This window comes from Annulohypoxylon truncatum (genome assembly GCF_022578515.1).
Source record: "Annulohypoxylon truncatum strain CBS 140777 unplaced genomic scaffold F4807scaffold_1, whole genome shotgun sequence".
NCBI classification, from domain to species: Eukaryota; Fungi; Ascomycota; class Sordariomycetes; order Xylariales; family Hypoxylaceae; genus Annulohypoxylon; species Annulohypoxylon truncatum.
The window spans coordinates 1,802,979-1,933,939 of NW_025953787.1; the positions used below are offsets into that span (position 1 = coordinate 1,802,979).

The 130,961-nt window shown below is 49.3% G+C and overlaps 34 protein-coding genes across 34 annotated transcripts in view; 18 read left to right on the forward strand and 16 right to left on the reverse strand.

Annotated features, from left to right (window-relative positions):
- F4807DRAFT_466389 (ATP-dependent metallopeptidase Hfl) overlaps positions 1 to 3,191 on the forward strand; it is a gene marked incomplete at its 5' end in the record, with an annotated part of 3,537 nt that extends 346 nt beyond the window's left edge. Inside the window, 2 exons of the mRNA XM_048002379.1 lie at positions 1 to 1,626; positions 1,683 to 3,191. The exon at positions 1 to 1,626 is cut by the window's left edge and continues 346 nt beyond it. Coding sequence (XP_047859593.1) covers positions 1 to 1,626; positions 1,683 to 2,500 — 2,444 coding nt within the window. The 3' untranslated portion in view covers positions 2,501 to 3,191. The remainder of the gene's footprint in view (positions 1,627 to 1,682) is intronic.
- F4807DRAFT_19827 (HCO3 transporter family-domain-containing protein) lies at positions 2,914 to 5,823 on the forward strand. Its single transcript, XM_047993780.1, has 4 exons — positions 2,914 to 3,694; positions 3,841 to 4,011; positions 4,077 to 4,630; positions 4,707 to 5,823. Exons 1-4 carry the CDS (start codon positions 3,327 to 3,329, stop codon positions 5,663 to 5,665), a joined length of 2,052 nt encoding a protein of 683 aa, XP_047859594.1. The 5' UTR covers positions 2,914 to 3,326; the 3' UTR covers positions 5,666 to 5,823.
- Positions 5,824 to 13,667: 7,844 nt separating this feature from the next.
- Positions 13,668 to 15,946, reverse strand: F4807DRAFT_455525 (uncharacterized protein; the record flags this gene model as incomplete). The annotated part of the gene is made up of 4 exons (XM_048000741.1): positions 13,668 to 14,281; positions 14,333 to 15,030; positions 15,084 to 15,221; positions 15,270 to 15,946. The coding sequence occupies 4 exons, from the start codon at positions 15,944 to 15,946 to the stop codon at positions 13,668 to 13,670; spliced, it is 2,127 nt and encodes a 708-aa protein (XP_047859595.1).
- Positions 15,947 to 18,467: 2,521 nt separating this feature from the next.
- Positions 18,468 to 19,642, reverse strand: F4807DRAFT_20038 (uncharacterized protein). The gene has a single exon (XM_047993803.1). It carries the CDS (start codon positions 19,408 to 19,410, stop codon positions 18,550 to 18,552), a length of 861 nt encoding a protein of 286 aa, XP_047859596.1. The 5' UTR covers positions 19,411 to 19,642; the 3' UTR covers positions 18,468 to 18,549.
- An 8,478-nt stretch (positions 19,643 to 28,120) lies between these two features.
- On the reverse strand, positions 28,121 to 30,238 carry F4807DRAFT_20197 (general substrate transporter). Its single transcript, XM_047993814.1, has 3 exons — positions 29,730 to 30,238; positions 28,717 to 29,668; positions 28,121 to 28,654 (listed from the first exon to the last, which is right to left on the reverse strand). The coding sequence occupies exons 1-3, from the start codon at positions 29,980 to 29,982 to the stop codon at positions 28,273 to 28,275; spliced, it is 1,587 nt and encodes a 528-aa protein (XP_047859597.1). The 5' UTR covers positions 29,983 to 30,238; the 3' UTR covers positions 28,121 to 28,272.
- Positions 30,239 to 32,704: 2,466 nt separating this feature from the next.
- F4807DRAFT_405822 (uncharacterized protein) lies at positions 32,705 to 37,873 on the reverse strand. The gene is made up of 2 exons (XM_047996243.1): positions 37,061 to 37,873; positions 32,705 to 36,982 (listed from the first exon to the last, which is right to left on the reverse strand). Exons 1-2 carry the CDS (start codon positions 37,130 to 37,132, stop codon positions 33,365 to 33,367), a joined length of 3,690 nt encoding a protein of 1,229 aa, XP_047859598.1. The 5' UTR covers positions 37,133 to 37,873; the 3' UTR covers positions 32,705 to 33,364.
- A 775-nt stretch (positions 37,874 to 38,648) lies between these two features.
- On the forward strand, positions 38,649 to 41,024 carry F4807DRAFT_20230 (Pkinase-domain-containing protein). Its single transcript, XM_047993820.1, has 4 exons — positions 38,649 to 38,941; positions 39,010 to 39,077; positions 39,139 to 39,306; positions 39,364 to 41,024. Exons 1-4 carry the CDS (start codon positions 38,890 to 38,892, stop codon positions 40,996 to 40,998), a joined length of 1,923 nt encoding a protein of 640 aa, XP_047859599.1. The 5' UTR covers positions 38,649 to 38,889; the 3' UTR covers positions 40,999 to 41,024.
- Positions 41,025 to 41,740: 716 nt separating this feature from the next.
- On the reverse strand, positions 41,741 to 42,653 carry F4807DRAFT_20242 (uncharacterized protein). Its single transcript, XM_047993823.1, has one exon. The coding sequence runs from the start codon at positions 42,514 to 42,516 to the stop codon at positions 41,830 to 41,832; it is 687 nt and encodes a 228-aa protein (XP_047859600.1). The 5' UTR covers positions 42,517 to 42,653; the 3' UTR covers positions 41,741 to 41,829.
- Positions 42,654 to 44,655: 2,002 nt separating this feature from the next.
- On the forward strand, positions 44,656 to 45,670 carry F4807DRAFT_455531 (uncharacterized protein; the record flags this gene model as incomplete). Its single annotated transcript, XM_048000742.1, has 3 exons — positions 44,656 to 44,948; positions 45,015 to 45,196; positions 45,279 to 45,670. 3 exons carry the CDS (start codon positions 44,656 to 44,658, stop codon positions 45,668 to 45,670), a joined length of 867 nt encoding a protein of 288 aa, XP_047859601.1.
- A 426-nt stretch (positions 45,671 to 46,096) lies between these two features.
- F4807DRAFT_455532 (uncharacterized protein) lies at positions 46,097 to 47,275 on the reverse strand (the record flags this gene model as incomplete). Its single annotated transcript, XM_048000743.1, has 2 exons — positions 46,097 to 46,496; positions 46,692 to 47,275. 2 exons carry the CDS (start codon positions 47,273 to 47,275, stop codon positions 46,097 to 46,099), a joined length of 984 nt encoding a protein of 327 aa, XP_047859602.1.
- A 654-nt stretch (positions 47,276 to 47,929) lies between these two features.
- F4807DRAFT_466395 (uncharacterized protein) lies at positions 47,930 to 49,217 on the forward strand (the record flags this gene model as incomplete). Its single annotated transcript, XM_048002380.1, has 4 exons — positions 47,930 to 48,137; positions 48,207 to 48,305; positions 48,371 to 48,812; positions 48,892 to 49,217. Exons 1-4 carry the CDS (start codon positions 47,937 to 47,939, stop codon positions 49,215 to 49,217), a joined length of 1,068 nt encoding a protein of 355 aa, XP_047859603.1. The 5' UTR covers positions 47,930 to 47,936.
- Positions 49,218 to 50,670: 1,453 nt separating this feature from the next.
- On the reverse strand, positions 50,671 to 52,098 carry F4807DRAFT_405836 (carbohydrate esterase family 3 protein). Its single transcript, XM_047996244.1, has 2 exons — positions 51,730 to 52,098; positions 50,671 to 51,665 (listed from the first exon to the last, which is right to left on the reverse strand). The coding sequence occupies exons 1-2, from the start codon at positions 51,782 to 51,784 to the stop codon at positions 50,830 to 50,832; spliced, it is 891 nt and encodes a 296-aa protein (XP_047859604.1). The 5' UTR covers positions 51,785 to 52,098; the 3' UTR covers positions 50,671 to 50,829.
- A 100-nt stretch (positions 52,099 to 52,198) lies between these two features.
- Positions 52,199 to 54,671, reverse strand: F4807DRAFT_405838 (putative amidoligase enzyme-domain-containing protein). The gene has a single exon (XM_047996245.1). It carries the CDS (start codon positions 54,037 to 54,039, stop codon positions 52,507 to 52,509), a length of 1,533 nt encoding a protein of 510 aa, XP_047859605.1. The 5' UTR covers positions 54,040 to 54,671; the 3' UTR covers positions 52,199 to 52,506.
- Positions 54,672 to 55,500: 829 nt separating this feature from the next.
- F4807DRAFT_455536 (TPR-like protein) lies at positions 55,501 to 57,221 on the forward strand (the record flags this gene model as incomplete). The annotated part of the gene is made up of 2 exons (XM_048000744.1): positions 55,501 to 55,597; positions 55,651 to 57,221. 2 exons carry the CDS (start codon positions 55,501 to 55,503, stop codon positions 57,219 to 57,221), a joined length of 1,668 nt encoding a protein of 555 aa, XP_047859606.1.
- Positions 57,222 to 62,741: 5,520 nt separating this feature from the next.
- On the forward strand, positions 62,742 to 65,691 carry F4807DRAFT_405848 (uncharacterized protein). Its single transcript, XM_047996246.1, has 3 exons — positions 62,742 to 63,354; positions 63,427 to 63,591; positions 63,653 to 65,691. Exons 1-3 carry the CDS (start codon positions 63,292 to 63,294, stop codon positions 65,246 to 65,248), a joined length of 1,824 nt encoding a protein of 607 aa, XP_047859607.1. The 5' UTR covers positions 62,742 to 63,291; the 3' UTR covers positions 65,249 to 65,691.
- Positions 65,692 to 67,986: 2,295 nt separating this feature from the next.
- F4807DRAFT_455538 (TPT-domain-containing protein) lies at positions 67,987 to 69,087 on the forward strand (the record flags this gene model as incomplete). Its single annotated transcript, XM_048000745.1, has 4 exons — positions 67,987 to 68,106; positions 68,184 to 68,591; positions 68,656 to 68,833; positions 68,918 to 69,087. The coding sequence occupies 4 exons, from the start codon at positions 67,987 to 67,989 to the stop codon at positions 69,085 to 69,087; spliced, it is 876 nt and encodes a 291-aa protein (XP_047859608.1).
- A 176-nt stretch (positions 69,088 to 69,263) lies between these two features.
- F4807DRAFT_455539 (FAD/NAD(P)-binding domain-containing protein) lies at positions 69,264 to 70,861 on the reverse strand (the record flags this gene model as incomplete). Its single annotated transcript, XM_048000746.1, has 3 exons — positions 69,264 to 69,629; positions 69,696 to 70,070; positions 70,136 to 70,861. 3 exons carry the CDS (start codon positions 70,859 to 70,861, stop codon positions 69,264 to 69,266), a joined length of 1,467 nt encoding a protein of 488 aa, XP_047859609.1.
- A 650-nt stretch (positions 70,862 to 71,511) lies between these two features.
- On the forward strand, positions 71,512 to 73,031 carry F4807DRAFT_20447 (Extradiol ring-cleavage dioxygenase, class III enzyme, subunit B). The gene is made up of 4 exons (XM_047993844.1): positions 71,512 to 71,914; positions 72,009 to 72,037; positions 72,127 to 72,413; positions 72,517 to 73,031. Exons 1-4 carry the CDS (start codon positions 71,692 to 71,694, stop codon positions 72,875 to 72,877), a joined length of 900 nt encoding a protein of 299 aa, XP_047859610.1. The 5' UTR covers positions 71,512 to 71,691; the 3' UTR covers positions 72,878 to 73,031.
- F4807DRAFT_20417 (phosphatidylethanolamine-binding protein) lies at positions 72,802 to 73,949 on the reverse strand. Its single transcript, XM_047993840.1, has one exon. The coding sequence runs from the start codon at positions 73,839 to 73,841 to the stop codon at positions 73,185 to 73,187; it is 657 nt and encodes a 218-aa protein (XP_047859611.1). The 5' UTR covers positions 73,842 to 73,949; the 3' UTR covers positions 72,802 to 73,184.
- A 1,233-nt stretch (positions 73,950 to 75,182) lies between these two features.
- Positions 75,183 to 76,524, forward strand: F4807DRAFT_405866 (ribosomal protein L4). Its single transcript, XM_047996247.1, has 2 exons — positions 75,183 to 75,343; positions 75,394 to 76,524. The coding sequence occupies exons 1-2, from the start codon at positions 75,260 to 75,262 to the stop codon at positions 76,273 to 76,275; spliced, it is 966 nt and encodes a 321-aa protein (XP_047859612.1). The 5' UTR covers positions 75,183 to 75,259; the 3' UTR covers positions 76,276 to 76,524.
- Positions 76,525 to 76,749: 225 nt separating this feature from the next.
- Positions 76,750 to 78,819, reverse strand: F4807DRAFT_405869 (uncharacterized protein). The gene has a single exon (XM_047996248.1). The coding sequence runs from the start codon at positions 78,490 to 78,492 to the stop codon at positions 77,416 to 77,418; it is 1,077 nt and encodes a 358-aa protein (XP_047859613.1). The 5' UTR covers positions 78,493 to 78,819; the 3' UTR covers positions 76,750 to 77,415.
- A 1,912-nt stretch (positions 78,820 to 80,731) lies between these two features.
- On the forward strand, positions 80,732 to 81,796 carry F4807DRAFT_405874 (replication factor A protein 3). Its single transcript, XM_047996249.1, has 3 exons — positions 80,732 to 81,220; positions 81,319 to 81,421; positions 81,555 to 81,796. Exons 1-3 carry the CDS (start codon positions 81,071 to 81,073, stop codon positions 81,638 to 81,640), a joined length of 339 nt encoding a protein of 112 aa, XP_047859614.1. The 5' UTR covers positions 80,732 to 81,070; the 3' UTR covers positions 81,641 to 81,796.
- A 1,468-nt stretch (positions 81,797 to 83,264) lies between these two features.
- Positions 83,265 to 87,545, reverse strand: F4807DRAFT_20574 (uncharacterized protein). Its single transcript, XM_047993856.1, has 3 exons — positions 87,044 to 87,545; positions 84,581 to 86,989; positions 83,265 to 84,527 (listed from the first exon to the last, which is right to left on the reverse strand). Exons 1-3 carry the CDS (start codon positions 87,141 to 87,143, stop codon positions 83,398 to 83,400), a joined length of 3,639 nt encoding a protein of 1,212 aa, XP_047859615.1. The 5' UTR covers positions 87,144 to 87,545; the 3' UTR covers positions 83,265 to 83,397.
- Positions 87,546 to 88,236: 691 nt separating this feature from the next.
- F4807DRAFT_20572 (ClpP/crotonase) lies at positions 88,237 to 90,011 on the reverse strand. Its single transcript, XM_047993855.1, has 2 exons — positions 89,765 to 90,011; positions 88,237 to 89,709 (listed from the first exon to the last, which is right to left on the reverse strand). Exons 1-2 carry the CDS (start codon positions 89,882 to 89,884, stop codon positions 88,324 to 88,326), a joined length of 1,506 nt encoding a protein of 501 aa, XP_047859616.1. The 5' UTR covers positions 89,885 to 90,011; the 3' UTR covers positions 88,237 to 88,323.
- Positions 90,012 to 90,132: 121 nt separating this feature from the next.
- F4807DRAFT_405880 (small nuclear ribonucleoprotein Sm D2) lies at positions 90,133 to 91,049 on the forward strand. The gene is made up of 4 exons (XM_047996250.1): positions 90,133 to 90,313; positions 90,374 to 90,406; positions 90,481 to 90,738; positions 90,801 to 91,049. The coding sequence occupies exons 1-4, from the start codon at positions 90,294 to 90,296 to the stop codon at positions 90,841 to 90,843; spliced, it is 354 nt and encodes a 117-aa protein (XP_047859617.1). The 5' UTR covers positions 90,133 to 90,293; the 3' UTR covers positions 90,844 to 91,049.
- F4807DRAFT_405882 (dihydroxyacetone kinase) lies at positions 91,050 to 93,577 on the reverse strand. Its single transcript, XM_047996251.1, has 3 exons — positions 92,127 to 93,577; positions 91,711 to 92,061; positions 91,050 to 91,659 (listed from the first exon to the last, which is right to left on the reverse strand). Exons 1-3 carry the CDS (start codon positions 93,166 to 93,168, stop codon positions 91,160 to 91,162), a joined length of 1,893 nt encoding a protein of 630 aa, XP_047859618.1. The 5' UTR covers positions 93,169 to 93,577; the 3' UTR covers positions 91,050 to 91,159.
- Positions 93,578 to 93,608: 31 nt separating this feature from the next.
- On the forward strand, positions 93,609 to 95,609 carry F4807DRAFT_405884 (uncharacterized protein). Its single transcript, XM_047996252.1, has 2 exons — positions 93,609 to 95,243; positions 95,293 to 95,609. Exons 1-2 carry the CDS (start codon positions 94,079 to 94,081, stop codon positions 95,355 to 95,357), a joined length of 1,230 nt encoding a protein of 409 aa, XP_047859619.1. The 5' UTR covers positions 93,609 to 94,078; the 3' UTR covers positions 95,358 to 95,609.
- Positions 95,610 to 96,001: 392 nt separating this feature from the next.
- On the forward strand, positions 96,002 to 97,464 carry F4807DRAFT_455550 (nagb/rpia/CoA transferase-like protein; the record flags this gene model as incomplete). Its single annotated transcript, XM_048000747.1, has 2 exons — positions 96,002 to 96,580; positions 96,643 to 97,464. 2 exons carry the CDS (start codon positions 96,002 to 96,004, stop codon positions 97,462 to 97,464), a joined length of 1,401 nt encoding a protein of 466 aa, XP_047859620.1.
- A 279-nt stretch (positions 97,465 to 97,743) lies between these two features.
- Positions 97,744 to 98,070, reverse strand: F4807DRAFT_455551 (uncharacterized protein; the record flags this gene model as incomplete). The annotated part of the gene is made up of 2 exons (XM_048000748.1): positions 97,744 to 97,973; positions 98,037 to 98,070. The coding sequence occupies 2 exons, from the start codon at positions 98,068 to 98,070 to the stop codon at positions 97,744 to 97,746; spliced, it is 264 nt and encodes an 87-aa protein (XP_047859621.1).
- Positions 98,071 to 98,554: 484 nt separating this feature from the next.
- On the forward strand, positions 98,555 to 101,459 carry F4807DRAFT_20633 (complex proteins associated with Set1p component shg1-domain-containing protein). The gene is made up of 2 exons (XM_047993866.1): positions 98,555 to 98,825; positions 98,917 to 101,459. The coding sequence occupies exons 1-2, from the start codon at positions 98,634 to 98,636 to the stop codon at positions 101,335 to 101,337; spliced, it is 2,613 nt and encodes an 870-aa protein (XP_047859622.1). The 5' UTR covers positions 98,555 to 98,633; the 3' UTR covers positions 101,338 to 101,459.
- A 1,801-nt stretch (positions 101,460 to 103,260) lies between these two features.
- On the forward strand, positions 103,261 to 105,061 carry F4807DRAFT_20648 (SPRY-domain-containing protein). Its single transcript, XM_047993867.1, has 3 exons — positions 103,261 to 103,618; positions 103,672 to 103,977; positions 104,039 to 105,061. The coding sequence occupies exons 1-3, from the start codon at positions 103,381 to 103,383 to the stop codon at positions 104,944 to 104,946; spliced, it is 1,452 nt and encodes a 483-aa protein (XP_047859623.1). The 5' UTR covers positions 103,261 to 103,380; the 3' UTR covers positions 104,947 to 105,061.
- A 15,179-nt stretch (positions 105,062 to 120,240) lies between these two features.
- On the forward strand, positions 120,241 to 122,266 carry F4807DRAFT_455555 (uncharacterized protein; the record flags this gene model as incomplete). The annotated part of the gene is made up of 7 exons (XM_048000749.1): positions 120,241 to 120,275; positions 120,336 to 120,368; positions 120,422 to 120,463; positions 120,520 to 120,819; positions 120,877 to 121,104; positions 121,160 to 121,196; positions 121,253 to 122,266. The coding sequence occupies 7 exons, from the start codon at positions 120,241 to 120,243 to the stop codon at positions 122,264 to 122,266; spliced, it is 1,689 nt and encodes a 562-aa protein (XP_047859624.1).
- A 1,435-nt stretch (positions 122,267 to 123,701) lies between these two features.
- On the forward strand, positions 123,702 to 124,222 carry F4807DRAFT_20931 (uncharacterized protein). The gene is made up of 2 exons (XM_047993910.1): positions 123,702 to 123,721; positions 123,771 to 124,222. The coding sequence occupies exon 2, from the start codon at positions 123,853 to 123,855 to the stop codon at positions 124,090 to 124,092; it is 240 nt and encodes a 79-aa protein (XP_047859625.1). The 5' UTR covers positions 123,702 to 123,721; positions 123,771 to 123,852; the 3' UTR covers positions 124,093 to 124,222.
- A 4,398-nt stretch (positions 124,223 to 128,620) lies between these two features.
- Positions 128,621 to 130,225, reverse strand: F4807DRAFT_455556 (cytochrome P450; the record flags this gene model as incomplete). The annotated part of the gene is made up of 1 exon (XM_048000750.1): positions 128,621 to 130,225. One exon carries the CDS (start codon positions 130,223 to 130,225, stop codon positions 128,621 to 128,623), a length of 1,605 nt encoding a protein of 534 aa, XP_047859626.1.
- Positions 130,226 to 130,961: the final 736 nt, after the last annotated feature.

Consider the following 130,961-nt stretch of genomic DNA (forward strand, 5'->3'; position numbering starts at 1 on the left):
AGGAGCTGAAAATGCTCGAATGGAACATTCCGGGTCTCAAGACTATTGATAAAAAAATACTCAAGAGTATGAAAAGAACGGGGGTGCCAGCGCAGATACAGGAAATGATCAAGAAAGCAAGAGACGGAACAGTCACACTTTCAGATGTTGGTAGGGCAATGAAGGTTATCAACACCTGGGCTATTCAACTTAAGGAACGCATGGACAGCATGGAAGAGATGGACGACATGGACAACCAAAAGCCTCAGGATACTGCGTCCAAGCGCACTAACTCGAACAGGTCTCGGGAGGACGAGAAAACATCGCGACGGTCGAAACAGGAACAACACGAAAACCAGGAGGGCTCCAAACAGGGCGAAAGGGACTTTAATGGATTTAAGTCGAACAACCCGAATAGACCGCGTCCCCCTCCACCCGACCAAAATAATCCTCTGAAGGGAAACGACTGGATAACAACAATCTTGGCTTCGGCTGTTTGCTTTTGGCTTTATAACGCCTTATTCGAGAGTAATGGCCGGGAGATCACATGGCAAGAGATGAGGAAGAACTTTTTGGAGAAGGGCCTCGTCGAAAAAATGACCATTCAAGGTCACGTAGTCCGCGTCGACCTAAATCGGGATGCGACGCAATCGATATATCCAGATTCGGTCGCGGCTCGCCCTGGTTTTCATTACTACTTCACTATTGCCTCTGCCGACGCCTTCGAAAAGCGTCTAGAAGACGTTCAGAACGAGCTCGGAATCCCTACAAGCGAGAGAATACCCGTGAGCTATGCTGCCGAGAACCCGCTCTTTAACATCGTACTGGCGTTCGGGCCCACGCTAGCGCTTGTCGGCCTGCTCATCTGGGCTTCCCGGCGTGGTCCTGGTGCTGGTGGCGGGTCGAGCGGCATTTTTGGGTTTGGCAAGAGCAAGGCAAAGCGTTTTAGCCACGAGACGGCGATTAAGGTCAAATTCGCAGATGTCGCTGGTATGGACGAAGCTAAGCAAGAGATTATGGAGTTTGTCAGCTTCCTCAAGAAGCCAGAAAAGTTCCAGAAACTTGGCGCAAAGATTCCGCGCGGCGCAATTCTTGCTGGCCCCCCCGGAACAGGTAAGACGTTGCTTGCAAAAGCCACCGCCGGTGAATCAGGTGTACCGTTCTTTTCCGTAAGCGGCTCAGAGTTCGTCGAGATGTTTGTGGGTGTCGGTGCGTCTAGGGTCAGAGATCTTTTCGCCACGGCACGCAAGAATACCCCATGCATCGTCTTCATCGACGAGATTGACGCTATTGGTAGATCTCGTGCAGATGGTCAACGGTTCGGAGGTAACGACGAACGAGAAGCCACACTTAACCAAATCCTCACAGAGATGGATGGCTTCAACACTACCGACCAAGTTGTCGTTCTCGCTGGTACCAACCGAGTCGATATCCTAGACAAAGCCTTGATGCGACCTGGACGTTTTGATCGGCACATTAACATTGATGCCCCGACAATGAAAGGACGGCAAGACATCTTCAAAGTTTATCTTAAGAAGATTGTAACTACGGAGGAAATTGAATATCTAAGTGGCCGACTCGCATCTCTGACCCCAGGCTTCGCCGGTGCGGATATTGCAAATTGTGTAAATGAAGCCGCCCTCATTGGTATGTTTATCCAGCTATGTCTTTGATTCAATGCTGTAAGCTCACGTGTCAAATAGCCGCAAGAAGTAGTGCTTCGTCAGTCACACTGGCGCACTTTGAGCATGCCATTGAGCGTGTCATTGGCGGCCTGGAGCGCAAGTCGCTTGTTTTAGATCCGAAAGAGAAGAGGACCGTAGCCTATCACGAGGCAGGGCACGCTATCTGCGGTTGGTTTTTCAGATATGCCGATCCCTTATTGAAAGTTTCGATCATACCTCGAGCTAGGGCTCTAGGATATGCGCAGTACTTGCCAGGAGACGCGTATCTAATGAGTCAAGAGCAACTTATGGATCGAATGGCCATGACATTAGGAGGTAGAATCTCGGAAGAAATCCACTTCACTACGGTGACTACGGGGGCTAGTGACGATTTTGACAAGGTAACCCGAATGGCTACTTCCATGGTAACGAAATGGGGTATGTCAGACAAGGTCGGCCCGCTACATTTCCGGAACGATGAGAGTAGGGTGTATAAGCCTTTCTCGGAACAGACGGGTCAAACGATCGACGCAGAAGTGAGACGGATTGTTGAGCAGGCGTACAAGAAGTGCAAAGATCTCCTGTTAGAAAAGAAAACGGAAGTGGGAATCATCGCGGAAGAGCTGTTGAAAAAGGAGGTATTGGTTCGAGACGACATGGTTCGATTATTAGGACCTCGACCTTTCGATGATAGAGAGGACTTTGCCAAGTATTTCGGTGGCGAAGCCAGTAAGGCGCCACCGGGGCCGCCCCCACCACCATCATCACCGGAGCTCCCTGATGCTCCGGAACCTCCTTCTAGTCCTGCATTATTTAAGGAAGATAACGGCAACGGCAACGGCGAGATTGGGAGGTAACGGGTCCCTTTTGTATATACGACCTCATATCACGGACGGGAGTTGTCGAGGGCTATTGTCATGATTTATGACGACTCGAAGCTCTCAACTCATTCAATGTATGTTCTATAACTAACGAGAAAGGGGAAAAGCATACAATGATGCCGAGACCTGCACATACTGTACAATACCAGATAAGAGTCTCATAATCGCAAGGCACTGGCGTTTGGACGTTAAAAGAAAAGAAACAAAACCAGAGTTCAGAGTTCAGAGCTCCAACGAACGTGCCGATGACGCACTCCCGTTCCCTCATTTGCCCCCCCGGTTGCGGTTCTCTTGGTTGCTGTGGGGAAACGACCCGGCAAGGGTCGAGGTAGAACTAAACCAAGTAGAGAATAACCGCGGAACCATGGAAAGGTTATCTACATCCTCGATTAGCTAATTGTGCACCTGTAGACTTTTAAGCGGTAGATACACCGCCGGTTTAGGATAAACTATTGGTAGGTATTTTCACAGCAACTCGCGGCGATTCGACACTTCGCGAATGAGCATTGATTTACTCGTTGAGGTTGTTGGTAGTTGGGTATCACCCGACGTGTCTCTTAGATATGGACATTGCCTGAGACTGGACTTGCTTTTCATTTTGGCTAATACTTTATTGGAAATCTTTCTCTTTCCGTAGCTGAGACCCTTGGGCCGGGTAATTCTTTGTTTGGTTCCTAAATAACCTAGCTGAGTCCACATCAGTCAATATTTACAAATAGGTTTCGCTTTTATAGATACGGATGGCAACTTGGCTGTAATAGGATTGTCCCACCCAATTGGAAATCCAGTTATCCCGCGAGCCATGTCTCAGACGGCCGACTCGCTGACCTTCCCGACGGCGATGCACTCCTCCGGGGGCAGTCGCGGCGGCACAGCCGAACCCGGAGGGGCTGGGGCTGGGGCCGGGGCCGGATCGTCGCCGAGCGGGCACATCCGGCGTTGGGTCAACTCCCTGCTGACGTCGCGTAATACTTCTGCTACCCTCGGTCACGGCGGCACGGAACAGCGACGACGTGGCGCTAGCCAGGAGCCCGACGGCTGGTGGAAGATACGCCTCTTCCGCGGCATGGTCAACGACCTGCGACGCCGCGCGCCGTACTACTGGAGCGACTGGCGCGACGCCTGGGATTACCGCGTCGTGCCGTCGACGGTTTATATGTATTTTGCGAAGTACGGGACCCCGTTCACTATTCCTATTCTCCCTTCTCGGCTTACAATTCTTGGGGTTTTACTGTCAAGTTTCCGTCGACGGATTCTTGAGAATTCGTAGACCTTCGTTACACCGGAATAGGAGATGAACTGACTAAACCTTCTAGTATCCTTCCCGCACTCGCCTTTTCGCTCGACATGTTCACCAAGACAAATATGCAGTATGGTGTGAACGAAGTGCTTTTGGCGTCGGTTCTAGGTGCGGTGGTGTTTGCGATACTTGCTTGTCAACCGTTGGTTATTGTGGGAGTTACCGGTCCTATCACGGTGTTCAATTAGTACGTCTTTTTCGTCCTATTATTTATATCAGCATTAAGTATCACATCTAATTGGAAGTATCTAGCACGGTCTACGATATAATGACGCCCACTGGGACGAACTACTTGGCTTTCATGACCTGGATCGGCCTTTGGTCCCTGGTGTTCCATTGGATTCTTGCCGTCACTAATGCCTGCAACTGGCTACGTTACGTGACCCGGTTTCCGTGCGATATTTTCGGCTTCTACGTCGCATTCATCTACTTACAGAAGGGCGTCCAGGTGCTCGAGCGCTTCGGCGACGATTCGCCATTCTACCTATCCGTCATGGTGGCTCTACTCGTTTTCATGATCGCGTATGCTTGCGGCGAGCTGGGAGAGAGTCCGCTCTTCCGACACCCTGTCCGAGTATTTCTTAAAGACTACGGTACACCACTTACAGTCATCTTTTTCACCGGGTTCGTGCACCTTGGCCGTATGAAGACGGTTGAGCTTGAGAGGTTGCCTACGAGTGCGGCTTTCTTCCCTACTGCTGATAGGGGCTGGCTTGTTCATTTTTGGGAAATTGACGTTGGGGATGTATTTATTGCGATACCTTTCGCGGTCTTGCTTACCATTTTATTTTATTTTGATCATAACGGTAAGCTTGGCCGGATTTCCTCCCACTCGGGGTAAATCAACACAGGTCTTAGTTAGGAAGCTCACGAAGTAAATAGTATCATCCCTCATCGCACAAGGAACCGAGTTCCCCCTACGCAAACCCGCAGGCTTCCACTGGGACCTGTTCCTCCTGGGCCTGACAACCGGCGTCGCAGGTCTCCTCGGGCTCCCCTTCCCCAACGGGCTCATCCCGCAAGCGCCCTTCCACACCGAATCGCTCTGCGTCACCAAGGTCGTCGCCGACACCGAGGAGACCAACGGCGAGGCAAAGGGCCACTACGCGCTCAAGCGCACGCACGTCGTCGAGCAGCGCGTCTCGAACCTGGCCCAGGGCCTGCTGACCCTCGGCACCATGACGGGGCCCCTGCTCGTCGTCCTGCACCTCATCCCGCAGGCCGTGCTCGCCGGCCTCTTCTTCATCATGGGATACCAGGCCCTCGAGGGCAACGGCATCACGGCCAAGCTCCTGTTCCTGCTCAGGGACCGCGCGCTCACGCCCGGCGGGCACCCGCTCGCGGCGATCCGCCGCAGAGCAGCCGTCTGGGCGTTTGTGGGAATCGAGATCGCGGCTTTCGGCGCTACGTTCGCTATCACGCAGACCGTGGCCGCCGTCGGGTTCCCCGTCGTCATCCTCGCGCTCATACCCGTGCGCGCGCTGCTGCTGCCGAGGGTGTTTACTCCCCAGGAGCTGGGTATCTTGGACGCGCCGACTGCGAGCCCGTTTACGATGGAGAGCGTGGGTGGCTCGTATGCGGCGGAGGGCGTCCACGGGCACGGACACGGTGCTGGGGAGGGGACGGGGACGGTGACCGAATTCACGGAGAGTGGGAGCGAGGGCGTTGTGGTGGGTCCTACGGGTGCGGGCGCGGAGGCGGTCGGGAGAAGGAAGAGCGAGGAGGTGTTGGCTGAGGAAGGCCGCGGCCGGGTGGTTGAGGACGTCGGGATCGAGATGAGTCGCTTGGGCGTTAGTAGGAGGGGGCAGGCGAGCCGGAGTGTGGCGAGGGATGTGGGTTAGTTGAGTAGGCGAATTGTAGACGTGACGTTACGTGACCTGGGTTGGTATAGAAGGGGTCTTGTTGGTTGGGGTTTGGGATACATAAAAGTTGAGGGAGATTGTGAATACTGCGTTTGATGTGGTTGTACTGAGTCCTCCGCTTTGGGAGATAGGTAGATAACGCGTTTTGATAGACATTATGCCTCGTTTCTTGTACCCAGACAATATTCGCGACGATCGTCTAGGACTGGAAGGTCCTTAGTTCTCGTTCAGAGGTTTCTAGTCCTGCCCCTGATCTCGTTAGTGGGATCATTACGTAGGTAGGTACGTTAGAGGTCTAGTTGGGTTGGTGGTTGGCCCAATACAGGCTCGACCTGTTGGGAGACGTTTGGAGATCCTCGCGCAGTAACACCGTCGCTTTCACATCCACTACTTTCTGCATCGTGACAAGTTGGGTCGGCGGCGTAGTCTGACATAAATTGGAAAAGCGGTAGTCCAGATCCTTCGCAGGCACATGGATCAATACCGAAGATGTTAGGGCTCGCGAAGCGCGTTGGTGGCGTAACACGTTGGGGTTCTGTGAGAAGTCCTGGGAAGGGTTGGAGCGCGATTCGCATTGAAAATTTGAGATGAGGAACGTTGCATATGTGGTGAGAAAGAGTGTACTGATTAAATGGATAGGTATACGTATGGACGATTGTGCCATGTATTAGCTTCGAGGCTCTTGCTCGTTGTCCGTTGTTGAACGTATTGCCCTAACAACTACGTTCGAGGCAGACCTTCCTTTTTCATTATTGCTTATGACTTTGCCTGAGATTGTTATTCATTTGCTTTGTTTTGAATATATACCTAGGTAGATAAGCCATCGAGGCATCGTGAAGTCGTTGTGTAGCTAGATAGGTACCTAACTAGGTAGATTCGATTCGCCTTGATGACGCCTCCTTTTACTTATTGTATGATTCTTTTCGTTTATCGCGCCAAGATATCCTTTCGTCACAATTATTTAGGTATTTCCCGTATAATTTATAACATCGTTCGATAGGACTTTTGGATTATGCTCGGCACCGTGGATTCGTCACTCGCGATTAAGCAGGTAGGTACCTAGCTTTCCAGGGTGTAAGTAGAAGGAAATAGTTGGTCAAATTTCCGACACCTGAAAGATGGAAAACTCCCATAAAATATCCAATGATCTCTTGACTTTAAGTTAAAGAAGGTCACAACAGTAGAAATTTATATGGAGTATCAACCTTAGGCATTATTCTGAATTGCGCCCCTTGACAGCTAACGAGGCGAGAGAAGATTGGGATACGCAAAACAGATCAAAGAAAGGGGTAAGCACGCCACCATAGTGACGACGAATCCACGCAACATAGGAGCCGAATTATCCCTGATAACGTCAAATTAATCGATGTAGAGGTATGAAATTTACACACCGTAGTATTCGACTGTTGAATCTTTTCATAAGTCCGTGAGCCAGGGAAAACACCGTGACTACGATCCACAGGTTTCCATTTAGAATTGCTCTCTAATGAAGCTCGCTGAACTCTGCAACAGTCCTATATTCGAGGGATTCGAGTTTAATAAAGGCTTTCAATTACGAGGGAATGATATGAACACGCTTCCATGCACTCCTGCATCTTGTTTCAAACCTGTTCTACGAAGTGCTCACACTTAAACGATTCGATCGCATGCACCGGTTCGTTTATTCGTCTATCTGTTGGGATTTTCTACATGTGATAGGGCCGTATGCTGCTTTAACCGCGTAGTAAGGGCTGCGCCTTCTAGGGGGCGAGGCCCTCTATTCATATGAATTAGCAATTTGGCTTCATTAAGGGGGATACATGTCTATTCGAGCTAGCAGGTCTCTAATTACTATGAACCAAGATGCGAATTGGTGTTTCGTCTATCAAGGCGATACTTTAACTTCTATTTGATGTGATTATAACTAATGGGCATACAGGTGCTCGCGTCTATTGGGACCAACCCCTTTTGTTGTTGTAAGAGGGAAAGTTGCTGAAAGTAGCCTGAACTTCAACTACATACACTTCATTGTGCCCCCTCCCCTTAGACAACGGCGGCAGTAGGAATGATCGCTACGGCGGGTAAACGCCGCTCTTCTGTCAGGCTCTCATCATTTCCCCTTCTGTTTCCTGGACGGTGACTAGACTATCAAGACCCATTCTACCGTTTCAACTCCGTCGTCTTTCTCTGCGTCTAGGACTTAGCGCTACGTAAAACAAAAAAAAGAACACGACTGCCGTGCTGGCTTCCCCTCGATCTCGATATGAGCCGGTGCACTTAGGGCGGCTAGCGGAGGTAGTAGGGGATGGGTAAGAATTGGGAAGACGGGGCTTGCGAGTAGGAGCGCGGCAGCGGCCCAAGCGAAGCTAGAAAGGGGGCGTTAACGCTGGGTTTCCAGGCAGAGTTCAGTTCCTCTTCCCCTCCATCATTCACTCTCGTGTAGAAGCACCGAGTTTCTGGCCGCTTACCTGCCTGTGACTGGTAGCTCTTGGCCGACTGCCCCATTTCGTACGTACGGGGGTTACAAGCCACCGGGAAGAAAGTAGTAGTGCGTGCGGTAGTCTATTCCTGCGTCTTAACCCTCAACCTGCGTCCCCACGCTAGAAGGTTTCCTTTACACTATACTGGAATCCTGCAGAACACTCTAAACATCATGGCCACTTCCCAGGTCCTCGTGCTGCTGCTAGATAGATAGGTAGATAGATAGATAGATAGATGATGGATGTGCCAGCCCCCCGCGCTGCAGGTTCCCACCCGCCCCCGGATTCCAAGACACATGTCTGTAGCCCAAGTTCGTTTCCTGGACGAACGGAAATTCTAGGACCATCTCTCCGGGGACGACTTGGGGGTTCGATGTCTTGGATTATGAACTTAATTCCCTTGCAAGTAGTACACGGAAAATATGGCGTCCGAATACCAGATTCCCAGGACTTAGGCTCTGCGGCAAGGGTTCCTTCGCGGATGCCTACACTTAGCGGTATAAGGGGGGCATAATTATCAACCTACCATCTACTAGCATACGGTTAGGAGGAGGCTATTTCGTGAGGAAAAAAGCCTTCGCGTCGCTGTTACCCGTCGCCATCTCTCATGTGCTGGTAGGCAAGGGTTTGCTGTCGGCGAAATATAAATCGCATGGCATCATCGCGTGTTAAGAACGACCAAAGTCCACCATGCAAGATGCAAGGACAGGGCGCGGCTATACGACATATAGGCCAACCTACCTAGGTAAGTCGCAATACAGCCGAGTCGGGTACCCAGGAAAATACGTGAAAGAACCGGGCGCACAAAGCAAGCCCGCAGGCGCCAACAGCTGCACGGTTATCGTCATCTATCTGCAAGCAAATATTACGATGCCTATAGCCTCCGTAGCGGTGGCGTGATGGGGACGTATACGCAGAGACACGAAATCTTTCGACTTTCGCAAGGAGGCGCTGGATTTCGGGCCCGCGACCGGGCTCGTGGCCGAGGTGGCTTGCCCTTCGGCGCGGGACGCTGCGCGTGTGGTGGCCCCCATGGCGCCGCCACTCGTTTCAGCGATAGATTTTTTCGAATACCCAACTTACTGGTTGTCTAGCATACCTCGGTAGACGGCTATGGTAAGTCGCAGGAACCAAGCGTATGGGCATAATGGGGGCAAGTCGGGGGAGTAGAACTTCCGCCCGGCAAGCCACTCGCGCAACGTTGGATCACTTTTACTTTCACCTAGGCCTGCAGAGGAAGAGATAGGTAGAATAGGTAGAATATCCACTTCGAGGATTGCCCTCAGCTGCTAATGAAAAGTGCCGAACTGCAACTAGGCTCCAGGAACCGGTTTCTGGAGATCGTCCTTCCGGGGCCCCGACCTCTACTCTGTTCGACCCCCTTGGTCATTTCGGAATTTACCATCGTTCGACATCGTGGGATCTAAATTCCCCTTGCCCCTATGCGGCGTCCCTTGTTCCCCTTTCCCTAGACACGAGAACGATATACGTGCTTCTTCAGCAGAACACCCTCTCGCTCTTTTGCTTTCTACCCCCCACAGCCGGAAAATATCTGCCCGGTTAGGTAGACGTTTGGGAAATCCTGACAGGCTAGACCTAGCTATCGTCTCGGCTCTCAGGCTGACTGGCCCCTGGGGACCCCATATGCTGTCATTCCACACCTTTTGCCTAAATGGCGGGCGATCTCCCTCCTAGCGAATCTAGGCGGCCTCCTGAACGGTAGGCTAAGGCATTGGGGGCAGTAGGGCGAGGCTCCGTCGGTCATCAAGGCTGAAGTTCCCGTCATGTTCTTCATCGCTCTCGTCCTCCCTTGTTACCCCTTTTAGTCTATAGTCTACCGGGTTATAGGAGGGCATATCTAGCAGACGGAAGGCAAATCTAAGGCTTAGGGGTCCAGCCAGTCAGCGGTAGGTAAGGTAACATAGAGGATGGCTGAGTCATATCTGCGCCGCTAATAAATTATGATTCGCGGGTCGGAAGGTTGGAGCGAAGAGGGCCCAGCCTAGAACTTGATCGAGCGTGACTAAAATGATCGCCTTCCTGGATTTCCCTCTGCACGCCCGTCACCGTGCATTTCGTACCTACCTACCGAAGGAGCAGACGGTGAATGGGAAGATGTTACGATGTTACGATGTACAACCACGTAGGGTCTTCGTATCTTGTATCTACATTGGGGGTACATTGGTTGGCCTACCTTAGTAACCTACACGTACGGAAAAGGGCAAGACTAGGACGGGATGGGAAACACAACGTCTCAATAGGGGAAGTCAAGATTCAAGCAAGCCTCTGATGGGTTGGAACGGGTGGGGGGCTATAATGGCACATCTTATAGCCCTGGCTTCGGCTGCCACGGCCTGGTGCATAACACGAACCAAACTGTGGCTTCAGCCGGGTCCGCGAACTTGATTGACAGTAATCATCTAAATCTGTTTCGATCAAGATTCAAATCGTCCAGAACCGATCGACAGCTGCTGCGCGCTTGCGCCTGTGGCTTGAGAGGGAGGGGCGTGTAGAAAACACTAGGATAAGCTCGCCCGTTCTAGGTACGCGTGGGCGTAGCGGCGCGAACTGGAGAATAACAGAGGAACACGACAGAGCTAAGACGTTTAAAACAACGCAGAGACACGTTGACTAAATCTAACTGCAGTCAGATTCGGCCGTCGCTGATGTTGTAATGCAGTCTGCATAGATACGTAGGCATGGATGGATGGATGGAGGTTCTGTAAACCAACAGAGCAGAGAGAGCGTAGTAGCTGTGGTGCTGTGTCGAAACATCACAGCATAACAACATACGCAAGGCTAGACCGAGAGCTTCCGACAGGTGCCTCAAACCCGCTGAAGAAAAAAAAAAAAAAAAAGGGCGAAGAGAATAAAGGAGACCATAGAAAAGAGAAAGAATAAGAAAAAAAAAGATCATCATCTGCAACGCGATGTTGTCTTGCATGCGGAATGACGCAAAGTAAATCCTCCTTTTTTTTTTCTTCCCCCTTCGCTTTTTATAAACAACACTTGGGAACGTAACTCTCACTACCGATTGCTGCATTGCGCTGTCCGGCGCCTAGTCCCGAAGGAGCTGGGACCGTCTAGCCAAAAAATATATCGGAGCGATCTTAAGCGTCGTAGCGCAGCTGTCTGTCTTGGGCACGGTCGTTGTACCGGGAATCCTTGGCCGGAAATTCCTCTCTCTGCCCTAGGCTAAGCTTTGACATATTATAGCATATTCTTTGCCGGCGAGCGGCGGCGGCTGCTGCTGTGCGGCGTGACAGGTAGGAAATACGTCTTAACCTTTTTTTACACATCAATATTTGGTGTGGTGGCATGTACCTAGGGGGCTAGGTAGGTAGATACGTGTGGATGAATAGGTAGCATGTATGTATGTATGTAGGTAGGTTGGTCGTATAGGTGGATGCTTGCTTTGCTCGCTTGCTTGACGGGAATATCCCTCCTCCTTTCTCGAGGTTGGGGAAGAGTTAAGGGCCCGTCCACCTAAACTCCTTCCCGTGCCCGAGGATCTGAGCCAATCGTTATGTCGTGGTATCTGGCACAGCATCGTTTTTGGGGCCCCCCTTGTGCTGTCTTCCACAAGAACCTAAGATCCAGCTCCCGACAGCGTCTCACCGCGCCGTACGTACATCCACACGTCCAGACATCCACAGCTCATCCACACTTCTACAAATATATACCTACATGCCTAGCATAACCTAACATGCTTCGAGTTTTCCTCCTGCATAGCAGCCTACCTAGGTACCTAAACCTAGGTGGTGGAGGGTCGCACCAAACGCAGCAGCCGTCATAAATCCCATCCCTTTCGTATGCAGCAGGCTGCGTCTTGTGCAACCCATCCTGCAGTTGTCAGCTTTGGGGTCTCTCCTAACCTTTATTGGCTTTTTTGAAGTACCCCAGGTGCATCCCTGCAACCCAGTGGGAAGCTTTCCAAACTGTTACCGCGCGTTTCCTTATTGTGGCCTGCATTATCTGTGGGTGGAGGTCCCAGGAAATTGTTTTTGGTGCGTCTTCTAAGTGGTGAGGGATCGCGAGATGATGATGGATCGATATTTCCGACCTCACCAATTTTCTGAGCAGACCCCTGACGGTTTACTGTCGGCTTTGTGGTGGTTTTATGGGTTGTTACAAGTCCTTACTTTCCTATCTTTTTTTTCTTGCCTATTTGGTATAACGTTACCGTAACGAGAAGGCCTATAGCAAAGATTGCAGGGGTGTATTTTTTTTTCTCTTCTCCCTTTCGAAACCCCTCCCCTGACCGGGAACGATGCCGCGTTTTATACGCGCGCGACGATCACCCACCCGGAAATAGGACCAAGGAGATTTTCAAAAAGCAGAGGAAGAATATGGAAAGAAGCAGCTAGTCGTCCAGCGTCTGCAATGTCGCATCGAGACTTGCCTGGGTAGGCAGGGAGGGCCGTCTTCGTTAATTGCTAAAACGTGTTCGGGGAATTCTGAGTGGAACGAGATCTCTCCAAAACGAGATTTACCATCTATCGGCGTTACATTCCGATTTTAGGGGCAAAACCCTCTTTCTCCACGCTGCTACGACTTCGCTATGTATGCTATAAGGCGAGCAAGTCGGAGAACCTGGCGTACTATAGTAGTAGTAAGCTGGGGGCGCATAGCTTCGGTAAGTCACTTTCGCGTCGTTTGCGTTGAGAACGTCTAAGCCACGACTTATACCGGGAGGGCAGTTCGCGCCTTACTAGTCGTGAGCCTCAACAGAGGTCTATGGGGCTTGCGGAGAACGTCAGAATTTGGAATGCAGATCGGTACCAAGCTTCAAACAGGAGGTATGTAAGGTATGTAGTAATCCACATGAACGTATAATTCTTAGAAATCGTACTATCGTGTGGATCCCCGTTCGACAGAGCAAGCAGCAAGCGAAATAAGCCTCCATGAAAAAAATATCAGACTTGATGAGCTGGTTGTTCACGAGCCTGATTCGTCTTTGCGAACCAGCAGCTTACATTGACCTCGAGACCTTTTTTGGTCTCGATCGAGGAAGTGCCTATGTACAGCCCAAGTGCAAAGGGTATCCAGTTCGCGCGTCAAGCGGTGGAAATGCCGGTATATGCCTCGCTTGATTTCACCATCTTGATCACACGCCTTTTCCGTCCGTCTCATAGCCATGCCGGTTTCGTATCCTGCCTCCTCCAGTAGGTATGGTATGTATGTAGTATGTTTTGATATGTTCTTTTTTCTCGGATCATAAAACACAATCATTCTGATTCCGCCCCCTAACCAACCGATATACCAAAACGCTCAATACTCCCAAGAATTTGTCGTGGCACTGTGACACGCCCACACCGAGAAATGCAACTAAAATACCCCAAAAATCAAACACAAAAAGTATATAGTAACACATGGTAATCTAATAGGGTCCTTAAAAATTGGGTATTATTTTCGAATAGAATCAGAAGAGCGCCACATCGTTTTTTCGAGTTTCTGTGTCACCGTGCTTCACCCTCCCCCTTGTTGGTATCTCGGGACCGTTATTAAAATGACGTATCCTTTCAAGTAGTGTGTCCGTACGGTTGGGAAGTTTGAGCCGGTCCGGGCGTATGCCCTCCTTGCGAGAGGCTAAATGAACTCCGTTTTCGTTTCAACCCTGAACCAGATCCACCCATTCCCTCTTGTGAATAGTCCTCGCTCCTTTCACTAGACCCCTGTCCCTGGCCCACACTCAAAGGACCACCCCCGAACGTGTCTCTCATCGGGGTCCTGGTACTTGAGCTTCCCATACTACCGTGTAGTGCCTGATTAAAATCGTGCGGAGGCGCGATTGGCGCGCTCATCTGTGGCATCGAATACTCCTGAACCGAGCTCCTGCTGGGAATCCCTGGGGTCCTGGAAAGCGAAAAGTCGATAGGTGCTGTTAAAGGAGCGGACGGAAAACTTGTAGTGTATGCGGAAGATGAACCGTAAGGCGCAGTAGTTGCAACTCGGGGCGTTGAAGAATGGCTGGGGGATTGAAGGCCATGACTAGACGACATGGGTCGGTATTGGTGTCGTAAATCCAGGCCGAGTGGCAGAGTCGCAGAAGTTGCTCGAAGACGAGATCTGTTCTGCGAAGGTTGTTGTAGGCTTGAATAATTAATATTGGTCGGAGAGGTTTGGACGCCCGAAGCTGATAAAAATGTTAGCAGATTATCCCAGATAGTGAGAATATTCCACTTACTAGAATAAGAATTAGAATCATAGTTCAACGAGCTTCCCGGGTTGCTACCCATTTGGTCGGATTGGTAAATGGACTGGTGCCTCCCACCGATTCCAGGGCTCCCGCTGGTGCCCGAATACGTGCTGTAGTCGATTGAATCCCCTTTCCATGACATACTCGAGCGTAAGGGCGACTGTAGATTGTCTGGTCGTGACCTCGACATGGTTTCCCTAAGTTGAAGTGGCTGTAGAGGACGGATCTGCTGCCTGTTTTGCGAATGCATTTGCACACCAGAATCAAGGCTGTTTTGTCTGAAAGGGTTTGAACCTCTTTGAGCTCCCCCAAGAGGGCTTGTCATATGACTTGAATAATATCCTCGATCGTTCGAGGACGGCGACAGCGGAGAGAGTATGTCGCTATTCATAGTCCCTGGAGGGGTGAAGTTGATGCCTCCAAAAGCCGGAGTCAGTCCGCTAGGAGACATATGGTCGTCGTTTTCCCCTCTTCGCATCGTGTCCACCATCAGTGGCCGCATGATATGGTCCGTGTATGACGAAGTTCCAAAGTCGACAGGAGGCGTGATCGGGCCTCCCCCAAGTCCGTGGACGGCACCATAAGGAGAATGCAGCGCTTGAACATTGTCAAAGTCGTCCGGAACGGCACGCATTTTGATCATTCGATCTCGGTCATCGGCTGTAAGCCGCTTGATCTTCGCTCTCCTGCAATAGTTTAGATTTACTTCGTCAGAGAAAAAGGACAGCGAAGGTCTCACCTGTTTTGAAACCAGACCTGAACCTGCCTCGGACTTAGTCCTGGGATCTCCCTCGAAAGTCGTTCTCGGTGTGCGGCATCCGGATGCGGTTGTTTTGCAAACTCGCTCATTAGAAATCGGGTTTGTTGGTGCGTAAGCCTGCTTATGTTAACGACGTTTACTAGCAGCTGAATCATCGTCCCCTACCTAAAACGCTTCATCTTCCTTCGAGCCGCTGTGCGCTCAGCTGCAGTTTGCGGTTGCGTCGTGGCCTCTCCCTCCCCTTCTACCATTTCATCGTCATCCAACACCTCGTCGTCTTCATCTTTTCCTATGGCACTCTCTTCATTCCCGGTGGGACCAGATGTTGTTTCTTGCCCTTGCACTGAAGAAGCTGGTCCTAACCCGCTCGGTCCAAGTGGAAGTCCCTGAGGATCTGTAGAAGCTAAGGATTCCTCGTGGGCGGACTCTGCCTTGATAGCATAACTCGCTCCTTGAACATCAGAATGTTCTTGTACGGGAGATTCTGCCTTCGGTTGTCGTAGTCCAAGTGGATCTAATATGCGAGAGTGGCTCATTGGCGAATGAATACTGCTCTGGGCTGCCTGATTCGTGTTATCAAGCGTGCTGTTGTGTGCGCTCGCGGGGCGCTGTTGCGAAGAAATGTCATTGTTACTACTGGAGCCGGTCACTTGCTCGTAAGGTGGTGCGAAGATATTACTCTCCCCGGGAGGAAGAAAGGAGTATTGCCCCTGCCAATCAGGCTGTGTCGACAGATGGCCGTCGTAGCTCGACATGCGTGGGCTTGTGGACTTGTGGAAGGTGGTCTCAAATTTGCTAGACCAGTGGTTTTGCTCCGGTTCGAGATGCCTGGTAACGAGCATTGGAAATGTTGCAGGGGTTTGGGTATCGAAAGCGATATAAATTCCAAGAAGCTAGGGTAGCTGCTTGCCGAAGTAGGTCGTTCAGATCAGCCCCAAGGAAACCCAAGAAACCAAAGAAACCAACTCTTCACAGTCAATATTTTCAACAGGGTAACAGTAAGGCGAGAAATTTATTTCCCCGGCCTCGAGCTTGGAAAGTCAGCAGTAATCTCGGCTATCGATAGAGAACTGCAGAGAGCTGCAACAGGAGACTATCCAGGACCTTTTTAGAACCGGCTTAGGCTCGGGCGATCTGTAGCTTCTAGGTACTTTCTAATACCGCCGAAGACAATCGTACATGCATGCCATAGATTAGGTATATAGAACGGTCGATGAAAGGGCCTTTTCTCTCCTTGGATAGCGTTCCTCCTGTTGATATGTTTACTTCGAGAGTTGTCGCGGTGAAAGCTGGGTAGCTATCGAAGCTCGAAGTCTGTAGCTGTAGAGTAGGCACTCTTCCTCACCGACTAGGACCCGGTGGATAGGTATATATCGAATTGTTGAAACGAGAGTCAAAGCAACACAAGCTGCAATAGTACCAACCTATGATCAAGGCCTGTTTGTTACCGACTGGGTTGGAAGACGAGAAGGATGCGAGACATAGATATGAAGCCACCAGGTATATGTTGAAGATGCTGAGGATGTAGAGAAGTTGCTTAGGGGTCCGTCCTTCTTGATTTTCTATGACAAGTCGTATATAGATCGAGGATCCTCGAATGATGGTCTGGTGGGGTCGGTCGCCTCAAAGCGTCTAGACACCGGTAGGCCTTGCGTTATGTATGTATTTGGGCTTTGGAAGTAGTCCGTGGTCGCAACAAGGCGCCTTCGAGGTAACCCCTGCTCTTGAGGATGACAGAGGTGGAATTAATACCGAATGGTACCGCCCATCCTTACGGAGAAATGTCCAGGGAGGGTCCGAGGAAAGGGCAGGGCCTGCACGTCTGGAGAAGAGGGTGTTCGTGAGTGTTGGGTCAGCTTTGGGACGGTACCTGGCCAGATACGGTAGAGATATTGAAAAGGGACTGGATGCACGTTTTAAGGCTTCGTCTACCAAGACAGAAGCCGCACGCTTAATAGGCTAGGTGTGGTATTAAGAAAAAAATCCCCCAGCATGGTAACTGCTGAGCCACACACCTTTTTTTTCTTTCATGGATGATAGCAGAAGTAGCAACGTCTATATCGAGTGGGCCGTGACCATTGGGTTTCTCGGCTGAATGGCTAATGCCGTGTTATGGTGGCCTGCCAGAGAACCAACAGACAGACCCTTGCCGTCACAGGCCCCAACCGGAAACGTCAATAGAATAGCAGTAGTAACTACGGAAAGGCAGCCGCTAGACTGTTAGGCATAATTTGCGTTCGAGCGTGCAAAACCTCGGTATTTCTTGGTCGAATATCACCCAGCGAACTACTAGGTCAAGGACGAAACAGAGAAGGAATCTGACACGTTCCTAGGATAACGAGACTTCCTCATTAGAGCTGCTCGCACTGCTCGCACAGCCCAGTTCTCCCTCGGGTCGAGACTTACGGTATACGAATAGAAACTGAGGTACGGTACAGCGGTAAGCAGAGTCCTCGGAGAGAGGACAGGATAGGGAAAACATAACATCTCGGCTGGGACATCTGGGAGCTGGTAATTGGTCCTTCATTACATTAGCTCAGCGTAGACTTCGCGGATGAACGCATGACCGTTGATGAGACTAGTGGAGGTTCACGCCAATAGGAAGATCAACGCTTCTGGGTGGGTGTGGTCCTCCAGGCTATCCCCGCAGAACATCGAGGACTGGCCCAGGAGTCCAGGAGACGAGAGTGCCCGTAGATGTACAGATGTACAGATTGCTTTGGAGGATCGCATCCGAATCGGTAGGGAAGTAAGCCTGCGAATTATGTGGGCCAGGTAGCGAGCAAGGGGTATCGATTTGTGATGCTTGCCCAGGACCTGCCCTGGCGGTGGCGACAGGGGATCAAGGGAAGATCCCATAAGATCTTCCTTGCCGAAAACTAGTACAGCACATGTACCTTGCACAGACTGAGCGGGCATGCAGAGTACCTGTCATCGACCCGCGCTCTAATGCTTATTAAGGAATAAGAGTGGTGAGCCGATGTGGACAGATGAGGATTCTACTAGACATTCCTGTGGCCACCTATAGGCTGTAATATAGGTAGCTAGATGTCGACCTTCCCTTCACTGACGGGAGTGAGATCGGGTCGGCTCGCTAGTACGAGCTCTATCCTCCATGCTATGCGCTCGACAATTTGATAGAGAGGACGAGCATGGGTTGTTGGGGGAGGAACTACAGCATGTAAAGGACCCATAGGTACTAATAGCTTCAGATCTGGAGGGGGGGCCGCTACGAGAGGCAAACAAAGAAAGACGCGCTAGGTGGGTAAACCCCAAGAGCCATCCGAACAGTGATGGGGGTTTGTGGGAATCTGCGCCGAATGAGCCGTAGGCTGATAATGTGTTACCTACAAAAACCTGTGGGGCCTAGTGCAACAGTATGTGAAGTCAGGTACCTAGTATGTGAGGTAGCAATGCAGTCTGGATCTCTCGAGATTGCTAACCTTTAGAAGGAGCCGCAAATGAAAGAGGTATAGATTAAGATTGGAGTGGAGAGGCTCACGGACAAGAGATATTTCGATGTTGGAAACAAAGTCGACAAGGAATAGGGATGACGTGAAATGTGTGAAGGGTCTGGAGAGATCCCCGTTGAGCTTTTCTGACGTTGGACAACTCGAAATCTAGAATAGACCTCAAAAAGTTTGCTGGCCGATTTGGCTAGACTATTGTAGGGAGGTTCTGTGGGTACAAGAACGGAGCATGCCTTTAGCGTGGCTGCGTGGGAAGGCTCTGCGGCAAGGATAGCAGCCGTGGTTTCATCAGGGGAGGCTGGCTGGGCGACGACAAGGGTCCGTGCCAGGATGAGGACGAAGATGGCGCGATAAGATTGATTTCTCTCAGATGCTGTTCGAGACAGACGAACGAGATTCATAAAACAACGACCAACGCCAGCGCCAAGAAGGATTTCTAGCGAGGACCGTAATTTTAGAGGGATCGGAACGTGGATAGGTAGGCATACAGCAAAAGTGACGAGATCTTGAGAGAGTTGCCAACTCTCTGAGTTGTGGAGACACGCGAGAGCCCTTTCATTCCATGCGAGACCGTCCTCATGGAACAGATTTGTCTCAAGCCAGCGGGATACGAAAAGTTGGCAACGAGAAACATCCGGCATCATTGCGTAACTCGTTTCTGTAATTGTAACTGGGGATGGGCGCCAGAGAGCTGGAGTAAATTTAGGTCTCAACCTTACGCTGTGGGCTCTCTCTGCTCCATCGCCCACAGGCTTATACAGATAGATACATGGTAGACGGGTTAGAGACGGAAAACACAGGCATTGACACAGGAGGAGTTGAGGATCTGACGCCATACATCACTGGATGAGGCGGTGAAGACCACAGCAACCTCGAACACTTGTTTTCTGTTCCAAGGTTGAATCGACAGAAGCGCGTATACTTCGTACATAGCAGAAGCTAGAAGCATGGGATACAGTACATATGCGCGTATGTGTATGTGTGTTGTGTGTGTGTGTGATGGAGGGGTTAGCGGATTGGGCGTGGATCACTTCTGGTCATTTCAGATCACATTTGCAATTCCAGGATAGTCTCGCAGCTGGTAGATGTACCTGCATACCGGCGTGTCGGGTCGCCACTCCGGAAGTACAAAATACAATGTGCCCAGAACTGATCTGTGTCGATTGATTGGCATCAGCACCGTCCAGCACAGACCTATCGATGTCTTGCAGCACGGGGTGGCTGAACATGGGCCAGCATGGGCCAGCATGGGCAAGCGTGAGCATGGGACAACTCCATGGCCTTGCTTTAATGTTTGTAAATCTTTAGTATATGTTGACAGCCATACTATTAATACCTTATTTTTACTACATCCGGAAAACAATCGATACCCCTTTCTTACCCTTTCTATCGCAAGCCGCCAAGCATTCGATCGTGATGACGAGAGTAAGGCTCTTCCTGTGTACGTCCGGCATCTGCCTCAATAAACATCTATTTGCTATTATATTTCAGTTTCAAGAATATCACGGGTTCGCAGGTGGCGAATACAGCGCCAACGTGCTCAACTGGGAATACCTCATATGACGTTAAGGGGGGGAACGTGGCTGTGGCAGGGATGCGGGTTTTCGCGACTCCCTGGCTTACCTCTCTTACCTGCTTACATAGTACATGGAGAATGGAAACATTAATCTTCTAACATCTCATCTGGGTACACTACCTAAACCTGGCTTACCAACCCAAACCTCTGGTCACGCAGAATCGTACGAAAGAGGCTCTGAGACAGCTACTAAAGTAAATTAGTCGTTCCTGACTAGTAATTAAGGCCTGGCCTAGTCGAGTTCCGACGGTATGGTTACCGGCGATTGCGCAGCTTGCCCGGGCTTTGAAAACCGTTGCAACTATTTTCCAACGCGATATTTCGGTAAATCCCGGCCTCTGTTTTAGCCATTTTGGTGAAGTCTCGCTTAAGCACCGAGCATCTTCCTCTGTCATTCGCTGGCGTAGGTACGGGATAGGATATGGGTGACAAAGGCAGTCGTTGCAGACCCCTGGAGAGCGAACATGGAGGTAAGCGGTTGGTTAGCAGCTGTAGAACCACCGTCGAGAGCCGCAACCCGGCAATGCAAACGTCAATCTACATCTCGATATGGTACAAGGGACTTGGAAGAGGGTGATATGCGGTTCTGTGGCGTAGGATACCCAGATACAGGCACAGATACAGATACAGATACGGTCCGTCCTTGCACAACAGGGGCTGAAGTCCGCCGAAATGTTGAAAAGCTGCGAAACCGCCCCCACGAGGTGCCGTCGACGTAGGTAAGCAGGTAGCCGTAGGGATCGGGAATTGTTGACTCTCGGGTATCAATCTTCTGCATAAGGTTATGTTACAATGTTACCATCTGCCTACTTCCTATGTAGGTACATACCGACCTGGTGCCTTGGTAGCCACTGTAGCTCCTGTACCCAGTTCTACCCCATCCTCAGCCCATTTTGGAGTGGCTAAAATAGTCGACGATGTAAGCTTTGAGTAACCGTAAGCGCGCATCCGCCTGTTGAGTACCTAGAGACCCAGACGGTCACATGTGGTGTAGCTGTGACACATGTGCCGCTCATCGAGTCTTGCTTTCACTTAACCCCGTCATCCCTAATCGAAAAATCTAAGCCCGGAGAGAATCGACGATGCTTCAGATTTTCGCTTATAGAATCCTTAGCATAGGTTCGACCGGCGAGTCGGATGTTTCGTCGATTCATCTTCTATCAGGGTGGCATGGTGGCATGTTAAAAGCCACCTGCTAGCGCTCTTACAGATCTGTGCAAGAGCCGTAAGACCTTGACCCCATTGAGACCTTAAGACCTTTGAATATTATAAGCGGGTCCGATTATAAAAAACCACGAATCGTAGGAGAGAGAAAAAGGGGGACGCCCCTAATGTAACCCCTGTTAGCGGCACAGGCACATGAAGTCGTAGTATCAATTACAAAAAGCCGATTTTTAGTTTGCATATTATTCTTTATTTTCGGTCTGAGCTGTATTTAGCACTCGAACTGCGACGTAAATCTTGAAAAGGTTGAAAATTGAGAATCCTTAGAGGAGGACGCTTAAAGCTGCCGGTATTCCATCTACGCCACAAGCAACTAAGAGTTCCAAGATGTTACGATGTGCGCAGCTCGGGCCAGCTACCCAAAATAGTATGAGTGCAGATCCTTCCCAGAGCCTTTACCTACATAGGTAGGCAGCTAGGTGGGCAGCTAGGCATATTTTCGACGAGATATAAATAGGCAACTCTTACCAGTTATGCGCTGAGGCGCCATAAGTTTCAACGTCGGCTATGTGTTGTCGACCTGCCGTTCAAGTGTTGATTCCAAGGAGGTATACAACCTACCTAGGTAGTAAGGAAGATCTCTCTGCAGATGCAGTCACTGCCGGACCGCGCCAAGGTGAATTGACCTACCATCTCGAGAGATCTGACGCAAGGATTCTTGCGGCGGGCAAGCTGCCAACCCTAATAATCTCATGGATGATGCGGATGACGGCGGGTTGAAAGCCGCTAGCCCCCGGCGGGCCATGGGTCATGTCTTCAAAAAAGAAACTCGCGAGGCTCCCCGAGGGCCTCGACCACTACGTCAGACGATTCTGCCGCATTAGCAAGTTTTTACTGTCGTCAGACGTGCTTCCGTTCAACACGATGGATTTGTTGTGGATTAGGTATTCACATAACCCCGGCTATGAAAGGGTCTGGAACCAAGCGGACAGAAGGGGTTAGATCCAAGTAACAGTGAAATCTCCGCATGCCGGCATATTCTCGAGATTTCATCCGCCGAGGCTCAGTCAAGTTGACAGGCAACCAGTTCCGGCTGCACATATTCCATCATCTATGGGATTTGACGACAAAACAAGCGTGCAAAACACGGCGTATTTCGATAACTACGAAAACCGACGATCCGATTTGAGATGTTGTCTTAACTACCTATATAGGTAGGTAGCTAAAGTCTGGTAGCTTCCAAGTTTTGGCGCTGCGAGCTGATTGGTATTATGCAGGTGCGCACAAACGCACTCAACTACATACCTACCCGGTGAGACCTTGCATGTTTGTACACGTTACCTCCTGCTGTTGCGTCGTATAGATATAGTACTTCGCGAAACACGGTAGCTTGACGCCCTACCTGGAGTCTTCTCGAAGTGATACTGAAACGTATGTTAGGTATATATACTCGGCGATCATGAAGTCCTGGATTGACAGCCGCTAACTAGATCCCTCGTCAATCTTGATAATATATTTTGTAATTAATTCATAATTCTCAATACCACTATGCAAGGTATATGATAAACGGTCGTTATTCGTAGGGCTGAGCTGAAATGCGACAATAGACAATGCCGTACATCTTTTGTGAGGCGAGACAGTAAAGCAAAACGAAGACAGGAAGCTTTATAGAAGCTCTCATCTTACAATTGAGACGTTTCTTCGTGTTGTCTGTGCGTCTTCCTTGCTAATTATCCTTAGATCTTCGGTTTCTCCGTGTGTTCCCATCCCTCGCTGCTCTTGAGATGCAAGTTGTCCGCTGCAACAAGAGACAAGGAACCTTGGAGCCGGTGGATCTTGATCTACTATGTAGCAAGGGGCTTTGTATCGATAAGCTCATACACAGCAAAGCCCGCCAGGGGTAAAACTTCGCTCGCGAATACCAGGATTCCTCATCCTATACTGGGTATACTAGGCATGTATAATGCCTGTCCACGAGAATACTTGGTAATTAGCAGCGAAACGTTGCCCTTTCTATAATTTTTCGTACGTATCATTTTCCCTCCCTCACAACTTCACAACGCGCTAAACCGCCGTTTAGCTTCCTTTCGCCCTTCCTCCCTGCGGACCATTCCCCCGTAATTAGACGCGGTCGTCTCCTGTGACATATTGACGACATGTGCGAAATCGCTGCTTCGCCTCTTTTTCATGCCAAGAATACTCTCTGTCGCACGAAAACAGCCACTTCATTTTCACCCTAGCCTATACCTAGACCGTATCTACGCTTCTGAGACTGGAAATTCTAGGTCTCGAAAATTATGGATAGGGCCATGCAGGAAGCCGTCCCGGAGTTCTAGCTAGTGGTCGGGACCCCGAGCTCAGGGAACGAGGTGTGGAGGGCGGGAACCGACCTGACCTCACCTACCTACCTGGGCTACTGTGAACCCAGCGGCTTTCTCTGGCTTGGGAGGCGCGAATAAAACCAATATGACGGCTGTCCGAGACTTCAGCCGCGTACGCCAGCCCACTAAACAGGTGGTCCCGTATTCCATCTCGTCGTCTTTCCGACGCACATGTCAATACCCAAGAGGTGGACAATTTGATACTTTAATGTCCCGAGTCATTGCCTTGGCGATGTTGCGGACGATCGAGACCGATCATATCTTGAATTTCATTTCTTCTGTTGCAACAGTTTGGGCTAGGGGGAAATGCTCCTGGATTTGGCTTCCATTGCCGACGAAGCTCTAGTAGGCTCATCTCCGTGCTAGTGTACAAGGCGGACCCTTGGTCTACCTATTGGTCGTTGTCGTCAGGTCGAATCGTCATCTGTGCCTACACCATACAGAAACGCCTCATGGAACCTACCGATTGGGCGGACTTGGTACTAACCGTTTGCCGGTCATTGGCCGTTGCGCCATAGGTAATATGTAGATTGTGACTGCTCGACATCGTATCCCCCCTTGTCTTTCTACGGCACATGGATAACCCTCATAATAAAAACGTCTGCACCTTGGTCCAATTAACAGACTACATGAAAGCGTAACTAAGACTCTAACGGCCGAGCGGGAATAGCGCAAGCCACATTGCGACTAAACTTGCGCAATCATCACCTGATTATGAGAACTCCAGCCGTCTATGGACTACGATTTTCTCTCCCCCTAGATAGAATGAGACAGGCTGACGGCTTTTAGGTACGGTCCGTGTGTTCTCTTCTTCCAGGCCGCCTGGGTTGCCACGATATTCATCCTAGAGACTATTCGAACATGCCGCCGCGGCTAAACACTCCTGTCAGAATGTTTGGTAAACCAGCGGCTTCAATTTATCGGTGACGTACCGCTGGCGATGTTCTCTGCCTAGTGATGATCAAGCAAAAATTGGAATTTTGGGCACATCCCAGCTATACCAAGTCGTCTTCGTACAATCATGCACATCATAGTCGATCGAACTACTTGAAGGCATTGGATCTTTCATTAGCTGGCTAGCAGATACTTATGACAAAGACCGTACGTCTCATAAAGTTTGTTAGAGAAGCATACATACAGCCTGAGCCGTGATCATGCCAAGAGCACCATCTACGCTCAGCTGCGGCTACTTTTCCGGCAATAGCATTGATAGGGTTCTCGCAAATTCCTGCACCAATTCAACTGCTTCGAGCCCCGTCTTGAGACCAGAAATACCCACAACCCTATCTGCCGTGAACTCGATGGTCTATTAGAACGGCACGGCGATTCCATTTCCTTCTCAGCTGTAGAAAACTAGGCCAACATGCTGACCAGAATAAACATGTCAACCCGCATTTACATGGATCTCAAGTCTCCCCTCCTTTACTACCCTGGCCTGCATGCCTACTTCGTCGATTTATGCGGGAGCAGTCCATTACGTCCCAATATTTTCTCCCGCCTCATGCACAAACCGAAGATGCCTTGCTGCATGACTTTGCAGCACGTGGGCGACGAAGGCACTATCCGCCCCAAATCAAGGGCATATCACTCACGGCATGGCTTACCACCCCTTATACGACCCAACCTTGCCTTTTCTTTATCCCACAATAGGTCTAGAGCTTTTGTGAGTTATACCAAGCACCATACTCTATATTACCGATAGGGTGTGTTCGTTCTAGTATCCCAGTCTCGGAAGATAAGTGATGGTCCTCCGTAACCCTAGACGTTGACTGATTCCCGCCTCCGAAAAAACTGTACTCGCAAGATGCTATGTGAGCGTTCTTTGTACATGTACCAGCTGATTCAGCTCGCTATACTGTACAATATTGCTTCGACCGAATATCAGTCGGCGAAGCAACGCCGATGTGCTTCGAACAAGAGTTGGTTATCGTGTCGTACCGGTCTATCTCAATACCAGGGACCATGGGTGGAATTCTTGATAATGATTTCCGAGGTCCTAGGTTGTATGATATTCGGCTTATGACTCTAATACCTAGATGGGTAAATTCAAGCTGCTTCATTCGCTACCGACGGTAGCTGTCCCGTTAGCCCCAGCCGCTTGGGGAAATACCGGACAAGGTACGATTGAACGACTACCACCGGCTAATACGGGTTATTCCTCCAAGAGGAAAGGCGTTAGCCATTGGGGCGAGCCCTACGATATGTAACTTGCCATGAGATTCTGCGCGCTCCCTAATTCCTTTATACGGTCTTAAGATCCTCAAGCATCCCCGCGTTCCTATTGGCTCAGATCGCGCAACACTTATTCGTTTCGCGGAAGCAGTATTCACGACATCTCTCGCCCTTTGCGGGACTAGGTTGGCCGTTTTTTTTGACAGCCTGCGGACGTATGGATACGACTCATTACTTGCCGGAAATATAAGGGTGAGCTTATCCGAGCGCGCCTGTCGGTAACTGTCTTTCGCTAGGCGCGCGATGAGGCAATACATCGCGCGGAGAATACGGTCTCTGCAAAGGGACAGAATGGGAATACAGCTTGTTGATAGAAGGGCCGATACGTCTGGCAAGCGGCCCCCACGTTCTAGAAAACTTGTCCATAGCCAAGGTCACCTTGACCTCACTGCCAAGAGCTTCCCCAGACACTCTAATCTCATCTTTGTTATGCGCTGTTGCCAAAACGATCGTAGCATCGGATTATACTCAAATTACTCGATTCTTGGGTCCGACATGCGCTGACTTTCCCTTTACAGCGTTAGGTAGTATGATTGCTAATGCCAGAAAATAGATCATTCAGCTTTAAGCGCCAGCAACCACGACGAAGTCCTCGAGATCGCCTATTCTATATGGCTGGTCGCCGATGAAAACTCCTACTATAGGGCTAGATGTTCTTGGAGAGAGTGACACAGGGGCGTCTTTTTGCCGCATCTCGGGTGACGTGTCTCCGTCTAGACGCACTGAGCGTGTGGACATGCGTCACATTCTGATTTCAGGCGCCAACGTGCCTGGCATCGGGCTCTTGTTAACCCACGATACATTGTCTGGAGGTTGATATACTTGCCACGGCTTGCTCACGAAGCCGAATTGGATCCCGAGGCGCACTTCGGCAACTTGCTGCGGGACGATTCTTCGTATCGGTCTGCAAGAAACTCAAAATTACGATGTTGAATGTAATCAAGCATGTCATATCTAGCCTCGTACGTATGAATCCACCACTTGGTAGGCTGTCTCGCCGTAGTACCGTAGGCCTCCCGCCCATGAATATGGTAGCCTTGTGAAATGTTTAGTAACTCTGGCAATGCTCTTCATGACATAATCTTATAGGCGGAGATATGTGCGTAAGAGCTTTATCCCCTTAAAGCTAGATATCGAACTCATGAAAAACTATCTGTCCGAGTGGTTGGTTCTTTTGAGCATGATCGACCTACTCCCATGGGTGGCTTCATGGAGCCGCTGCGTTCCAAGTATATCCGATGCTCACATCGCTATGCTACAGGCCGATACACGTACTGAAGCATGGCGTGAAGCATGACATGAAGTATCACATGAAGTATCGCATGAAGATGATCATATACGATTGACTTGAACTCTTCTACTAGCTACTAGATAACTCATTGTATCCGCGAGACTTGAGAGTCTCGTCGGCCACCTCGCCGTCACCATGTTGTAGGGGACTATCTTATGAGCTTCAATCGTGGATAGAAAATAATAAATGGAGCCGTTCAAATTGGCGATCTAGTAGGCGATCTCTGCCACGTATCTAGTGACCGATAGGTTGCAGACAAGTCCTCACCTTCGACCTGTACGAGTTTCTCCCAGAAACGCTGACGCGGACATACGAGGGCCCTCAATCGCACTAGACTCTTCTCGTTGCTCTGCTTCCCCATATCTGTTGTCGTGCGGAGCACGGCTCGGGAATACTCTAACTTATGCGATTGAGTAGACCGAGAGCTCCGATATCGACGGTTACAAAGAACAATCGCTACTTCTATAGGTTAAAGCTTTCGGAAATAGTTAGGAGACAGTCAAGACCTACGTATGGAGATGACTTGGTGTTGCATAAGAAACGAGGATCGTGGTGATTGTGGAGTAGCACTCATGTGGGAATCACGGCAGGTTCGTTGAGATATGGAACTCGCAGAAGCGAAGGCGAAAGAGAGTATCGTCCCTTTAGGTGATCAAAAGGGGAGTGGCGGGACACGAAAAGATGTATACCAAATGAATTTCTAGATTGACGTCCAACCTTATATACAAACGCTGTTGTTAGTATACACATACCTACCTAGTCAGGACCTTATTATGTCTCCCAGCTGGCTCAATATTAACAATAATAGAGGCTAGACAAGAGTAGTAGAATCATCTCGCTTCACCAGAAGTACTCATTATCATACATAAAACCATATATGTCAACGGATTTTTGATTCATCTTAAACTGCATGCCCACGGTCTGTCTAGACCAACCCCAACGCCGAAATGATTAGGTATGTCTGATATCTTATATGTCTAGACCTCATACTGATACCCAGGGCCTCCTTATATCCTCTGGGTGAAACACCAATATATACAAATTACTTCCACGCTTAAACCTCTTCCTTCGTAACGTGCTCGTGATGGGTTCCGGCGTTCTTATCCGTGAAGCCCATCTCGGCAGCATACGTAGAGTGAGGCACCCACTTGGCCGAGGTCCTGGGGGTGGTCTCCTCCAACATGCGGTCGACCTGTTCTAGGGTCAATCCCTTGGTCTCGGGGATCAGGAGGTAGGCGTAGACGAAGCAGATCGCGCAGAGACTGCCCCAGATGTAGAAGACCTTGGCACCGAGGTTGCCTTTGTCCTCGTCAGTCATGTAAGGGGTGATGACGGCGATGATGCAGTTCCACAGCCAGTTGCTGGCGGTCGAGAGAGCGACACCACGAGCACGCATGGGCAGAGGGTAGATTTCTCCGATAACGACCCAAGCGCCACTATACAGGTATTAGTATATGATAAACAAGTTAATTTTATATAGGGAGGGGATAAAACTTACGGGCCCCAAGTGCTGGCAAAGAAGAAGATGTAGATGCAGATGAAGGCAATCATGGTCTTAACGGCAGCGTCGGCGCTGGTGATGGTGCCGATGATGGCAACGATGAACTGGCAGATAACCATGCCCAGGGCACCCCAGATGAGCAGAGGTCGTCGTCCGATCTTCTCCATAGACCAGAAGGAGATGGGAGTGGAGCAAACGTTGACGAGGGTGGTAATGAGGGAGATCAAGAACGGGTTTTCAATAGTGCCGAGCTGCTTGAAGAACGTGGTACCGAAGTAGAACACAAAGTTGACACCGGTCCATTGCTGCATCATCTGAAGAGATGTACCAAGAATGGTACGGCGGAGATTGCTGCTGCCCTTGAAGAGAGATCCGCTGAAGCAAGCCAACCAGGAGCTCCAGTATCCTTCCGAGGGGACGACGGACAGTTCATATTCGTGGTTGGCGATGATCTCAGCCAATTCATCTTGAATGTAATCAGATTCGATGGACTCGCCGCGCAGACGAGACAAGACATTGGCGGCGAGGTCGAGCTTGCCCTTCTTAACGTAGTATCGAGGGGATTCGGGAAGAAGGAAGAGACCGGTTCCGAGGATAATAGCCCAGAGCATCTGAATAGCGATAGGGATGCGGTAAGAACCGCTGTCATTTCGGTCCTGGGTGCCGTAGTCGATAGCTGACGCCAGCAGAAGACCAACGGTGACGCAGAACTGGTAGCCGGAGACGAGGGCACCACGAACTTTGCGAGGAGCAATTTCGGACATATACAGAATCAGAATGGCAGAGACGGCACCGACACCGAAACCGGCAACGAGACGACCGGCCACGATGAGACCCAAGCCAGCAGAGGCGGTTTGAAGAGCAGTACCGACGAGGAAGACAACGCAACCACCAATGATAGTAGTTCGTCGACCAGTCCAGTCAGCAATATCACCAGCCATAAGCGCGCCTAATTAGAGGTTAGTAAGATGAACACGAGAAAAGAGGAGTTTCATATTCTCTTTACTTACCAAAGAAAGTACCAGCAGAGAGGATAGAAGTGATCAGAGACTTGTGGGTGGAGGTGAGAACGGTGGCGTCGGGGCCTTCGATTTGGTGAATGAAGTAGTCCATTCCCATGACACCGCTGATATAACCACTGTCATATCCGAAGAAGATACCACCGAAGGCGGCAAAGGCACACATGAGATAGGCCTTGAGAGTAACGGGTGCCTCGACCCGGTTCACGTCCGAGGACCCTTGTGGAACGGCTCCGCCGGCCATTGCAAATGATTTTACGTCGACTATTCGGAGGTTTCGATGGTCGACGTGGGATTTCGGGTTCCGATTATGAGGAGGATTGGTGGGACGGTAAAAGATATATATACGGATTTGTTTACCTATATATACCCAATATTATGTCTATAAGCACTGTGGATTATTGGCCCGAGTGCCTGATGTAGCTCTTTATGGCTAGGGTAGTAGTGGGGAGGGTAGTAATGAAGATATTAGAAGATGTGATAGAGGAGTGAGGAACAAAGTATGTGTATGAAAAGGAGGGATCGTCTTTTAAATACCCAGGGTATACACATGCGAATGTAATTACCAACACCGCGGTTTTGTTAATTACCTCTAGATCTCTTCATCTAGTTCCTGACCCACCTCCACTCCCCGGACAATGCCCAGGATGCCATTTGATGCCCACAATCACTCCATAAAGTTTCCATGCACAGGCACGAGGTCAACCCGCAAATACGCCAGAGCACTCCAGAGCTCCATACTCCGTCCCCTCGGGGTCACCAACTGCAATTGGCCACCGCTAGCTCGCTTTTAGTCTAGTAACCTTACGTTTCTGGATCGCGTTGAGATTTTAGAGGATAGCAGGTTGCATTCGACCCGAGGTCGATACACGCGTCATGCAATCCTACTCCTCCCACGTAGGAAATCATGGCTACCCTTGACCCCCACAGTCCACCCACTCTACTCCCAGCTGCTCCAGAAAACAATGTTTGACATTGCTATATTCAGCCATTCCATGAAGCTATCGTGAGTTTTCCAAGATTATCCTTGTAAAAAGTCAATTGACCCTAAAAACCCATGGATTTTTGACTACTGCTGCTCCTGTGACGGCTTGCATTCCGTAGTCTTCATAGCTTTTGAGTCTTCGTCAGTCATTTGATGCATGATATTTTCGGCCCAATGATTTTATCACCCCATGCACATAGTCTATGTGAAAGCCTCGCTTCTCTAACAGCAAGCAAGAATTCGGCCTAATAGCTCAGCTCGTATTAGGTTGGCGGCTCGGAGAGCAAAGGCAAAACCCCATCTGCTTGGTTTCAGGGTCCTTGGGGAAGTAGTGTTCTTTTTTTCTTTGCCCCCTCCCCGTACTTTTCCCCGTCAACTCCAGAGAATTAGATGAAGAACTCCGCCTAATTGGGCCGACTGTAGCTTAGCTACCCACCACACTTCCCCCAACTTACCCCCAGCTTACCCCCAGAATGGAGTTTGTAGACCGGTCGGTCCGGTGTCAAGCTGGCGTGAGGAGAAATGGGAAAGACGCATTGGTAAAAAAGGGCCTTTAGAAGAACAAAGAACAAGGAGGGAAATCGGCCGAATGCAAGCTTCTCTCTACCAGAGGATTGGGAAAAAACTGAACGCAGAGATAATGCGTGGACCTGACTCGGTATACTCGGCCAGATTGTGGGGCCGCGGCGATAGCGTCGGCCGTTTTGTCGTTGGCTTCCAATCTTCCTTGGACTTTATGGGCCGTCCCCTGGCAAAAAAGAGATGCGGCTCCGCTGACACGTTTAGTTCTAACGTGGCAATTGGCCAGTCTTAGCTAGTAGGCGGATTATGTCATGAGGACATAATAATACCCTAGAATACCCTGGGGCAAATGAGAAGCTTAGAAGAAAAAAAAGAATTATTACGAAAAAGAGATCGTTGAAGATGGTCTGTTTCAATCGTCTGTAACGGTAACCGAGGCAGTGGAGAGAGCATGGTCCGATGCAACGACGCGACGACGGTTCATTGCGCTTCCAGCTCCTCGGTGTCAATCAATTGGAGACCTTCGACTTCCATCTCCAATCTCCAATCTCCAATATTTTAATTATCTTTCTTTTCTTCGTTCCTCATTCGCGTTTTGCGATCAACTGTAGCTTCTTGCCTATTTGGAGGAGCTCCCCCCGGAGGTCAAGCCGCTAAAAGTTACGTCTTTGTAGAGAAGACAGCGAAGACGGTCCGACTCGGGTCTATTTGCCCTTATAAATCTCTACAATGGTTGCAATACTTGTTGTGCTGATTGGCTTGCGCCATCTGCAAAGTAATCGATAACGTTGGAGAAGCGTTGACGAAGGTGTAAGAATGTTCGCCGAAACGTTTCTGTCTTGTCTAGCTTGTCTTAAAATTGTATTGTAAGGTTGTAAACCTCCCATACAACGTTCTGACTTAATAAAAATTGATGGATCCCTGCCACGTGTTGAAGAATTTAGATTTCTACAACCTTGGAAGCTAGAAGGAACGTACCTCGCTTAGGTAATTGAAGAAGCTTAACGTTCTGGACCTTCCGAACTCGGTCGCCCCGATCCTTAGTAACGGCGGGCGCCGCGAAAGACGATGCGCGCGTTGTCAGGTGGATCTTTAACTTTTCGCGCCCGAAACTAAAGCCCTCGCCTATTCTCAGCTGAAATTAGATTTTTCTGTAGACCTTACCAACCTGGTACTTCAAAAGCGAGAACTTTCGACATTGTGCTATTATTCTAGACTATCGTGCTCACGAGGCCTTCATATTACCAATTCGTTAAGCCGCTTCCAAATCCATTCCTACTAGAGTACGTTAGTTTAGAGTTGAGTCACCGTAGAACACAGTACAATCACATGAGCACAGACATGGGCACAGCAAACATCGGTTGCAAAATACCATCCCATTCAACGGAAATCGAGCGGGACGAGCGGGACGAGCAGTCCCTCAACACTAGCAACGGTCACAACAAACGGGCTCTCGGTGTCTTCATGTATAGTGCCATGCGTAAAGCATAGCTAGCATTTCAATTCCTCAATTCCTATTACACGTACATTTGAATCTGACAACATCAACATCGCACCAGTTGGTTGGTACTGATGATAGCATCCACGTCCTATCTCATTCCATGCCAAGCTCAAAACGCCTCTCGGTGCGAAACAAAGAACCAAGGTAATCGAACATCTTTCTCCTTTCCGGCCGTCAGAAATGAAAAAGTTATGAATCCAACGTTTCCTTTCCTGGAACGTTATCTCATCCATAAACGCCGAGTAGATGCAGAGAGACGAAAGAGCAAGAAAAAAAGAGTAATATACCACCATCATCCGGTTCGGCCGACTATTCCACCGGCGCGTCGGTATGCGCTGTGAGGTACTAGTAGGTTGTCCCCATAGTCTCCCCGAGTTCCAACGCCCGGGGTCTCCATCGAATATGTATCAACGTATGTAGAATCCTGGATCGTACATGTACCCTCGTACATAGCGCCGCGACGCACCCGCCGCCCACGTATGTGGAACCCTCCCCCTCTCACTAGTTTAGGGAGGCTTGGGGGATTGGGGATTGGAGCATGCTGTAGAAAAGTTGGGGGAACAGTCTTCGAGTCCAAAAGTTGGGGCGGAGTTTGGGGCGGAACCCGAAAAAGAGTTTCTAGATGCAAACCCACTCCGCAAAGACGCACCATCTAGCCGTGCGGTCCGCGAGCACCAGGCCGCGCCAGACCCCGCGCTCCGAACACTTGATGATGGTCTCCCACGTGCCGCCGTCGCTAGCCTCCTCCTCGGCCGGCGCGCGCCCGCCGACCCCGATGCCGCCTCGGCCGCTGCGGTCCTCCTTGCGCATGAGCCTGAGGATCTTGCCCCCGGGCGTCTGGATCGCCAGCTTGGCCGGCTTCTTGCCCGCGATGCTGCCCGTCGCCGAGCTCGGGTTCGACGACGCCGCCGCGCTGCTTGACATGCTCATAGCGCTGCCCGGCCGCGCGAACGGCGTCGGGCTCGCGCCTCCCGGGTTACTGCCCGGTCCACCGCCCGAGAGGCTGGATGGGTGCTGGCGGATGGCGAACACGAACGTGTTGTTCAGCGCGAGGCGTTGGCACTGGGGCTGCACGACGTATATGTCGTGGCGTTGCGCGTGCGGCGTCGGGTGACGGGTGACGAACTCGTAGGGCGGGTTTTCGCCTGTGTGCATAATCGGCAGCGCGAACGCGAGGGGGTGCGGGATATCCTTGATGCTATGCATAAGCCCCCGCTTGCCCGCGTAGACCTTCAGAACACCGCTGCCCTCATCTCCCGGGAGGAGCGCTTTCACCGTGTACCGCTTTCCGCCATTGTACCAGTCTGCTTGCGCGAGCGCGCGTTTCTTCACTACCTCTCCGCTTTCGAAGAGGTCGCCATCTGCATCGCGTGTGAACCCTCGCACTTCGACCTCGGCTGCTACCTCGATATCAGGGGGTACGTTGAACTTGATATGTACCATCTCGAGGTCTTCGATGCGAGTTAGGGAAGTATTGTAGTCGACCATGGCAATGGATTGCTTAAAGAACGGAGGACAAGCACCAGGTAAGTTGAGCAGCGTCTCATGAGCAACTGGCGGACAGATGTGTTGCTGGCTGTGATGCTCGGGGATATGTGTCCAGCAGAGCTCGGTAGGTCGAGTGAGGAAATACCAAAATTCCGCGGTAGCACTGCTGGCGCCTGAGTATAGTCCGCGGCGAGGATTTGACGGGCTTGCGAGACAGCAATCTATCATGCGCCACTCATTGTCGATTATGACGGCGTTCCACCAATGGTTCGATCGAGGCATCATGCCAGTTTCGGGAACCTCACCGGGAGTCTTGAGATAGCCGCGGACAACTTCGGAGGGTATACCGATCGCGGCGCACATCTCATGGACGAGAACGGCGTATTCTTCAGAGCAGGCTCGCTTAGTCGAGATCACCCGTCGCGTATCTATATCGCCATCGAAATCTTCCTCCCAATTAACCTTTTCCGCGACCCATGTGAATATTGCTCGAAGGCGCTGGACTTCGCTTTTATAAGGTCTGCAGACGTAAGTTGTTGCTAGAGTAACAGCAGTCGTCATTGGCGGTAGACTACTGATGAAGCGGGAGTTTTTGTCTACTTGGCTTAGGTTTATGACTTGGTAGTTGATCGGCTCGCGGACTGGCATGGAATCGGCACCCTCGTCACCCTCGACGCTTTCATAGAGCTCATCGACGGGATCTATTGCCGGATAATCCAGCATAAGACAGCGGTCACGTCGCTCGGATCGCTCATTCTTGCTCAATGTATTTGAACGGTTCACATCCCTTCGTACCTGCACCCAGTCCACCCCATTTGTAAGTCCCATATCGGTCGCCGCATCTCGTATCAGGTTCGTGCTGCTAATACCCCCTGTCAAGGACGTGATCCCGTTAGGTACTATGGACCGCCTAGTCGGCGAAGGCTGCGCAGACCCCGAACCGGTCGCAATACTACTGCGACCGCTAGCAACTCCGGTCTTCGTCGCCTCTAGAATCCTCTTAATGAAATTCTGCTTCTTAGGTTTCGTGGCTCCGGGTTGCACGAGACCTCCTACGGATGCGATTCCGTCATCATTAAAACCAGCCTGTGACTGGGGTCTCATCGCAGACGTGGAGTGACTCGGATGATAGGATACTCCTGTAAACGGCGTGGTCGGCCGATTCGGATCCCAACCCTCGTCGTCTTCGTCCCGGAATCCTAAAGCACTCCGCGCTCGCAGGTTCTTTCTCGCCAGGCTACCAGCGCTCGTAGCACTGATTCCGCCCGCCGAGACGCCACTCATCAGACTTCGCTGAGTGCTGTTCGTCGCGGTACTCCTATTACCGGACGAAGCATTCGTTGAATTCGTCTTGTTCGTACCTGTCCTATCCAGCAGACCGACTTCATAAGACGATTTCTGCTTTCTCAGGAATTTGCGTACTCCTCCCTCGTCGCGATCACCCATCGAGGACTTCGGCCGACTGTATATAGGATTTTTGGGTGGTGGCGGCGGCGGGGGGCCCATGTCATCATTGTCCATGCTCTTTGAGCCCTGATGTTGCATTTTTCGGAAGCGATTCTCCATTCTCTCCACGTAACTGTTCAGCTGCGGTAGCGGATGTTCTTGCGGGACGCTGCCATGAAACGTGCTCTCTTGCGACGAGCCACCGTTGAAGGAGCCGCCATACCCCGAATCTTCAAAAGGCATGCTTCTAGGGGCTAGAGGTCTAGTTTGCGCTCTTTTCTTCGATCGGTGGTGGACCATGTCGAAAGACTCCGGCGACCACGGATCCAAGGGCGGTTCTGGGGATTCGGTCGAGCGATCGCGCGACATGCCTAACGCGTCCAATTGTTCTATTACGCCGTCCATCGCCTCCCGCAGCGGCGAGGGGGTATATCCGTCGCCAGCTGGGGATTGGGGTAGTGGTGAAGGTACCCTCGGTGTATGATATCCTTCCTGCCGTCGCGTTTCAAAAGATGCATGGGACATGTGCGACGCGTTTGAGTTCCCTCGCGTAATAACGTGGCGATGAGGCGGCGGGGCCGGAGGTGGTGGTGAGTCGCGCTCTGCTCCGGGCCGATACGGCTTGAAAGAAAATGAAGGAGCCGGCGATGGAGCCCTTGAGCCGTAGTTTTGAACTGGAGGCGGGACTGGCGACGGGCCTCGGCTGTAGTCATAGGGTTGGGGAGGAACTGGCGAAGGGCCTCTGGAATGCGGGCGCGATTGTGATTGCGAATATGAGTGTGAATGCGAATATGAATGTGATTGCGAGTGCATTGGAGGTATAGGAGACGCGCCTCTAGGGGCATAAGTGTTCACCGGCGGAGGAGGCGCCGGCGACGGGGCTCTTGATCCGTGGCCCCGAGCCTCAGACGGCGATGGGCCGCGGTCAATACCGCGACGCGCATCGTTTCTGAACGAGCTAGCCGAATTCTTTCTCGGCGGTGTGTTGGATGTGTGTCTTATTATTTCGGGTTGTTTTGCTGTTGTGTAGTGAGGTGCCTTCGCGTAGGCCTCGAAAGGTTTGCGGAAGTTTCGCGACTTGGACTTGTGCGGCGTGTTTGTAGGACTCGGGGAATGACTCGAAGTCAACGGACTCGCTGACCGCGTAACCGGTCGAAAATCCTCGGGTAATACCTCGACGAAGTTGGACGGAAATACACCGACGGTCTTGTTTCGCCGTAATCTTCCCGTCCACCATGATCCGTCTCCTGCATTGAGACATTCTATTAAATCCCCCTCAATGAATCCGAGATCGTGTTGTGACTAACTCGGCGGTTAGCAAAAGTAAACAAAGTTGAGGCGAAGGCGCAAAAGTTCAACGTCAAAAATTCAATTACATACTTCTCCTCCCCAAGAATAAACGGCTCTGCACCAGCACGGAAACCGCGTGGGTAACGGTGGTGCTGACCCCATTGTGCCGATATTCGCAATGTAAGTAGTCGGCGATTCGCCAGTTTGGAATATGCGGCGATTGAGTTTGTGTAAGTCGGATCGGCTTAGGGGAATTCGATTCTTACTCTAAATCCCTTACAGCGCTTTCGGTGGTTGCTGCAAGGCGATGGAGTAAATACGCAGTTGAAGAAGACGATATCATCTGAGGCGGTGTGGTACGAATAGTATGTAGTGTACTCGTGGGTACGTCCCGACGGATGGATCAACAATGCCGTTCGATAATACGTTGAATTATTATGATTATTACGGCTGTTAAGCTGCTAAGCAAGCAAGAGGTCAGGGTCAGGAATTTGGGGACTTGCAGGTTGTAGGGGAAAGGCAGGCAAAGTATGGGGATTGCCAGCACATCAGGTCAGATCTGTCGATTATGATTGGGATATTGTGAGCGAAAGTGCGGTTCAGTAGAGGGAGCTCGGGGCAGTAATTGGAGCAGGTTGCAATCTATGGGGCTTGGCAAAACCATCGTAGGAAAACAGAGGGGTGTTTCTGGGTTGCCCGGTAACGAGCTCAGCTGGGACCCGCAAGTTTAAACGGAATAAGGTCTGCTGGTTCCCGCACTCGCATTGAGTTTGTAGGGGTTTCGGGTATTGTACCTGTCCAGGTACATAAAAATCTACACGGACACTGTACATTGCATCCGTGCTATCCCTCTCATAAATCTGAGATCATGAGATAAACATTGAATCTGTGCAATCCAGGAGGGTGTTAGAGATTAGATTTGAATGAATTGTCACTATTCTACACCATTCAATCCTTTCATGATTGGAACCATTCGCATGTAAATGTAGTCGCATAGCCACACAGTAAAAAGGTTCGAAATAATAGGTAGTGTATGTATGTATGAAGGTATCGATAGACAATAAATGCACGTCACTTTGTTTACCTGCCGGCCATTCACGAATCAAAATCCCGGATTCACCATGCATGTGTCGATGCCGCTAATGTAGCCACTGGTATGTAAAACACGCAGGAGATACATGCGTCTCTTGTGTGCTTTATCAACTGAGGCTAGTCCATCATATGCAGCTTTACGTATTTCCCTCCTTTAGTTACTCTTCGCGGCCTATCCACCATGAGAATCATCGCGACCTTTCAAAACCAACCATTCACCTCTTCTATGTTGACGAAGAAGAAAAGACTGGCCGACGAACCACCAATTGTATTATTCACCCAGGTACCTCACGTATAGGTAGATTAGGTATTAAGCTCCGAACCGTAATGCGAACCCGACGTTAATCCGTGTCATAAGTCACCCACTAGCCCCCATAACGGTAATCTGTTGATGGTCATAGCTCTTAGGAGCTTGCACCTAGACAACGGCCGCTCCATCGCAATAATCGCAGATTAAACATACAAACCTTCAACCTTCCCGGACACTTGCAAGTCGTCGCAATCCCTCTAATCCCTCAAACCTCGTTCTTCATCTTGCTTACATTGCTTCCTCTGCTCGCTTTACAATCGAAGACGACTTCAATCACCATTCAAATTAACATTTCCCCCACAATTGCCCCCTGTGCTCAAAAGCTCCCCCTACATTGATCGCATCGCTTGAGACCAGATACTGTGTTGCTTGTGTTGCTTGCGCAGCCCGCGGCTACTCGGCTGCCACTGCCTCCTGAATCTGAGCCAGGTCTATCGTCGTCGCCGCACTTCATATTTTATTGTTATTATACATTTCACAAAACTTGAAGTGCGAAGCGCATTAATCCGACGTCAACATGGGTTCTGAGGCGATCGCAAGCCACTACCAGGTCCTCGAGGAACTTGGCCGTACGTATTTCCAATTCTCTAACCGTACACTCACCAACCGAATACTTGCTAATATGCCATACATATAGGGGGTAGTTTTGGTGTAGTTTACAAAGGTATTGAAATTGCAACAGGTGAAGTCGTTGCTATCAAGCACGTAAGTCGCATTTCCATGTTCAGCAGTTACTATGATCGTCTACTTACATGTGCTTCAATAGATTGATCTTGAGTCTACCGAAGATGATATTCAAGACATTCAAGCGGAGATCTCAGTTCTCAGCACTTGCGCCAGTCCTTACGTCACCCAATACAAAGCTAGTTTCTTGAGAGGGAGTAAGTTATGGATTGTCATGGAATACCTCGGTGGTGGATCGTGTCTCGATCTGGTAAGATACCACAACCAAACGATAGAGTTTCTAAATCTGACATGTCACTTTTCACAGCTCAAACCCGAGCCGTCCTCTTTCAGCGAGACACACATCGCTATCGTATGTCGCGAGTTACTTCGTGGCCTCGAATACCTTCACGCAGAAGGCAAGATTCACCGAGACATCAAGGCTGCCAATATTCTTCTCTCGGATACGGGCAAGGTCAAGCTAGCCGACTTTGGAGTGGCTGCTCAACTCACGAATATGAAGTCACAGCGTAACACCTTCGTCGGTACGCCATTTTGGATGGCACCCGAAGTTATTCAGCAGGCCGGCTACGACTTCAAGGCCGATATCTGGTCTTTGGGAATTACAGCTATTGAGATGGCCTTCGGTGAACCCCCTCACTCTAATCTCCATCCTATGAAGGCCTTATTCCAGATTCCTAAGAGTGCCCCGCCCAAATTAGAGGGTAACTTCTCAAAGGACTTCAAGGACTTCGTGTCACAATGCCTTATGAAGGACCCGGACCGACGACCTTCGGCTAAGGAGATGCTTAAGCACCGTTTCATCAGGTCCTCGGGAAAGGTAGAGGCATTGCAGGAATTGATTGAGCGACGACGGAAGTACGACGCTACTAGAACAAAGAAGAAGAACCGGTCGTTTTATCAGGAGACCATGAGAGATCTCTCCCCTAAGGATGAAGCAGATGAGTGGGTCTTCGACACGGTCAGATCGGTTGCCCCTAGAAGGCCAACTGTTAAGTCCAGGAAGCCATCCTCCATCTTTTCTACTGAGGAAGCATTGCGCAGAATGGATATCAAGGACGCCCCGCTTCAGCCAACATCCCCAGTCGCTCCAGTTACTATGCGCAAAGCTACTATGCGAAGACAACAATCGTTGGCTCAGTTGTCAGGAAATGGTTCTGCACGTGCTCCGCCTGCTCCGGCGATGCGACGACCACTTCAACCAGACATGTCGTTCGGCAATTCAGGCTCATCCCAACGCCTCTTTAGAAGAGTGCCCTCTGACGGTTCTACCACTGGTCAAGTCTCATCTGTCAACTCAAATGATATACACACGGATGAGAATAAACATCCCAACTCGGTCGAAGCAACAAGCAAAGAAGCAATGCTCGGACGTCGTCTTTACTCGAAAGCTGTCGAGCCCACCCTCGCAGAACTACACGCCCAAACCTCGAGCATGGCGAAGCGCGACGCTCTCGGCAAGCTATCTGACGCACTCGCGCTGCTCGATTCCGTTGATCCCGAAGGCGCTTACCACCTCTTACGCAACCTGAACGCCAACATCCAGCACGACAGCAAGTTGTCGAACGCGTTCTTGAAGCACACCAGTAGTGATACCGTCAAGGAATACGATAACACCACGCCCCAAGGCACGGTGATCATCAAGAGCCAGACCCCGAGCCACCAGAACCAGAGTCCAGCGAAGCTCGTCCTAGCGTCTAACAACCCTCACTTGAAGAGCCACAAGCGGCGACAGTCGAGCATCACAGTCGCCGGTAACGGAAGTCCCGGAAAGTCTAGCCAGCGAGACCGAGACCGGGAGCGGGACCTCGAGAAGATTGCGCTGCAGGCTAAGTTCCCCGGCCAGCCGGCGCAGCCCGGCATGGAACACTGCAAACAACTCTCCGATGTTCTGTTCGGTCGGTGGGTAGACGGTCTGCGGCAGCGCTGGCCTAATGCTTAGTCCACGTATGTCCAGATGGGCTGAGAGCTGCGGGCCCAGTAATGCAACAAGTTAATGTGTAGGATAACGAGGGGGCTTCCCGGTAGTGGGATCGTAATTGGAAGTATTTCTGAACGAGGACCGGGTATTACGCTGCTCGAGTTGGGTGTGTACGATGAGAGAAAAAGCTACGTGGAGTCTCGCATAGTATTTGGGGGTTCTTGATTCATATTTTTTTCCAAACGCCCGGAGGATGAGGCGAGGATTGCAGATCTGACACACGAAGTCAAGGATCTTTTTCCGCATTTGGATCCTCTCTATTTTCCTTTTAAGGGGTGGATGAATAGTTGTTTGCATGGCATAGGTGTTTGTGTTCTTGTATGGATGGAGGATCAATTGTATGTCTGATTTTGTTAAGCACTTTCCTGGCTGGGCTGGAATGGTATGGTTGGGCGGTTGGGTCGGACACATAGGTACTATAGTCAGGTATTCGAAATACCAACATAATTCTTCATAAACTTGGGACTCTTGAAACTAGAATTGGACGAGCAATTATCACGATCATGATTTATTTCATAGCTCTTCATACATGGGCTAATTTTTAAAATTGGGTGTATGTATAATCGAGGCAAGTGCTTGGGTTTTAACTTATATACAGCGTACAGCAACTTCTAAATATTCACAGTGAACGATAGTGGGTAACTTTTTGAAGCGAAGAGATCCATGGGTCAGAAGTGAAGGTGCTTCAAGCACAATTGCCTCAAATAAAAACTCCTATTTTCTATAGGACTTTCCTAACCACGCCGAACCTTTTTTTTGGTTTTTTTTGGCGAATAATGATAGCGGTTGGTCTTACGACGCAACAGATGTCGTGCCGGTAGGATAATTGATGTTGATCACAGGGCAATCCGTCAGCGCCACGGTGAGGCCGAGCTGGTGGTCGCAGATGGGCTGGTTGCCCTGGCTGGGGTCGGGCAGGTGGCAGAGCTCGTCGATACCCCAGGTGCACTGGGTGTTGAGGATGTTGTACAGCGCGTAGTTCTGGCCGACCCAGGTGCTGGCCGAGCAGGAGCTGATGAAGTTCATGCTGTTGGCGGCGGCGAAGGACAGGTGCTGTTTGTCCTTGAGCAGGTCCGCGCACTCGGACATGGGCACGTCCTCGTAGGTGGCCGGGAGCCCGCCGCCGGCCGTCGGGTCCACCGTCGCGTTCTTGCCCGTCGACAGGTAGTTCCACGCGTCGTACGAGATGTCGTAGGCGCCGCCCGACTGGTCGACCTTGAGCAGGTTGACGGACCGCCCGTTCGCCGTCACCTTGACGCACAGCTTGTCGCAGTCCGGCGCCGACGGCCAGTACGCCACCCGGTTCGTGTTGATCTTGCAGCCGAGCACGCCGATCGAGGACGAGTAGCTGTCGTGCGGCGTCACGGAGACGGAGGTGCCGCGCTTCGAGTGGGCGGAGAAGGGGGAGGAGGAGGAGGGAATGACTGCGGCGGACACGGCCACCGCCGAGATAAGGAATGACAGGACGCCGGAGCGCATTTTGAAGGGAGGGGCAGGGGGTTTGGGGGTTTTATAACAAGGAGAGTGTGAGTATGAAAATAAAACAAATTTCTAATTTGTTTAGAAGGAATGACTGGCCAACAGGCTGTGAAGGGAGTGCAAAGATTGGGCAAAGAGAGAGAGAGAGAGAGAGAGACCTGTTGCTGGCTAACTTACACCGTAGGTTGAGGCCATTCAGCTCATATATATAGGTACTGGTCCGGGAGCCCGAGTAACCGGATCCACCTGAAAGGCTATTTCTGTCACATCGCTTCATGATAATCCGCCTCAAAGCGGCTTTGTTGGAGGCAGGACCCGCGGAACGTGGTGGCCTTCCCACCCAGAAGCTCTTTGGGCTTTTGTTGCGGACAAAGGAAGGTGGTAAATTGGAAGGATTCGCGGTTGAGTTTTTTCTCAAAATTGTTGCTTAGTCGACCCCTACCGGCGCAGGTTGGCTGAAACAGGATATGAATGGCGGTTTCTAATTAGCATCCCACCCTATTGCTCACATAGGGGTCTGCAATAGTAAAACCATGTAAGAGCGCCATCTAGATTTGTAGCTAGGATCAGCCTTGAACTACCGGTTTTCGTGGTAGTATATGTATGTGACTTGGCTCAATACCAGGGGTCGAATTCCGTGGCTGGAAGTTTAGTCTCTTTTTGTCGCGCTGTGGCGGCGCAGCGTCGTTGAAGCTCAGTTACCCCCTCTGCCCCTATGAATAGGTGGTTAAGTCGTTGGGGATTTTACGATCCTACGACCAGGGATGCATTTGGTAATATCTCCATGTGAAATCGTGCCGAATAGCAACCCATCCACGCGGCTTCTTTCAGCAGGTCTGCTACCAACATGTGGTTTAACTCCGACAACGGGGAAGGCCTAGCTGTGTCAATATGAGCCTCCTTTATTACCTACCTAGAGCGGGAATGTCTAATCCTATAAAAAAAAGTTCTAGGCGGCTTTATGAGGCGTCCGCTTCGTCAGCTACCTACCCCTGCAGCTCCCTGCAACTAAGAGTCCTTGTCTATGGCTCGTTACATTGTGCCTGGCAGATGATGTACAGAAACGTGCTTGTCATGTGGTTTGAGATCAAGATCGCTATAGATAACCTGTCTTGGCGGTCCCGAGAGCTGCAGGAACCAGCAGAAACAAAGCCCTTTTGATTGGTGGTCCTATTCGAATATCCGTATTCGTTATGCATGTAAACAGCTTGGTCTACTAGATACCGTCTACTTCTTATAACGGGATAGTGAGGTTAACATGCATTTAAGCTTAAAGTAATACTTAAGTTGAAGTTGTCGGAACGTTGAATAAAGACTTTTCTGCTTAATAAGTTTTACTTTAAGAAATTGGTAGATGTCTCATACATGTAAGCCAAGCCAAGTGTTGTGCCCCCAACCACCAGCATAAAACGACAACTCTGAATAATAGTTATGCACGGATGATTTTCGGAGATGTTGGAAACGTTACGGAAGAAGTCCGTTTGAGGCTTATGGGCTTTGTAAGAAACCCCGCGACAACACATTCTGAAATCGGCAGGATACTAAGCTTGCCAATAATGTTGTTTCTACTGAGGGGTTCCAACAGCCTCTTTGCGACAAAGTTGTCTACAGCCCGAAATCGGTTTTAATAGCTTTAGACCGACACGGCCTAAGCCTACTGTCGGTCTCGTATCTACACACGTCCTGCTGTTGGAGCTTAGCAGAATCATTCCATCAGTAATAGCAGCTTAGTGCTGATTCGGATGTCATCTTCCCCGCATGCTATGAAGCTATCAAGGCAACGATATGGACATTCGGTGCGAGCTGCATCAATCATTTGACAGTGTCATAACCCAAAGTGCCTCTTAGGTATCCACCTACGAGTCTTGCCCTTGTGTTCGCCTTGCATCCTTATAACATATGTTGGTGGCTCAATACTGTTATAATATCACATAATGCAGCAAGATCCAAGGCAGAAGAGTGGGTGTTTGTTCTGGGCATTACAATGAGTGGCAGGCCTTTCTTTCGTCTACCTATGCTTCCCCTCTCTCCTAAGTCCATTATTCATCAAGAGCTAGCCAAGTGGTTTAGGTTCACATAATTTGGTTACTAATTTCTCTTTCAAATCAAGTTATAGTTCCTGGGCCTAGATTAAGTCTTATGGCGAATCCTCAAACATGGCTTATTACCGGTTGTTCGAGCGGTTTCGGTGAGCTATTCGTTCGCCAGCTTCGTGCCCTAGGGGATAATGTCATTGCGACAGGTCGCAACGCTCCATCGAAGCTTGCTCATTTAGTTGATACTGGCGCCAAAATTCTTGACCTTGATGTCACGGCGCCCGTTGCCGAAATCGAGGCCAAGATGGCTGAGGCATGGAACATCTACCCGGGTGGAATAGATGTCGTCGTGAACAATGCAGGTTATATCCTTAGCGGCGCTGTCGAAGAGCTCACGTAAGTACCTGTCGGTTCAACTCCATGCGCTCGCAAGCAAATGTAACATTTTCTGTTTGAATTCAGTGCCCAAGAGCTTAGAGATATCTTCGATACAAATTTCCATGGTCCCCTCAACATCACCAGAGCTCTTCTTCCGAAGCTTCGAGCTAAGAACAAAGGGACACTCTTATACATCAGCTCCCAAGCGGGCTGGCACGCTGATCCCGGCGCGGCCGGCTACTGCGGCAGTAAATTTGCGCTTGAAGGTAAATTGATCATCTTCACGAACTTTATTTCGTGATCTTCTATTATTAAATAGTATAGAGTACTTATTTACTACTTTTATAGGTGCCGTTGAGTGCTTGTCACAAGAGCTGGCTATGTTTGCGCCTGGTCTAAAGGTTCTCATCGTAGAACCGGGTTACTTTCGCACGCAAGCTTTCGCCAAAATCAACCATGTGCCTCCACGTGTGCCGGATTATGCTCAGTTTAATACCGCTGTCCGCGCGGTGGAAGCTGGCATAGTGGGAAATGAGCCCGGCGATGCCGAAAAGGCTGTTTCTATCATGGTTGATTTGGTCAAGGGAACCGGCGTAGCCCAAGGAAAAGACATACCTTTACGCGTCCCTCTGGGAAGCGATGGATGGGGAAGAATTAGGGCGAAGTGTGAGAATATGATAAAGATATGCGACGAATGGGAAGAGGTAGCTAAGAGTACTGATATTGTTAAGCCAGAATGAGGCTGTAGTTAGATAGACCATCCTACCAGAAGCTTGCGCATCTTTAGGTGGGAGGTTCTGACTACCTACCTGGTACCTGTGTCTTATTATTATACAACTTCAACAACCTACTCATCAAGACCGCATCCCGATCAATAGCTCCTGAATTACTTTGTCAAGGATACCGATCACAAAGTCTTTCTCATAGAAACTTATATTAAAACAAGCGCTGAGATGCAGTACCCCATCCCAGCTCCAGACATGGAATTGCACATTTTTGGTCAGCATTTCGGTTCCCAGCCAAAAGTTTGTGATATCGACCTTCAAGTCTCCATTCACCCGATATCCACATTGCAAATAAGATTCCATCTTGCCGAGACTACTTGGATCTGGAGTCTGCACCGGTGGCAGGCCTTCGGGTATAGGAGCGTTGAACAATGCGGTGGTTCATCGCACGTATGGCTCTACGAGGTCAAGTAAACTAATCGTCTGGCCGGCACTTCCAGGCGGTGTCCAGAAATGGTTGAGATCTCGGGCATAAACAGCGCCTAGCTCACGGGCGATAGCCTCGAACTCTTCCCGAGGTTTCCCGTCCTCGGGCAGCACAGAGCTGATGCACAAAGGAAGACCCGAAAAATAGACTCCAGTAGCCTCCGAGACGATTTTGGCGTCTGATGCGGCAGTACGAGCGGTTGCAAGTCGTAAATCAACGGGAACGAATGCTGTGTAGGATTTAGAAAGTGGATGTTGCGGAAAGTTAGCAGTAACCCGGACGATAGCCGCGTGTACGGCGCTCGTCACCTTGATACCTCTATTCCTACAAGCAGTCGAGACCTCAATAGTTGTACTAGCGAGCATCTATGTAAGTAACAACCCGCTCGCTAGAGCCCGGGGTGGCATTTTCGGAGTTAAGTCGACTTGGAAGCCCGATGCTGGGCACGCCACGTAGGAATATCCCTACCAGCTCGTCCGCACCAGCTCCCAGATCTGGATGCTCCTTGCCCTCATGCGAGCGTGGGAACTGCGACACAGACCTCGCTACATGCTCGAGGCTTGGGGCACTGAGGGCTCTTTCCCGATGTTCGGAACTAGGACTTCCAGCGGACAGTCATGTCCGCTGCGTATCGTTCCAGATAAAGCTAACATGAAGTGGCGGCCGAGTAACGCCATCCCCACGCCATCCGTACGCCGATGTGATGACTTAATAACTAGTTCGGATGATTTCGGCAGCCAGTAGCAAGTTGCCGTAGGCGTGGAAAGAAGGTTAGGGAAGAGTTGATCAGCACAAGCGACTTCATCGTATACGACAAAGGTCTGATTGGCCCAGTCACCGAGATTTAGGGGTCCGGCAATTAGGCGCGATGGCGCGGGCTGCGCAATATCGTTGCTTGACTGTAGTGTCGCCCCCAAGGTGGGATGCTGCAACCGTAGAACCTGCCACGCACGCCGAAGATAGGGCACCGGATCCGCGATGATGCCGGGAAACTGGAGGCATAGAGCAAGGTGAACGGTCCAATGCTCACGTTTTAATGGTTTGCCTTTCTTCGCAAGCAACTTAAAGAAGTTCTCCAGGTTCCCTAATGGACGAGTGAAGCCATCTTGAAGACATGGCACTGGTGAATTCATAGTGGTACTAGAAGTTACGACGAGTTTGAGATGAAGAAGAATAGCTAGGAATGCTTTCGTATATGAGAGCTTTGATATACTTAGGCACCTATGCTTATATTAAGCACAGTATCAATACCTGTTCGTGCATAAGATGTCTATATTGAATTCTAACCATTCATATGGACGGGATATTTAGTTATAGCATATACAGACGGCCGCTACATAGGGGTAGTGCATTTAATATATGCTACAACTCGAACTGCATTTCATGAATGAGGTCACATTTAAAAGTATTATTGGTGATACGTCCAATGTCGGATCGCATCCTTGACTCTAATAAATCAAACTTCGTGTAAGTAGGTAATCTACGAATAATTATAGAGTATTGATTCTAATATCTATATTTTGTTACACATCTCAGCCTGCTTCCTCCCCATTCCTACTACTACTAGATAGACAACATGAGTTGTGCCGCAATAACAGGTATAGTAGGCGTCGACCTATCGCATGGATGTATCACGAATAACATTGGGAGGGTTGTCTGTTTCTTGATACTACTCTTGCGTCCTTTCTTCTTTGCCGTCTATTACATAAACTGTTCTACCCTCAGGTATAATACCTTTCTCCTGTGATCATGCCTCACATAATTTCATATATCTTCAACTTCAAATAAGTCAATATGCCAATTCTCCCAACGGAACAAGAAGTTTCTTATATGATAGCACATTCTGGTGATACCTTAGTGGCCAACGGAATTGCATGCGCTTCAATCTGTGGTATTTTCTCTATTGCCTTCATCTGGTTGCGCTTCTATTCTCAATGGCATGTTCAACGTCGGCACTCGCTCACACTGAGCGACATATTCATCGTGTTGGCCTGGGTACGTTCCATAAAGCGCACTATGGTCGGTTCTTGCCACAAGACTACCTAATCTAACTACCACCTTTAGATCTTCTTCGCCTCTTTTGATATTGGTGCAGCAGCGACAACTCGCTATGGAGGTGGGCGTCATGCTATCTTCATCACAAATCCACGTTTGATCCAAATTGTGAGTCTAGGGATCGCATGCTTGGGAACCTCGTTCACTAGGTATTAAGCACTCACGAGACATAGTTGTTCATATTGGACGAGAATACATATTGTTACGCTATGGCGTTTATCAAGCTTAGCATCCTAAGCTTGTACGCTAATATATTCCCTTCCAGACGATTCCGTTACTTCCTATGGGCAGTCGCGGTTTTCGTTATCGCCTGGGCTCTGTCCATCGCAAACGTTGCCATTTTCCAGTGTAGACCAATTGCTTACGGATGGGACCCTACTATAGAGGGTTCCTGCCTCAATTATGGTTTGGTCGTGCTTGTCTCAGGTATTATCAACATCATTACGGACTTCACCATCCTGTGCATGCCTATCCCATTGATCTGGAGACTCCACGCGACCAGACAGAAGAAGGTGGAATTGAGCATTATATTTGCATTGGGCGGTAGTGCGTGTATTGTCAGCATCATTCGACTACCATTTGCTCTTAGAGTTGGATCGACTTCTGATGGAAGCTGTATGTCGCTGCAAGCCGTTGTCTTCACACTCTAAATTTCCCCAACTGTTTGGATTTGGCTGACTACTTCAACTTATAGGGGATAATATGCCAGCTGGAATGATCTCCATCGTCGAACTCATGACTGGCATACTAGTTGCCTGTGTACCGACGTATCGTCCTCTTTACAAGCAGTTATTTCACCATTCGGCCTCCACTACATATGGGTCGACGAGCAACTGGAGCTTTAGCCTCAAAAGGAGGAAGGAAGCTCACGACTTTGGCGAGGATTGTTCTCGCCATGTCAACATCTCGGCTGACCAGTTTTTGGGCGACCCTAGACCAGGTATCAATGTGACAAACCAGATTGAGTTGGTCGTACATACAAACAGGGGGGGCAATTGGGTCAGAGTCCCCGATGAATGATAATTGCCCTGGAATTAGACATTCGCTACTCGCCACCTCAGAATATTAGTGAAACGGATACTCCGTATAGCTTTATGGTATAAAAAAAATTGTGGTCCTTAAGATCTCGGCATACTATTCAATGTTCTCGCCCTGAGAAGACTCGTTAACCCGCTATCCATGTATGGTGACCATGATCGCAAGGCTCATTTTAAAGAAGATTAGGTGCGCTATAACTATAGGGTGCCCATACTAAACTAAAAGCCTATACTTACCGTATAGGCACACCCATAGGAAGGTAGGTAGGAGGTAGGTACAGGTGGATGCGCTGTTGGAGGTATTCTAAATGGGAGTTGGGATCGACTAACCCCACTCAAGTCATATGCCTCTCATTAGCCACACTTGCCGACTTGTTAAAACGTAACGTTCAAACTTGCCGTTTTACCTCCAGCTCCGTTTTATGTACATAAGTCTACACAATAATGCATAAAAAGTATAGGTACCGTACTCTGGGACTAATATTATTAGTCAGTTATGTAGGTAATTACTTAGCAAGGACCTGCAGGAAACAATTAACCGTTAATTTACGGTTTGTGTTTTCCGAAGCATAAATATATGGTTTATCTTAATTTGACGTTTACTTATCCGAACGATTATAAAATTAAACGATTACTTGCATTCTATTGTTAAATATCTTGAAACGTTTGACTTTGACAACCGTTTCTACTTGGGAATAGCTTCAATAGGTGTGTGTAACTGTCCTAGTATTCTAGCTATCCTGGTCTATCCTGGTTTACCTCCTGATCTAGGTGTGTGTAGCCATTTCGATACTTTGGATCTTTGATCCTAAGGTGTGTGTAGCCATTCCAATCGTTCTAGTCTAACTGTTTTGATCTTGTTGTGTTACTTGCCTTAGAGTCTATATAAGACTTTGCTCCCACTCACCTACTTACACGCCTTCTTCTTTTTCAAAACTTCAAGTGCTCCAAGGTTCAAAGTCTTTGAAGAAGTCTTCAAAAACCTACCTACCTACCTACCTACCTGCCTGCCTAGGCACTTAGGTCCCACCAGGAACGCCAGGAACTCCAGGAACTCCAGGATCTCCAAGACTGACTTGCTAGCAGTGCCTACTTACCTACTTGTGAGGCTCAACTGCGTAGCCAGGTAGGTATTGCAGTCAGTACTGCAATTGTAGATTTCGTAGACGTAGAAGGCCACCTTGGCCTGAATAGATTCAACCTGACCTGACCTGTTTACTTGTTTACCTGTTGGTCCCAACGTTACACCTACTCCCGTTACTCCCGTTAGCTCCCGTGGCCTTCCCGTGCAGGTACATCTCAAGCTTCAAATAAACGATTGAATCTTCAAACGTTTAAGTTTGGGTCAAATATAAAAACGCATATAAACGTTTATTTAAAAAGATGGTTTCTCAGTGGTTTCTTCATTCCCAAACGTTTATTTTTTCGAACCATAAATTAACCGTTAATTAACGGTTAATTGTTTCCTGCGGATCCTTGTACGGTATTACCTACCTGATATAGATGTCTTTTTTTTGGTGTTACGAAAAACAGATTGGACTGTGACTCTCAGAAACTAACCGGCATCTCCGTCTATTCAGATCTATGCCCAGGTTCTATGGCTTCAACGGATGCTCTTTTTCTGCCTTCTCCTTCAGCTGGTCTTCAACCTCTCTGCTCGCGTCGCCATCCTCGGGGATGCCGTTCTTTGCCGGATACTTCAGGAAACCCTTTTCTTCGACCTCACGGATTTTCTCCATGAAGATATCACCCATCATGAAATAACCTTCATCTGTAGGATGAATACGATCGCCTCCGATATCTTCAGGCTTGGGTCGATTGGGAAGCCCTTGATCGTAATGCATTTCTGCTATCGCGACTGGTTTCTTCTCTCGGATCAAGTCGGCTGCTACTTGGCGGATCTGTGCGTTCGCACTCTTCATACAAGGCTCGACTTCGGGGTCCGGAGTGGTGACAAGAGTCGACATGATGACTGTGGCCCTCGGTGAGGCCTCTAGCATGTACTCGACAAGATCGCGCATCCGCGTTAGGATGTTTACAGGATCGTCTTTTTGAAAACAGTCGCTGGTGCCGACTTGGACTAGAATAAGATTTGGCTGGAGGTACGGGACAGCCTGCTCCGCATGGTCGCGAAGTTGTCTAATTCGTGCGGCGCCGTAACCCTCGACATCGTTGTCGGGAAAGTCGCCAAAGCGGTTGAAGCCGACACAGTTCACTGGATTACCCAAAGACGTGAGCTTGTCGCGCAGCTGTTTCCTGTATCCCCTATCTCCTGTCGAGACCTCACCACGTGTGACCGAGGCGCCTATGAACATGATTCGTAGAGGCATACCGCCAGCCACAGCTCCATCGTGGGCGGTTTTGCCTTTGCCTGGGGCGAAACGATTCCATTGGTACTCGACGTCGACCGGGTGAGTGAAAAAGAATAGGGCTATATGATCGGATATTAGTTTACCTATTGATTTTGGACCCCTTATGTTTCATAGCCTACCTACCTATGAGGATCAACGCAACTGCGGACACGCTTGCTAATTTATAAATGCTGAGCATTGTAGCCTGCTAAGCCTGCCAACCACGGCGCGGCTACTGATGCTGTGAACCTCGCTCGACGGACTTCTGAGTAGTTCATGTAGAGTTCACAACATGATTGAAACCGAAAAAAGGTGAAGTTATATCAATCATCCTTCAAAATCGATACTCGCAGCCCTTTGTAGGGGGCGGCTTCGTCAATATGGTTGATATTATTCAGCTGTTCCAATCAATCGGCAAATACGGCACAAGATTTGTTGGATTGTACTACGTCACTCATCAAACAAGCAATGCCTTGCAGACTTGGCACTAACTAGTAACCTTGGTGTTGATGGCCGTCGATATTCTAATCTCGCCAATGACGGCGCTCTCTACGCGCGGCTTGCATGCGGCCGGACGGGAAACTAATCCTCTTGCTGACACACCTTGTCGATCAACCAACCAGGTTCGTCGTAAAATCTCAGCTTCATCAACGCTATCTGTTTCATGTTGCGAGCTGCATCACATTATAATTCGAAAGCTTATACGAGACGCAGTTTATTAATATCGCCAGCAACCCCTATCTAGAAACGAATGCGAGAAACGGTCATCTATATCCTCGCATTCTATCTCCCCCTTTTACGAATGGTCGGCCATCCGTTCATAGTAGCTCAAAACACCAAATCAAGAACACCCAAATTCAATGCATGTCTCAGATGGGTACATAACGCCTAACCCCATTCCCAAATGCCCATCTATGGGCTTCACCACTGTCCGCATTTACCCCAGTAATCCTGCAACTTCGACTGATCTATCAACTCGAATGGCAAATCGTTATTTCGCCTATCGGTCTGCATCAACTCATGTAGATGGTTGCACGCCAGACAATCTGCCCCCGACAAAAATGGCTTCAGCATTTCCGCGACGTGTGCCCCTTTCTGCAGTCTATTCTGGACGACTTTAGCCTCGGTGGGTAAGCCCAGGTCGAGCAGCAAGTCGAGAACGTCGTATATATGGTGTGATTTCTCTGCGAGGTGGCACTCGTAGACTAGCCGCCATAAGTCCGGCATCCGGGCGTCTTGGGCGAACCGGGTCATTCCAACACAGATCCTAGCATATGTTGCTACCCAGTGGCCGTCCAACGAAGCCGCTGCCTGCCGAAATTCGACAGTCTTGTTTGCAGCCTCATAGGGCCCGTCCTTGGCGTTCCTCTTGATGTCTAAATAGTTCTCGAAGTTGTATGCGCCGCGCGCGGTGCTGCTCATGAGAGACGCGACGGCGTTGAGGTTAAGACAGCGGAAAATCTCAGTCGTTCCGGTCATAATGTCGTGGCCCTGGCGAAGCTCAAATGGCTCATCAGGGATATTTATCGAATAAATTGGCCTATCGCAAACGTCACGCTCTTCCTTAGAGGGCATAACCGCATGCTTTGTTCGCGGTAGAGTACGGGTGAATCCCTTGGTCATGAGTCGTCTAGCTTTACCTAGGTTGATGACATTCTGGATAGAGGGTGTAGTTGTCGTGGTAGTGACAGATGTCCGGGCACCGGCCTCCCATCTTGACGCCACTAATTTCGATAGGAGCTTCTTCATAGTAGATACGGAAAAGTCGTCGTTTGCCGTGTGATAATTCTCCACTTTATCTCCTTCTGCGAGGTTGGACTTGACCCTTGGGCCGAGACAATGGTCGTTGAAGCGTCGGGATACGGGATGCATCTGCTGCAAGAGAGTATCACCGGCCCAGCATACGGCAGCCAGCTTCTGAAGAGTTTCTAGGGGAAATAAGGCGGGCCCCTGGCCAACGTGGACATGAAGGCCACAGGATGGAGGCACGGCAGCTCGGAAAGCCTTGCGCAGCCAGTCGGTAACGGCCTTGACTTCCCTGAAAGCATTTTCAGCTGCGTACATGGCCGGTGATATGACCTCTAGGCCGGTGTACTCGAGACCATCGTGGTCTTCCTCATCCAGCTTGATCGATAGGTCGGCTTCAACCTTCCATCCTCGATACGAATCCTGCAGGGGGTTGCCAGTAGGGGGGATCGGCTCACCACGGAGGTCCTTTGGGAGTCCCCCGACGAATTGGTGGATTTCGTAGGTCAACAGCCTCGCCATGTCATCATCCCTCTCACACTTCTTGTAGTACTCGCATCTGGGGATTTTCGGGTTGCGCTCCTTCCATGCGTCATAGGTCATATCTACCATTGGAGGTAGATCATCCGCTGCATTCTCAAGCTCTTCCGATTTGCGCGTATAGAAGTACGCGGCCTCGAGCTCAACACCAAAGGTTAACGCAGCCATTGTGGGAGGTGTAGGTAGTAAGTAATTCGTAGGAGGAATGATCTACCTAGGAGGTGTGTTACTCCGGTGGTGAAGAAAGAGAGAAGGATGATTCTTCGGTGGGAATTGCGTTCTTATATTTTCTAACGGAAGGCGCGTTATACATAAAGTAATTCCCAGCCATGGATGTATTTCCTTAGATTTAACTTTCAAGTTAAGAGCCACCTTGATAGGTAAGTGGCCATTGACTCAGAGGTAAACGTACATCCCGACGTACCTACTAGGTACCTAATTACCCAACCCAGCAACTAAATACGGAAACACAGAAGCCATAAGATGGTCAATGCAGGCTTAAATCACATTCCATACTGTGCCTTCCTTATACTCGTATACTAGGTTGGTACCTGTGATTTTTACGATGATTCAAGACGGCATATTGCGGAATGTGGTCAAAGCACATACTCATTAGGACAGGCAATACTAGATCCTGATTATTCGGGAAACTTACCAGCTATGTAGTTATGATCGAGCGGCCAAAGCATTTCTTCGTCCTGGAGCATATTGTGTCAAGATTTGATTATGTTTGGCATTGTTTGCAATATTGCCTTCAATGCAGTATGATTGAGTACTGCTGTCGTTCTGCTAATGACGCCCGTCTAGGGATTCTTCGTATTCTCCATAAGACACCAATCGTATTTTAGGACCGGTCATCAAATGTGATTTTTCTATCACTTAATTACATCGCTGCGTAGTCCGTTTAAGCTTCCTGTGAAGAACGAGCTTTTGATACACTGAAGTATGTGGGGCAAGGAGGTTTGAAGGATACCGCCTGCTAGGTCTTAAGTGAGTAAACTGTCAACAAGTAGAATCCGTCTCGTGGCTGGATAGATTTCAGTTATTATCTACCTATGTATGAATTCAAAAAGGTGGAAATATAGTTAATAGCGTGAACTTGATATTCAATAAAGAAAAGATAAACTTTCCATATTAGATTATTAGTTGAAGACGATGAGGCTCTTATAAGGTTTATGTGCAGTGCATGGATGGAGGGAGCTCTTACCCTACCCAGCGCTACGGTCAAGGGCATGGATTACAAAATTTAGCGCATTTAGGGCTGAGACTAAAGATTTAGTGTTTAGCGCGCAGTCACACGTGAGAACGTCAACCAAACAACTTGAAACTCCAACACCTTCTCAATAGCAACGCATGTAAACAACAGGTGCAGGGAGAGGCGAAAAAAAGGAGAACAATCTCGACGGCCTCAATTTTCATGAATCCACTGCATGGCCTTTGAAATACCTACTGGGGGTATGCTGTTTTGGAATTTGGCGCCTTCGTACTTGTTTTTCGCGACGGCGAAGCCTAACGCGTCTAACTGCCATACGATACCAGGCCATACCAGACCCACAACGCTTTGGAAAATCGCTTCGGGAGCCTCATTTGATTGAACTTAACACCCATATTTGAAACCTACTCATTAACATGGAGAGCTTTCTTCGCGAGTGGCGACAAGATGCCTTGAATAAGGCACAATACGAGTCTGCTATTTTTATTGGGGATAAGCTTTTAGCGTTGACCAGTGAGTTTGTGTGTGATTTCTGTGTCACTCCTTACACTAAACAAATCTCATAGATGATGACAATGATGCCTTTTGGCTTGCACAAGTCCATTTTGCCACTGGGAACTACACCAGAGCACAGACGTTCTTGTCTAAGCAGGACCTCATCAGCCGAAATCCATCTTGCCGATATCTAGCAGCTCACTGCTTTATTAAGCAGTCTCGGTTTGAGGAGGCGCTCTCTGTGCTTGGCGAGCGAAATCCTACCCACTTGATCTCTAACGCAGCAACTAAGCGCAAGCATACGAGTTCGCGCAGTACTGCTTCACATCATGGCAGAGGCGCAGCCAAGGCACAGGACCGGAGAGGTGAAATGTCGGAGGAAGAAGCGGCTAACAGACGCTTCGAAGCCGCCATGTGCTTTCTAAGAGGCCTTTGCTATGCCAAACAAAATGCATTCGACCGGGCGAAAGAGTGTTACAAAGATGCCGTGCGCATCGACGTTCAGTGTTTTGAAGCTTTCCAGCAGCTAATGAAGAATTCACTCATGTCACCTGATGAGGAGTGGCAGTTCTTAGAATCTCTAGATTTCGATGCTATCACCGTCACCGCAGACCCGGCATCCTCGCAAGAGGCTGGCGAATTTACAAGGATGCTCTACACTACTAGGCTTTCTAAGTACCGGAACCCTACTGCGTTTACAACTGCAAGCGAGAGTCTATCAACGCACTATAATCTTGCTACGAACCCGGACCTGCTGCTTGCTCGAGCGGATTTACTCTACACGCAATGCAAATATAAAGACGCATTAGCTATCACTGAATCTGTACTCCAAGAAGACAAGTACAACTTCAGCATATATCCCTTACACTTAGCTTGCCTGTACGAACTCAAGAGGAAGAACGTACTCTTCTTGGTCGCACACGACCTTGCCGATTCACATCCGGAAGAGCCTTGTACGTGGCTCGCCGTAGGTATTTACTACTTCTCTATCGACAAGATTGCAGAAGCCAGACGTTATTTCAGTAAAGCTAGTATGATGGATCCACACTTCGGCCCTGCTTGGATTGGGTTCGCGCATACCTTCGCCGCCGAGGGTGAGCACGACCAAGCCATATCGGCATACTCGACGGCCGCGCGACTGTTCATGGGCACGCACTTGCCACAGGTGTTCCTGGGGATGCAGAACCATGCGCTCAACAACATGACGTTAGCCGACGAGTTCCTCAAGACGGCGTATGGTCTCTGCAAGACGGATCCGCTGCTACTCAACGAGATGGGCGTCGTCTATTATCACCAAGACCGCCCCCAGGACGCTGCCACGTTGTTCTTGAAGGCGCTCGATGTCGCTGAGGAAATCGATTCAGAACCCAATGCCTGGATCTCTGCCCGTACCAACTTAGCGCATGCCTACCGCCGCGCTAAGCGCTACGATGATGCGCTCGAGCAGTTCGATGAGGTCCTCAGACAGGGCGGCAAGGACGCAGGTATATTTTCTGCTAAGGGCTTAATATACATGGAGCAGGGGAAGTTCGATGTCGCTGTTGAGGTGCTGCATAAAGCACTAGCTATAAACCCCCAGGACCCCATCGCGACGGAATTGTTGAACAAGGCGCTGGATGAACTGGCTGGTTTCTTGCCTTAAATCTTATGATAGAGGCATGATGTGGTGAGGTTGTCCCAACCGTTTTATGAATAATGAAAGGGATGATTAAGGCCTATCCTACATGTAGGCTAGAGGGATATCTTGGAAGGGAATAATGAATGTTACTGCATCTCATGTCTCTTCGTATGCATGTTGGAGGGATTGTAGCTGGCTTCCTAGCAGCTAGAATTATCGCCAAACACTTGTTAATGCTTACGATACCTACATACCTAGGTAAGTACCTGCAGATGACCCTAGGTATTTGCTTATTTTGTCTCGATCTGATAAAGTGCTCAGAGGCACATGGCTTTGATTATGCCCTGTAGCAAACCGAACGCCCTGCATCGCATGGGCAAAAGCAAAGACCGGTTCCCCTTTCTTTTTCTCGAATTTTCCTTTTCCAAGAAAAAAATGGATTGTGTGCCCCATCGTACCCTAACCCACATATAATACCTCGGCGCCTCTTCCCCAGCCGTCTGGATAGTTCGGGAGTCAGTGCGGATCACGGATATGGGGGAGAGACAAAAGAGCGGTCAGGGTATATACGCGAATTGCCGTTGCCGGTTTTCTTGAAACGCAGCTCTAAAATCGGTTGCAATAAATTTTTTGGCGGGATTTGATGATTTAAGATTGACAGACGCCTTTGCTCGCTCGACGGTTCGGTCTTACGACATCATCCTCCACGCCTCGTCACAAACGGGTTACGCGGACGCCGATCAGTAAGTTGTTGTGTTTGCGTGCCGGTGTGCTTCCTCTGAGGAACTAAATTGCCAAGTCCCTATATGTGTGGTGATATTTGTAGTACATAAGAAGGCAATTAGGTCATCGTGCGTCGCTCGCGCGCTCTCAATATCTCACGCCTAATATATCCCAAAATTAGAGGAGTCCCGGTCCTTACTCGAGTGGGATATGGGGAGGTCCCTACATGCCTAGCCTAATGTAATTACATACCTACCTGCTGTGTGTATTCGCTGTACGTACGTTATGTACCTACGCATGTACGTAGCACATACATTACAGCTGCCATGTGGAGGGCCGGGGTTGGGCATCTCCCTTAGCTGGCTGAGCTGAGCCCGTCGTCCGTTCGCCGCGTGGGGGAGCGATCCCGAGCTGACCCCTCTCCGAGCCCGGACGGACATTAACTCGGAGAATTGCAACTGCTTGACCTCGACTGCATTCTATTTATTGAATGCCGTTCAACACTCGTCTACTTACGAATTTGCTTCAGGATTTTCTTCGGTTTCTCGTCTTCGTATCTACATACCTAATTTTCTCGGCGGCGACGTGGTGTGTTTTCTTAGCCTCCAACTCCTTACTCCTTAGGCTTTAGCCTATGGTCTGCACATCTCGTTTCCTTGGGACGCAGTGGGCCACCGTCACATCGATGACCACTTAAGCAAGGGAGAGGCTTGCGAGAACATTGGCTTGGGAGCGCCGGATCTCAGATAAAGGGTCGACCTTTTTGCGTGATTGCGTCGACCCAAATCCAATATTTCGGTGCAGATGTTACCCAACCGTTTGGGTTTCAGGGGCGACCTTGTGAGGTTGAGAGTTGAGAGTCGCAGTCAGGTCAGAGAAAAGGGGCCCGGATGTGATATCGATCAGCACAGCATCTGTGTCCTGCAACGCTCGCATGTTCTTCGTGCGAATATCGCCCAAGTAGGCTGAAGTAGGATATCATGAACGTGTGAATATTGCCAACCATCACGTCGTTAATTTGGACTATGTTTTCTCCGCCTCGCTGACGGCGATCTCCGCAGAATTGTTCTGAACAATGGGGATGATGCAACGGAGTGGGGAGTTGGTCTTTGCAACTATCCTGGGATATGGACTTGCGGGTGTGGTCCGCGGTGGGGTGGCTCTTCGGATTGCGGTGTTCTCGTTCGCCCTTCTCTTGACCGATTCTTTTTTTTTTCTTTGCTAGAACAGCATGTACCAAGGGCCGGCCCGTTGTTGCAGTTACTTCCAGGCCCTTCTTGTAGAATGGCCAGGGCTTGGTGATAGTGCATGTTACCGTACGTAGCCATTAGTTTCCCAAGCATTTTTGGAAGAGGGAGAATCTGTTGCGGAATTTACCGCAACAATTTCACCACCCCCTTGTTTTCTCATCATGATCTGTCTCACAAAGCTGTACATAAGCCGTGTCGATGTAGATTCAATATGCGCGCCAGCATGACTGCATAAAATGGAGGAAGCAGAAAGGATTTCGGATGAAGGAAGAGGTCATTTTAGACGTATGCCAAATGCCTATCAACCTGCCGAATTCGGACGCTCTCAAAAGCCAGTTTGATGACCGACTGTGATCCTATCCACGAACAAATGTCTACCGGAGACGAATCAGTGAAAAAAATAGTATCCAATTCTATATAAAATCCAGCAGGTTTTGGCTGGACGGCATTACTAAAAAACCCCGTCTATGGAAGGGACTTGAGACTAATTATGCCCTGCAAATGTCGTCTAGTAAGACTTGCTACACCAGAAAAGAAGTTGAAGACCGGGACGGTTTCGGTGCTGATATGCATAATCCTTATTATGCAAGGAGCAGAAATCTTCGCTAAATCGCCACTATATCGGTGTAGAGCCAGTCTTTGACTGGCCGAAGGCGGAGGTGGAGGACATCCACAGCAACGAATGAAATATTAGGAGCCTCAATTGCAATATCTAAAACTGTCTGACTGTCCAAAGTGAGGTGAGACGGCACAAGTAAGATAATCTTCGGCGTTACTCCAACTTTGATATTGCTAGGGCTACTATGTATTGGATGTTGGATATTATACTCGGAATGCCCAGGGACTTTACACTTTCAGGGCGTTGACGTTACAATAGGCCGACTACTACGTAAGTACATACATTGCCATCACTACCTAGGCACTATATCGTACAGTGTCATATTTAGACGCGGGATCTCACAAACCTTATCGTACTCGTAAAATGAAGCGTCGGACCGCGGTCTCGCTAGACCCAACTTGCTGTACTTCTATATTGCTTGGCTGCGCTTCTAACACGCGAGCAGGGGCCAATTGAAAATCACCTTCATGGCGCTTTTGTTCCTGTAACTTGAAACTTAGGAACTTCGCAGTTTGGTCAGTTATCACAAAGAAGACGAGTCGGTTTCGGGCTACCATGACACAACATTAGCCACATACTATTCAACAACCAGGTACCTGGACGCATGGTTGAGACTGTGTATGTACCTATTCTTCGGAATAAAGTGTTGTGGCTTGGTCTGGAATCTCCGATTTAGCATAAAGCTGTTGAAGCCACGAAAAGGTGACAAAGCTAGGTACCTACGTAGAAAGCTTTAAATCTCAACGGGCACGTTAGTGGGGTTTCCCCTTTTTTCTCTTTGAGAGTGCGGGGACTATTCCGATGAATGAACCGTTCGCGATGTGGTTTTACCCCTGATCCTTACCAGGATCGCCCCCTAAGACGTCGGTTATCTTCCCATGTCAGACTCGCCGTCAGATGACTAAAATAGTCTAGGTAAGTATCGCTTCTCTTTGCTTTTTTTATGCAACTATCTCCGTCCCATCTATAATCAACTCGATCGACCTATTACAATGCTTGCGTATCGAGAGACGGTTAGTATAGTTGGACTCCATCCTGAGCGGGCTCTAAAGTGCCAATATTGAATCCTCATTTGTCGCGGCCTTGTGGGCTTCTAGAACAATAGTAGAAAACTGCAGTAGTGGGTTTTCTAGCCAAGCCGCTGCACTGCGTACATCCGCGGCCGACCCTATCCATTGAGGACACCTTCTGGCTTGGAATCTTGCTGCACCACTACTGCATACACATACAGATGGTAATGTCAAGTGATCCACCTGGCCTACCAACATGTACATGCAAAACACATGGGCATCAAACTAGTCGCAGAGAGCTGATTGACAAATTATCCAATAGAATGACGTCCCCCTGTACTGGCAAACTTGTCCGTTGTCAAATCAGGGTCAAAGCGTGCAGAGCACTAGTAGTTCACAGCTTCTGTAATAGGGTCAAAATGTTCCGTATACGCCTAGAGGGCGACGAAACCGCCGAGATGTTCGCGTTGTTATGGTGTTCCCTAATAGGGACATTGAATACTTTTGTTGACTTTTAGTACGCTGTGCGGTGGCCGCATCTTATGCGGCCATCACTAGGTATTCGGTATGTATCCATAGATGGTATATAGCACAGTAGGTAGGTATGGATGTACCTGCTGTAGTGGATGCTCATTGCAACTAGCGGTGGACGGGTACCCCTTTATTCTTGAATTGTTGGCTACCTATTCTTCTTGAGCGTATTTCGCCGTTCAACATCGAGGCACTCGCTCTCCGCCTTGGTTCTCGTATAGGTATCGAGCAAGCTTGTCATTCACGTGCATTTCTGGACGACTCTTTGACTTCGGCCAAGAAAGTGGTTGATTGGTAAGATAGTGGAGTTTCTTGAGATGGGTATGCTTCCATAGGAGGTTTTTTTTCCTTAGAAAAGCAATTAGTATGGGCTGGTGGCGTCTGGATTCGCAAGTGATTCTCCATAGACCTCCGGGCTATACGTTTAGTCTCTCATGACTCCAGTAGACTAGCTGCTATTATCTGGTTACTGGCGGCCTTTTCATAAGTGTGACCAGCTTGTCGGATACAGCATTAAACTCATTCGCTAGGCAGACTTGGGACGAAACACACCACTTTCTGCGGAGTATACCCCTGTGCCTGGATCCTTCATCTCTAGCTGAAACCACTTATTCCCATGATCGAAGTTCGGATACGTGACAATGATTGGATTTGGGGGCCATTGTCGTTACTAAGACATACAGGATCGGATGTCTATACAACGTTGGTATAACTGCCTAAGTAATATGCCGAATAGTATTATTTTGTCTCGCTTGAATAAAGAGAGGGATGTGAATAATTAAAGGCATAGGAAATTATGGCAAATTATGATCTTTCGTAGCATTGTCGCATAACATTCATATCCACTAGCTCCGGAAATAATTCCTCGATTCTTTGCCTGAACTCCCCTCTGAAATACGCTACTCCCTAAGCATCACATGGCAATTAGTACAATTAGTGTTAGGTATAGGACTTAAGACTCAATTGAGTTAGACTTATTCACTTCACCATATCTCGTGGTCTGGTATACTGAAGTACTTACACTAGTAGTACGTAGTATCACTTTACAGTTTATGTCTGTCTCACCTACATTTATGCCTCTATTATAAATTGCCCTTGATGACCCAACAGACAAAAAAGATGGCAATTACGAATTACGTAGCCATCTAGATTTGTATGGTAATTTGCAGATCTTGGAAGGTGCAAAGTACCTGGAAAAGCCCCCAGGCGACCCTGACAACCTTGACAATGTTGAACCCAGAGTTTCCCGTACTCCCCTGCCGCATTTTCGTGCTACATCTGGGCATGTACAATACCTAGGTACCACGGCGGTGCGGTACCTGTAGGCACCTGGTACCATAGTATTTATTACACTACATGGACCTCACTAGACTCTACAAGGAATGCACACTCAAATGACTTGCATTAAAAATAATTATTAATTTCTTAGGGGGTCCTCGGTCCTCTACTAAACTGTTGCAACACAGTCTACAGTCTACAAGCCTCGTCTCGTCAGCAATGCTACACTTTACATACTACTTGCTACTCACCCATTAATCCATTCACTCACCTTTCTTCTAATTCTTTAACTTGCCACCCCTTCCATCCGGTTGGCTCTACCATATCCTGCAATCAATTTTGCGACGGGCCAATTGAGTGTGCGATTTCGGTAAAAAGCCTTGAGAAGCGTCGTCGGGAAGACCCGAGTCTTCCTCTTCTTTTGTTCTATTTCTTGTTAATGGGTTTGGCTGTTTGACTTCTCCGGTTCTCCTACTAAATACAAAACGTGCGAGAAAGACAGCGTCTTTCCCTTTCTCAGCCATCCGCTTTCTTGCAATATGCTGCCTTAATCCTTAATGTACCAAGTCGATTTTGTACCCGACCTGTCGCTTGCTGTGCGCGATCGTACAGACCAAGCCGCGGCAGAACCCCGACGTATCGCGCAACCTGCGCCGTAACGACGACAAACGGCGCAATCCAGTATGGAGGGTACTCTACTCGTTCCCCCAGATAGGGGTACTATAATTGGTAGAGCCGTATGGAAGGTAATCATAGCCCATCCTCGCTGCGATGCGAATCTAGGCTTTGTATATATGATATACTAAACTCACATTTAGCCCCGATATCTCGTCATCGGCCCGCAAAGGGATGCTTTCCCGTCAAATACCGGCTTCTCTCAGGTTGCTGCTCGTATCAAGGACGCTGGGAGCCGAGCATCGAAGGCGCAGCCGCAACTGAGGCCACAATCGGATGCGATCTATTTGTCGATATATAAATCTCGGGTAAGAGGACCTCGCGTGGTATCCCCCTCAGCCTAACGTAGAAAATCCTAACGTACTCTAGGATGACTGGGAGCCGGTTCAACAGCACTCAATAGCGTCTATTACGGAATCACAGGTTCAGATGATCGCCCATCGCAAACAGGGACCAGTACTGCCAACCCTCGCTATTCAGATATCGCCGGATCCAGCCACTGACAAGTTGCGAAAACGCCGTTCGAGCCGAACTGCAGGACTGACTACTACTAAGGATTCGGGTCCGACGACATTGTGGTTCCGTCTCGGCGATGATCGCACTTATACGCTAGAGGATTGGTCCCGTTACATACAATCGATAATACAGCCCGAGGTTCCTGGCCGACATCCGATAAGTCCAATTAGCCCGACGTCGCCAACCTTCATTAATCCATTCGCTCCTGCAGTTCGGGATTATGCCGCCACGTCGAGCGGCAGCTCTTCCAAGACACGCAGGAGGATGACCACCAAATCGTCTAGTCATACGTATGGATCTAGTCGAGAAGCTAACGTTCCTTATACTTCCGCGGGGTCAGCTAGCATACGTTCCGGCCGTAGTGATATTTCGTCTTCCCACGCTAGTTCGATGGCTCCTGTTGCCACGGCATACGCAGCGCAGCATTATACAACGGTCCACCCTTCCGACCTCCCGTCACCTGCCACAACAGTTGGGGAATATCATGATCAATTCATCGAGGGATGGACATCTGCGCAGGGACGGTCGTCTACCTTGAGTTCCCCCATCAGAGCCAGAGAAAGCATTGGCTCTTCGCCTGGCCAATTCCAGCCCAGTATCTATTCCGGCTCGCCCCCGGCACCTCGAGAGACCATTCTGGACAGAGCATTTCAGCTGCGGTGTATTCCTGGTTCGGACCGTGAAGTTCCAGGAGAGGAAAAGCTCAGCTCCATTGCCCGGTTTGAAGCACTGATGCGTCAGGCGGAGGAACGCCAGAGAGCCTTCGAGAAAGAAAAGTCAACGGTAACGGGGAAACAACCACTGAAGAGTACCTGGGAAGAAGACGAAAGCGACGAAGAGAATGGTGCTGGTGAGGAAGATGACGATAGTGACGAGGATGCATTTGAACAGGATCTAGACAATGATGAGATCGGACCGTCTGCGCAGAAGGCACTTCAGTTCATTGCTAATCGTCATAGCGGGAGGTCGCAGTGGTCGCAATCGAGTAGTAGGACCGTATCCAATAATCAAGACTCGGGACCGGCCATCCTCCGACCGCATACCGCGCATTCAAGGCTAAGACCTACGGCCCAGCGAACAAGTAGTCAACCGCAGATCCCTGCGGCGGCGCTTGAGATGTCAGCTATCCCTAGTAGGGTACAGGAAGAAGGTGTGACCCGACGAAACCACGAGAAACGTCACTCGACATCTGATGTAAAACGTCTTAGCTTTAACGAGTTCACGAAGCGATTGAGTGGCACCAGTAGCCTGTTACTCGTACAGACCAATGCCAGCGCCAACAGCAGCCGAGGAAGTAGCGACATCGACGGAGCTCAACAGACGACGCCACCAAGGGCCGGCGCACTGAGTCCGAGAGGTGGAGCGTTATCACCGACCGACCGAGACGAACGCTGTCGGTGGCGGGGCAGCGTTGGCGTGTTCGGCGCCAACGAAGGCGGATTCTTATAAGACGGGCATTGCGTTATTGCGCTTTCGATTCTTAGGCCATCGATGTGATTACCGGTACTTCGGCCGGGGAGTTTGACCTCCCTCTGTATTTTGATACCACCATGTTTTGCTTGTTACGACCCGTCACGACCATCGCGCACGTGTCGAATTCACGGCGCCACGATTCCCGACTTATGGGACACGATATAATCCCATGCATATTGAAGAAGTGTTCAGTTGAATTTATGGATTGGAATACAGTACGACGAAATTTTTCATGGAGAGAATTGTTGAATGAGGAATCTGTCACGACGTCTGAGCTGCGAGACTCATAATCTTCTGTCTGATATCCATCTTATTTTAGAAATTTTTTTGTTTGTTTCGAAATACTAGTGATACCCTTGGGCATCATCAAAAGAATATAGCATCCGCCATTTATATATGTGCGAATTTCATGGTACCGTCTCCCGGTTTTGTGTTCTTTTTTTTTCTCCCTCTTGTGTTGCGGTGTGACGTTTCCCTCAGCCGGCACCTCATTTGTCTATTGACCCGGAATATTGGAGGCTGCATATGCAACGAGTCGCCCAACTCGATTGCGGTGTATCGGGTAGGTGTTTTAGCGTTCTCGTCGTACCGTAGCCCCTCCTCCAAGATGCATCTCGTACCAAGTTTCTTTAGCCTGATCGGCGTGCGAAGTCAGGAACCATACCTTGGTGAGTTGGACGAGAGTTCTTGATTGGGGATTTTATGACTACTAGACCGCTACTATTTCTCTTTTGGGCTATTCAAAGGTGAGCTCGTGACTCCGATGTTACTGACAGACTTAACTAGGTGCAGGATTCAGGATTCATGGTATTTCGTGATGGCGACGAAACTATCTGCAAGAGCGGTGTCGCTCCGCACTGCTTCGATCTGACCTGGCTATCGGCGCAAGTGAGGGGAGAATCTGGCGCTCGCATGACGGGAAGACGCTGGTCGCGAACGGAGGCTTGAATATTGATGCGCCACGCGGTGTGTCGGCCCCTCTATAGCCGGGGATGCTTCAGTGATGTCGGCGGCGCATTCGGCCCCCTAGAGGAAATTGAGCGGGATGAGGATGACGATGCCGTTAACGAAGGAAACATCATATTCATTACTTGAGACAGGCTTGACAATTGGTAACTTGCTCCCACGTCGTAATGGATATGCCGATTCTACGTACGGCAGTATTCAAGCCTTGACTATCAGCAGCTATTAACACATACTACTTGACGTACTTCCTTTCCAAATCTGTGATTCGGCTATAGCTCTAGTTAGTGAGTACTTTGGGGGATGTCTTTCGTTATACTGATTACAATACCTTTGGTACTCATGATGACTATATCGAATTATTAGCTTTGAAGCTGAATGTTGGGTCACTCAGGTTAAGCATACCTAGTAGCCATATTATCACTTAACCTCTCTAAAGTCGATGGTAATAGAGACTTATCGAAGTACGCAAACTTACAAATAGGTACATAGTATCAAAATTATGCCCGATATCAGACTTCCATGCTGTTCTGTAAGCCGGAGTTTAAAAAGTGTAACTGCGATTCAATTGTCCTAACTTGGAATATTACGGGGAGCACCTAAGGCTACTACTACCTAAGAGTATTAGGTTCCTTATGACTTCGTAGTTTCCCTTAATCACAGTATCTACCTAGATACGTATCATATCATCCATGCTCGTAGCTTAAGGTTCACCTTAGTACAGCAGTACAGGACGAGTTATATCTCTCGAAAACGGCACAGGATAGCGCCGAAGGAGGATTGCGGGGACGGGTCTCAGAGTCTTATCCATTTTACCCAATTGAGAAATAGTGATCCAGTACCATGGCCTGTGCACAGGGCAATTAAGTGGATAACCATGTGGGAAAGGGGACTTGACCTATTGGCTAACCGTTTATAGTAATGATATCAGGGGTTCACAACTCGAACGAAGCTGCCCTATCGCGGATAGGTACCACCATGACAAGTCAGCCCTTCGCCTTCGCCCTCGCCTCAGCCCAACTTGGCGTCGTCGTTACTTCCTACGGTCTGTTCAAGCCTCATCCAAATATCCGCAATATGGGATCCGAAAGTTCTACGATACAAGACCTAAACCTTTCACATTCTAACATCCTTCATCTCTTTTTTGACAATGACATTTTGCTTACAGCACCTATGAGTGGCTATCCCTGTTCTAAACAGGTAACATTCTTTATGATAGCTTCCAACGATACGAGTTTATAACAATTCAAGTGGAATAACATTCGTTTCTCAACTCGGACGACGTATATCTCGCGGGCCTTTACCTATCCGGGCATCCGAAATGCCACCCGTTGTAGTAAACATGAACGTACACGGTTATTATTACGCAACGTAAGCTCCCTTTTTTTTTTTTTTTTTTTTTTCTTGTGACTGTCTAGATATCAGGTACTTAATCAAGATCTCTAACCAGTGGCAAACTACAGGTTTTGGGTTGTCTTTTCAAATGCCACCATCCTTTTCAACAAGTGGCTAATTGATGATTCTGGCTTCCGTGAGTTTTCCCCTGAGCACTTAGAGCCTCCATAGGCTTTGACTAATCTATATATTCTCTAGATTATCGCAAGTTATCTTCTTGGCTTAATACACTTGGTTAATTCTAATCATGACGAGTAGCCATATTGTTAACATGTTGGCACATGATCATCGCTACACTTTTTACTCAGGTGCTCGCCTGGAAGACACATTTTCTCGATGGCCGCCATAAAAACAAGATGACGGTGCCGCTATTCATGAAAACCATTGTTCCTATTGGTCTCCTGTATAGCGGAAGCATGATATTTAGTAATTTGGTCTATCTCCACTTAAGTGTAGCGTTCATACAGATGTTAAAGGTCAGTATAAATCAACAGCACCTCAAGGATACGTTATATGATCTGTTTAGTACCTAGGTAGCTTACAAGACAAATAGGCTACGGGACCGATAGTTACTCTCATAGTTGGCTATGTATGGGGCGTCGAACACCCAAGCTGGTCGAAACTCGGTTATATCACGCTCATCGTCTTCGGTGTCGCTATGGCCAGCGCCGGCGAGATCCAGTTTTCTTGGCTCGGCTCCATCTTCCAGATTCTCGGTATTCTATTTGAATCACTCCGCGTCATCATGATACAGTTTCTCTTATCAAGCAAGGGCCTAGACATGCCTCCTCTTGTCCTCCTTTATTACTATGCTCCGGTTTGCGCTATTGCAAACTTTCTCGTATCTCTTACTTCCGAATGGAGCACATTTGCGTGGACGCACGTCGTTGAAGTTGGACCTTGGATCTTGATATCAAATGCGATCTTGGCGCTCTTATTGAATATCTTTAGCATTCTCTTAGTAGGTTTACCAATATCCATTCCTTGTTACGTTGGCCCGTTAATGGGGTATTAATAGATTATAGATTAGATCGATGTCCGCTCTGGTTTATGTACTTTTGGGCGTTTTCAAGAACATCCTTCTTGTAGTCAGCGCCGTGGAAATCTGGAACACCCCCATAACTCCTATCCAAGTCGTCGGCTACAGTTTGGCTCTATCTGGCTTGGGTCTCTATCAATCAAATTGGGAACTAAAATGGGAGGGTACGTGTCGTTCTTGGAGAAATATCATCCCAAGGATGACAATTCAATCGCTCTTCAGAGGCAAGAAACTGCGATTGCTCATAGCGGCTGCGATCATAACTGCGCTGCTGGTTATCGCATTTGTGAAGAGAGGGCAAAGGAACTGGAAAGATCCGTCGATTGATAAGACGAAAGAGGGAGCTGGCCATATATCTAATGACTGGCTCTCATGGGTACACTTGAAAGACAATATATGGAGGATCGGTAACGATTGAGTTCAGAAACTAACAGCGTGGGTTCTATAAAAAGTTGAGGTTCTATGCAGCGCTTATATAGCGCTCTGAACAACGTCACATTATCAATAATCAATTCATTTGAGAAGTCACAAAGCCATTCCAAAATTCAGGGGTAGGATGACCACTTTGACATCTCACTAATTGCTATCCAACCATCACAACTTCGCCCTCACCCGGCCCCTGCTCTCCTCTGCCCTCCTCCTCTTACGCTTGAAGCCCTCGATCTTGTGGGTAACCATACCCGTCCAGACTTCCAACCACTTTTCGTCGAAAGCAGGCAGCACGCGCCCTGTGGTACCCGGTGCCGGCTCCCCGGCGATGCCCCTCAAAAATTCGAAGTAAACCCCATAGTCGGGCGCAATCGAGTAGTAGTCCTTGCCACCACCTCGCTCGGCCACGCGCTTCCGCTCCCACTCTAGTTGCTCGGGGATAGGGGGAAGCGGGTTCGCGCGTCCGGCGAGGTGCCGCGCGACTGCGACGGCTTGCCATTCGTATACACGGAAGGTGAAGCCGCCGCCGAGCTATTGATGCATTAGCGAGGGAGATATACGAATGGGTACGAGAGGGGATAGGTGAGCAGCATTTACCATTCCGACAAAAGTTAACGTCGGATCTTCTATATCCCATGTGTGTTGATACACGCCGGGGAGACGACGGTAGGCATTCCTGATCCGCTCTTGGACGTGTGGGATATACGGGACGCTAAAGGTGTAACCAGTTCCGAAGACGATGTAATCCACATCGTCGAGGGTTGAGCCGTCAACAAAATCGATACGTCCAGTCTCTGGGTCTAGGCGCTTTATTTCTTTTTTGACGATTATATCTGGATGCAAGAATGGCTCCCATCCGAAAGCTGGGATGGGCTCCCCTCTCACGGATGCGTAGATGGGGGTCTGGGCGATGTCTAGAATTTCGTGGATGACCTCATGCGCAGATATGGAGCCCCCTACCACGACCACCCGCTACGACGACTGTCAGCAAACACGAGATCATCTTAGAAAAGGGATTATGGCAAGAATTCATTCACCTTTCCCTTAAATTTCGATGAGTTGCGGAAGTGTTTGCTATGCTGTATCCTCCCGGGGAATCGCTTATCGTATTCCAGGAGACCCGGTATACTCGGAAACCAGGGTACATTGTAGTGACCCGTAGCCACAACTACAGCATCGAACGTCTCCCTCCACCAATAATTCCTCCCCAGCGCCTCTTTCCTCAGCGTCAGCACCCACTCCCCATTAACCTTCTCAGCCCGCTCCACCGTCGTGTTCAGCTCGACCAGCTTCTCGTACCCGCCACGCGAAAAGATACCCTCGATCCACTCGCGGATGACGGCATGATGCCGGAACGGCGCGTCGGGCCCGTGCTCCGCCAGCGTGCGCGGGGACAGCTTATCAGGGAAGGGCTCCTGCGTGTAGCTCATGATAGAGGGTATGATGTTGCTGTGCAAGTTCTCGTGCAGCGCCGTGTCCGCGAACCGGCGCTGGTGCCCGTTGACCTCCTCGGACACGGGCGTGGTCGCGGGCAGTATCGCGGGCGGCTCGATCGCGACGTCCGCCTTTCCGGATACCAGGTCCGGCAGAGACGGGATCGCGGGAGGCAGGTGCGGAGTGTAGATCCAGGTCCCGCCGATCCCGGGCCGCCGGTCGAACACCCGGATCGTGTCGAATGCTTGCTCCTTGGCTAGTGCGTCGGTGGCTATGGCGCCCGCGGGCCCGGCGCCGATTACGGCTACGCGACGCGCTTTGGCTGTCATGGTAGGTTTGGTCTGTCTAGGAAGAAGTGGTATGAGGTGACCGTATCAAGGAGTAAACTTTCTTCTTAACGACCCTCCTTGACTAAGAACTTACCCGTGCGGCTAGGCAAAAGCTTTTAGAGGAAGCAAGTTGAGATATGGCAGCCCTCGGCTTTTATGTGATTACTGATCGCAGTGTTTCCCATGAGGAAGAGACCTCGGAGCTCGCTCACCGATAAGGGACCTGCATTGCGTGACACTTGCCGCGATCACGCCAATGAGATAGCTGTGTTGAATGGCACCTACAGTAGGGATTATGAACACCGTGGGAGAGAGGTTGCTGCTACCTTCTCCTCTCTTTGCCCTCTATGGGGCTTGTAAGTGGACTCGTTATATACCATATTTCGAACTCGGGATGAAACGTCGGCAGCTCGCCCACTATGGATCCCGTAATAGCTTTCAAGACTCAGTCACCGCAAGATGGTATTAACATTTCATCAGTAACGGGCGACCTGGCAAAGTCCACAGCTTAGAAGCTACCTGCTAAGCATGCCGCATTGCGGCGATGACGCCATTTTATACCATCCGCACGTAACGGATGTGTATGTATGGTCGCACATTCAACCCCTCCTAACTTCGGTAGGCCTTCCGATATGCACTGCAGCAGTAGGGAGGCATTAAGGCGGATATCATCCATACTATTTGGTCAAGCCATGGATGTCCGCCGTCTCATTGCTTGCTACGCCAACCACTTGCAGGAACCGATTCAAAATGCGGTACTGATTTACGCATAAGTTGATTCTTAACTTACCTGCCTACATAAGAAAGGATTATATAAATCAAACACCAGTATGCCGTCCGCCCTCGTGACCGACCGACCATTGCCGGTTTACTTTATCGGCCACGCCGGAGTGGGTCTCCTGTTCAGCGAGTCGCCTCAGAACCGGATCGTCCAAGACAACCTTCGGGTTATTGGAGAGGAGATCCGTAGGATTTCACCCCGGCCAAAGGCCATCCTCACCTTTAGTGGGCACTTTGAGGCAGGAGAGATCCACGGGCCGGAGGTGATAGAGGGTAAGATACTTCTTAACCAACCTTCGAGTCTGCCTTGTCGGGCAGCACCATAAGATTATGCATGGCTAAATTTATTGGTACATTGTCACAATAGTCAATATGAAGAAAGGGACTTATATTATGGTCAGTGGGGCTCAGTTAATATGTATCGATTTGACGGGCCGGCCATACATAATGAACCCGGTTAGATCGTTCTTTGACCTTCAACATAGCATGACTTCGTCAACGACTTCCACGATTCGGCACCTTTTGTCTACGAGTATGACTGGCCGCACGAGGACGCACCGGAACTAGCGTCCGAGGTCTGGCGACACCTGAACAAATCCGGCATCAAAGCCAAGCGGGTCGAGCGCGGCGTCGATCACGGTATCTGGGTCCCCTTCAAAGTCATGTTCCCGCCCGAAGATCCGCTCGACATCCCCGTTGTCCAGGTCTCCACGTTCCACGGCTACGACCTGGAAAGCCAGATCCACCTCGGCGAGGCCGTCGCATCGCTCCGGTAATTCCCCCCTATCACTTCCCCCTTCCCTCCCCTCCCCCCCTTTTTTTTGACAATTCCCCCTACCAAAGCACTAACCCAACCCCTCATTCCAAACCCACAGGAACAAAGGCTTCCTAATCCTCGCATCCGGCATGGCCGTCCACTCCTTCCCCTCCCTAGCCTCAATCCGCGCCGCGCCGTCGGACGCCAGCCGCGCAGCCCGGCGCGAAAAGGTCCTCGCGGAGTCGCGCGCCTTCGACACGGCGGTCCGGGCCGTGGTATCGAAAACGCGTGCTTCGGAGCGGAGGAAAGCGCTTCTAGAACTAGAACAGTTGCCCGAGTACCGCCGCTGCCATCCTACCGTCGAGCACTTTACCCCGTTGCTGGTGGCGGCGGGGGCGGCCGGGGACGCGGTGGGAGAGGCGGTGGGGGTGGATGTGGTGGAGCCTGGGATGTCGTATTTGAATGTTAAGTTTAGTTAGGCTGAGATAGGGATAAGCATAGGGCTGGTCTGGAGTATTGGATGTGGTCGTTGTGTCTCGTATTAGTCTGGGGATTTAGGGGGTCGTATTAGGAACCTCTCAATAATTGCCTCGCTCTTATTGGGCTAGTAGCTCCTTTGACCTAGATCATTAAGTCTAAACTTAAGGGGTTTGAATACTTATCTGTGAAGAGGTGTCATGCTGTGCTGAAATTCGTCACGACCAAGCTTTCGACATATCTCGGTTCCATCTACAATTCTTCTTGTTTTGTACATGTATATATGATACACTATATTGGATAATACATCTACCGACGTCGGTTTGAGATGCCATGGATTCTCTTGCTGTATTTCCATAAGCTCTTGTACTTGGGCTTCTGCCTCTTCGCTTCCCAACCTCTGGCCTTCTTTTCCGGCTTCATTGAGTAAACTCTCTTGTTCTTGAACTCGACGTCGGCGCCCGGCATGCCGGCTCTCTCCATGACTCCGGCTGTGCCTTCATCCCAAATGGTACGGAAGATATTGAAGCCGACAGGGGTCAGACTGAACTTATCCCGGTAGCTCTTAAGACTGAATCCGTCTCGAGCGGAGTAAAGCTCGCGTAGTTTGTTGATATCCAAAGTCTCGCCAGCCTTCTGCTCTAGAATAAAGACAGACAGGCGATGGTACGGAGCTCCCTTCTGAGAGAAGGCTGGGAGCCAGGGCACAGCTAATTGAGTCTCCTTATTAGCCTTACCAAGGGGTAAAGATTGCTCATTAGGAGAGATGGGTATGTTTGCCGAAAGGTAATGGCACCGCCTGTCGAAGGAATCTGTCTCTACATTGGGAACATCCGAGTCCATAACTACGACCGAAACGAGACGCTCGCCAGGATTAAAGACTTGGACCTTCAAGCGTGGCGGCACTTCCGTGATCCGTGAGTCCAAAATCTCACCAGGGGTAACCTTGATTCGCCGGAACCACATCTGGACGTCAACGATAGGTTCAAATTTAGGTAGTACATCAGGAACGATGTTAAGCTGCTTAATACGTTGGGTGATGATTCGATATGGCAGGCCACGCCATTTGCGTTCAGCATAATAACGGTAAATCGGCTTGTCAAAATCGCCTGTGTAACTATTAGCATGTTATTGAATACGATGAGGATAGAGCATGGGCTAAATAAGAGCAAGGAGCAAAAATGACAAAAAAGAAAACATACAACACCAGGGATTCGCTGGTCGTCACCGACCCAACTACTAATCTGGCAATGACTGGCTTATCTATGGGAGAGCGGACGGGATCCCGAGTATTCCAGGCCCTATGGTCGTATGTGAAAGAGATGCCACTTATTTTAGATTATAAACCCGGCCTGCGTCCAAGCCCACTTTGACTCAACGCACAACTAATTCTTCGCAGCGCAGTAGTAGAAAATAACCAGGAAAATGGCAATAATATGACTTCGCAAATGTGAAAAGAAATAGCACATACCAAGACCGTCTTCGAATTTCCGCTTCACGACAGGATCATTAATATCGGCCAAGATCTTGAGCTTCTCCAAGTGTTTCCTCAAGCTTGTTAATCGTACATTCTTCATGTACTCGCCGCCAGGGACCTTGTCGGCGGGTGTCTCCTCCAGCTTCTTAATCTTGGCTGCCTCTTTCGCAAGGGCTAGGATCTTTTCCTGACGATCTTGCTGTAAGATCTTCCGCGCCTCTTGGAAGCATTGATAAGGTAGCTGATCAAAAGGCACATTCTCCGAAGTACGGATGGCCGCTCGTCTACGTCGCGATCCGACAGGCGGCGTACCCATTCGTACTAACTTCCGCTCGGCCCAGTGCGCCGTTGTGGTGTCTCGGTCCATCAATCGGTCCTGCATGCGAATCCTCTCAGCTTCTTCTTCCTTAGCCTTTGCACTGGCCATTCCGGCCGCCTCAAGCTGGTCCAGCGACGTCGTCGACGACGCTGGCGGGGGTGGTGGTGGAACAGCATCATCTTGCCGCGGCGCACTCCTCGAGAATGATCGCGAGAAATGCGATGTGGTCTGGAGAAAGAGCCGCTCTTGTCGAAGGGACTGCACGAGGGGTCTCGTGACCCTCTGACAGCTCGACATGGCGGGGTGTGTGTCGAGGCGATATAGTGGTTGATTATTGAATTAGAGAAACGAAAATCCGGAACTTTTTTGAAGCTCCATTTGTGCCCCACTAGAAACATGGAATTCGCAATATTTGATTGGCCGATGGATCCTGCCCTACCTATCGATATGATGTACCTACGTATCATCACCCGCATCTTCGATAATTTTTCTGGGGTTCAATTGACTTCACCAACAACTTAACACCAGCGCCGGCAAGCACACCTACAATTCGAATTTGTCTAAGTACGGTCATTGGGTGTCGTCGAAATGGCGAGTAAAGGCATGAGAGGCCTCAACGAGGCTTTAAGGAGCTTAAGCATATCTTCACAGACATGCCGGGAAGCCGTCTCAGTATGCCACCCCTCCAACGAGTAGCCACGACTATAGTCTAACGAACACAGCATCGAATACCATCATCGACATTCACAAGAACAATGGCGACCGAGGTCCCTCTACCTAAGATCACCGCCACGGTAGACCCAGACTCCAGCTATAAGCCAGTAACCACCGTGCCCCTCACCATCTTCAACTTCCCCTCCTTCGAGCCCGCGCGCCTCGAGTCCTGGTCCGCGAAGCACCTGCACGTGCCGCTACGGCGCGACATCCTACATCTAGCCGTAGTCTACGAGGGCGACAACGCGCGGCAGGGTACCGCATCAAGCAAAAACCGGTGGGAGGTAGCGGGCTCGCACCGGAAGATAGGACCGCAGAAAGGCACGGGCAGGGCGCGGCGCGGGTCGCGGCAGTCGCCTCTGATGAAGGGCGGCGGGAAAACGTTCGGGCCGAAGCCGCGCGACTTCGGGACGCGGATCACGCGCAAGGTGTACGACCTGGCGTGGCGAACGGCGCTGAGCTACCGGTACCGGCGCGGCGAGCTCGTCGTGTGCGCCGACGGCGTCGAGCTGCCCTTCCCGGACGAGTACGCGGCGCTCGTCGAGGCCAACGCGCTCGACGACGAGCTCGGCCGCGACTTCCGCGTCAAGTGGGTGCGCCAGGTGCTCGACGCCAACGACTGGGGCCGCCGCGCCGGCAGGAGCACCTTCATCACCACCACCGAGCGCGAGAACTTGTTCCAGGCCATGGCCGAGGTGCCGAATTGGGGCCGCGCGCTCGACGTCACGGATGTGGATGTCAAGGACCTGCTAGAGACGGGGCGGCTGGTCGTAGAGAGGGAGGCGCTGAAGGAGATGATTGAGTCGCATCAGAGCGATCTCGTCACGAAGGTTTTCGTGGGGACTGCGGCACCGAGGACGCCGGAGAGTGGTATGGTGTTGGTAGAATAGACATGAATATCTATTCTCGGACATTTAAGAACACTACTGCGCCTGTGTATCTGGCTGTACATTATACGAAGGCTTTGCAGGGCGTCTGTAACTACCTACCTACATAACCAAGGTAAACTTAGTGAACAAACATGAACCGTACGCTAAGAAATTTACAACCAACGGACAGGTTCTATCGAACTGATGAAGTAATATAGCTCCAGAACTACATATGTTCTGACTATTGATGCATGTACTATTAGTTATCCATGGGAATTGAAACCGACGAGATCGCTGATCTTATATCAGGTTTAGCATTAGTTCAAGTAAAGGGGTATTTGCTCCAGTTCAAATGTTCGACCCGTATTGAAGCCAACTCGGCCGCAGCGATGACAATCTTCCGGGTTACCCCAACTAACACGGCCGTAATCCGAAGACTACAGGTAGAATACGACACGCTTCCTACGAATTGGACATCATCACGTCATATTAGGAGATATCGATACTCTTGATAAATTTAATTCAAAGTCGAAATCAATGTATTCTGCTCGGCATCCATGTTATTTCTCCCATGTTGGAGTTACCTAGCTCAACGCCGTTTCGTAACAAAGCCAATACGTATTAGTGCTAAGATACGAGCAGCCGGCCCTATCCGGCACTCGCGGCGACGAGGGCGTTCCGAATCGATCGTAGTCTCATTCCGTCGTTATTTTTCCCCATCCGACTCGATTGATATCGACACGACACATTACTAGAAGAGCCCATCCTTACCCCATTTAATTAACCTTGAGCCTGAATGCCTTCCGCACTTCCGAGTGTAATGAGATTGGGTCTTAGATAAACATCCCTCATTACGCAACCCGAGTTCCCACGGAAATTCGCATATAAGCGCCCTGTTTCGTAAATAACTCCTACCATATGAACACTCACTTAGAGATGGCCCAGAAAATCATTCATGCTGAAAATGCATAACAGTCCTTCTACTAGATCACCGTTCGATGTTGCTGTTTGACACGCACTGGCGCACGTGCCAATCGAGGGTTCCAGACGCCAATGAGAATAAGTGGCGGACGTAAGAAGCTCACTGGGTATTCTGATACATGAGCACAGCGTATGTCGTACCACGGCACAAGCTTATTCTCTTTGAGCCGTGAATCGTTGTCAACATTCGGGGATTGCCGAGCTCTGGAACGCTTCGTTTCCCATCGATACGCCATCAAACCCGGCAATGTCTTCAGACATTGAATTAGGCAAATGACCTGTTGAATATGACTCTTCAGCTGGGATAGAAGCCATACCTTCTGGCATACTTGGCGTTAGGTCTGGACGGCATAAACCAGGTGAGTTCGGCATCATGGTCCCGGGAGGAAATGATATACTTCCTCTGTGTGATGAAGCCACTGGGCTAATAAGTTCCGAATCCGGAACGCCTGGGTATCCTGAAGCTGAAGAGAAGCTTTCTTGCCGATTAGTCAATCCAGGGGCGTGGCCCAAGTTGGCCAACATATGATCGTACCGTTCGCCTGCTCCCACCACAAATCTCTTTGCCTCATTCTCGATCCACTTATCGATATTGGGGTCGTTACAACCGGCATGCTCCATGAGTTGTGACTTTATCTGTGTAATTTCGTTCCTCAGGCTGCTGTATTCCATCTGAAGGTGGTTGTTTTGGCTTTCTAAACCAAATCTTGTCTCTTCTAGGTCCGATACCCATTCCTTTTTCTTTTGACGGCACTTGGTTGCCGCAACTCGATTCTTCTCTAAGAACCGGTTTCGTTTGGCCGCTTCGGTTCCTTGTTCCATATCTTTCTTGCTTCGGTGTTTCCTCTTTTTAGAAGGAGGGGATTCCGGGGCCAGAAAGCTATGCGCACCAGACCCGTTTTCAGGCGTTACAGTGTGTTGCGATGAGTGAGACTCCGGCGTGTCCGACGATCCGCTAGATAAGCCGGGGGATTCGGAGCTGGCCGGGTTGAACTGCTGTATTGTTGCCTGTGGCTTGGTACGGCGGTTTGAACATTTCCTCGAGGGCTGAACGTAAATTGAATCCATTGAGAAGTTGTTGAATCGATGAGTGTGGTCGGACAGTGGATGAATGGAGGAATGGTCTAGATTAGTATCAGGTGAAGCATTTTGGTAATAGCTGTTCGAATCCTTCATATAACGGCTATCAAATGACTGATTCCCGCCATTCCCGTCATCCTGGATGTCTCTACTAAAGAAGTTCGCCGGTTCATCCATACCTGCTGTGGAACTTTTGTACGGCCCTTGGCCTTTAGCGATATCGATCAAGGACTCAACAGACGAGCGAAATAAGTAAAGTGTCAGCAGCGTAGCAAGAGTTTAATGGATTTCTGTTGCCTTTGGATTACCAGCAACGGAGGTTATCAAGGACAGCCCGACCACTTGAGTGTGAAGGTTAAAGGTACAATCCCTAGCTTACGCGAGTCAAGGATAGCTTAAGCGCGCCGTTTTGTTGCCCCATCCAAAGCGTCACAAGCAACCTTAATCCCAAACTAACGTATCACGATAGGCAGACACTCGTGGATTGATAATTCAAAGTTTGCTGCGGAGAGAAAAGCTAAATACAGGCAAGCTCGGGAAGGAGACACTAGCGGACCGGGAAGGTACATATGTATTTGCCAATGCCTCCTTCAGGTTGAGTCGTGGGTCTTGGAAGCTGTTGCTTTCATGTGGTATGTAATAAGGAGGTGGTTCATTGGCTAACGAAATCCGCTCAAGCTTTTAAACTCAAACCCTTTCCTTTCGTAGCAATACGAACATGGGTAACACCACCGGTCGAATTTTCATCCCATTGTCAGATGGAATTTCCTTTCTCTGCCCTCCTTGCATCTTATATATATTTCTCTTCTTCAACCACATTAGATTGATGTGTATTCATTTTTTACGAGGATTCTTCGGTTGGAGTAGCTACCTTCGGAACCTATCATTCCTTGATCAAAAAAGCGCGAGTGAAAATTAGATCAGATCAGTATACTGTACTGTTTTGATTATAGTTCTTGGACCATTAGAAGTGGCTGGCTTATTAGTAAAAACATTTGAGCGATACTCGGCACGCATAGCCGTACCAAGCAGCCGTGATTCGAAGTTAAAATCGGACGAAGAGGCAGGGACGACTCCCAGGCATCTTTTGTGTTAGGCTTTCTTCCGGCATTGACAGAAGTCTAAATAACCGGATACTAGGATATCACAAATCACAACTTCTTGATATAAGTGGAATTCATCGTATTTGCTATTCCCGGGAATCTAGAAGGGCGTCAATCTTCCCAACAGCGACGAGGCCACACTTTCTTTTGGCAACTAAGCTTGGATACTAGTTACTGTGTAGATATTGAAGAGACTGGAAATATAATAAAATGTACAATACTATTATCTTAGCTAATGTGCCGCATCAGTCTAGATATACCACGAGCCTGGAATCGAGGTTAGGAACATGGACCGGATACCATTGATACCGATCAGTAAATACGAGCATAGGGCTACCACGTTCACCGAGAGGCTGGGTACATATAAAGCCGGGAGTATTCATCCGGAGCTCGTCTGCTCGGGCAAGGGTGATATCCAAGTGCGTAAATCTAGGTTTGCTGACTAGAAGGTCTGGCCGATACCCCAACGTTGATCGCTCCGTTAGAGTACATCAACGAGCAGTTACGGCGTGAAAAGGCCTATTCGAACGATGGAATCAATATACTATATTCCCTAAGATTCTGCGGAGCCGCTGCCGCACGAGAGATATATCTCTATCATCTATCATGGCGATGGCCAACGTCACGAGAAGGCACTAGGGAAGTGAGTTGATATTGTCATAGCTTCCTTTTCTAAGCCCTGAACCCTTCTTACCGCCACCCCTTGAAATCTGGACTCGACTGAACTGGTGTTGCCCTAACTTTCGTTTTTCCGCAGAAGAGCGAACATTGTGAAACATGACGGAATTATCTGGTGGCGCTGGGACGTTAGGTCCATTCTACCAGGCAATGGTAAGGATGCGGTCCTCCTTAGCTATTAGATATTAGCGGGATGCCCCGTAAAATCAAACCTTAGTTCGAATTAAGTATTCCCGTCCGCACTTTCGGCTCCGGCAGGTTGGCACTCTCTTCCACATATGACACCTGAGCTCTCGGTATGACATATGTAGCTAGTCGCACATCACAAGTTACATGTGTTGGCCTCCACACTTCAATGAAAAGATACAGATTCTAAGGATTTGAGGGAAGAAATTTCAGCCAGCCAATTAGTATCTCCCGGACAACGATAACCGCTTTCCGGAGTGTCTTATTAGCTGAGGAAACATCTAGGTTGCGCTCAGCCCAACCGGGCTTTCGAGTTAGACTACTGTCGTGTAACCGTATGACGACGGAGACGATGTCTCTAGTTAGAAGTCGATCCGATCCATCCTAGATCTACGTCTAGATTTGTACGGCCAATATTTAGCTGAGTGCATATTTACTAACCGTTTCTTAATGTAAAGGCCGAATGTTTTTCCAGTGGTTGTTTGAAAGAGGTGACTGCTCACATTGCGGTTGCGGCTCCTTGCTTCCTTCCTTACCGTTTTTAGGTCAATTAAACCTTGAAGCTCAGCTGGAAAGCCCCACCTTGAAAAATAGCCCCGTTTTAACGCGTCGCGCCTTCCACCATCTCTTCTCACTTAGTTCAACGGTCTTCACACAAACTCTATTCGTTACTCTAGTATCCCAATGATACTAAAAACGTTAAAAAAACTCCTCAACCTTTTCATGAATTTCGAGTCTTAGGATCAAACCTATCCAAATTTGTAGCGGTTCCATTTTCAGGTGTAAAAATGGAGTCTACCTCGACACCCCGCATTTCTGCCAGCCTAATGGATTCCTATGTTGGCCAGAACGTCATCATCGTGGGCAAGGTAGTCCAACTCCGCGGCGACACGGCCTTCCTTGAGGCTGATGGCCAAGTTCAAGCCAACCTCAATAGAGTGAGTGAATCATTGTCTTGGCTAGTAGTTTTGGCCGCTCAAACCCCCTGTTCCTGATAACCCGTAGAGCCTGAGCTAACGATTATATCATTGAGTAGGATTGTCACCTCATGGTTGGAAATGGAGCTCAGATTATTGGAAAGGTGAACCCAGACCTGTCCATCAAGGTGTTGAACGCTATAGATCTTGGCAATAATGTTGGTATGTATCCCGGTTTTTTTTCATCTCAACATGGGGGGTCTATTGTATCTCCCTTATACGAGACAACATTTTCTAATTTGGGCCATATCCCATTTGATACTCTAAGTTCGTTCATATCTAACCTGCCTTGTAGATTTCCAATTATGCCAAAACGTCGTTGATGTTACACATCAATTCAAGGAGATCTTCGTATACTCCGATCAGGGTGGGATGAACTGACGATTTGCACACGGACGCGTGTCTCTGGGATGGCCGGCTGGCTCGCAGCAGCATAAACAGCAGCAGCAATATTCATCTCATCAATCACAACCTCAGCCTCAATCTATAGCACAAACTCGACATCAACAAAAACAAAAAATAATAACTGTTGCTGAACCAACCCATGATGCTAATTTTGCTGTTTCTCCTATTTCTACTGCTTCCGTCGCGAGTTCTTCGTCGTCTCGAGTGATCACTCCGCCCACAAACCAGCTCTCGCAACTATCCATCCAAGAGAGGCCGCGGTCCTCTCAGTTCAATACCCAGCAATCTAATGTTTATAGTACCCAGCCAACCCAATTCACCACCCAACCGACTCAGTACAGTACGCAACCAACCCAGTACAACACTCAAGGCACCCAAGACGCTCGATATACGACATACACAGAATTCATAGAAGAAGCCACCACTAGCCACCAACGACGGCGGCGGAAGAGCAGCCCACCCCCTCGATTTCAACCAACCCTTGACCGACGACCCTCACCATCGCCAGCACCCTCTAACAAGCCCAGCCCCAATATCCAGCATCCCCCAACCCCACCTCCTCGCGTCTTAGCCGAACCCCCAACCTTGGCCTCACCAGAACCATCATCATACCTTCCCTCCCTACCCTTCTCCCTCCCCTTCTCCTTGCCGTGGACCTCGTCCCGCCCGCGCGGCCGCCTCTACCGCACCAAGTCCGGGAACCTGGTGAGCGCCGCCGAGATCCGCCGGCGCCGGGAGGCCGAGAAGCACGCGGACGAGCTGCTGGACATGATCCTCGAGGGCTTCGGCGACGAATCGGGCTCCCGTGTCGTCACTTTTGCCTTGGACGAGGAGGGCCGCTGGCGGATCGCGAGAAGGGAGGTGGTTGAGGTGGAGGTGTATGAGGATAGATAAGTAAATTACCTAGACTACTATGATACTTAAGACTAAAGACAGGGAATTATGATGGTTATGTTTAGATCCGTTTAAAATGTTATGCCTATGTTCAAATAACAGTGATATGAACCTGTCTTGCTTCTGTTAAGAGTGACTCGGCTTCTCTACCTTACCCCTATTCCTCGAGTCAACCATTGCCATACCAAGACTTCAACGTAATACTACGCTTCTCAAGATAGCAAGCATTTATACCAATGAGCACGAACACCATCTCTATATCACAGCAAGTCACATCTAAATCATAAGTAGGCAGTCAAAAGTTCATTATCAACCGTGTGGTTATTCAGATTGTGCAGAGCTATCTCTAAAACAGACCACAGCACATCTCCTCCCCACACCGGAGCAATCGTTGCAAATTCATGCGTAACGTTTTGCTCTCTGGGTCATACAAACACTCGTAACGTCGACAGGCTCCGCCATGTATGTACACAAAGGCATCAACGCCCCTTTCGTCGACAACAGCAACAGCAACATGATTCTCGTCCAGGACACCGTAAAAGTCGTTCCATGCCACGCCCCGCCATGCTATAACTTTGCCCGTAAGGGACTTTTCTTTCTCTTTCTCTCAAAACGCCCTGCAAAAGAAAAAGAAAAAAAAGATTACATGATCTTTGCCACGGGGGGTATCTCGTATGCTCCGGTGAGCCCTGCCTCCGAACGGAGGGTGAAAAACCTAGGAAAAATGCGTAGAAAAAAACTCAAAATGCGCGATGCAACTCCCAAAGACACCACCAATAGGCGCCATCGTACCACCCAATCGTATGGACTAGCGCAAAGCTCGAAATGTGCGTGTAGACTTAGTCCGCAGGCTTTCCCTTCTCCACATCAGGGATGTCAATACTGCCTGCTTCCATCATGGCGAAATAGGTCGCGATCCGTCGATTCTCCTCGTCGCTCTTGTGAGGAAAGAGTTTGCGCGGTTTGGGAGGCGGAGGAGGACCGCCACCAATTGGGCCGAACAGGGGATCGAAATTCATGGGCTGCGACATGAAAATCGCATCCAGTTCTGTTTGGTAGCCACGATTCGGCAGGTCCTGATCATCATCCGAGTAATGGTCAAAGTCCGCCGACAAAGGCGTGTCGAATAGTTCGATTTGTTCGATTTGTTCGAATTCAAATAAATGAGAAGGCATTAAGTCGCCCGGCGAGTGGCGCTTAGCCACACCAGAACGAGGAGTTCGAGTAGGGGTTTGCTCTCTAATCATTAGCATCTGGCTAGGCGACCCCACAGAGCGCATAGACCTGGTGACACTCCTAGTGACCGGTCGATGGCCCGGCGTAGCGCGAGTCGGGGTCTTGAAGGGACCACCACTGTTGGCATTGGGCGGCGGCGTGGAGGGTCGAGGTGGAGTACCAAATATGTCGGCATACTCTTTTTCAGTGAAGATTTCTCTCAGTTCTGCCTCCAAGTTATTCTCCTTCTCTATGCCGCTTTCACCCTTAGTACCGAGAGATTCCGGGGAAGTCTGCACGATATTGACGGCAACTTCACCTAGAACTCTCTGTTCACCTTCCTTTCGTGGAGATGGGAAAAGCACTCGACGGGTGGCTCCCAGATCATCATCTACAGCGATGGGGCTATTGAAGGTACCGCTTCCTCGGGAATGACTAGATGCTCTAGAATGTGTTGAACCCTGTCGGTTCGTTTCCTCGGCCTTCTCTCCCTGGTGCTGTGCTTGACTGGCTGGTACCATAGCCATGTCTTCTAGAGGTGTAGGACCATCCAATGGGCCAAGAGGATCCGTAGGCAAACAAGCCTCAGAAGTCAGATTTGTCTGAGTATCACTCTTCGTCCGAGCTTTCTTAGAGCGGGACTGGCCACCACCATTCGGTCTCTTCTTACGAGTCTGTGATAGGCGTTCGCTGTCCTTCTCCCACTTGTCCGCTGGTCTATGCTGCTTAAATTTGCTAAACCAGATTCCGCATGCTACGAATAGTTAGTCGTCCAATTTCCGTATAAACTGATGTTATATGACTTACGATTGCAAAGAAGCACCTCGGTCCATGCACTCTTCTTATCAGTCGGACCCAAAGATTTCTTGATAATCTCATACGAAGTCGGATGGTCAGAAGCATCTCGAGAGAGAATGGTGATCGCGGTAACACAGCCAGGCTTCTCCGAATACTCGTGGTATGCTGGCACTCCGGCCTGCACTTGCTTCCAGATTTTTCGCCAAGTAGGTGTCTGAATAGCTCCGCAATTGTTGCAAAATGAAGGAAGCTGACCCTTAGCTATGGCTTCCTCTAGCTTCTGCTTGATTGTCAGTCTCTTCACCACGTTCTTGTTCGACTTTCCATCTGCAGGATCCATAGCGTCGGTTTGGGGGTGAGCCGGCTCTGAGAGAGGCATCGTTAACATAGACTGGGGTCGAACTGGATCGCTAGCAGGCACCATCGGGAGCTCTGGTTCGACTGGTGTAACACGACTAGATTCTGTACCGGTCGGCCGATCCATGAGATTGGCCGCGGTCGTAACTGGCTCCATAGTCGGCGGCACGCCATTACCAGACGCTACGACAGCAGGCATTCCAGAACGCTGTCCATCATAGTCGAAAGACTCGGGCTGCTGCTGGCTCTGATCGTCTGCCAAATCCATCGGTGTCGTTGTTTCAAGATTCGCCACATTCTCTTGCGCAGTATCTTCCTCTGTAGGTGCGGCCTTTTCCACGGACTGCTTCTCCACCATCTCTGACTCTGTTCGTTCTGATGGTTCTTCGGGGAAAGCCGGTAAAGTAGGTCTAGCAGCCAACGGAGTTTTAGCAGTCTCGCTGTTCTTCCGAATTAGATGGGGTGGGTTGTAGAGCGATTTTTGAGGAAGTAGCTCGGGCGGTCCAGGCGTCTCTGTATGAATAACAAGGTCACTTTGACCCATGGCTGGCGTCTTCTTTGCACGGCTTCGACGAGCCTTCGGTTTCGCCATCATAGGAACCTTTAGCAGCATGTCAGCAGCTGCCCTATTAGCAGTATCCTCGTCTACTCGACTGTCGAGCCCTCCACTCATGAAGCCCGAATCGGGCTGTGCTCTCGCCGATGGCATAGGAGGCAAGATCGGGCTTGAGGGCGCTGGACTGGATCGGGTACTAAACAATGATGACCGCGGAACCGGCGGCGACGACCCTATGTCAGCCGGACTGGCTTCGTCGGAATACATCTGACTTGGCGAAACCCCAGCAGATTCGGTAGGAGATCGTGCATTTTGACCACATGCCATTGCAAACATATCCATCCCTGTGCCTGGAATCGATTCACGTCTTAGACTACTCGACGCCGTGGGTCGTGCTTGCGGGAGGTTAGGAAAACGAGATCTAGGGACAGGGGTCGGCGCTCTGGGGGCTTCTTGGACATGATTGCCTGCACGTGCGTCACCCGCGATGGAGACTGGTCGGATATTCCGAATAGATCCTGCTGTGCTGGCGGCAACCCGAAGCGAATCTGGCATAGCGCTGAATGTAGCGGTGTTGTTACGTTCGACCCTTGTCGTCGTAGCTCTTTTCTTGCTTCGCGGTGGGCCGTCATCGGCGTCAGTAGCATCCTCGATGCCGGAAGTACTGCCTTCGGTTTGGAGCGGCTTCTTGCGCGGTCGTCCTCTAGGTCTTCCTGAGGGAGGCTTGCTCGATGCCCTAGAAGCGGGACGCGATGGAGCTTTACCACCCTTGACGGGGGCTGGCGCTATCACTGGCGCATCAGGAATTCCCATTGCAAAGGATCGACTATGTTCTCTTGGATTCGGCTCAATCGAAGCGGTGCGGCGCTCGGACATTGGCAGTAGGCCTTGGCTGCTCGGCCTAGCCTGATGATTTGGCTGGCTAGGTTGAATCGGTGCGGTAGCCATAGAGGTAATCCCAACTGGCGCATCCGAAGGCTGATTCGGATTCATGTTGTATTGACTGAAGGAATGCCACTCTGAAGTCTCCGAAGGAGTTGGGGTGGCGGTCCGGCGAATTAAAGAAGTTTCGGAATTAATTCGCTGAAGTTGGGAGGTATTTGCTCTTGTTGGTTTCGCAACAAGAGTCAGCTTGAACTTAACCTCTAACGTATCTCTAATTCCATTGGATACGATCGCGAGCGGGTTCCTCGAGATTCGTCCGGTGACGAGACTGGGAACCTGATTCGAGTTGGGTTCTTGGCCGAAAGCCCAGCTAAGCATGCCTTGCCCGACCAAAGGGATATCGGGCTCTGAATAGTCATAGACATATACCGTATAATCCTTCTCATTGTCGCTAAGTAGCTCAGGGCTACATTGGGTAATTGCCTGTAGGCAAGTCTTCAGTTCGACGATTCCAATTCTCGTCTGGTCGTCTATAGGGTACGTCCTAACATAAAGTAACTCTGGCCATCGAGCAAGACAGCGCTCTTGGGAGTCGGTGTCGAATGTATACTGGACTTTGACTAAATAGTATTGTGAGTACTGGAGACAAGTTGTGAGGGATCTAGGATACTTACGTCCCATAAGCTTCACATGAAGCCCAGCATCATCGGCACTTTGTGGTATATTCTGTGACGTCGTCTCCCATCCACCAAGGTGGTGGGTATTCAAGTCCATCGCGTGAAGCTAGAAGGCTTTCGCCTTGCCCAACGGGAAGAGCTTCGAATGAGGACAAAACGGTGAGAAATAATGAATACAACGGCGTCAATTGAAGGAATAGATTGTGTTGGAAAGACACTTAGCAACCAAGACGGCAAGGTCGATCCGCGCGATTCCTAATAACAGGAGGTGAGAGGTGAAGAAATGCGTGTTTATAATTCGTCGCAAGGGACGCGAACGCGGTGTTCAAGATACTAGGTTGAAGGACGAGGAAAATATTCAACGAGAGAATTCTCGTAAATAATAACTCCAGAAGGTTCGGTAATCAGGCAGTAAACGTCTTCGATTCCAATTGACTATGTTGGATTGAGAACGGTTTGTGAACTGAAGAACGAGTGATTGAAGATGTACGAAGTAGAAAGTAGAAGTGAGGGTGTCGAGAATTGATGGTTCAAAGTACAAAGTACAAGTTAGGTGGAACAAATTATTAAGGGAGATAAAGTACCTAATAGGTATCTGGTAACGCCAACGCGTTAAGCAGTGGTTGGAGAGAGTCGCGCTAATAGCTTTTTTTACCAGGCGCGTTTTGGAAGACGTGCCGTGCTTTCTGCAGGTTAGACGTCACATCCCGGTGGCTGGAACACTGCTGGACTTGAGTGCTAGGACCACCTATCTTACTGACCGCCGTTGGACATGGGGCCGTGTGCACAGACCAATTTTACCGAGTTTAAAAGACGCACTAGCGCCTATCAGATCCAACGTTGGAACTTGAAGGCAGACACACCTCCGACAGTCCGGTATTCCTCTTCAAACGAAATAGAAAATGACATTAAATTTCGTTTTCGTTTTTAATGAGGGGGAAGCCATGGTGATATTTATACCCCGCCAATATTCCGGTATAACCCCACATTTTTTACGATTTAATTATGACTCAGATGATAGAAGATGGATATGTACATATATCCCGGCTTCCAACAAGATTGGAGAAGTACTGAAGTATATATTTAGGGGTGCTCGTAGGTAGGGTTCACTCTAACCACTCAGTGCTGGACAGATACCATGCCGGCCTTGATTCCATTTCTATGAATTGATTTTTGTACATTCTCAGCACCGTGATCCCGCTAGGTATTTGCATCTAGCCGGCGGCGACTGATGATAATATACATGAAGACCCCATGCACCACAGCATGATGTTCTATCAGTCAATCCATTCAGCCTTGCCATCATCATTGACGATGGTCTTCCTGGCTAGGATCTCATTCACGATAGTGCTGATGCCCTGTCTACCCTTCTTCTTCCGAACAAACTCCTCGCGGATGGCGTGACGAGACAACCTGCTATGTCTAACGGTCATTTCGACATCCTCCTCTGTAGGTACGCCGAATTCCTGGTAGGGGTAGTGGTTATAGTCCCTTTCGGTCACTAATTCTAAGCTTGGCAGGTTATTGGAGAGTGAAAAGAACGAATCAATAATGTTGCTTCCCGGCTCGATGTCTTCTAATCTAGCCGGTTGCCATTTCGGCTTGGGTTTGGGTTCATCCTCTGAAATTAATAGTGCCGTGACACCTTCATTGAAGTCGGGGTAGTTCATGAACTTGGCGGCCATCTTATACTCCCTTTGGAAGGTTTTTGAGATGGACCAATTGCGTCCTTCCTGCATCTGCCTAAGGGCCACGTGAACTGAGGTTGGTGATCGCTGATGCAGAGTTTCCAGCGTCGACTCTGCCCATGATTTAGTAGATCCTTGCTCTTGCTTCAAAGCATCTATGATATCCTCAACGGTGTTTTTGCTGAAACATCGGTCAATAGCCTTACGGAGGTCGCCCTGCAGCTGGATGGGGACGTCATGGGGGAGACCAGTAGCATACTCCTCAATGGTCATCTCGATGATAGCTAGGCGGTCCTCTATGCTGTCATAATCCCTAAATCGCAATTCAGCCAAACGCGATTCTAAGCTCGGTAAACTCGTCGAATGTAGGTAATGTGTCGCAATCCCTGAATAGAATACATTCGCTCCTTGTAAGCGACTGCTCGTTAGGGCCAGGTATGTGCCTACGAAACCTGACATTCTGGGTAGGAAGAATGAGGCCCCGACATCGGGGAAGAAGCCTATATTGGTCTCCGGCATGGCGAAGAGTGTTCTCTCAGTAGCAATGCGGAATGGGGCATGGATACTAAGTCCGACACCTCCACCCATAGTGACACCATCCATGAATGCGATATACGGCTTCTGGTATGTCGCAATGTAGTGGTCTAGTTGGTATTCCAGAGCGAAGTAGTCTATCGACTTTTGCACGCCTTCTGGGCCCTCTTGGTTTTGCCTCGCGAGCACAGCCACGTCGCCTCCCGCGCAAAACGCCTTGTCGCCGGCACCCTTCACAACAATCACATTCGCCATATCTGATTTCTCCCATTCGACTAGTCGTGGGAAAATCTTTCGGATCATAGAGGCATTGAGAGCGTTGTACTTGGCCGGCCGGTTCAGTTCGATGGTCCGCAGACCATAGAAATTGCTGAAAAGGACATCATGGGGTTCATCCGTATCTAACTCCTTGGGAACACTTATAGCTTCCGTAGACATTTGCTTTGAAGGCTTAGCAGTATATTCAAGTGGAAAGACAGAACTTTTATGGTCATACTTGTGCTCGTATCGCACCTGGGCGATCTAATATCTTGGCTCTTAATGGCATTGTCGAGCTGGATCTCCAAGGAGTGGAAGCTGCCGACCCAGCTCTCCTTATGAAGAGTCTCAAAGACATCTAATTTATTTTGGACTCGATGCGCGACCTCAGATATATGTTACGCATCGAGGAAGTCGGGTTAGGAGCTTCGATGGACTAACCTCGTCAAAAGTTGACAAAGCCGCGGGCATTTTTTTTACCTCTTTTACCGAAGTACAAGAGGCACGAAAAGTACAGAGGTACATACCTACTTCCAGGACCACAAAAGTCCGGCACTGACCCGAAGTGGGGCTATCGGGGGATATCACTGGACCGTAATTCTATTAACGCGGTTTAACAATCTTGTAACCAATCAAATCTTCCTTTTTCCTTGCCGCACCAAAGACTTTGGGAGTTTTCTTGAATTGGACGTGACGGTGCATTCTCAGCCTTGCGCCAATCTATCACGAGCCGCTCTTCAATTCAACAACCGACAGCAGCCATCATCATGGCCGACGCAAAGATTCAGTACGTACAGAATCGTATGCCTCTCTTCAATAGAAATCAAAACTAACAATTATTTCTTAGGGAGCTTCTCACGAAGCCTCGCAACGAATTGACGTACGCAATCCAATCCAACCCAACTCATCATATACCGCCCTCGTCTTTTCTTTTCTAACATACATATGAAACAGGGAGTACGAAATCTCTCTTCTCGAAGAGCACGAGTTCAGTGCGGGTCCTCTATCCATCCTCCAGACCGCCGTCCGATCGCATACCCAAGTTCTCATCTCCTGCCGCAACAACCGCAAGCTGCTGGCGCGTGTCAAGGCTTTCGACCGGCATTGCAACATGGTGCTTGAGAATGTGAAGGAGATGTGGACCGAGACCCCGAAACTTTCCAGCGGCAAGAAGGGTAGACCTGTCAACAAGGACCGCTTCATTAGCAAAATGTACGTTGCTTGCGTTCTACACTCTGATTAGGCATCGTCGAAGCTAATATTATGTTTAATAGGTTTCTGCGAGGGGATTCAGTTATTCTAGTTCTACTTAGCTAGAGGGGTGAAAAGGCAAGCTAGTTACATAACCCTAGTTCGCTCATACGACATGCCCTTCACTGTATCCGGTGTCTGAAATAGGAAGACAAAAGGCGTGAGGCTCGGAGACAGCATGCTAATGCAGCAATTTGCCATGTGCTGTGCTCATTCCGAAGGTGGCAGCTTAATAAAGCACCTTATAATCATCAGATTGAAGAGCAGATAAAATCGTGGTCAAGGGATGAATTAAGGCAAATGCTATTAAAATCTGAATACATGTTCTGAACATCCACACCGTTTCATTATCTCATCATAGCTCTCGTAGGTGATGGCCTAATTATATAGTTTCCCAACCTTCATCTTCAGCTTTTATTCCAGCAAGTCCAAGGAAGAAACTCGCCAGTCCCCAAGCACCAGGGTCTGGCACCTGCTCGAAGCCAGTGCCGCCAACATATACCGCCCGGCCTAAGCTAGGAGTCATACCCTTGGTATCTTCGGCGCCTTTCTTAGATGCTTCAGCGGCTTTCTTCAGATCACCTGTCTTCCCAAGGACATCGACGAACGGATATAGGGCATCCACCAATGTGCGATCACCAGGTCTAGCTGGTGTGTATCTTGATAGCGCTTCACAGCTCTGCTTAAGAGCGCCGGCCCAAACTTTCGGTGTAGCGTCACCTGGCGCAAGAACTCGGAGTGCATGTACGAGAGCGTTGAGGAAGATGGCGAACAACGCTCCCGAAGTGCCGTCCATCTCCTTTTCGACTACGGTGACGATATGAGCAACGTCGACAACGACATCTCCGGTTGCAGCCGTCTTTTGTAGATGCTTAAGGACAGCTATAAGAAATCAGCTTATGAGTACTCTAGGTATCTGAGCCGTTGACTTACCTTCAGCACCGCGTTTTAAGCCAATTCCGCAATCGCCATCTCCAACTACGGTATCGTACTTCGTCACATCTGGCTCGGCCGCGATGACGGCTTGCAAGCCCGAGGCCAAAGTACTGTTAAATGCACTCGCATCACCCTTCAGGCCACTGGGTTTAACGGTTTGATCAGATCCAGTTGTTTCTTCTCTAGTAGCGGTGTTCTTTGCTTCCCAAGTGGTCTTATGTATCGGGGCTGACCAGCCAGTAGCTTCGCAAGGGTAATCTAGTAGTTCGATCATACTCGGTCCACCGATCTCAGTGTTAACCACATTGAGTAACGAGATGCTGAACCCTAGTCCGTTTAGACTCGTCACTAAAGCAGTCGCAATTAGTCCTCGATGCTCACAGATACAATCTCTAACTGCGGAATATACTCACTGTAAGTTCCACTCAGAATCCTCACCGGCTGGATACCCCAAGAGTCTAGCTGGTTCACGACCTCCGTAGTGATACCACCCAATTCGAGTGCGCTGACACCTCCAAGGTTGTTGACAAGCAGGACCACCTCATTAGAATTGACATTGAGGAACGCCCTATCCTTGTCGTTCTGGTCTAATAGCTGGGAGAGCATCGTGCTCACAAGCTCCGGGAGCTTAACCTTTGCCCGTCCAGACCCGGCCTCGTTATGGATACCCATCCCGACCTCTACCTCATCGGCTTTGAGGCTCTCGCCTGTCTTCGGATCCGCTGCTCTTCCGGGCACGTGAACGTGTTCAAGGCTCGCCCCGACGCTTACGATATTGGCGGCCGTTAGTTTGGCTACCTTGTAGACCTCCTCTAAACTGCGTCCCTGGGCTGCAAGAGCACCAGAAATTTTGTGCACCAGCACTGTCCCGGCAATTCCTCTCCTGCCCACCTTCCCCCCTTTTTCCCTCCCGACGCCGACGTCATCGCCGACAACGACCATTTCAACTTTTAAATCAGCGGCCTTGGCCTTCTCCACCGCCATGCCGAAGTTAAGAACGTCGCCAGTGTAGTTCATGACTGTTACTAAGACACCCTTGTCGGTGTCCACCCTCGAAGTTATCGCCTTGCGAATCTGCTCCGCGCTGGGCGATGCGAAGATAGTGCCGGCCACCGCAGCGGAGAGCAGGCCGGAACCAACAAAGGCACCGAAGCTCGGTTCATGTCCGCTGCCACCACCGCTAATAATTGAAACCTGCGAGGGTCCATGGCTGGGTCTTTTGTAGATGATTTTATTGTCGGCGTCCAGGGCCACGGAAGGGTTAGTCAGCGTGAGGCTCCGAAGAGCCGAGTTCACCAGGAGGGTGGGATCATTGATGAAATGCTTCGTAGACATCTCGGGTCTAGAGCCGGGTCCGGGTCTTTGCGGAGGTATCACTTTTTGCAAGATTAGAACAAATAAGGTATGTAGAATTCTTATTAAGGAACGAAGTAGTTTCAATGGGCTTGGTGCCATATATGTACTTGGAGATACAGAAGCAAGGGGACGCACAAGACATGCGATCCTCTTTTCACCGGAAAGGGCTAGTATTATGTCAGTATGATGGGTTTCGACCTGACATGCGGACCTCCAGCTCCTGCCTGCCCATATATACTTAGTCTTGCCTAGGAATTATGTACCGTCTAATCGGGAAAGCCGTCCTGGGAAGCGCGGGGTCGTTTCGCGGGGTTCACGGACTGAGTGGCTTAGTCGGGCATCGATACGGCATCTCCCCGACCTTTTTTAGGGAAACGCCCAGACGAGCGTCGGAAGGATGTCGCTTGGGAGTTGGAGTTAACCGGCGTCGGGTACCAACACGGCTATATGTTACCTGAACGCAAGTACTAATTAGTAGGTGGAGGGTGTAGGTATGTAGGAATATTTCCGTTGTCGTACAGATATTATGCCGAGAAGAAGTTAGGGGTAGTAATAATATAAGTACCTACTTCTCTTTTTTTTTTTTTAAAGCTATTCCGATCGTCTTCCTAGAGATGGAACAGAAGAAAATAGCGACACAGGCTACATATATACCTATGTACAGCATATAAGCTTTTAAGCTCAATGTTTTCTTTCCGGTAGTATTAAATCATCGAGGGCAACTTCAATGTTACAGCTGATGTCTCTCCCTCTTTCTACGAGTCTCCTCGCATTAACTCGACGTACTTGCCTCTCCTGCTGTGTAAATTGTGATGTTAAAACTTAGAAGGCTCAAGTCACGTCGGTTTGGAACATTCAAGCTTTGTTGCTATAGATAAAAGGAACAATCCATTTAGTTAGCCTTGTATCTAACCTATACGCAAATTGCATCCCAGAATTGTCTGGATAGGTCTTCACTTCATCATCAGCATTGCCAGTCTAATAGTAGACCCCAGCGAAATATCAGAGTATGGACAAGTTACCACCAGAAGTTCTACTATGCATACTATCTCACCTTGACCGAGAACACCTTGCCCAATATACGACGGTGTGTCGTGGATTCCAGTTTTGGATCGAGACCCAAACGTTCGCTAAGATCAACAAAAGAATCGACGACGTACAACAACTGGAAGAATTCGGTACTATTTTCGCGAGTACGCGTCGTTGCTATTTGCCTCGACATGTTCAGTTTAGTATTTGGCTACCCAATACACCCAAGAAGCATATTAAAGGCCATGAGCCGCTCCACGTGCTCCGTGCCCGACATTTTACCAAGGTCGTTTGTGGGATTTTCGAGATACTACAAAAATGGAACATCGCTCGAAGTCTAAATGCAAAGCGACCCTTTCATCTTTGCATTCAAGGCGTACCAGGAAATCGCGTCAGTTCTCAGAATGCTGGTGGTCACCACAATAACGTCGGGTTCTACGGATTTCAAGTCCTTCCCTCGCTACCGTTTATCACCGGCTTGCGAGTAGATACTATAAACATCCTCCCTAGCACCATGTCAATGATCTTCGAAGCCTTACCTCATATAGAGGATTTCCACTGGGCAATTGATACTCCTCGTCGTTCGTTGAAGCATCTCAGGGTCAGTCTGAGAGAATCCCTGGCAACAACACTGCTAGAAACGAACTTCTCGCATCTCGTGTACCTGAGGATCGCTCTTATTGATTGGAACCAGTTGGATGGTAATTGGGAAACCGAGAATTGTGTCGGCTTAGACGGGAAGGACCGCCTAAGTCTGGCTGTGAACCGAATTATGAAGTTACCGAACCTGAAAAAGCTAGAGCTACACGGCGTTTTCAACTTATCGCCTGCGATATTTCGTCTGGATGACGAGCATGGAAACATCTCGGAATCCCTCAGGGATATACATTTGAGCCTCTCTATCGTAACCCCTGATGGGCGTTGGTACTTCAATTGTGATCGTGGGGCGAACACGGTTGTTGATGAATGGGACCTTTCGCCTCGTTATTGTCTTACACCGACTACATTTGACCCATTTGTTGTTGCGATGGCTCGTGGAGTTACTAAGATGCCGGCCCTGAAAAAATTATATTGTAGCTTTCATGACGCAGCATATTTAGCATGGTTTGCTGCCTCAGCGCAAGCCAGAGCCTGCAAGAAATATCCTGTACTTGCTCAGTGGAGGATGCAATTTGAATCAACGGAAGTTCTTACAGGTCGGGCTAATCTCTATCAGCCAGGGACCTGGGTACTCCCCCCGGAATTTGCTCGGATCGTGAAGGCGACTGGTCACGCAGTCATTCAAACAAGCGAAAACCGTCCCCATATGTTCGTGGCACTTGTCTAGTTGCTAGAACATTCATAGATGTTAAAAGTAGGCCATCGAGGTCGAGTCACTGCCGTTTCCTTTTTTCCCCCTTCCGCTCCGGGTTGAAATTCCTTGAGGATAGGATTATGGTTGATGATTGCTGGAAACAATCGCTTCTATAGGTTCTAGATATGACCTATTATAATAAATATTTTCGTTGCTGCGGCCCTGCGCGTATTCATTTTGAAATGAGCTGGACTTTTGATACCTGCAGCAAAATGTGGCTAGTGCATACAGTGCTCAAGTCCCAGCCTCAGCCCCAGCCCCAGCCCCAGCGTATAACCCCTCCATTGCACTTCCCTTGGAATCGTGGTGGCTTTAAGAAATATTCCTTGCACACACCCCGCGCTATGGGTGACTCAAAAGTGGTCGCGTCTAAATTTATCGCAAAACGGGAAAGAGCTTCTCAAAGCTATTCTATTCGGCAATTCCCCCCTTCCCTTTAAGTCTAGATCCCACCCGTAATTCATTGCTCTTTTCATGTTAATTTATGGTTCTTTCATAATTTTCATTTCCGTTCTTTATTGGAGAACTCGTCGACATAGAAGCCTCACCATGTCAACAACGCAGGATCGGTCTCCTCCGGAGGCCGACTCCCAGCAAACTGAAAAGATTGACAAGGTCCAGCCCCCACCAACCAAAGAATCTAAAGAACCCAAAGAAAAGAACGTCAAGAGTGAGGTGACCGAAGCAGCAAAACCGTCTAAACCTTCTGGTGCAGAATTGAAAGCAAAGGCCAAAGCAGAGAAGGCCGCAAGACGAGCGCAAGCAAAGGTATCGAAGGAAGTTGCCAAGGGTGAAGCTGCCGTATCATCGTCCCCAGGACAATTAGGTCCATCTGCTGGTGAAGTTAAGGGCGGCAAAGCAAAGGGGAAACAAGATGGCGGTGCGACAACTACTCCAGCAGCAGGAAAACAGGCAGCGTCTAAGGGACCTGCACCTGTTGCTCTGACCGAGCCAAAATTCACGATTCCTGAATGCTTCAGTCATCTATCCATGGCTAAGAGAATTCCGATAACTCAAGCAGACAAGGACGTTCATCCTACTGTTCTTGCATTGGGTCAACAAATGGCCACGTTCACGATTGACGAGAGTATCACACGACTAAAAGCAACACTACTAGCTTTCAAAAAGGTACTTGATTTAAAATAATCAGATTCATGAGTAGGTATAGACCGATGCTAATAATAAAACAGGTCATCGATTCATACACTACCCCTCCCGGCAACACACTTGCAAGACATCTAACTCCTCATGTCTTGAACCCTCAGATTGAATATCTTACCGCATGTCGGCCTATGTGCTTTTCCATGGGAAATGCGATCCGTTGGCTCAAACTGCAAGTCAGCAAGATTGATCCAGATGTTCCTGAACTGGAGGCCAAGAAACAGCTATGCAATAGCATCGACACCTTCATACAGGAGCGAATCAGTATGGCCGATCTTGTCATTACCGAGAAAGCCGTGGAGAAGATCCAGAATGGAGATGTCATATTGACATTTGGATGGAGCAATATTATTGAGCGCACCCTCCTCCAAGCCTGTTTGTTCGCGGAAAGGAAATTCAGTGTTGTTGTTCTCGATGATCCGTATGAGAAGAAGGGCCAGACGCTAGCAAAGAACTTGGCTGCAGCAGGAATCAAGGTGTCTTATTATGGAGACTTTGGTGGCTTGAGATGTCATCTACAAGGTGTCAATAAGATCTTCGTCTCCGCTGAGTCCATGTTCAACAACGGATCCATGTATGCTCGTTCGGGAACTTGCGACCTTGCTATCGCTGCAAAGCAGTTGGACATACCAGTCCTTGTCCTTTGCGAGTCTATCAACATCACTGAGCGAGTTTCCACAGACTCCCTCACATACAACGAGATCGACCCCGAGCGAAGTTCAAGCGCTTCTTTTAGACTCTTATATGACACTACTCCGGACAAATATTTGTCACTTGTCATCTCGGAGTTAGGAACCGTACAGCCTACGTCAGTACCGGATTTACTACGTAAATTAGAGGAGTCCAACTAGAAGGGGGGCTACTGAAATATCACGTAGTTAGATAATGAGGTATATAGACAGGCAGAGGCTTTCAACTTGCTTAGGAGTTCGAATGCATATCAGAACTCCCAGTAATGCTCTTGCCATAAAACAGGAAATGCAAACTCATTGACAAACTTGGATTCCTCGACCTGCTTTGTCTGTAAGTGATTTGTCGGCTTGCCCTTGATGGAGTTATCATCCCTCGATTCCTCGTTATATATACACTGAACCAAGTATCTTAGGCACCGCAAGAGTTTTCGTTTTTTTTCATGTAGTAGCAGCCGCATTCTGTGCATCTCTCGCAGCCTTCCTTGCCCTCTTCTCAAGAAGGGATTGTTTCCGCTCTTCCAACACTGCTACTTGTCTCTCATCGACACCTTGTAACCAGTACCCGAAACTTGCACCCACTCCAGCGAAGACAGGGTAGGCCCACAGAGAACCCCGATTGAATAATGGTCGCATCTCGAGGCCGAGTTGCCAGAAGCGGACAGCGACACCTGTATTGCTAGGTCAGCCACGTCCAGCTTATCTGATTGATATGAGGTCCTATGCGGTCATACCGAAGCCTGCCCAGAAAACGGCTCTGTGAACCATTGTGGAGGATCTAGGAGTGGGGTAATGCCTCGACAGGCCTTTTCTTAGGATGTCTTCGTATATTTCAGGTTCCCGAATTGGCCTGAATTGATGCTGGATTCTCGTGGTTTGCGGTTGGTCAAGATAGTATGAGTTGGTGAGGGCCGGATCATAGAGTTGAAGTTCATCGATTGTAAATTAGAAGGACCAATCAAGCAGAGCGGAATCTAAGCTGTTGCACGGACCACCGAAATCAAATATATGGATAAGTGGGTAGGTATCTACGTACAGTTTTTATCGATAATGTTAGGTCCCTTCCAGATTTCCCAAGGGTTGGCGACTGCTCAATCTAAAATCATCCATGACAACTTCCGTGGCTCCTACCACGTCTACACCAACCTTCACTTAACTTTCTTTTCAATTTGATTTCTTAGCAAGCTTGTTTCTTTCACTTGCGCAACCGCGACTTAAACTTCCAAACAATCGGCGCGCTAAGAATTCAATTTGATTCCATATTTACATGCACACCCCTTCGTTGGCTTGAAAGTTTCTGTACAGGCCAGACGGCCTCATCGGCCGCGACTATGGCCTCAACAGAGCAGACAACCGCTCCGCCAACTGGCGCTACGACGCTCCCACCGCGAAAGTTCAAGGCTTCGGATCTACCTCTAACATCTGCTACGCGTTCAGCAATCGAGGGATTGGCGCATAGCTTCAAGAAGAAGGGCGGCTACGACGCGATTCGAAAGCAAGTTTGGGAAAAGTTTGAGCAGAGTGTTAGTATCAGCCGTAATTAGTTACCTGGGGTGCAGTAGTATTTTACTGCATAATCGTATGATACAAATCACTAATATTCTCTATCAATAGGATTATGAGGCGCAAGTCACTAAATCTATCCTCGAAGTCGCCGAACAGGAACTTGAACGCAACGCAGCCCAGCTTTTGTCCCTCGATCGCCGAAAGGCTGCTGCCCTCATTGACGGCGCTCTCGATCGATCCGGAGTATACCAGAAAGCCGATGAACTTCTTGATCAACTTATCGATGTCGCGGCTATCGAGACGCGCATGCGTGAACTTCGCGAGGCCGAAATCGGGGCTGAAGCGGCAAAGGAAGAACAAACTCGCGGTTCTAAGACAGATGCCGAGTATGCAGCCGAATCAGCTCGTAGTTTGGATGAGCGCGATCGGATTCGACGCGAATTAAGAGCAAAAGAGGAGCAGATTCTCGAGGAGAAGCGCAAGATTGAGCGAGAGGAACGTAAGAAACGAGAACGCGAGAGAGAGCGCGAATTGGAGAAAGCTGAAGCCAAACGCAAAGAAGAGCGGGATGCTCGGCGACGCGAACGCGAGAAGAAAGAAGCGGAGCGCGAGCGTGAACGAGAGAAGGAAAGAGAGGAACGTCGGAAGGCCAGAGAGCGAGACCGAGAAAAAGACCAGGAACGTGAGGCCCGACGCAGATCTCGAAGCCGATCGAGACATAGATCTCTGGAAAGGTCGCGTCATCGGGACCGGGATCGTGATAGAGATCGAAACCGTGACCGTAGTCGTAGCCGTCGTCGCGACAGTCGAGAGCGCCGACACCGCGATCGATCTACTAGAGATGATCGAGATCGAGGGAAGCCCGAGGAACTTAAGAAGCAGCTTACCAAAGAGGATCACGAGAGACTTGAGAAAGAAGCACTTGAGGACCTCTTGCGAGAAAGCAAAAGAGGTGCTGCTAAGCAACCCGAGCTTGAGATTGACGAAGCTCTTGTGCCGCCTCCTAGAAGAACAAAACCAGCTTCTGCAATACAACCGATACGTCGCGACTCCATCAAGAACTCGGATCCTAAGAAGACATCTGAGCTTGTGAAGTCTGAATCTAAAGATGTGGTGATGAAAGACGCCAAGGAAACAAAGGATGCTAAGGAGCCCAAGGAATCGAAAGACGCGAAAGAAGCGAAAGAAGCGAAGCCATCTAAAGAGTCTAAACAGACCAAGGAGCCTGCCGAGTCTAAAGAGAAAGAGGCGAAGAGCTCGAGAGATTCCAAGGATACCAAGGTTAAAGACGACCGACGGGCTGGCTCTGTTTCTTCTCGGCACCACCGTGACCGATCGCGTGGTGTCGATGACGACCGCAGATACCGCGATCGTGATCGCGACCGTGTTCGGGAGCGTAGTCGCTCTCGTGTCAGGTCTGACAGAAGAGATCGAAGCAAATCGAGACATCGATCAAGTCGCCGAGACCGTAGCCGTTCCCGAGATCGCGACCGACTTCCGGAGAGAGATAGGGACTTCTACAGGCCCGGGCAGCGAGATAGGACCCGCTCTCGTGGACGGTCTCATCGTGATAGGGAAGAGAGGAGTCGTTCGCGGGACAGATATAAACCCGAGCACAGAGAACGAAGCCGATCTACGAGGCGTAGAGACGACCGAGATAAACGTGACAGGACCCGCTCACGCACTCGTCCTGAACGTCGAGAAGATCGACGCGATGATCGACGAGATAGATCCCGTTCACCAAAACCTCGAACCGAGAGAGTTCGCTCGCGCGTATCTCGAAGTCGGTCTCGTTCTCGCCCGGGCACGTCTAGCAAACATGAACTCACGGATGCCGAAGCCTGGAAACAAGGAGAAATCAAGAAACGTGAACAAGAAGCTAAGGCTTATTTGGCCGCCCAGCGCGAGGCTCGCGAAAAGGGATTACCCGTTCCAGGAGTCGACGATAAGTGGAGCACAGGGGACCGATCTCCCGAGGTAAAGAGATCTCGTGCCCCTGACGAGATCGACCGGTACAGACCTGTCGATCGCGAGCGAGATCGACCCGATAAGTATCGGGAGAGAGACAGAGACGACCGCAGAGATAAAGATAGGGACCGGGACAGAGATGATCGGCGAGAACGCCGGCGGAGTCGAAGTAGAAGCCCCAGTCGTCATCGAGATCGCGACCGAAGTCGTGATAAGGATAGGAGCCTGGACCGCGAACGTCGTAGATCTCGGGATCGGTACCGCGGTGAAGGAACTCGAGATAGAGACCGGGATCATGACCGTGAGCGTGATCGTGATCGTGATCGCGACAGGTACCGCGAAAGGGACCGTGAGCGTGACGTCGACCGCGACAAAGATCGCGACAGAGACAAGGACAGGCGAAGCCGTCGCGATAGAAGTGTCGAGTCGCGACGGGACAGAGACCGGGATCGAAGGGACCGAAGTCTCGACTCGCGTAGGGACCGACGAGATCGAAGCCTTGATTCTAGGAGAGATCGCAGGAATCGAAGTCGCAGTCGTGGTCGACGAAGTCCTCGTTAGTTACGTCGGAACTCACTTCATCGTCTTGTATTGCTACGAACCACATTGCTACACGAGCACCCAAACTTGAGTGCCTCGATTGGCAGGAGGCTTGCCATAATACATGGGAATGCTTAAGATAGGTGTATACACCAGGGATTTGGCCTGATAGGTACGGATGACATTGCAGAAGAGGCTATACGATTGTATTCAGAGGATTTCTAAGCCAGATGGAAGCCAATTTGGCCATTGCGGACTACAAAAGCTATACCCTGGATTTTGCTAGGCGTTGGGATGTTGCTCGGTTGTTATCTGGAACATAGGCACGATCGAAGTCCTCGGAGATTAATTGACAACTAGGCATACCTAGGTACCTAGGATTTACTGAAAGGGATGCTTCAGAATAGGAGATAATAATGAATGTGTTGTAGGTATTTGTACATCTGATCGTGTTTATCACTTGCATATTTGGCAAGTCTAGGAGCAATAGCAGTTCCAGCATAGATACTTAGCGTGTGGGCGCATAACATCATAATATCTCGAGACCGGAAAGGCGCCTAGAGACAATGCTTCGAGACGAGTGCGCTTGCTGATACAAGCCCCCTTAGCAGATCTGCGCTTATCTGGGATGTCATGGGTTATGGCGTTCGCACAATTGGACGAGCTTTACACTGCTGTATGTATAGATGCAATATTGTGTTTTATCGTGTTTGTACGCATTTCATTATTAATAGACAAAAAAGCCAAGCGCTAGAACGCATCGTTATGATGTTATTATGTTATTTACTAGGTAGATAGGGCTCATGAAAAGTAATAATGAGGTCAATTATTGGCAAGAATACAGAACCAGGTGACGATGATACAAGGGAAAGTGATCCAAGGAGTTTCCAGGAGCTGCAGGAGGTGGGATCTTCAACAAGCACCGCAAGTGTCAGCGGACGCCACTGGCTAAATTAGGAATGGGAAGGGTTGAGCTGGACGAAAGCCATTGTTGGGCAGTTTGGGTCGTAGGGTCGGTGGAAACAACCATTTCCAGCTTGAAGGTCTGAAGGTCTCCGCCACCTTCCGAATGTTAGTGTCGTAGGGCAAAATTACGTCAGAACGACTAACAGAAATTGACCTGGAACACAATCCTTATCAGGCCAGTCCTTGCCATGTCTAATGCGTCGTACCAATCCGGATGTTCCAGCCCGTTACGTACCCGTACCTACCCACTCTTATCCCGTGACGCTCATATCCTTTTTCGGTCGTCACAAGTTTACCATGTACAGGACTGAGGATGGGATAGGCTCCAGCGGCGGTGAAAAGTCAGTTCCGTTACATGTACAACTTGTACACCTAGCTTTGCATTGCAGTTACCTGGCGCAGTAACCAAGATACCAACCTAAACCACTAAACCAGAGCTGAATTGATTCATTCCTTCTTCCCGTTTCCTCGACCATTCTTCTTCTTTCCCATTCCTCTCCAACTTTTTTCTGTGTGATACGCGACAACCTGCAAGGCAGGCATTTTGTTCCCATTTCCTTTCTTTCCATTGCTTCTGAGCTTCTCTTCTCTATTCAATTGATCGGTCGAGTCGAGACGACCAAGATTGAATAGTACATACCAATAGCGATCTAAGGTGTTTTATCGACTAGACCGAAACGAGGACTTAGGTAGGTACCTAGGTCCTAGGATATCCTGCGACCCGTGTGCGTGCGCGGTGCACCGGGCAAGAGAGGGTGTATCAGTAGTACGACGACACACGACACTTGACACCCGACATCCCTCCAAGAGAGCCAAGGACCAATATCCCTCTCCAATCAACCACAACAACCCTTCCATATTCACCCTTTTTCAATAACGGTCGAAAACCCCTCCTATCGAATCTACTGTCTTGGAACTACCGCATACGATAATTTCGCTCCCTTCTTTTTCTTTCATTTTTAGCCACTGCATCGAGGTACTTTATCCTCGACCCAACCCACCTCCGAATGATCGAGATTCTACGGTGACGGAAACGTCCCCCGGTCTAAATATATATCCCCTCGTGCCCGCCGCACCGACCGGAAACCCAGATCCAACATGGCGAGCCTCGACGGCATCCTGATCGGAATTTTATCCTCCTTCGGTTCTGCTATTCTCATAGCTCTCATTTTCCTTATCGTCTACTTCTTTAGATACACAACCTCCGGTCGCATCTTCCTCGACCGGATCGGTCGGCCTGGCGAATATGACGACGAGCAGGCATTTGCAAGGGAGGAGGCTGAAGCCCTGGAGTCTATGGATGATATGCAAAGGACAGAATATCTAAGAGCCAAAGGTATTGAATGAGCAACCCTTATCGTCAAGGACGATGCGCTGATAGATTTGCAGCATTTATCCAAGCCAATCCGCCTGAGTCGGTCCAGACGGACATTTCTTTATCACAGTACCTAGCTATACAAGAGAAAGGAGTTTCGGCGTGGGAATTCGAACCCGAGCTGGAAATCGCCAACTGCTTTGTGGAGGGGAGAACTGAGATCGAATTCTTCGACTCCGAATGCACCGTAATGAGCAACTTACCCGTTCCAAAACAAAACGAAGTTTACTATTGGGAGGCCAAAGTATACGATAAGCCCGAAACCACGTTACTGAGCATCGGCATGAGCACGAAGCCGTACCCGCTGTTCAGACTTCCGGGTATGCCAGTTCACTCTATCTGAATTATATATATCTTCGGGCTAACCTCTTGTCACTTCAGGGTTTCACAAGTACTCTATTGCGTATACATCTATCGGCGCTCGGCGATATAACCAGCCCTTCAGCGCAACACCTTATGGGCCCCAGTATGTGCAGGGCGACGTTATCGGAGTTGGTTATCGACCTAGGACAGGGACCATTTTCTTCACTCGCAACGGCAAGCGGCTAGACGATGTAGTGCATGGCCTGAAGTCACAGAACTTCTTCCCATCCATTGGCGCAAATGGGCCGTGTACCGTACACGTCAATCTTGGCCAGGCCGGTTTCGTGTTCATCGAGGCTAATGTGAAGAAATGGGGACTAGCCCCAATAACCGGTAGTCTGGCACCGCCGCCACCGTACGGAAGTGAACAGGGAAGTATCTTACTTGAGACCGGCCGTCGGAAAGATGAGTACTCAGGTTCGCCGGTTAGAGGTCACGGTTATTCTCAGTCTGTACAAAGGTACAATGGCCCAGGTTTAGATCCAGGTCATGGGCGGACGAGGAGTGGCAACTTTAGAGTACTTCCGCCCACGAGTCCAGGGCCGCAAAGGAGTCCTACTGATATTTCCCTTGCACAGCTGGTTCCCCCAGATGAAATAGGCGAGGCAAGCAACAGCGGCAATGATGCAGGTCACCCAGGGGACCACGTCATTGATGTTGTTGGGCTAGGTCTCCACGAAGCCTCACATCCTCCACCCGAATATACTAGCCCAGAGCACTCAGATGAGGAAAGCTCTGGCAGCGGTTCCGATAGCGACCGAGTCCCATTGATTAGGACGGGACGTAGCCGTGGAGCATCTGCGGCCACCTTAAGACCGAACATCCCACCGATTCCTAGCTATAGTGATGCTGTTCGACAAGGCGCTGGTAGGGACAGGAGCCGCAGCGATGGCGCCATGCCCATGCCTGGACGCAGTGGCAATTAGACCAGTCATAGCGATCGTCAAATAGGGAACATCGAGTTCCGTGTGCTACCACTGTCTATATGTAGCTCACGAACGTCGGGAAAAGCACGAATTTTAGCACTCAAGAACATGGAACGGGGAGTTCACGGTTAGGAAAGGGAAACAGCAAACTTTTTGCGTGCTTTTTTGCCGAATTACTTGTTTTGGGCTACGACAAATTATTGGCATTGGGTCAGGTGAAACTTATTACATGATACCTCAAGAGAAAGTTCATTCGCATTGTTCATATCAACGGCGCGGAGGAAGGGACGGACGGAGGTTTACTTTTTGTTCGGGGTTTGCGTTTTTTTCTCGAACAGAAGGGAATAAAGAAAAGAAGAGAAAGTACCAGGGCTGGATTGCTCGCCCCGGATAAGGGGGTTGGAGATACCTGATATGCCATGCCACACACGTGCAGCGCAGTCGATATAAATATTGCATATACAATTCGTCACATGTCTTGACCCAATTTTGATACGTGTCGTGCGCTTTGGCTGTTGGTGATTACACATGAAGTCCGTAGAAACAGGATCTAGGTATTAGATAGGCATGAGCTAGCTTAGTTAGGGGAAGATGTTGGTGGTTCTTCGAAAACCTGGAAGGGCTTCTACAGGTCCGAAAACAGGTTTTGAAGTCTCCCCTTTTTTGACTATATCAGTGAGGGCTAAAGGGGGTCAAGACAAGACAGTATGGCAGGTAACTGTATACATGCTCACCTCCTATATCTCTTTTGTTCGGTCAAACCACGGAGTGGGCGTACAATTCCAAGTTGAGAGGATATACTCTTCCAGGGTTCTATCGATCGTCGTCATGACTTGGGATCGTGACGGTAGTGGACGATCGAGTTCTCTCTTCCCTCGAGACTTTAGTTATCTTGGTACGATTACATAGCACGGATTATAGTACTTACAAAGAACCAGATAGAATAGGAATATTAACTTGTTAGCTAGCTGCATCGTCGCCTGTTTTGTGACCTTACTGTACGTGTTATCGAAGTGCGTATTGGCCCTGATCCATTCTCTTACTAGAGTGTATCCCGTGAGATTAGCCATGTGCTCACGAGTTCTAGAAGCTATGTGGCTAATTCAACTTGTTGCAAAACCATCGCCAGGCGCCATTCCCCTGTCCAATTCGCAGGTCGCAGGCAGGCCAGTGATCAAATTCAGGCCATTTACTCTATGCTGGTATCATCAGCTTATCTTGGATAAAGCTCTATACTAATATATGCCGGATAGTGAGGAGTCATGAACTAGAAGAACAGGGAGGTCAGCCTTACTCATCCTATATAGACCAATCACTCAGCGCCCGTCCTCCCTATTTCCAGACGCTTCTCAATAAGATGTATAATTTCCAATGAATAATCTTCTTTCGTACAAGCGGGTCTAAATTTTACCCTTCATCTCTTGCCATGTTTCCTGTTCGCCGAAACTGACGGACCACGCGTGGCTGTTGATTGTGGAAATACATCTGTTCCGCAGTATTGGAGATATCTTATTGTGTTATTGAAATTACTAGCACTGCTCCCTGAACTGTATTTCTGACATTTGATGTGTAACGGCGGATTAACTGCTCCCATAGGTGCTCCGTATGATAAGATACTACCTCTATGCGGATGCTTAGCAAAGTGGGAAAAGGTTAGGAGGACTATAACCTTGTCATTGTGATTATTCTAGGAGGATATTGTGGTAGCTAGTTCGACGTTCTAATATCAACTTCCAAGCCAACATGCAATAAGATCAGGATGCGAAAGACTTTATGTCCCTCCACAAGGCAGTAAGTGAAGGCCACTTGTCTCGAGACACTTGTATTCTACAGAACGTATTCGAGAATAACGATTTCTATGTCCTTGAAGCCCTGCTTCCGAGATAGGCTCATAGGCTTCCATGTGTGAATTAGAGGACTAGTAGGGTGAAAATTCGGCCTAGGTGACCTGTTGGCGACTAAACCTAGAAGAGAGTAAAAAATGGGTTTGTTTCGTCAAGTTTTCCCAACGAATTACCTGGTATTCTCTATTCCACGAGGAGTTTACCCGTCTCCTTGTATATTCTAATGGTCCATGTTATAGACATCATCCCAAACCGTAGAATAGTTGGAGACTTGGTTTTATTTAGGCCCCTGACAGGGTTCGCAAGAAATACAAGTGTTCTCGTAGTGATCAATCTTATAGTTTATGATAACCAAGGCAATGTCAATATAAACTGGCCTCCCCTTTTTCAACATAGATCTCACGTCATGGAAATGTGACGACACATTTAGACATTGTTGCCCCAGACTCAACCATTTCCTCGTTATTTCTAAAAGACTTATGTACTTCCTGTCTGCATTACTTTACATTGTCAAGCAGAACTGAATTTAATGTGCCTAGGTAGGTACTTACGCATAAGATGATTAGAATATTAATCTGGCTGTACACTTATCTGGTATTAGAAGCAAGTAGCTACATTTTAATACACAGCATTTGTCACCAATAAAATTTCTATCGATTCTTCATATTCTTGAAGTATTAACTTCATTGATAACCATAGCTTACATCCTACCTATAATATCACTCATCCAAAAAGTCTACCTTTACTATCCACTGGCTTGATTTATTTACATATAAGACATCCCTCCTGTGGTCAACTCAGATATCCAGCTAAAATTTTCTGCGTGACCTTTTGGCCCCTATTCAATCATACTCCAACAAGTGGTCCTTTACAACAAAACTATGGAATCAAGGTGATCCAGAAAAACTGCTTTAATTTATAACTCCACAGAGTTGAAAAATTTGCATGACACTGTTTTAAATCAAGCCAACCGATACACTGTAACGCCCTCTTGTTTGCTAAAGGACCGTTCCACGCAACCTCTGAGCCAAAATCCAACGATATGCTGGATGCCTAGGTATTTACATGTAGATTTGGATGATGTAGGTCCGGTTAAAATTAGAGGATAGTGGTGTATTGTAATGGTTTCTCCTGAGGACACTTTCAAACATCGAGCTTAATTAGATGATATCATTTCATGATTATCACTACCTAGGCTAGTCCACCTTAGACTCAACAGACTATTTGAGAATATACTATCATTGGAGTCGAGCAGGCCGAACATATCTCAAGGCTCTTTGTGTGACAACTAGGGTTGTTGGACGAAGTGAATACTCATATATCACCTCAAACATGTAAATGACGAGATATTTTGAGCCTTTATGATAGAAAGTACCATTGGCGGAACATAGACATCTTCATTTTGGCTGATAAGTTGGCCTTGAAATATACGTTCTTACCATTGATAGGTACTTATTACATTCCTGACACGTCTTCGATCGGAGTATCATGATTTATGCGATATAGTTAGACATACTTACCTACCTAGGTATCAACGAACTAATGGATAGCACAACATCTCTCACGAATCCTGCCGCAACCAAACTATCATTTGTGGCTTTGCGTCCATTCTCTTGGTACTACTAATAAAAAGCAGTCCTAGATCCCTATGCCAAAGAAACACGCATCGATAGTAAGACATATTTCATGCGCAGAACAGTATGAAGGAATCACAGTGACGCCACGCCAAAAAGCCGAAGATCGCCTCATCGTTCCTAACGCGGCATTCGCGCGCGAGCCATAATACATACATACATACATATATAACCCTAAACTAACCTGTGGGTATTATGTAGTCAGCAAAGCCTGTCTGTCCTGCGATCTCACCCTTTGCCAGATCGCGACAGAGGGCGAAGCCGAGTAACGTTGGATTAGTGCGAAGCGATCGGCGGCCCTTGCGGCTGCCCCCTGTTTATAAAGGTGATATGCTACGCAGTATACCCGCTATTTGGGGCAAAGAAAATCAGAAAATGTGTGATCGGGGTCCATCCAATTGGGGTCGGGGGTCGGGGGGCCTGTCAGATCCTTTCCTTGCTGACGACAGGACGAATCCTTGGTACCGGAACCGAACTTGCCTGCCTGCCAGCTCCCCCTTCCCCCCCACCCAGCAGAAAAAGTGGTTTTGGCACGACGCTCAATTGCGGCGCGGTAAGCGGAGCGTCGACGGCTGATACCATCAGTCGCGCGGGCGCACGCTTCGGCCTGGCGCTCCTGAGTCCTGACATAAAACGACCTCAGCCAGTGACGAGCGGTAATCGGCGTAGGAACGATTATATCTTGAACCGCCGGTCGGGACTTCGTCGGCGTGGCTTTGGTTAGCGCAGATATAATCGTCTGCCTGTTTTCCTTTGTCTCCTATCCAATGGGGGAGCTCGGCGCGAGCTTGGGGTGACGACGTAAGACGGGAGGGCTTAGACGTGACAGCTCCTCCTAGTAAGCAGGACGAACCGCTGACAGCCCTCGATCATACATACCTACAGATGTACCTACATAGGCAGCCAAAAAAATGAGCGCCGGCTCGGCGATCCGAGTTTTGCGGCTAATATGTATGTCTCAATCCTAGTAACGTTGATCGGAAATGTGACGAATCTCCCACCGGCTATCTAAGACCGGCTGGGGAAGACAGGGACGTCTTGACGTGAGTCCTTAGCTACGGGTTCGAATCTCGTTGTCTCTGCTGCATGAAGTAAGGCTGAGCTCCGCGTGGCACGCTTACTTTCATGCGCGGGTCTGCTTCGAGGGATTTCTTCTAGAATAAGATTCTTAGCCCATGCATACGTGCGCCGGGAAATTCTGCTGCCTAAGTACCTACCTACCGACCTATATACCTATGGTCCGATGTCGTACGGCGATAATAGGCTCGACTAAAGACGAATGCCCCGAGGGTCGCTTATGCGGTGATATTCTAAATATATAGCCGGACTCTTTGCATATCGTATGGCCGAGCTGATTTGGAATGCGTGAGCTTTTGACGAACGGCCTTGGTTCGTTTGATGGTGGTTCGGTAGTGTTAAACTGCCGTGGACAAATGGTATGAGAGAAGGGCTCAATGATTCAGAAGAGGATTTCGAAGCTCTAGACGGATACGATCGTAACCATTATGAGTCACTTGAGTTCACAGGTGATCAGTCAATCGCTTGCTGCCACGACTCAGGCCCAGCTCAAGCACCTGTACTGTACGAAATCCTTAGGAACCTTCAATGGTGATTAATCTTCAGAACACTCGCGTGAGATGAGCCGCTTGACATGTCATCGGGAGTTGGCGATACCATCAGCTTAGCACCTATATCCGGGTTAGTAAAGTGATTTCAAGTTGTATGCTGTATGATACACCCGTATCCCCGAATAGCAACTTCAATACAGTAGTTAAGGTAATGGTACACGTAGAGATCTTACCACTTACTTGGATAGTCGCACTCATTGTAGTAGAACCGATTTTGGCACATCTATCATCTGCTGGCCGTCAAGGGACTGGCCGGATCAGGTTTGGCTGAGCTGATTTCATAGTAAAGTTGTCTGTATAGGATACCTGTGTCTGAGTTGTCCGTTCGTTTACTTACCATCTATGGTCATATCTTTGGGTTTAGAAGACATGCGTTCGGAGAATCAACTCTACCTAATAGTTACACAACCTCGAACATAGTAGACTAGGTAGTTAATGTATATGGGTTTACACTGGTAGGAGAAGATACCGATTGATGCGGTGTTAGTCACACCAAACAACATAGAACCTTAAACTAGTCCACGTAGAAGGGGTACCGAATCCATTCTGTATATACCCAGGTATCATATCAACTCCATGAACACTGGCGGGAAAGCTCTGATACTTCTCATACACTCGTATCGATTACTATGGGGGTATCCGGTTACCTACCATGAGGCCCTATCCTCAGCCCGAGTTATTAGAGGATCTAAGTCTCTACGCGAAGGAGAATTTGTAGCTGGGTTGAACGTAAAGAGCGCGAACCCCTGAGCTGATGGTGCCGTGATCGTTTACCCGGGCTTCCGGTAGAATAATAAGCTTCTCTGGGACCAGACTGACCTCCATGCCCGGGACTTTGTATGAAGCGGTGAGAAGTAGCACAAAATTTACCGTCGTAACACTTGTGTCTCGTGACGATAGGAAGCGGAGGAAAACCATTAAAATCATGACGCAGTCCGGAAGCTTGACATGACGCGTAGATATTGTAGATATTGACTGATATATAGTGATCGATGAGAGGCTTTTGTGGCGCCAGTGTCATAGAGGAGCATGCAGCGTCTTCTCGAATAGAGTTTTCATACCTATAGGGAATTTCCTAGGTACTTGGCAGTGATCATTAGGGGAACAATGACCAAGGAGACATTCCGGTAGCGCGTAGACCGCCTCGATGGTTGAAGAAGGCCAAAAGGGGTAGGTCTGCGCCCCGTTCTCTAACCTGCTTACCCTAATAGGCGCCTAATAGTTCGTGGTTCCACGGTTAACTCAGCTCTTCTGCACGAACGCGAAAACCATAAAGAGATTGAAGGGCTGCCAGCTATGATCGAGATGTTCAATGTTCAGAAGCATCTAACCGTGGCCAGATCGGCCACCGGGTACCGCGATATGCCGCGCAACCATCCTAACTCAAATATTCCAATTTCCTTGTTTTCTTGGCCAGGGGAGATGGCCAGTGAGCAGGAGAGAAGGATATCAATAGAATTTCCGTCGCATCGCACAACATGGTGACGGCGTCGTGGCATCTATCCGGTCATGGCATTAACCTACGTACCTGGTAGGCATGTGGAACTGGAGGTATGCCAGGCACGTCACCTCTCTATTCCGTCTCCCTAGATCGAGTAATACCTTAGGCGTAAGTGTTATAGCCTATGTCCGAAGATATGCTACGTAGCAGAAACCTTTGGAAAGCGGCTTAATGTTGATGAAACGCCAGAAAGAAGTCGAAACGAAACAAGGCTAATGGCTTAGGCTATGAAGGGGGATCCCGGCCGAGAGTGACAGGTGTTTACTGCGCGGTGCTGCCAAGTACCTGGAATACCTGGCAAAGGGTCCACTGGGAAAATATCGCGAATACGTCCGTATGCCGGCAGCGAGTCTATCCTGGTAGTCCTAAGTAATTAGAAGACCGGCAAGCTTGGCTAGCTGGCTAGCTGGCAGGCCAGGCGGGAACTGAGGCCAGACCGAATTCTAAAGTGTCAACTGCCAGGTATGCGCATTAAACAAAACCTGGTTACCCCAGGTGGCTCCCGATGGTTGTTAGGCTACTGCCCAAACTATCAGCCTTTCTAATGGGTTCTTTAGCCTTAGGACCTTTGGGATACCCACTTAGTCGTTGGCTATACTACTCCTGCGAGAGTCTAAGCTCATTTTGGGATTGATGTATTCGCTACAGCGACTTGAGGGCCATATGCATGACATACCTTATTTTAGCTTATAAGCTTAAGTTATTATCATTTCACTACCTGGCTGTTTTCTGCTCAGTCAGCCCATTCATGCTTCTACACCGAGCGCAAGGCAGAATGTTGAGCGGAAAATGCCGTATAGTTGAGATCCAAGATCCTGGACGAGATGGCGATCATTTCATGGGGAGGCATAATGTCTTCTTGCTCTGCCTACTATGTAGGTAATTCAAAATCGAATAGTGTTCTGAGACTCTAAACTGTGGTGGAAGGTGTGCGCATGTGATGATGACGGTATTGAGCTAAATGATCCATATGTCCAATATGCGAAGTTGTGAAAGAGTCATAGACAATTTCCGAAAAGGGGTTAAATCCTACCTAATTGGAATAATAATAAGAAAGTGAATGGGAAAAATGAAGGCAAATCAAGATTAGTTGAACTATTGTCAGTTACCCGTGGATTGGTAGGGTTGGCCACACCATAAAAGAATCTAAAAATAGTCGCGCCGAACTTAAGTAGCGAATCGGCTGCTTGCGTTGGTGTCGTCATGGCAGCTCACAGGCAGGCAGGGCGAGCAAATGGGGGGGAAATGGAGTTAGATTATCGAAAGACTTTCTTCTAGTCCTTCTTTAGACCTTCTACGCTTGCTCCACTTCGGTCCCACTACGGCCTAGTATGTGGGATAGTGGGTATCACTCTTTTTCCATGCAGGTGCGTTCAAGAGCAAACCCCCTCACGTGGAAAATTTCTAGTCCAAGTTTTTGTTTTTTGTTTTCTTTTATTTTCTTGCTTCTGTTAAACCTTATTAGTAATATACTCTCCTTACCTGATGCAAATCCCTTCTGCATAATGTGAACAACCTTAAAAAAAAACTCTTCGGTCCGGTTTTTAGCAGGTGCATCAAATGCATATAGTTGAAAGATACATATACATAAGGGTAGGTCGGGAATGAGATATGTGATTGGTCCGTGTGCTGCGGAAATATTGGGGGTAAAAGCGACGACTTGGATGTTGGCCAGACTGGGAAAGATAAGAAAACATGAAAAGTGCGCGGGTGTAACAACTTAAGAGACCCCAACATGTTATGTCGAAGGCAAGCTGCAATCCATCATTGCCTTGCAGGTGATTCATTACTCACCGCCTCTCATGTGCCTTATTGCCTTGACGGCACGCAGCAGCATCTGCCAATCCCTTCAAGATGTCACGAAACGACGATACGTGGCGCGAGAACTAATAGCCTTAGGCGGAGGAACTGAAATAAAAATAGCTATGCGCTTCCTCGATCAGCCACCCAACCCAAGGGGATGGCTATGTAGTCTGTAAAGTAACCCGTCAATGGTCAGATAATTATCGTGGTTCAAGGACGAGGAGGCGAGTAAGATGAGTAAGGCGAATAAGGCAAATAGAACCGAGTGTCTCCCGATGAAATCTCATGAGATCACCGAAAGACTATCGGGGTCTTAACGATGTCCGAAGCCAATGTAGTCGCACCACGCTAGACTAGAGAGTAGGCTAGAACCGTGCACGGCGGCAGCTCGTCCGATAAGTGTTGAAATTACATCGCCATGGTTTAGCACGCATTCTGTTGATGTTGAAATGAACACATTTTAAACACCTTGAACCTAGACGATGGACGGTTGGACTGTTAGACGGTGGGATAGTGGATAGTTGCTAGAGCCTAGTTAGACTGGTATGTTATGTAGGTAAAACGCTCTGGAACCGTGCGCCCGACTACCTAACTCCAATAGATGATGATGGACGGTACTGGAGAAGAGAGGTATGAGAGGTATGTTGTGCAGTACATTGCGACAGCACGATATAATCGAATGGGTAGATATTGGCTGGCCAATAAACTACTTGTATCAATAGCCTGGAGTATACAGCGCGTGGTTTGCTCAGAGGAGGATCTCACAAAAGGTGAGGGCGAAGTCGCGAAGATCATGAAACGTTGTATCAAAAGAGGATCAGATCTCAGAGAAGTATATCAGATAGACGTATGACTTGCCGCAGGGCAAAAAGACGTCAGGGCGAACATAATCTTCCGTTGTTCTGTGCGCTGTACCATTGATAGTGATGGTTACAGCGCTATGCTAGGTTGTCACAGGCGCTCCAGTGATCATTCGACCACTAATTAATGCCCTAGCCGGCTGTAGCTTAGCAGAATTATGGTGGGCAATATGGACCCAAGCCTCTCGCAGACTTGGGCAACCTTGGGACATCGAAAGTCTTTCGCAGAAATCTTTGGCCGAGACAGGGGTATCGCTCAAAGAACAATACTGCTAAGAATAGAAACAACATTGGAACTTAAAAGGTTAGCTTAAGTTTGGCAAGGCCCGTGCTTAGCCGGCTGGCAGGAAACCACAGATCCGATTATGACGGCATGTACAGTACATCTAGCACGGTCTGTACATAATTATGTATTTCATGTTGAATGTACAATACATCCAGGGTACCGAGGTACTGTAGCCGTACTAGTGGTAGTCCCTGGAAAAGCTTTCTTAGTTGCTTTCCTACGGCTGCTTTCATACCTAATCAATCGATTTGGCCAAGAAAACAAATTATCTCTATCATATCTTTCTTACCGCTTCAGACTACATAGTCATCGGCTCTTGCGGATTGTTGATTGTTGATGAGAAAGTTCCTTAATATCAATTCTTATTAACTACCCGTTCGGCTCAAGCTGCCAACCACGTCTCTCCTGTGGCTGAGCCGTGACACAATTAGGAATTCATCTCATCTACCTACGGATTTTGACCTATAATCGTGTAATACACCCTGCGTGAGACAAAGAGGCTGCACGGGTTTTGTCGAAGTAACAATGTTTGAATGTTGCATCTCTGATCTGTGATCTTCATGATAATCGGTACGCAGGTACGGCGGTGCTAAGTTGTCAAAAAGAGCTTGATGATCTGAGCCCTGGGATGTCTGAAGATCGACGATTATGGGTCCTGATGCACATGTGCCCGGGACTCGGCAACGAGCTTGACAAAACACCAGTGCCGGGCCCCGGTAGCCTATCTTCCACGCCAACGGCGCGCCAGACGAGACCTCTCCGTTGATATTGGGTGTCCTTGTACGCGCGAAATGATCATTCAGGGCCTTGTGATTGAACCGCGAAAATATTAAGAGGCTATGCTAACAAAGGAAAAGTTAAGGGGGGCCGCGGGTAGTTCACCAATCAATTAATATGAGAATGATTCCGGTGTTAAGTGGATACACAGACCAATATGGCAGTATGGTTCGATTCCTCACCGCTGACCGAGACGCGCTTTACTCGATGAATCTCTTTCTACATTGGAATAGGCTACTACATCGCATACCATGTTACGTCAAGGACGCAAAAGACGTCAGGGACTTCAGGGCTAAGGGAGAAGGGCTCCGGGGGAAGACAGGGGCAGAGAAGCGCAGCGGACCAGGGGTCCTGGTCAGTTCACACGTTCCGCGACGAGCCTATCTGGGTTGACTGGACCTGCAATCCACCTCAGATGCGCTCCAAAAATGGACACGAGAAACTGCTGTTTCAGCCAACCACGTCGAGCGCATCCGCATGAACTGAGCTCTCTAGATCGGGGATTGTAGAATCCCCCTGCCAAATTCCCCATCCATCATGAGAAACCCACGATAATGGGTGTGCCTTTTTGTAGGAATGCGATAGAATCCGATAAGAGAACGATGCACCATGCAAGAAAGACTGCTGGTTTTAATAGGCTTCATTATATGTTTGTATACTAGGGAGTATACCCAGCACCTACCTACCTCATGCACTCCGTGAGTGGAGAGCACTAGGAGCATACATGCCGATGCTAGTTGACAAGCCGGAATATTTTTTTCCTCACATATTAGGTAGGTTGGGTTTGTATATAGAATTAATATAGCATTGCATTATGTCTTCATGGGCGCGACCTACTTACCTTTTCAGTTTGCCGAGGCCTTACTAAATTCGCTGCAAAAAAATGTCAAGAGCAGCTTGGCAGAATGAGTAGCTGCTACTCCGCTCCCGAAAATTGTGGATGCTCCGTCCGGAGCGGGACCTAAGAGTGATCGGGTATGTTCTCCGTAGATGGTATGGATCGATCGCTTGGAATAGTTTTATTAATATGTTTACCGAGAATCTAAAAGGAATCTACTCTAGCAATATGTAGTAAATGCCCGTAACTTATGGGCCAAGCTGAAAGAACGCGCTTAGCCTTTTTTCTTGCTTATTATTTTTCCCTTTATGCCGTTTTGACTTGATATTGAAGAATTACTAGTCGCTAGCCGAGGAAAAAAGAAGATCGATCTCAGGTCGCATGGTACGTGCGTTCGGGCTCCTATCCATTTAGGACAGGTGTAACTCGACGTTGCGCACATAGAAAAAATTGTTGCCTTGCGGAGCTAAAGTCGGAACTTTCGACCTTTTTAAGAAAGCAAAACTTCGGTATGACGTTGTTCTAATGCTACTCGGTCATGGACAATGCTTGCTTGGGATATCAGGCAGTTTACTCCTTGCTTTATTTACCTAGGCACGGTTCGGGGTATAGTAAAAGCGGCTGTCCTTTTGCTGAATTATGCCGTAACGACGGGCTACGCGACAAAATCGGAGCTAATTCTTTCTCTGTGACTTCTAGACGATGCGACTCCCCCGGGCTCGGGACCTTACTTACTTAGTCTCGGTACTCTTGCGACGGGGGCATCGGGATACAGGTTCCTTAGCCACTATGCGAAACGCAACCTACCCACAAGCCGCAACTGAGGCTCAGGTGTCTGTGGTGTCCGTCCTCTCACCTGAAACACTGGCTGTCCGCGAAGTCTGTTTCCAAGAAACCTCCCTTGGCGAATTTGTTGACCCTTTTCGTTGATGGGCTAGGACCATTTCATTTAGCTAGTTACAAAAAGGAGTCTCTGTTTTGCCTCGGTAGTATGTACCTAGATATGAGCGGCGCGGTTAGCTAAAGGAGTCAGGGGATTCCCAACGAATTTCATGATTCGATGTGAACCAACATTGACATGAGGCGTGCTATTCCTTAGATATTCGTCCAAGCACAGCTACTTGGATGCCTTCTCTAAATCAACCTTAACTGTAAAGATGGTGCGACGTATATCTAGTACCAGGGTACAGTTCAATTTTCCGTCTCAGTTATCAGTAGCCTACCGGACCATGTGCGGTTCTTTGTAATCGACAAGAGTGTGCCGAATGACTGGTTCCTCTGAGGAGGATCTGAAGCATGCATGCGGCATAGGCACACGACACAACCTACCTAGGGAGAGACACTTACGGTATGGATCATTGTTTCTACGCGTATGGATTGACTCCTACAGACTAGGCCTCAACATAGTCCGGCATCGATGCATGCTACCACACCAAAGACCATGCTGATAAAAGTTAGCCATACCGTCAGGGTTGCCTTGTGATTAACCGTGAACATGAACGACGGTGGAAGTTGTGTGTTGCCGACTACGTTTAGTGAGACCGGCTTCTTCCACGAGATCTCAGGTCAGTATTCAAGGTGACTGGATATTTTCGCATAACAATATCTCCTCGACCATGGCCACTATGTGATCCAGGTGGAGTCGGGGCGACTTCACAGCCCCGCCACGCTGACATGTCCAACAGACAGCCAGTTATTGGCCTCGAGCTTATCCAGTTAATATTGTATGTACGTCCAGCACAGAATGGACGAGAAAGCCCCCGATAGTATGACAGAAACATCTTGCAATATAAAAATGTTGCCGTTCGAGGGACTACACGTGTAGGGCCGTTCGCCGTCGCTCGCCGCCCTATTCCTAGTCCCGTTGCGGTTGTGGATGGGATGATGGGACGATAGAAGCCCAAGCCTAGGCCAGGTAATGCACGCAGGGAAATGCCTTGGATGCTGGATGGCGCGAAGGAAAAAAGGGTTGATGCAACTGCTGACTTTGTCCAGTGGTCCATTAAGCTGGAGGATCCAGTCCGATGGGGCCGAGCAGTTGGCTTCGCCTCTCCGTTGTCTCTAAGCCCAGAAAGGAATAGACTGTAGATGCTTCATTGACAGGGATCTGGCTGAGATCATGGAACGGTGAAAGGCAAGAGGACGATACCACCTGGGCAACCTGGGCAACTCTGGACCCTTCACACCCAGTTGTTGCTCCTCCACCCACTCCTCTCTGAACGATTATTCGCATCACACACGCCCGTGCCAGTGCCGGGCCTGAACAAGTATCACGTCCAAACCGGTACGGTACGAATGTACGCATCGATACTGTAAATATCGAGCCAGAGTACCTACCTTGGTATATAGGTACTTAGCGTCACCAAGCGTAGCAAGCGTCAACACCTTAACCTAGCTGCCTAGGTGCTTGGTGCTGCTTGGTTGCTGCTGGCAGGCGACTAAGGCTCAGCACCACCACCCTTTTCGATCCAGCGTGCCAGAATACTGCGCATCCAGCACCTGGGCATCCATCGAGCACAGTCAGTTTACACAACAGACCCAACCACCGAACATCCCAAGACGCCGGACTATTACTTGGTGCTAATAGTTGAAGTTGCATCGTTCGATAATCGATTTCCGTACTCGGATTGGCTGTTTTTGTTGTTGTAGTTTAATGCATTTCATTGTCCTAGTAGGCTATACATTATGAACCTAACATACCTACATAGTACCTACCCTTTAAGAGTCCAGGGTACGTGGGCTGGTGGGATATTCCAGCGTTGTACTGTACCTATCCATACCACCTATACCGGGATACTTTGACTTTTCCCTTTCCTTCCACCTTTCCTTCTTTTGCTTCCCCCACAACCCGCAGCCATTGGAAAAGGCACTAGGCTCTCTTAGCGTTAGAAGCGACGGTGCTTTATACTGTATAGGTACTTTGGCGGAAGAGGGTTCCATTTGGCATTAGCGACCGACCACAGCCAACCTCTCATCGAACCCCCACCATAACAAGAAGCCCATTAGTAACATTACGTTAGGAAGTTGGGAAGCTGCCGGCGACGGGATGTAGGTATGGGATGTATGGGATGTACCTCATGTACACTTTCTACTGTATTCCTTCCCCTTGCGGAAAGTGGAACAGTCGTTTAGAGTTAAGCTAGCACGGTGTACAAAGCCCGACCAAAAAAAGCCCACGCCTACCACGCCTACCAAGCCTACCACGCCCAACTTCACCATCCATCTTCGGGTAGTTATTTAACAACCCTCCGGCCCCCCATTGATTTTCTCCATCTCTATTAGTCTCTCTCAGCATACAACAATTTCAACCCTGAGCTTTGCTCTAGCCTCAACCACACACTCGCTTTAACCTCACCTCCCTTTAGGAAGTCCTCGTTGGCTCCTGTCATTCGCTTTTTCCTTTTTTTGTGTGTTTGGAGATTTTGGACTCGAAGAGGATCCCTACCATCAAAATCGTGAACCCGACTTGTCCAGCAGTGTCACCAAAAACTCAATAAGCCAATAAGCCAAGAAACCCACGCTGCTATAATCAACCATTGGACTATCGCACGGTTGTCTTAAGAGAGTCTGTCCACGTCCCGTTGATTAGTACTCCGAGTCTCGAGAAGTTATTCAATCGCTTAAAACACCTGGAAGGAAACGACCAGCAAAGAACCTCAAATATCAGGCCCCATCGTCATCGATATCATCGACGTCTAAACTTGTCTCGTTCAACGGTACCTTTGTAAAACCCCGCCGCCGAACTCGACGTCTTGGAAATCCTCGAGACGTATCGCAACACACTTCACCTGTCTATATGTTGTGATATAGACGCAGCTGCTACCATTACTCTTTAATCAACACCGTCTCTAACAAAGGAGGCACCCCGCTATCCACATCCAAGCTGTTGTCTAGGAACGCCCGGTAACTAGATCCACTCGCAAACCCATTCGCTCGCTTCATCTGGCACGAATATATATCGTGCCCTGCTTCACGTAAGTAGCCTTTCCAACTGGCTTATCCCACTGCCAGTAGTCTCTCGTCTATGTCAGATACGGGTGTGCCGGTGTCAATGCTATTGCTAGTATACTGACCTATCCACATCAGTTCTTTAGTTCAACTTTATAATTTTACAGCTTTTCCAATGGCTGGCCCAGGTGGTGGTCCTCCGCGACGCAGGTTTGTTTCCTCTAGCAAACTAGATAATTTCAGGCTCGGTTTGCTGATTGTTGCGTTTAGTCACACCAAGTCCCGCAAGGGCTGTGATAACTGGTATGCTTGGCCCAGCAGCATTCATATCAGAATAGGAACTGATCGGTCTGTAGCAAACGTCGACACATTCGCTGTGACGAGAACTTCCCCCAATGGTCTGTAATGCCCGCTAGTAATAATGTATGTATGTAGTTTGCTGACACACCAGCAGCCGTAATTGTACCAAACACAAGGTCCGGTGCCCGTACAATGATGTTCCGGTCCCTGATGAGAGGGCCGCAACTCCCGATAAGCCCGATCTGATGTGGACCCCTGAGATCGAGGCTGCCGTCGAGCAGTGGCAACGAACTGGTGTTTTCCCGTTCCCGAGCCTCAACATCTATCCCGCGCCTGTGCCTCAGTACTTTTCGGTTGAGGACCTCCGGTTAATTTTCCACGTTGCTGCCATTTGCAATGAGATGAGTGCCATGGACGCCAATGGGTTCACTCTCTGGACCCGCCAGATTCCGACGTATGTCTCAGAAGTCCTTTGGTTAACTGTTCATATTGTGTGCTAATTCGGATGCAGAATTCTCAAAATTGGTGCTACTCATGGCTACGTCATGCATGCTCTGCTCGCCTTCTCGGCTGAGCACATCGCCTTCTTGACCAACTGCCCGCACGTGGGCAGCATGGCTTACGAGCATCGCGGTATCGCGCTCAAGGGATTGCAGGAGGCCATAGGATCGTTCTCGCGTGAAAACTCTGATGCTGTTCTGGCTGCCTCGCTTGTGCTCTCGTGGCAGGCGACAGATTGGTAAGCAATAAATGCATGCACCCGTGAGACCATAGCTTACCAAATGAAATAATAGGCGAAGCTGGACCCAATTGATGCAAGGAACCTCATCCGTAAGTGCATCTTGATGCCTATTAAAATGAGCTATACTAACGCGAATTCGTAAAAGGTGATTGATGCTATGGAACCCTGGAAGCACGAATCCCAGTTTGGGGAGTTCATTGCCGAAAGCAGCACGTTCCCTACTGCTCCTCCATCCCCCACGCCGGATCACAAGCCTCATCAACCGCGCAAGGAGGATCTCGATGCGTTCCAGCGCACCATCAACCAGATCACCAAGGTTGAAGCTCATCTCAAGCAGAACAAGGAAGACCCCCAACTAGCTACGCAGCTAGTATGCTTCCTCAAGGGTGCTCGCAAGGTCAGCCCAATCCAGTCGATTGAAGATCAGTTTGATCGACTCCGACCACTCCGCACCTGGCTTTTCTGGCTTCCCGTGATGTGCTTCAAGCAAAACGGCACATCTCCAAGTGCTTTGGTTGTCGTCGCGCATTATTACACAGCTGCGATCATGATGGAACGCCTCTTCCCTGAGATTGGGGCTGCCTACTTCGGTAGCCTTGCAATTGGCCCGGTAGAGGAGATTGCTCGGCGCCTGCTCTCTATCAACGTTTCTGGAAGCCTCGACGGAGACTCGCAAACACCTCTCTCACTCATGGAGTTCCCCATTGACACCGTCAATGAGTTTCGATCCAGGATGGGTTGGGTACAACCGGTTCGCACGCCATCCTTCCCTCAGTTCGACCCACCCAACTTCTATATGAGCGATGGTCTGCCTCAAGGTACTCCACCTCCCACGACCACATACATGCCGTACGAGGACAACCCAGCGTTCAGCTGGAGCACCGAGGATCTCTCTGTTATACCCGAGCAGGAGTCTGGGGTTAGCCCCTTGGCCATCTCCTCACCGTACTCGAGCCAGCAGTATCTCAACATCCCGTCGCCATCGTACGGAGGCTACAGCCCAGTGTCTTCCACCTTTGGAGAAGGCTCTATTACGTATAGCGATCACGAGGAATTTGGCTCATGGGACCCTGGCATGACGGCTTATCCGCCTCTTGGCTCTGGGCCGAACAACTTTGGTGTCGGGTTCGTCTCTCCAATCCAGACCGTGTGGATCTAAGCTGTTAGGCATCCCACAACGGCTCTCCGTTCTGACGTGGAAGAGGATGAAAGTAATTGACCTTGCCGCTCAGGAACACCAATGCCCAGCATCCAGCATCTTCGTCGTCCAATTTCCTCCCGCTTGAACTTCCCATGCAACGGCCGGATTCCAACGCTTTGCCATCTCCGGCCTTTCGTCATGCGCCTTCTCCATTTCTCAACCCCGAGCAATGGCATGGTCACCCCATGGAATCAACTACTCCCCTTTCTCTATCGGCACCGTCACCTACCTTTATGTCGTCTCAGATGTTCCCGCACCACCATCGGCAACATTCTTCCATATCATCGGCTCCTTTCCCAGTCAACAGAGAGCAAGAATGACGACTCACCCGCACCACTTGAAGCCCGATTTGTCCCGAAACAAATTTAATACCTCCTTTTTTCGACCTTCCACAGACGCAATTGTACACCACACTCCTTTGACAGGATTCAAAGAAACCTACACGTCCAGTACCGACACAATGGTACCCACATTCCTTTTTGTTGCACGAAACGCATAATACGTATTGCATAATGAACAAACTTACGACGCTCCTTACGACATTCATCGAAGATACCCAAATAGACACTCCTTTCTCGAGATATCGCATTATATAGACCGACCATCTCACGCTCCTTACGATTTACGACGATATCTACATTTGGTATAGAATCTCAGCCGCTCCTTCCGGAATTGCATTGCTTTAAAAATTAGGATACCCCTATTACCCTCCACCAAATTGCATAGCGACTGTTTACAACTCTTGATCCGGGAACAAAAATTTGACGACCTTGCGGGCGGTCCGTCACATGCATTGGGACGGCGTTACTTGATTTATTTGACTTATTTGTATCTGGTTTTGTTTTTTGGAATAGAAAAGATCCTGATGGAGGACTGTTGTGTACGCTAAGGATCTGGGAGCGGTATGGTAGCAACAGAGTCGCCTTTGGGCCGTTGCTTAGGAAATGCTAGGAGTTTTTGGAGTCGCTTTTATTGGATTTGGATCGAAGCGCAAAAAGCAGTTTCAGAGAAGGAGACATGGAATGAAGGCTTTCAGCAGGAGCATATAGTTATCGCTTGTTGCTCCAATGCTCGGAGGGCATGAGGGTTAATACTTGCAGCAGTTGACTGACCGTCTTGGTTCAGATGCTTGCGGACGGCGACGTAGCTGGTCTCGCCAACTCGCGGATAACTAATCTTAATTATAATACAATGAATTGCTGTTCTCCTAAGAATATTTTACCTCGCTGTCGCTGTCGTTGTCTATGGTATATTTGCTAGTAGCTCTTCCTCAGGTCACTTTCACTAACAATACTGGCAGAAAATGCTGACTTAGCAGATCTCACCTTAGGTAGTAGTAGCAGGTACATGCAAAAGAAGCAAAATGCATCCCGCTAGCCGAGCTGTGTCCTCGGCTAGGCGTGTTCTCGAGGGGTTAGACCTTTCCCCTTGACTCGCTACACATCAGCTAACAAGACCCTAGAAATGTAACCTCGTCATTTGGACCGGGACGACCCGCCTTATGGCCAGCCTCGGGCCTCTCCTTGCTTACTCTTGCGAGGAACATGCTCGTAGCATTTCCGAACAGTCGATTATCTTACCTATGTACATACGTGCTAGCCGTAAACACACTATCCTCCGCCGGAGAAAGAAGAGACTGGAAGAAACTACCTACCTATGTAGCGGGCCGAGAGAGAGGGGGTTTTGGTTTACCTTACCTTAACCAGCAAGCCCTTCCCTCAGCTCGCGAAAATATCCCTAAAAGGGGGCGCGCGCCAAAAATTCCTATACGCTACTTACCTTAGGTACCTACGCGACCGCCGCTTTTTCCGGGTCACGAGGCCAATAAGCGAATCGTACGCTACGGGACCTTAGCCACGAGATTTTTACTTTCTTATTATTATTTAATTATTACTTGCACCGTCTTATTCGATTGCCGACTATTAGCCATTACTACCTAGCTTAACGGGTCGCCCAGGCGTACTAGATCTCGGACGGTGCCTGACTAAGGCTGGCACGCCGGTGTCACGGTAGGGCTGTTTGGATAAAAATCCCGAAGCGACCAATGGGACGTCCGGAGCCGGGGGTCAGCCGCGGTATACGAGATTTTGCTACGAGGCTATCTATTCTTAGATCCTGCCGTCCTACCGTTTCCTGGGGGCACTGCTACTGCTGCCGCCGGCGCGCATATCTGGCTGTGCTATGGCTGCTATGTACGTGCGATATGCCGCCGCCGCCGTCGTCGTCGTTTCACGTCACGAGGTTTTGGCGGATGGAAGATCGTCTTGGCGTATATTAAGAGCCGGGCTATGATAGCTATCTATGCAGCCCTATATCAGATGGGACGTTACACTTGCACTTGGGCTTTTCTTGAGCAGGTTTGCTGGATACACTGCTGGCAACAACAGATACCGGGTGCTCCTCTTTTAGCGGTGGCGCCGTCTCACGGCGTTGGTCTGTCCCAGGTTAACGCCGCCCCCCGAGGCTCATGACATCGTATGTTGTGCTGCCGTTGTGAGACAACCGAGGTCACGAGGGCGGCGGAAGGGGGCGGTATGTGAGTTAGGTGTTTATCGAGTATACGGCCGTCTCGGGGTCTGGTGCTCCGGAGAACATCTATGGTTTGTTGCCGATTACGGGACGCCACGAGCCGGATATGTCACGTTGCGAGATCGCCCTCCGTTGAGATCACTGACGTAGGTGGGTTTTTTTCAAATCCCTAGCGCTGCCGCCCTCACTTTAGGTATTCATCTGTTGGGATGGCAATATAAACTACTCGCAGATACTGTGGATAAAGTACAGGTACTTACCTAGGTGCTATGGAAGCAAATACATGATCTGGGGGTCCAAAGAACACTGCAGGAGGTATATCTTCATGTCGAATATTGGTTACGCATCTTATTGGGCAGTAGCATATGCCTTACCTCCATGCTATGCCATGCCCCATGGCATATCTAGGCCCCCCGGGGTTAGGAGAATAGAGCTTGATGTGGGCTAGAACAGAGGATGTACAGTACCTGCGAGGACAGTCAAGGCTTCCTTATCCTCCGGCAATTTTCCTCCGAGCCGCATGGGCTTGCGGTTCCAGAATGCTGCAAGAGTACCCAAAGTCGTCAGAAGTATACCCACCACGGCCTGTGTTTCCGGACACTGTGAACGATCATCGATCACTGAGGTTCACACTAGCCCGCCTGAATAGGCTACATAGTCTACCCATGCAGTGGTACTATGTAGTGTCTTCCAGAAGGCCTTCTCTTACACCTGTTGTATCATAACAAATCAGAGTAGGTCCATAACGATCTACAAGATCACTGTCGTTCGATGGCTAGCATCTAGGTTCTAAGAAGAGCCTAGCCCAGGGGTTACTTTGGCTATGATATCCTAATACTCACTTTTCTCCCCTGACCCCTGATCTGAGATAAATTCGATCTTGAGTTTTCCCTGAGATCCAACTGCTCTACGCTAGTATGTCCCTAGCGTAGCCCATCTACTACATTTGATAACACCCTTACTAGATTCGTAGATATATCCGGCCTATGAGTCTTTATAAGCTATCGGGATACCATAATAGGTAGGAGAGGAAGGCATACAGGACCTAAGGATCGTCTATAGCAGTAAATGGATCTGATAATACAGAACGACGTTCTCTCCATGTCATGCGAGCGTGTACTGAACTATGTACTCCCCTGTTGGATTTCTACAACTGCATACATACGCGTGTTTCTAGAAATCGCATGGTCATCCCTGGTCACCTCAAAGGCATCGTCGATGTGACAGTGCACCTAACTTGCAGATGGGAAATGCATATTTGGATGAGTTGGGCCGAATTCCCATGGTCTAAAGAATTCATTATGGATTTAATCACTGTAACGGCTTTGATGCCTAGGTACCCAGATAGGGGACATGCGAGAGCTGAGATCTGAGATCGAATATATTCGCCTCGAACTTTTTAGTGTATTTGTCTCTTTCTTCTGCAGCTTATCCTGCACGATAGGCACCAAAACTCCGATCATATGTGCTACCACTCACTTACTTGACGCTTGTTACTCGCTCATCCAACCCCAGCCCCCGGACGATCTTTGGTGGTGACCAGAATCTCGTATTCGCTAGCCCCATCACGCCAAAGTCCCCTGTCAGTCCAAAGGCAGGCTCCGCTCCGAGGGGTCCCCCTTAAACCCCAAAAGTGAATGCTTCTGCGTCCATTGGTAGGGGGGATAGCCTTACTGTCACCACGGCTTCCGGGAGAAAACGAAAGTATAACCCGGGGAACCAGGGGTGCGGCTGGGCGAAGGATGGGGGCTGCCATTGGCGGTCCCTATTCAGATCCCCGGAATAGGAGCTAAGATTCCATGCTACTATGTAATTAATGTAGAAGGCTATTGTTTAGTAGCTAGCTAATGAATAACTTAAGGGCTTTAAGTTAATAGGAAGATACCTACCCGAAGGGATATCCCGTTCTTGGCACCTTCACTTCACCTACTTCTCAGGGTCTAGGAGAGAATGTCATCGATGATACCCTCAATACAACTTATCTGTGTCCTGTAGGGTTCGGAATAGGTTCCCCTAGTGTCATGGAATCATCCGTTTGTTCTCGAAGGTTTCGAGGCACCCGACCGAGACTTGATACGTCAATAGCGTCGAAAGCTGTACCCCCATCTTAACCCCCTGCCGGACCACATCATGGGAATTGGTATTGTAGCAGTGGTATAGTATTTCCCGTGGAAGGATAACTAATTAGGTAGGTAGGTAGTTACTGTGACTAGTTGCGATAGATGTAGGACACTCTTACATACTTACAACCTGGATTATCTCTATAGCCCCCTGTATATATGCCATATAGTAAACAGGTATGTACTAAGCAACATTCGCGAATCGTTCTAGAACACTTCTCCGCATCTGATAACATGGCATGTTCTTACATACAAATGTTCCTTGCCCTTATACCAGACCCCGAAACCAACACAGAAGCATAACGAACAATGCCGTTTTCACTATACCAAATGCGCCCTCCGCCGCGTATCGTTGCACCATATCTGCAGACAAAAGAACCCAGACGCCCTTAAGTAGACCGAGATCCTAGAGCTTCACATATAGTTCGGTGAGTTGATAGCTAACATCACGATCCCCTTACCCATGACTTTGCTAACCCATGCTCAATGAAAGGCAGCTCGAAAGACGGACAACGATAGAAAAGGAAGCTCTGAACTAGCAATGCCCACCGACCTAACGAATCGACAGCTCCCTCTTCTAGAAAACCTCGATATCCGGTAAGACGCATAATTCACTAACGATATAGCGTGATACGCCTATCCTCGAAGCAGCCCGGATGCATACACCCAACGCCGAGCTTCTATAAACGACCTCCTATATCCATATTAGCTTTCATTCTGTGCCGAAATCCCGTAAACCAGCACCTTGGGTGATAGTATCTCGCCGTTGAATGAGAGAGAGGAACTTTTCGAAACCTTGGTACCCCAGCGTAGATCAACAACCGCGCGAATAGGGAGCCGATATTATTTCAGGGGTACGCGTGCACCTAGACTCACGACTGCCTCTTACCCCCCACGAAAGATTAGAACGCGATAACTTCGTCGCTGTTCAAGCTCTACGCTGCTAATTCCACCAATCCATGTTGGCATGATCGCTGTATGGAGGTAAGCATACCTTTTTAAACGGGGAGCATGGCCCTAGAACTCGATACAATCTCGTTGGGGGTCGAGGGTGGTATTGACCTTGATAATTCTATCCGGACTCCTAGGCGGACGATCTTACAGTAGCATCTTATGCGCTACCGGTCCCTTGGAGCCGCACATCGCAAAGTGTGATTAGACTGACGCCGAGACACCAGGTCCCTAAGTGCTAGATGGTCTTAGGCCATGAAAACAAAACTACAGGGCAAGGAGTTTAACTGACCAGAGTTGAGATAATATGTTCAACATGAATTACAGTATACTGTTATATTAGGGGTATAGTTCTGCAATAAAAGGAGGAAATCCCTAGATGCCGAATCCTCACCCACAAACTTTAATATAGGCCGTCATCTTCGTTGCTGGCTTCGAGCCTTGGAATAAGGGGTAATTAGAGGACCTCCAGCATCTTGATGCCAATATTAAAACCACCATTGCAAAACCCCAGACATGAAAAGCCATCACGAAACGTAAAAATCAGCGCAAAACCGCCCAAGCCAAAGAAATCGTACATCATTACGTCCTACTCGTACTTATATACTCACGAACACAAGTTCGGCTCGGTACATACCTGCCTATATATACTCACCACCCATAATATGTACCACACTCCCATACTCCCCAACACCCGTCCCGCATCTATCTATCACACAGACCCCTTCCTCCTCCTGACCCTAATAGTCGCCTTCATCGGGGGTATCCTATTCATACCGAACCAGAAGTTCTCCGGCCGCTTCTCGCGGATCTCGAAGTCGTAGTTGAGGATGAGGTACGCGAGCATTAGCTTCAACTCGCTCGCCGCGAAGAACCTGCCGGGACACGCGTGTCGTCCGTGGCCGAAGGCGCAGTACTCGGGACTCGTGGTGGCGAAGGCGAGTCTCGCTCTCTGAACGTACGTCGTTTCCTTCTCTCCCTTCTCTACCACTTGATCGACGGCGCGCTTATCCGCAAATCGGAAGGGCTTGAATTCGTGGGGTTCGGGGTACACGGCCGGGTCGTGGAAGACGGGGTACGAGGGCGCGCACACGACCGTGCCGTGGGGGAGGTGAACGCCGTCGGGGGTGTCGATGCCGCTCTTTCGAACGACGGCGCGGACGGTAGCTAACGACACAAACGAGTTGAGGCGTTGAGACTCTCGCAACACGCTGTCTAACTTCGACATAGCCGCCAGGGCGCGCTTATTCCACTCGCCACCGTGTTCCGCAAGTACGGTCTTGATCTCAGTCCGGAGCTCGTCGAAATAGGCCGCTTTAGAGGAAGCGAGATCCAGGAGGGCGTGCGTCATGGCGAAACTCGATGTGTGGGTAGACGCGAAGTTGAGTAGCAGGATACGACCCGATAAGGTGTCAACCTTCGCCAAGTACGGGTCGCCGGAGGCCTTGGCCTGGTTGACAGACCACTGCAAGAAATCGTTGGACTCCTTGTCGGCGGCCTTGGTCTCCGGATCGGTTCGCCGCGCGTCGTAATCGCGTAACCGCCGTTCAACTTCCGGTCTGATGATGGAGTAGAATTTGTTCGTGTGGATGCGGTTGGGCAACGTCACAAATAGCGCCGCGAGCGGGCGTACCGGCTTCCATATGAATCGCAGCGCCGTAGAGCTCATCGGTATATCCTGCGCGTATGCCAGCCCGGCATCCAAAAGATCTTGGTTACGGCATAGCGGTAAGCCAACAAAGACGCGGTTCGTAACCTGTCCGATGATGCGGCGCATGACATCGTAGACGCAGAGCTCGCTCCAGTTCTCGGTATCGGTGCCCCAGAAGCGGTCAACGCTGAACTGGGTCTCGTCCAGCAGCGTCGGAACCAAGTTACCAGTCTCGCGGGTCAAAACGGTGGAGATCAACTTCTGGTGGATGGGGTTGTGGATAAGGCGCGGGTCCATGACGGTATGGTCGAGCTGTAGCGAGTCAAGGACTTGCGCATGCAGATCAAGCGCGGAGTCGGGCTGGTCGACAAGCCATTGTAGTTGGTTGGCTGGCAGTTGTACGAAGTTCTTCGCGCCGGCGATAGGAAAGACGACCGTTTGGTCTCGATATAGGTCGTAGGCTACTTCGGCAGCGGTCTTCATGTCCTTGGTGTTGCGCCACTTGGCCCGCAAGAGTGGGAACCACTCGCCGGGTCTCGCGCCGACAATGGGGACGTCGGGGAGTCCGGAGGGCCGGAAAAGCTGGTATAGAACATAACCGATAAGGAGTATGGCCGGTGCCAGCACGGCCGGACGGGTCAGTGCATCCGCGGGGATCGAAGCCATGGCACCGGGAGAAGATCAGAGAATCAGAGGACCTAGATAGACAAGTGCCGGAAGTGCAGAAAAGGAGAGAACATCTTACCAGAGGGATTATACACCAGGGAGCTTATAAATGGTCGTTGAATCATTGGGGTAGATGGGCACCTAGATAAACGAATCTCACCTTGTTTCGGTTATTTTACCTGACTGCCTAACCTACCACTCTACCTACACCCAAACACTTCCCTGCATCGGAACCGATAGCTTCCGGCGAAAATTGGGAAGTCGAGATTGGATGAAGTTTTGATTATCACCTGGGAATTCGAAAAGGGAGATGCTCGGTAACGAATAGGAAGGTCAGCTCCATAACGGTTTTGTCTCATTTGCCTTTGGCCGTTCCTCGCTTAGCCGTTTTACCTTCCCGCTAGTAAACTTTAAAGTGGGACTGGGGATGATAGAAGGAAGCGCTGACGACATGATTTGCTGGCGACAGATTAACATCCAATTAGATGAGCCATAGCATCATCTATAGAGATGTACCTACCTCGGCTTCTAAGCGAGGAAGCCGCATAGTCGACAGCTGCTAGATATTTTGCTAGTCTCCTTCCTGTCTTCTCCCCTTTTCTCAAACTATAATACATAGAGGCATTGGGTCGGACGATGACTAGTATGCTGACATCAGCAATTCACATTCACCACCTCGACATCCATGGATACTACAACTGATCGGAGTAAATAACAGGAGCATCACGATCTAGAG

Excerpts from the sequence above, each read along its gene's own strand:
- F4807DRAFT_20038 (XM_047993803.1), bottom strand. The coding sequence starts at position 19,410 with ATGGCGTCAGATCCTCAACTCCTCCTGTGTCAATGCCTGTGTTTTCCG.
- F4807DRAFT_20648 (XM_047993867.1), top strand. The coding sequence starts at position 103,381 with ATGGCGAGCCTCGACGGCATCCTGATCGGAATTTTATCCTCCTTCGGT. Across the intron at positions 103,619-103,671 it reads AGAATATCTAAGAGCCAAAG|CATTTATCCAAGCCAATCCG; the intron begins GTATTGAATGAG and ends ATAGATTTGCAG. Across the intron at positions 103,978-104,038 it reads CCCGCTGTTCAGACTTCCGG|GGTTTCACAAGTACTCTATT; the intron begins GTATGCCAGTTC and ends TTGTCACTTCAG.
- F4807DRAFT_405836 (XM_047996244.1), bottom strand. The coding sequence starts at position 51,784 with ATGCTCAGCATTTATAAATTAGCAAGCGTGTCCGCAGTTGCGTTGATC. Across the intron at positions 51,666-51,729 it reads AGTTGCGTTGATCCTCATAG|CCCTATTCTTTTTCACTCAC; the intron begins GTAGGTAGGCTA and ends CCGATCATATAG.
- F4807DRAFT_20574 (XM_047993856.1), bottom strand. The coding sequence starts at position 87,143 with ATGGACTTGAATACCCACCACCTTGGTGGATGGGAGACGACGTCACAG. Across the intron at positions 86,990-87,043 it reads TCATGTGAAGCTTATGGGAC|TCAAAGTCCAGTATACATTC; the intron begins GTAAGTATCCTA and ends AATACTATTTAG. Across the intron at positions 84,528-84,580 it reads CGAGGTGCTTCTTTGCAATC|CATGCGGAATCTGGTTTAGC; the intron begins GTAAGTCATATA and ends AACTATTCGTAG.
- F4807DRAFT_20447 (XM_047993844.1), top strand. The coding sequence starts at position 71,692 with ATGCCGTCCGCCCTCGTGACCGACCGACCATTGCCGGTTTACTTTATC. Across the intron at positions 71,915-72,008 it reads CGGGCCGGAGGTGATAGAGG|TCAATATGAAGAAAGGGACT; the intron begins GTAAGATACTTC and ends TTGTCACAATAG. Across the intron at positions 72,038-72,126 it reads AGAAAGGGACTTATATTATG|CATGACTTCGTCAACGACTT; the intron begins GTCAGTGGGGCT and ends CCTTCAACATAG.
- F4807DRAFT_20931 (XM_047993910.1), top strand. The coding sequence starts at position 123,853 with ATGCTCGTAGCATTTCCGAACAGTCGATTATCTTACCTATGTACATAC.
- F4807DRAFT_405884 (XM_047996252.1), top strand. The coding sequence starts at position 94,079 with ATGGACAAGTTACCACCAGAAGTTCTACTATGCATACTATCTCACCTT. Across the intron at positions 95,244-95,292 it reads CAGAGCCTGCAAGAAATATC|AGGTCGGGCTAATCTCTATC; the intron begins CTGTACTTGCTC and ends GGAAGTTCTTAC.
- F4807DRAFT_405882 (XM_047996251.1), bottom strand. The coding sequence starts at position 93,168 with ATGGCACCAAGCCCATTGAAACTACTTCGTTCCTTAATAAGAATTCTA. Across the intron at positions 92,062-92,126 it reads GATTCTGAGTGGAACTTACA|TGACGAGTCTAAACGGACTA; the intron begins GTGAGTATATTC and ends CGACTGCTTTAG. Across the intron at positions 91,660-91,710 it reads CTTAAAACGCGGTGCTGAAG|CTGTCCTTAAGCATCTACAA; the intron begins GTAAGTCAACGG and ends GATTTCTTATAG.
- F4807DRAFT_405880 (XM_047996250.1), top strand. The coding sequence starts at position 90,294 with ATGGCCGACGCAAAGATTCA. Across the intron at positions 90,314-90,373 it reads ATGGCCGACGCAAAGATTCA|GGAGCTTCTCACGAAGCCTC; the intron begins GTACGTACAGAA and ends ATTATTTCTTAG. Across the intron at positions 90,407-90,480 it reads AAGCCTCGCAACGAATTGAC|GGAGTACGAAATCTCTCTTC; the intron begins GTACGCAATCCA and ends CATATGAAACAG.
- F4807DRAFT_20242 (XM_047993823.1), bottom strand. The coding sequence starts at position 42,516 with ATGCGCTCCGGCGTCCTGTCATTCCTTATCTCGGCGGTGGCCGTGTCC.
- F4807DRAFT_405866 (XM_047996247.1), top strand. The coding sequence starts at position 75,260 with ATGGCGAGTAAAGGCATGAGAGGCCTCAACGAGGCTTTAAGGAGCTTA. Across the intron at positions 75,344-75,393 it reads CATGCCGGGAAGCCGTCTCA|CATCGAATACCATCATCGAC; the intron begins GTATGCCACCCC and ends TAACGAACACAG.
- F4807DRAFT_20417 (XM_047993840.1), bottom strand. The coding sequence starts at position 73,841 with ATGTGGTTCCGGCGAATCAAGGTTACCCCTGGTGAGATTTTGGACTCA.
- F4807DRAFT_405822 (XM_047996243.1), bottom strand. The coding sequence starts at position 37,132 with ATGGGGTCAGCACCACCGTTACCCACGCGGTTTCCGTGCTGGTGCAGA. Across the intron at positions 36,983-37,060 it reads TTTATTCTTGGGGAGGAGAA|TCACAACACGATCTCGGATT; the intron begins GTATGTAATTGA and ends CCGCCGAGTTAG.
- F4807DRAFT_20197 (XM_047993814.1), bottom strand. The coding sequence starts at position 29,982 with ATGGCCGGCGGAGCCGTTCCACAAGGGTCCTCGGACGTGAACCGGGTC. Across the intron at positions 29,669-29,729 it reads CTCTGCTGGTACTTTCTTTG|GCGCGCTTATGGCTGGTGAT; the intron begins GTAAGTAAAGAG and ends ACCTCTAATTAG. Across the intron at positions 28,655-28,716 it reads TTTGCCAGCACTTGGGGCCC|TGGCGCTTGGGTCGTTATCG; the intron begins GTAAGTTTTATC and ends ATACCTGTATAG.
- F4807DRAFT_20572 (XM_047993855.1), bottom strand. The coding sequence starts at position 89,884 with ATGTCTTTGAGACTCTTCATAAGGAGAGCTGGGTCGGCAGCTTCCACT. Across the intron at positions 89,710-89,764 it reads CAGGTGCGATACGAGCACAA|CAAATGTCTACGGAAGCTAT; the intron begins GTATGACCATAA and ends AAGCCTTCAAAG.
- F4807DRAFT_405838 (XM_047996245.1), bottom strand. The coding sequence starts at position 54,039 with ATGGCTGCGTTAACCTTTGGTGTTGAGCTCGAGGCCGCGTACTTCTAT.
- F4807DRAFT_20633 (XM_047993866.1), top strand. The coding sequence starts at position 98,634 with ATGGCCTCAACAGAGCAGACAACCGCTCCGCCAACTGGCGCTACGACG. Across the intron at positions 98,826-98,916 it reads GGGAAAAGTTTGAGCAGAGT|GATTATGAGGCGCAAGTCAC; the intron begins GTTAGTATCAGC and ends CTCTATCAATAG.
- F4807DRAFT_405869 (XM_047996248.1), bottom strand. The coding sequence starts at position 78,492 with ATGGATGAACCGGCGAACTTCTTTAGTAGAGACATCCAGGATGACGGG.
- F4807DRAFT_19827 (XM_047993780.1), top strand. The coding sequence starts at position 3,327 with ATGTCTCAGACGGCCGACTCGCTGACCTTCCCGACGGCGATGCACTCC. Across the intron at positions 3,695-3,840 it reads GTTTATATGTATTTTGCGAA|TATCCTTCCCGCACTCGCCT; the intron begins GTACGGGACCCC and ends TAAACCTTCTAG. Across the intron at positions 4,631-4,706 it reads ATTTTATTTTGATCATAACG|TATCATCCCTCATCGCACAA; the intron begins GTAAGCTTGGCC and ends CGAAGTAAATAG.
- F4807DRAFT_405848 (XM_047996246.1), top strand. The coding sequence starts at position 63,292 with ATGGAGGGTACTCTACTCGTTCCCCCAGATAGGGGTACTATAATTGGT. Across the intron at positions 63,355-63,426 it reads TTGGTAGAGCCGTATGGAAG|CCCCGATATCTCGTCATCGG; the intron begins GTAATCATAGCC and ends ACTCACATTTAG. Across the intron at positions 63,592-63,652 it reads TGTCGATATATAAATCTCGG|GATGACTGGGAGCCGGTTCA; the intron begins GTAAGAGGACCT and ends AACGTACTCTAG.
- F4807DRAFT_405874 (XM_047996249.1), top strand. The coding sequence starts at position 81,071 with ATGGAGTCTACCTCGACACCCCGCATTTCTGCCAGCCTAATGGATTCC. Across the intron at positions 81,221-81,318 it reads TTCAAGCCAACCTCAATAGA|GATTGTCACCTCATGGTTGG; the intron begins GTGAGTGAATCA and ends ATCATTGAGTAG. Across the intron at positions 81,422-81,554 it reads AGATCTTGGCAATAATGTTG|ATTTCCAATTATGCCAAAAC; the intron begins GTATGTATCCCG and ends CCTGCCTTGTAG.
- F4807DRAFT_20230 (XM_047993820.1), top strand. The coding sequence starts at position 38,890 with ATGGGTTCTGAGGCGATCGCAAGCCACTACCAGGTCCTCGAGGAACTT. Across the intron at positions 39,078-39,138 it reads AAGTCGTTGCTATCAAGCAC|ATTGATCTTGAGTCTACCGA; the intron begins GTAAGTCGCATT and ends GTGCTTCAATAG. Across the intron at positions 39,307-39,363 it reads GTGGATCGTGTCTCGATCTG|CTCAAACCCGAGCCGTCCTC; the intron begins GTAAGATACCAC and ends CACTTTTCACAG.